Raw genomic sequence first — 139,449 nt, 5'->3', positions numbered from 1 at the left:
AGTCGGAGGGTGCTGGAGCAAGGGGCCAGTCCTAGAACCATCCAGGGAAGAGGATGACTCTACAGAGGTGCTGGGAAATGAGGCAAGCCCTGGTGAGAGACCCGCAGTGAGGACCCAGGCCTGGCGAGCCCCATCCACGGTGGAGAACTGTGTCCCTTATGGAGGGCAATGCCCGGCACGCCGTGGCCCCGACAGAGACAGAGGGCCTGACCACGGGACCCTGGTTCCCCGACTGCAGTGTCCCGAGAGGGCGGGGCTGGTGAGCGGATCCAGCCCCCTCACCCTCCACTGTCACTGGGCCCAGTCCCTCAGCTGCTCTTCGGCCGTCTGGGGGTCCCACAGACAGCGGAAGGAGGAGGCAACCTGCAGCTGGGGGGCAGAGTGGATCTGCTCGGGCTGTGGGCACAAGCTGAGGCTAGATGGCAGGTTCACTGCAGCCTCTCACCCCGGCCTGTCCTGGGGGAAAGCGTGGAAGCCCTGAGCATCCTAGCCCCGACCCTAAACCCAGCCCCACACCCTCCACCCCCTGTGCCCCTGGGGGAGGTGGGGCTCATCCCCTCACAGAGCTCCTTCTGCTGACCTTGTAGGAAAGCAACAAAACTCCCTTAGAACCGCATCCTGAGGGCCTGCCTTGAATGCCCCTCAAACAGGGAACGCAAAGCCCTTTTCCCTTCCCCTTGAAAGGAGAATCAAAAGCCGCACTGAAGCATTTTTTAATACATTTCACAAGTGTTATAAAACCTAAATGCAGATCATTTTATCCACCTGGTTTCTGTATTTCCTAAATAAAACTCCACAAAGACCAAAAATTTCTTCCCATTCCAAAGTGTGCTCAAGAGCACATTTACAAGGGCGGATGAGTCAAACCCTGCCAGAGGGGAAGGGAGGAAGGGGGAGGGGGAAAGAAGGGGGGAGGGACAGGGAGCCGGAACGAGAGTCAGAACAGCCCACACTCACTCTGATTTCATCAGAGCTTCCCTGCCCCAGACTCCTGGCTCCGGGGACCGGCAGAGTCTTGCCAGGACCGGGGCACTTCGTGTCTTCAGGCCCAGGCCCGAGGAGTCCGCGGGGCCAGCCCTGCCCACCTCCCGGGCTCCCCACAGGCCGAGTCCCTCCCGTGGAGGAGAAGTGGTGGCATCCAGGCCACAGCTCCCGGCAGCCTTGTTGCTGGCCTGTCCTGGGGTTGAGACGGAGCACTGGTGGGATGCAGGGAAGGGCGTCCCTGTGCGGGCCTGCCCCACGCCCTCCTTCGGGGCTCTGATCCCGCAGCCTGGATCCTAGCTCCCCTCCGCCCCAGGGCTGAGGCTGCCCACCAGGGCCCGAGGCCACGAAGCTCGGTCCCCAGAGACAGCACCGTGGGGCTCCGGACGGGCCGAAGCAGCGGCCCCAGCTCTCCCCACCCCCCAGTCTGAAGCTTCACTAGCACCCGCTCCACACACAGGGAACCCGAGGCTCAGGCAGTGAGAAAGCCACTTGTTTGGAGGCCACGCAGCTGAGATGTGGCCAAGCTGGCAGCCAGAGCCCCAGACCTCATCTACACCCACCTCACCACCACCGGCAGCTCTCGGGAGCACCTTGCTCCTCACACAGGTGGGCGAGCCGAGGCCCGGAGCAGAAGCAACTAGCTAGTGGGTCCCGAGTGTGTCCCCAGTCTGTGCTGAGGAAGCTCTAGGAGTCTAAGGGTTTCCGTAGACATCCACGCCGAATGTGTGGGCTCTTGAAGGGCAGCTGACCGTGGCTACATCCCCAAAGCCAGGCTCCCAGCAAATCCGCACACACGCCGGGGCAGGTGCAGTCAGGGTGCAGCTTGGGGGGGTGGGGAGAGGGGACAATGAGGGCTCCCAGCTCAGCCCCAGCCCATGGAGTGGGGGGGCACTGGGGAACAGCTCCCTGGCCAGGGGCCGCCTCCCCTCCCACAGGCCCAGCCTCCCCGGGAAGAGGCCCAGAAAAGGAGGAGGAAAAAATTCATTTCCTGAACATGCACGGAGACAGGGAGGACAACAGGCAGTGTCCACGTGGCAGCCCCCAGGCACCCGTGTCGCCAGCAGCCGCGCCCCCAGCAGGCACACGGTGGGGGCAGGGGGGTTCCTGCTGGGATCGGCAACACCCCTCCTCAAAGCTGGGCCCTCTGCTCCTTCCCTTCATGCCCTTCACGAACTCTGCACCCCTTTGCCCCGCGGGACCCATGCCTGCTTCTCCTTGCTCCCAGGACAACGGGAAAGGGTCCCAGGGGGCCGGTCATGGGGGACGCGAGGGTCTCTCCCACCAGCAGGAGCGGGCCACCCCCTGCTCCCCCAGGCCCAGGCCAGGCTTTTTCTCAGGGCCAAATCCATGCCTCTGTGTGCTAGGCCTACCCCAGCACCAGGGACACAGCTGGGAACAAAACATACCTCTCTGCTTTGGGGCCAGTGAGGACAGAAGGAAGTACATACCAGATGCCTTCCAGCCTGAGGAAGGAAGACACAGGGAGGAAACCTGAGAGCAGGGGAGGGTGGGGGCATCCTGCACATTCCCTCAGAGAAGGCCCTGCCTGGAAGTGGACACCAGAGCGGAGCATGATGGGGAGATGCCAGAGGACCAGGGAGGTGCAAAGGTCCTGAGGCAGGAGTGTGCTCTCTGACTGCAGCAGCGGGGCTCCCAGGTGCATGTGCCATCCTCTCTCTAAATGCACACTGAGCTCCAGCTGTGTACCTGGTTCTGCAGGGGTGGGGCTCTTCCTCAGCTGCTCAGGCTCTCAGTGGAGGACAGATGCACCAGCCAACGGCCACTCTGGGGGACGTCACAGCAGGGTGAGGGACAGTGGGTCACCAAGCTCAGGCCTCACATCTGTGAAGTGGCTCAGAGGCTGACCTTGGGTGCTCTCTCCAGGGCAGTATAAATCCTCCCCCTGGAGTTCTGCTGTGAGGACCTAGGAGGATGTCCACTGTCTCCGTGACGTCAGTGAAGGCATCTGAGCTGACCCTGTGCCACCCGGCACCCAGTTTTGGCCTCCCTGGCTCCCGAGGAGTCTGCGAATGCCCCGTGCCAGGGCAGCTGTGGAGAGGGTTTGGTGGGAGAGAGTGGGAGTTCTGGGGGTGGGAGTCAAGAGGGCCCAGCCTCCTCCCTAGAGCAGGGGGCACACACTGATGGGGTGCTCGGGGCCACTCTCCCCAGGAAGAAACCAGGTCCTTAGTGGGCCCTACTGCTCCCTCCTCCCCTCTCCCTCCCCGCCAACTGGGTGCCAGCCACCTGGCCTCCTCGGAAGCTCCCGGAAGATGCAAAAGTCCTAGCTCGGCCCCCAAGCACGAGAGAGAGCGGGGGGTAGCTGCGGTCGCCCAGTTCCCAGAGGCTCCGTCCGGGCTCAGCCTGGGTCAGTCTCCACATGGAGCCAGTGGAGTGGACACTCGCAATGGGGTGTGAGGGCTTCCAGGAGCAGGTGTCCCAGCTGGGCTGGGAGAAGAGGACATGCCAGGGGAGGGAAAGGGGGGTGGCCTCCCTCACTCCCACCGGGGTGCCCAGCTCTCCTCTGAGACACTCATGCTTCCCACCTGGCCCAGCTGCGGGGGATGCGACCAGCAGCAGGGACGACCTAGGGCCGGTCCAGGTGAGGGAGCCCAGAGCCCATGCTGGACGCCCTTTCCCAGTCCAGGGCCCTCAGGGGGTCCAGGCTGGGCCAGCGTGAAGCTGGGCATTCCAGAAGAGGGTGGATTCTCAAGGCTCTGATTCTCGCTGGGAACCCTGGGGAGCCTAAAGACCCCCCAGGCCAGAGAGCAGGATGGACCCCGGGGTCCGGAAAGGGCCCCACGTCCCTCGGCTGAGCAGATATGACAGCCCAGACACGCTGTTGGAGGGGGGCCCTTGTCCCCAGGGGGGAGGACAGGGGAGGACGAAGCCGGGCACATGGTAGGTGGGAATGAAGGGTAGGTTCGGCCACGTGTTCCCAGAAATGCCCAGTGTGGGGGACCGTGCAGTGGGCGCCGGGACTCCCCCTCTACCAGCTGGGAACCAGGGGGACCAGGTCCTGCCCAGGCCAGGCCTGGACGCTCCATCTTCAAGACCATCCTAGGGAAGGAGCTCCCTAAGGAAGGAGCCCCCCCATCCCAGTGCAGGACCCCCCACCCAGCCCCCTCGGCTGCCCACGGCTGGGCCCCTGCTGGTGTGGCCTGCTCTGCCTCGAGTGTCCGAAAGTCCAGGGCCATGGGGAGCTGCCCCCCACCCACCCACGGGGGTCAGCCTGGCAGAAGGAGGCCCCAGATTCTGCGAGAGCTCTGTGACCAGGGTCCGGGGCCAGTCACCCCACAGCCCCACGCTCACACAGCTGGCCATGCCGAGTGGTCTGAGCAACCATGTGAGGACGGAGGAAAGGCGAGACCCCACAGGCCCGTGCTCAGGAGACCTGTGCTCAGGAGGCCCGTGCTTGGGTTCGTACTCTGCAGTTGCCCTCTTGAAATTCTTACTAATTTTTGAATGAGGAGCCCTAAGGCCCCCCTAATTCTGCAGCTGGTGCAGCTCCCGGCTTTCATGCTGAGTGCGTCAGAATCAGCCAGGCCCCAACCCTGAGCCTTGATGGCTCTGTGAAATGGGTTTCTGTCCAGTCCCCAGCGTGGCCTGGGGTGGTGAAGGGAACAGACGAAGCTCCGGGGCCAGGGGTGGATGGCGAGGCGTCCCGGAGAGACAGAGGAGGGGAGGTGCGGGGGGAGGCAAAACTCTCTCTTTTCCACGTGGTGTCCCCCCTTCCTTCCCTCCGCGCCCAGTCCCGCCTCACCCAAGATGCTGGGAGGTTCGGGTATGAGTCCTGTGGAAAAGAAGAGGCTGCGCATTTTCCGAGATGTTTTAAACGTTGTTTTGGCAACGCCGCCTCCCCCACGGCCGAGTCACCCTGACATAAAACAAGCCTGACCTGCATCCCGGCCCCAGGCTCCGGCTCCCTGCGCTCCCGCCAGCCCGGGGCAGGAGAGGCCAGTCTGCCCTCTCCAAATGGCCTCTTTTTGGGGCCAAAGGACACGTCTCGGTGCGCTGGGCTCTGCATGGCTAAGTGGCAAAGCCGAGTCAGTGTGGGTGGCCCCAAACCCCGTGTGGACATCCCAGACTGGGAAGGGGCTCAGCCGACTGGTGTGACTGGGCCAGAGGCCTTCACGCTGCAGGAGGAGAGACTGAGGCCCAGAGAGGCAGAGGAGGTCGCCCGGACCTCAGAGCAAACTGCTGAGCTAGAGCGGGTCCCAGGGATTGTCCCTAACAGGTGAGTTGTGGGTCATCGAAGGGCTCAGGCCTGGGGAGTGTGGCGCGGGCATCAGCTGGGGGTTCTCTGAGCCTCGCCTCTCCACCTGCCAGAGAGAATATGGGATGCTTCTAAACATGAAGGACCTCAGTGTACCCAAACTACCTGGCCCAGGGCCTGACTCGCACAGGGCAATAGAAGCTGGTAGCTCATCCGGGAAAGGGGGTCGTGCCCGTGAAGGGCTTGGACGGGCTGACAGGTGGGATTCAGAGACCCAGGCCACCAGTCGGCAGCAGAAGGGGGGCCAGCAGATCCCGCCCTGGGCAAGAGCAGGCCCGCCTCCCCTCCCTTCATCCTGGCTCCTCTCAACATGTGGGGGGCTCCAGGGACATCTTCAGTGGGGGAGGTAAAATTTTCCCGTACCTTCTTAGGTTCAGAATTGGAGGGCTGCAAATTAAACGAACAAAAGTCAGATGTGTGAGAGAAAAGACAGATTTTTATCCACGTACGTACATACTTGGGAGTTCACAGAAAAATATGATTCAAGGGGGCAGTTCAAATTTGGGGCTTATGTACCACCTTAGGGGGCTCTCAGAGGAGAAGAGGAGGGGAGAGGGGTGCCTACAGGAAATCAAGTGACTTTTGGGAAAGATAAATGGGCCTTAGGAGAATCATCGGGAGCTATGACAGCATTGTGGTGTCAGTCGGGTGCGGGGTGGGGCCTTCCCAACCTCTTGGTTAAGAGTCCGTCTTCCCTGGTTGCTCCGAGGAGGGGATTTCTGACCAAGCTTCGGGCTTGCTCGGGTCACATGCCTGCTAACGGCCACACTTGGCAGCACTTGTCTGCAGGTGGGGGTGGGCCCCGCGAGGATGGACAAGGCCTTGGTGCTGAGACCGCAGGGCCGCCGGGGGTGGGTCCTCCGGGAGGGCGGAGCCGTCGTGCGGGGGAGGGGGGGACCCAGTCCGCTGCCCTACAGGAATGACAGACGACTGAGCTCCTGGAGTGCGTGAGTGCCTGGTCACCACAGGGCAACCCCAGGCTGCTGGCACCAACCAGGGTTCTGGCACTTTCCTCGCGGGTCGCCTCTGGGCTCTGGGTCATGTCCCTGCACGCAGGTGGGGCGGCAGAGTCCAGACCGTCCTTTGGGGCTGGGGAGAGTGGAAAGTCAAGGGCTGCAGGCGACCCCCAGGGCTGGACTCCACTCCTGCCCCGGCCCCGGCTCAGCCCCTGCAGGGGGAGGCCTTGGGGTGGCCGGCGTCAGGTGACCCCTCCTGCCCACTCCAGACCTGGAGTGAACACGTGAGCCAAGGCCAGCAGGCCCGTCAGGACCAAAACCAGGGACACAGTCCGGAGGTGAGCGGGGAGCCCGGTGGTCCCAGCCCGGGCACGAGGGAGGCCAGCCGAGTGAACGAAGCAGAGCAGAGTGGCAGGGAGATGCAGCCGTGGCCCAGGGGCTCCCCCTCCCAGAGGCCCGGGGGACTCTCTTCCTGCCCAGGAAGCTCGAGGATGGCCCGTCCGAGCCCCAGACGCTGTGTGCCTTCCACACAGGCACGAGCACGAGACAGAGCTGGGCCCCCCAGGATGCCTCGGGCCCCGCCGGCCCACCAGCTGTGGTGTCCTCCCGCCTCCTCCCGAGGGGCACAGAGGGGCATAGAGGGTCACCAGCTAGCCTCAGCTTCACCCCGTGTCCCCCCCCCTCCCCCGGAGGACGCAAACTTCCAACTCAGGTTGGGCGCTCTGCCGACAGGGGACTCTCCAGGGGCTGAGGCCGCCAGCCCGGAGCTCACGGGCCACCTAGGCCCCACGTGGGCCAGGCCAAGACCACGGGGAGAGGCCATCCGCTCATCAGCATAGACTCTGGGTGGGCCTGGATCGCGGAAGTCAGCCCCGACTTATGTCCCCTCGCACGTCTGAGCTGAGGGACCCGCAAAACCCACCTGAGCTACGGACACGGCCAGGGCTCAGACAACCCATGCACACCTACACTGGTCAAGCCTGGGGACCAAGGCTAGAAGTGGACATTGTCATGGTGGCTCTGAGGGGGGGCAGGGCATTGGGGGTGCAAAGGGGGGTGTGGAGGCTCAGGGCACCTGCCCCTTCCAAAGTGGAAGTCAGGTGACAAACAGGCTTTGAGCACAAACCTTCTGCTCTCCTTTTGAAACTTCTTTTACTATTTTGTCATGAACAGAGGCTTCGAGTAACCAGGAGTGAAAGTTATAACTATGGAAATGTTTGGGAGAGACTCTCACCAGGGACCTGCACAAATATGGAACCTTCTGGAGCGCGGGGTGGGGCTGGGGCCCCACGCCCCCGGACGGCCGCCAGACGGCCCAGGACAGGACCAGCGAGGCCACCCTGTCTCACCCGCCAGCATCCCCCTTCATTTCAGCGACTCCACAAACCTGCCACCAGGCTGGGTGTTCTGCTGGCGGGGACTTTTATCATTGAGTTATTTTAAAGGTTTATTTTTTTTCCCTTGCTGCACAAAATTGATGCCCTCGCTCAGCAGACTGCCGTCTGTCTTCAGGCAGAAGAATGCAACAGGGGAGCCCTAGGGCTGTCTGGTTTGTCTCGGGGAGGGGGGAGCGCCAGCCCGGCTGCCATAAAGAGGCAGAAAATGCACCCGCCGTGAGCTCCGTGTGCTCGCAGACCGTCCGCCCCCGGAGTGCGGAGCTGGCCCGGGTTCCAGGCGTGGCTGATGCCCCGGCCCTGCCCGATTGCAGAGGTGCCAGCCTCGCTGTCTCCCTCCCCCCTCGCTGGGCGCCGACCTGCCTTCAGCCCAGCAGCTGGTGCCACCCTAACACCCCTGCAATGGGCCTGTGTCCCGACTTTCCCCGGCCACGGCCACTGACTGGGGCTGGGAAGTGAGCGCCCCTTCTCTGCCTCCGTCCTCCTGCCGGGCTCCCTCCAGGTCGTGCTGCTGCTGCGAGGCCCCGCGCAGCCCCCCCGGCCCCTGGCTGGGGGCAAGCTGCAGGTGTAGCAGTGCCCATGTGGGGGCTCCAGGCCAGGGGCTGCGCCGGGCCTCTGCATGCCTTCTCACTGGCCGGAGGAGGGGGTTCCATTAGGATCCCCATTTTACAGACGAAGCAACCGAGGCCCAGGGGAGCCTAGTCACGTGCCTGAAACCACACGGCCAAGGTCGGAAAGCATGTCCCTCTTGATGGACACATCACATTGCAACTCCCGTCCCGAGCCCAAAGATGGCCCCCCAGGCCCTCCAGGATCCAGCTAGCCCTGACACTGACCGAACCCACCCCGCCTGTCGGGATCCGGCGTCCCGTGGCGGAGAGGAGCCGGGCGTGTGAGAAAACAGGCCACAGGAAGGTGCCACGAGAGCCCTCAGGAGAATGGCCACAGCCTGCGCCTGGCTGAGCCGCAACGGGCCAGCGCAGCACCACAGATCGTGTGCAGGTCGCAGTGTGCGGGGTGACTCACGGGGCACCGCCGCTCCGCCCCGGCCGGCCGCGGAGGGGGAGGCCACCGAGCAGCCGGGGGGCCCGCGTGGAGGGAGCCAGCAGGGGGCTGGAAGCGGCTCTCCCTGCCCCGGTGTGATGCTCCGACCACACAGTGACATGGACTGAGGCCTCGTGAGAACCAAGTCCTGGCCCATGGGGGCTGTGACAGCCGACCGCTGGTCACGTCGCCTCCGGCCACCAGGTTGCGGGTGGGTCCTTAGGCAGGCCCCTCTTTCCTCCCTAGAGAAAGAAGGTGGAAGGTCCTCCCCCGGGGCCCCACCCCTCGGCGAGCTGCAAGGCACCTGCCACGAGGCTTTTCCTCCCATTCGGCCCCCAGTGGGCACCCGGCGGGTCCCCGCCCTCCCTGAGTGGGGTCAGGGAGGCAACGGGCACCTCCTCTGGCAGAGCATGATGAGGACCCGTGGAGAAGGGGGGCTGGCTCCCTGGAGGAGGCCACACCCGCGCGGGTCGTGCTCCCACCTGACTCGGGGGAAGGGCTCATTTCTTTAGGCCACGGGTTCTTAACAGGGGGCGACTCTGTCCCCCAGGGGACACTTGGCAACAGCTGGAGACGACTGTGGTTGTCGCTACCAGGGTGGGGAATGCCTGCTGGCGTCTGGCGGTAGAGGCCAGATGCTCGGGGTGTCCCCTGGCGCGCCGGACGGCGAGGGGCGAGGGTACCTCCCAGGCCAGCAAGACACTGCCCGCACGTGAGGAAGTGGCCGGGGGCCCCGGGCAGCCCGAAGGCAGATGTTTGTTTAGGGGAGGCGGTCGCCCTGACTCCTGGAGCCCAGTGCTGGGGTTCTCTAGCGCAGGCGACCGGGGCCTGCCACCCACGCAGAGGGGCTTCTCACTTTGGACTCAGGAAGCCAAGGCTGGGGGCCACAGCTAACTCCGGCACTACCTGAATCTCGTGAAGTAAGTCCTCAAAAATGGAATGTTTGTTTTTGGAAGTCCTGCCTTTGGTGACCTGAGTGTCTCCTCTGGACCCACTGTGTGCGTCCTGCACCCTGCTTTGTGCCCCCGGGGCCCGGCTGCCCTCCCGCATCCATCTGGCGCGGGGTCACCCAGTCCTTCCATGCCCCCTGCCAGGCCCCACCCCGCCCTTGGCTCCGGCTGGTGACAGCGCCCCACTGCTCCTGGCCCGGGCCTGCACTAGCCCTTGAGACGCCCCTACACCAACACGGTGACCTCATTAAACTTGCTTCCAATCACCCCAGCGTCGTGGAGGGTCCCTTTCCTGCAGGGACTCTATCATCTCCAGGTCCCCAAGGCCCCTACTCAGAAGGTGACAAGCCAGCCACCGTGAGGAGGATGGATTCGCCTGCTGCAGCTTCTGCAGGCCTCGGTTTCCCCAGGCTGCAGAGTGAGAGCTTATTCTGGGGGATTCTTGTTTGTTTGTTTTTAAAGATTTTATTTATTTATTTGAGAGAGAGCGAGTACACAAGCAGGGGGAGCAGCAGAGGGAGAGGGAGAAGCAGACTCCCCGCTGAGCAGGGAGCCCGACGCGGGGCTCGATCCCACGACCCCAGGATCATGATCTGAGCCGAAGGCAGACACTTAACAACTGAGCCACCCAGGCGCCCCTATTCGGGGGGATCCTGAAGGACTCTCCGTGCAAGCCCTCGTGGCCTTGGGGAAAGAGTAAAAGGGAGGTGGCCACAGCCAGAAGTCCTCACAGCCCAGAGAAGCAGGGCAGGTGGACGGGCAAGAGCACCCCGGCTGCCGCCGGCCGCCCCTTCCTGGGCATCTCATGGCCTGGCCCTGAGCTCGTTCACAGGCAGCAGGACTCCTCACCAGAACCCTCTGAGGTGGGCGCTGGCCCCATGGCACAGACGGGAAAACCGAGGCTCAGGAGGGTCTGTCATTGCCCAAGGTCAGAGAGCTGAGGATGGCACGGCTGGGTTCTTCCGGTCCAGGCCCAGAACCCTTGTCCGCCTGTCCTGCTGCCTTGTGACAAACAGGGCCACTGCCCCTGGGAGCTGCCCAGGAACTCTGCAGGGGGACAAAACAGACCCAGCCCGAAGCCCACCGTTAGCTATCGATGTGCTCAGTGACCACTGTGTGCGGGAGCCCCCTGGATGCTCACATTCACGGGCAAAAGCTCAAGAACAAACAGGATATTCGCGTTCCCAGGACACGGGTGAGGGCTGAGGGCTGCGTGGTGACGGAGGGCCTTCTGGGGGAAGCTGGGGCCTGGACAGTCTGCGGGGCCAGGAGATCCGTCCCCGTTAAGTCCTTCCAGTAACCCAGTGAGGCCAGTGCTGCTATGATCCCATCTCACAGAAGGGGAAACTGAGGCTTGGAGCAACGGGCAACTTGCTGTGTGTGGCGTCTGCGTGCAGAGCCCAGCACCAGCTACAGGCCCACACGCCTGGCCCCGCTCGCCCCTTGGGCAGCACACCCGGGGCGCACGGGGAGCCCTGCAGGAGCCGAGATCTCCAGGGAGACAAGACTTCTGTTCACAAAAACCTAGAACACATGAAGGTCAGACCGGCAGACATGGTTCAGGAGGGCTTCCTGGAGGAAGGAGCAGGTCAGGGATCATCACAGAGCTTCCCCTAATGGAGCCCCAGGGCCACGTTGCCAAGACCCCTTGGGATAACCCACTTCGGGTCTTCCTGAGGCTGCATCCACGTCCAGCCAGGAGGCCCCCCGCCCCCCCTAAGCTGGAGACCTGCAGCCTGTCCCCCTGCCCTCCCGCCCGTGCTACGGAGAAGACGGAGAAGGTGAGGCTCCCAAGCTCAGCCACAAACCACTGCTCTTAGGTGACACCGAGCCACGGATCATCACTGCTGACCCACTGCCCCCTAGCTTGAGCCCCTCCGGCACGGAAAGTTCTGGGGCTCCTGGGGATGCCTGCATTTCCCGTGGCAGGAGGAGGCCCTCAAGGGGCTTGAGGAGGGATTTCTGACTCACAGGTTTATGGCCAAGGCCCCCAGTGGAGAAGTGGCCGGGGGCATCACACAAAGCAGGTAGGTGTCTCTCCACCAGGGCCACAGCGGGCAGGTTTCGGGGTGGCTGCTCTTAAATTCAGCCACTGTCTTCATGCCCCCAACCCTCCGTCTTGGGACAGTCCACCTCCTGCCGCTCCCTGCCCCAACCTGTCGCCCCTTGAAGCGCCAACCAAAGAGTCAGGTCTGTCACCTCCCAGCCAGACCCTTGATATTCATTGACCCACCTCGCCCCAAAGCGAGATGCAAACAGAAAGCAAACCAAAGGCTCAGAGGGCAGGCGCCAGCTGGGGGCTGACCCAGGTCCAGAACCTGCCCGTCTGACCCCTGCCTGGCGCTCCCACCCCACCCCGGGCCCGTGGAAAGTCCGACAAAGAGAATCAGTGCGAGGACAGCCATAGCCCATGGCCAAGGCTCCCACAGGCGGGGGGAGGGGGACCGAGAGCTCCCTGCTTAGCAGAGAGCCAGCGGCTACTTTCCATGGAAAAAATGTCTTCAGGCCCCCCCAGAGGCCAGGAGGCCCCAGCCCATGACTCAAGACTCTGCTGCAAGCACCGCTGAATCGTGACCCAGACAGACGGCGCCCCCTGCGCCCCACGCCCCGTGTCCCAAGCCAGGCTCTGCCCCCCGCCCGGCCGGGCCCCCTCCAGGCCGAGCCCCATAGCCCCACGCGGGCCCGGAGCCCTCTGCCCGCACCCCACCAGCAACCCTCTGCCGCGCACCCCGTGTCCTCCGAGGCCTCGGCCTCCCACCTGTCGAGTGGAAGGAGAGGTGGGGGCAGTTTCCAGTTGGGCCTGAAGCGGGGCTTGGCTCAGGGGGCGCCCTGCTGGGTGGGCTCCCAGGGCAGGGCCTTGCTTCCAGGTCTGACGAGGGTCAGCTGGTCCCCTTGAACCTGAGTCGCTTCAGGCAGACACCCGCCTGTCCTTGCTACGTCACCGGGGTTTTACTTCAAGAAACATTCCTGATGAGACATGGAGACGGCACTAAGCTGGCCTCCCACCCCCCGGGTGTGAGGTCCTCAGGGATCACAGGCCTGTCTGGGAGGGGTCCGCAGGTGGAGCTGTGGTCACCTTGGTCGGAGGCCTGGGCCTCCATCGGGGGGGCTGGGCGGAGGCATCTACAGAGAAGCCCTAAAATCTCGAAGATGGGCAGCTGGCACCCTCTCCGTGCAGCTCCCGTCATGTTCCCGGACCCCTGGCTCTGGGCCCTGGCCCTCCCGAGACCCGTCGAGCGGTGCTGGGACAGGCACGTCCCGACCCCGGGGCTAGAACTGCCCCAGGGCAGGAGGTAGAGGTTGGCTGCCACCCTGCCCCCAGCTCCAAGGCAGAGGTGCCAGGACCCGGGCACCGCGTGAGGGTCAGCGACCCTCGGCCCCCACCCTAGGACATGCTCGGAAAGCACCGGAGCAGGGGGTGCACTGAACCGGGGAGCCCTGAGCCCCGCAGTCCCAGGGCACCCTGCCGGGCCCGGGAGCCTCGACACCAAAGGCGTGGCGGGGAGAGCAGAGCCGGCTCAGCCACGCTGGGTTCTGGGGCCGGGGACTCGCGGTGGGCCTGATGGAAACTGAACTTCGGCGGGGAGCCCGGTGGAGTGCTCCTCCTCTGTCCTCCCTCCCGCAGAGGGGCAGCCCAGCCCAGCAGGGCCCGGCCGCGAGTTTGAGACCAGACACCCCCATAAGCCCAGGGCGAGGGCCCCTGTTCTGCTTCTCTCACTTCTGGAAAAGACCCCGCGTTTCATCAACTGTCCTGATTCGAAAGCCAGGAGCCGGCCTGGGACCCATTCTGTGTGGTGTGTGTCACAAAAGCATCTCGAGCTTCATAGTTTCCCCCTGACGTCAGCGGCATGGTTTGAATCCGAGGTGGCTGTGAGGCCCTCCGAGCATAATTGCAGTTGTCTTTGCAAAGTGAAATCAGATGGTTTTTCCAAACCTCCCCCAACCCCTGCCTCCTCCGCTCTCTCTCTCTTTTTTTCATTATGTTCCTTGGACCATGTCCAGATGTTTCCTGCAACAACAACCCTCCAAAAATTCACAAAAAGAGAGCAAGAGCGCGCGGCTTCCTGCCGGCCGGGTGGAAGTGCGGACGTGGCGGGGCGGGGGCGGCCGGCCACGTCTGCAGGCCAGGGAGGCGGCGGGCCCCGGTCCGGTCCGAGTCCTCCGCTGCCTCCACGCCCCGGGGCTGGACCCTGGGAGGACACGGGCCTGGGGCCACGGGGCCTTAAGGACGGCCCCTCTCCCCGGATGCCAGGGTCCTGGCCACACGGCGGGGGGGGGGTGCCAGGGGAGGCCGTGGCCCGGGAAAGAGCAGGGCAGAGCTTCAGGACCAGGCTTGGGGCTCAGACTGGCCTGCTGGGACTCCCAGCCCCACGGCTGAGGCGTGCAGCCACAGGAAGCCACGTCTCCACGCAGAGCCTCATTAAAGGCGGCCTCTGTCCCGTGCTGGCACCAGGGAGCACCTCATCGAGACCGACTCACCTGGACGCAGGTGTGGAGCTGAACAGGGAGGGCAGGTTCCAGAGGGCTCAGGGGAAAAGGGGCATCTGTGCCCCGGAGGGAGCCCAGGTTTTCCCCAGGCAGAGATGGGGGAGAGTGGTCAAGGCAGGGGAACCACTTTGAGCAACGGCCCGAAGGCCAGACAGACCCACTGTTGGGGCCTGAGACCCCTCTGGGAGGGCCGGCACAGGAGGGCCTCCGGGGGCGCTGCACGACGGGGCCGGGCCATCCCAGCTCTGCTGGCACACCCAAAGCCTCAGCGAGGCCAACATGGAAGCCTCACCGGAGCCTGAGGAGAAAGATCCAGATGCCGCCTTCGGAAGCCCCCACCAGCCCCCAGCATCCCAGCTTCTGAGAAGACACAAGTCTTCGTGTGCGAAGTTCTGCCACGCAGTGTCCCCTCCACCCTGTCTGCTTCCTCGTGGCCAGGAGGGCAGATCTGGGACGGGGCAGGAGGGCGAGCACAGGCCTCCCCAGCCCACGGAGGCTCCCCACACCTGGAGCCCTGTGGTTCTTCCCGGGGACTCGGGGATCCGGGGCAGGGTTCTGCGGGACCAGAGCTGGGAATGCGGGCAGCTGGAGAGAGGTGTCAAAGGCCCGGGGAAGCCTCAGCAAAATGTGCAGGGATCTGTACTTGGGGGGTCCTGGGACAGGACTGCTCTCTGTGGCCTGTGATAGAAATGGGCCGGCACCTTCCCCACTCAGCTGCCTACAGGGCCCACCAGCAGAGATGCAGTTCCAGGGCCCCCCAGACCAACCTTGGGTTCAGGGACTCACCAGGACTCCCAGAGCTCAGCCAAGCAGCAGCACGGTGGCCTCCTGCGTGTGGACGGTGGTCAGCTGTCCCGAAACCCTGTGTGACAACACGCGGGCCCAACCAGGGAAGCCATCTGAGTTCGCTGGGTGCCGGTCACACACACGCAGCCGACCTGAGTCTTCTGTCCCTCCAGAGGTCGAGCTGATACCGTGCGACCCAAGGGCCCCCATAGATGCCATCATCAGCAGAGACTCTCTGGTGTGGGCCAAGGCCCCAGGGAAACCAAGGCAGGACGTCCGAAGGGCTCAGAGGTTGCCTCCCAGGAGCTGGGCCCGGGCCAGACCTTTCTTTGGAAAATGTGGGCTATGGGCACATGGGGTCTGCCGAGTTAACCCTTTCCTGCACAGTGATGCACTCACCATGTGCCAGGGGGGGCGGGGGGGCACCAGTCCGAAGGAGCCCAGGCGCGGGAGAGTGGGCAAGAGAAGCGTCTGACAGATGTCCAGCCCGCCCGACACAGGGCCAACCCACGGGGGCCAGGACACCTGCCGCCACCTCCACCCTACAGGTGATGCGTGGAGGCCAGACGGGGTCACGGAGCCCGAATGCACGCCCAACCTCACACCGCACACCCACTTGGCCTCCCGAGGGAGGTGGGCCCTCACTGCGAGCAGCTCTGAAACCCTGCGGGGCGGGGCTGTGTGGATGCGGCCTCCCCCAGTCACCACCGGGCTACTTCCCTCGGCTCCACGTGGAGTTTGGACTTGACAGGAGCGCCCTTCACGGTGGCCGCACTGCTCGGCCCCGCTCCAACCCGCCCAGGCCCCCCGAGAAGAGCGCGCGGGACCCCTTCCACTGTGGAAGGTGCAGCAAGTGTCTGCAGGGGCCGGGGGGCACTTCATCCCCTGGATGAAGCCCCAGTGTGCACACAGCAGAGGAGGGAGGTTTGGGGGAGGGAGAGGCCGCTTGCCACCCACCCTGCCACCCGGAACCACAAACCTCAATTCCAGAACAATCCCCTCCCCTTACAGCAGGGAATGTGGACCCCTCCAGAGAGCGGAAGGGACGTGCCTCTGGTCACAAAGAGCTGTCGCAGCCCTCAGCCTCCCCCACACTGGTCACCTATCCAGAGATGTCCCCGATGCGGGCTGAATCTTTTGATTCTTCGTAAAACATTTGGAAGATCCATATCTGAGGGTTGTAGATAGGCGGGCCGAATCTGAGCAACCCGGCCAAGCAGTCCGGCAGGGGCCCCAGCAGCAGCAGGAGAGATTGCAGTCAGGCCTCAGGAAGACTAAACAGGCAGTGACTAGAGAATCCTGCCTGGTTACGGACGAGCTTCGGGACTCCCCACCTGTAACACATAAACAGAGGTTCCGGAAGGTTCTCAAGCACAGGCACAATGGCCTTGTAAACAGCAATGGGACCAGGCCATACTGTCCAGTGGGCTGGCCAATAGAGCTCGAGATTTATGGGCCACCTGCCAGTAGCTGAGCTCCTGGACCGCGGTGTTTGTGACCGGAAGATGGGAAAACATCAACACTGGTTCAGGGGCAGAAATCAGAGGATTCAAACCCAGGGTTCCTCCAGGAGCACCTGGTGGGGAGGTCATCGGAGGTCCTTGATTTCTTCACACTCTCCTCGATCTTCATGAGCCCTACCCGGGGTACCAGGGATGAAACTGGAAGATTTTGTGCCCAAAGAACTCTTATTTATCCTTCAGTGCCCACTCAGAGGGGAAGCCTTCCAGCCCCTCCAACGGTTGCTCTCTCCTCTGTGTTCCCACAGCACTCTGAACATGCCCTCCTCCCGACACAGATCGGCCCACACGTGCTGTCTGCATGCAGCCCCATGAGAATGTTCTGGACTTTCACTGTCTGATAGGCCAGCTACTCGCCACATGCGATTTCGGAGAGCTGGGAACGTGGCTCGCACAAACGGAGATGTGCTGCAAGTGTGAAGAGATACCAAATCTCAAGGACTCTGTGCCAAAAACCAAATGAAAAATAGCTCATTAGTAACCTTTATATTGCTTGCATATTGAAGTCATAATAATTCACCATACTGGGTTAAATAAAATATATATTATTCAAATTCACGTGGCTCTTGATGTGACTACTAGAACGTTTTTAATCCCATATGTGGCCCACATTGTGTTTCTGCCAGAGAGACTCTGCCAACTGCTGAGCCAGCTCAGGTTTCTAGGCAGTGTTTGCTGAATGAATGAATGAATGAATGGGCGAATGAACGAATGAGTGTGTGGGTGCTCAGGCCGAGCGCCCCGGAGTCTGACTCACCCAGTACGATGGCCCTGTCGTCATGCAGACGACCTGTACCGTCACCGAAGCACAGCCCCCTCCTCTGGGGTCTACAGCCCACCCGCACATCATGCACTCAGCCCCACGGGGCGCTGGGCCCTGTGCTGGGGTCTCAGGGCACCCCGAAGAGGCGCCGGGGGGCTGCAACGAGGGAGGAGCCTCACAGGCTGCTTAGCATGCCCCTGACCAAGCCTAGGGGCTCCGAGCGGGCAGAAGCAGGGGGGCATGGGGGGGCCCAGTGCCGGCCTTTTCCCCGGAGCCTGCGAGGCCGAGGAGAAGGGAAGCGGGAGGGGAGACAGGTGGCAGCGGCAGGGACAGAGTGGGCCGAGCCTCCAGGGCAGGGGGGTCATGGAAGGCTGGTAAGCGGCAGAGTTGTTTGGAAGGGGACTGAGAGGAGGCCAGTGGGACTGTGAGCCCAGCCCCGTACCTGACCTGCCCCGGGACCCCACGCATCGGCTGCTCCTCTCCCCGGCTCTCACCTCTGAGCTGCTCTTGAATGCCCAGCCCCCTACTGCCTCTGAGCCCTCACGCCTGCTGTTCCCCTGCTGGGATGTCTTCCCCTGGATCTCCGCGGGGTTGGCTCCTCAGGAGGCCTGCACCATGGACAGTCTTCCCACCTGCCGCACACCTTGACTCCTCAGAGTGCTTGGCTGGGACGCATGGCCCGGCCCCCAGTGCGGCCTCAAGATGCCCAGTGCAGGCTCCCGGCATGCCCCACCTCTCCTGGAAAGGTGCACTCCTGGGGGCTTTCTGCAGGCTCTGGGGACAGGCTGGGGTGTCCCATTGGGGTCCAAGGTGGTCAAAATTCATAGTCACTTCACACCTGCCGAGGCCTGGCCACGGAGGCGGCTCCCACTGGACCTCCCCTAGGGCTGGCCCAGGCCCCAGAGCCCCTGCGACCTGCATCCCTCCCCCCAGCAGCAGGTGCACCCGCCCCACCCACTCCCCACCCTCCAGCTGTGAGAAGACCAGCTGGGAGGGGCACGCAGGGGCTCTGCGGGGACGAGGCAGGTCCCAGCGTTTCCTCCGCCTTCCTGCCCGGCTCTGAAAGCTCCCTCCCTATTTTCCGCCCTGTGCTTTCAGGGTAGGACGTGGGAAGGACACGCATTTGAGGAAAGGAGGACCCCTCAGACGAGATGGAACCGGAGATGCTGGTATGGGGCCCCTCGACGCTTCCACGCGTGGGGACACGGTGCGGACCTCCTGCGGGCCCGTCCGGCTGGCAGCGCGGGGAGAGGGCGGGCCGGAGACGGTTGCCAAGGAGACGGCGGGCTCAGCCAATGAGCAGGGGCCCCCGCTGGGCGACGGGGAGCGCTCAGCGGGGCGACGCTGCCCTCTGGTGGCGGCGGCAGGTGCTGACAGCCTGGGCTGTCGCGTCCCCAGCCGGGCGGGGACACCTGGGGAGGTCCGCCCTCGTTCCGCGTGCACCACACCTGTCCGGGCGGGCAGGGGCTTCTCCAGTTGTGGCGAGTTTCCCCACCACCCTGTACTCCAGGGACGTTAATTTTGCCGGAGTCGGCCTCACCTGCCGCCCCACACGGCAAGGAAAGCGGTTTGCAGGGAATAAAAAGAGCTCAAGAAACGTCTCTTTCCTTGACTCTGCCTCAGTCCGTGTTGTAATCCGCAGAGCTCCGTCTGCAGTGACAGGCTTTATTGAACTCGCTCGCTCCTGAGCCTATTTTGGTTTTATAAACCCTAAAGTTGCAAAATTGAGGGACTCTCAGCTTGGAAGCATTAGATAGCGCCACCCACTGTCCACCCGGAGACTCGCAACCCAGCTTTACAAGCGGCTGCAACTCTTCCCGCTCGGGAGCCTCCACCGGGGGGTAGGGCAGGGCGGCCAGGGCCCCGGGGGATTTCCAGAGCCCTAGGAGGAGCTGATCACAGTCACGGGGGTGACAGCTCCAGGCCTCTAAGCAGGCGGCCCACTCACGCCCTCACCCCCCGCCAGCCCCCGGGAGCGCAGGGCTGCGGCAGCTCTGTCCCGCTGTCCAGCGCACCGGCCCCCGACTCCCGAAGCCCCCCAGACCCAGCCAAGCTGGCCTCTGTCTCCTGCACCGGACGAGACCTCAGAACCCTTCTCAACGCAGTGCCCCAGGCAGCCCCGCTGTCCGGTGGGACGGCGAGAGGCGGGCCCCTCCTCCACCCACATTGCATTTCCCCTAGCTCATTCTTTTTTTTTGGAAGTTGCTTTTTTTCCTAAGTAAAGTTATCACTTGTCACATCCAACATTCATTGACTCCAACCTGTCCCCGCCACGGCCCTCTGAGACCCCATGGCCCTCCCGCAACCCCGTTGTCCTGGTCCTCGGCGCCCTGGGCAGTCTCCGCTTTGCCCGCCCGGGGACCCTGCGGCCCAGGTGAGCCCCGCTTCCACTCCCGCGTCGGGCGGGGACACTGCCCCGCCGCCGGGAAAGCCCGGACACGGGCGCGCATCACAGCACGGCGGTTCTAGACGGACACACGCGTCGAGGATTCCCGGACGCGCCCCTGTCCTTGGTCAAGCACCGCTGCCCTCGCCATCCGCTCCTTTGGAGCCGGACGGAGCTCACGCCTGCGAGCACCGAGCTCAGCCTGGCTCAGCACCATGAGGAGGTGCAAGGACTGGCCCATTGCACGGATGCAGAAACTAAGGCTCGCCTGGAGAGCTGAGTGGGGGAGTTGACCTGTGCGACTCCGGACCCCTGGGGCAGCGGGAGAGGCCCTGGGCCTCCCAGTCCCCCAGCCACTACTTGAGGCCCAGCCACGAAGCTCTGCAGAGCCCACGTCTTCTGCTCCATGCGGATGCCCTGCTCTCCCCTCCCACACCCACAGCCGCCAACCCCGGACAAAGGAGAAACCTCGCCTCTCTAGTGGGATGCTCCCTTCGGACCCCTGGCTCTGGGGCCTCTCCCCCCAGGTCTGGTGTTTTATGGGAGAGCTAGAGTCTGAGGCATAGAGGGGTGGCATGCGGTGTGGCCCGGACACCAAGCCAGGGTCCCTGCCCCCTGAGGTCCCTGGTGTGTCCACGAGCCTGGGCCTGGGAGCCAGGCCACGGCCGCCAGGTGGGCCCCGAGTGAGAGGGCAGCTTCCCCCTGCAGCCCGGCCAGCGGTCCCCAAAGCACCCAGGCTGCCCCTGGGCTGGCTGACCTCGGGGCTTTTCTGACCGCAGCGTCAGAGCTGCTCGGGGTGGTTGTGCTGTGATTAGGCTCGTACCTGTTCCCGCAGAGGTTCGCTCCTGGGGAAACTGGGGCTCGGGCCCAAGCTGTGATGTCACTGTAGTGACCTAGTTAGTGACCCTAACCTTAAGGGGTAGGAGGGAGCGAAAGAGGGCAGAGGGAGAGAGGAAGAGCCTATCAGCCTGGCAGCTGACTTCACACCCTTCCATCACCAGCCCCCCATGTCCCCCCACCTCCCTTCCTCCCTCCTGCTACCACTCTTCCCTCCCCTGCCTCTCCCCCTCCCTCCCCTTTCTCCCCTCCCCCACCTCTGTCCCTCCCTCCCTCCCTCCCTCCTTCCTCTTACCCTTCTCCTCTCCCCTGCCTCTCTCCCCCTTTCTCCCCTCCCCCACCTCCATCCCTCCCTCCCTCCCTCCCTGCTCTCCTCCCTCCCTCCCTGCTCTCCTCCCTCCCTCCCTCCCTCCCTCCTTTCTCTCCTCCCTCCCTCCTGCTTCTCTCCCTCCACCTCTCCCTCTCCCTCCCCCCTCTCTCCCCCCACCTTCCTCTCTCTTTCTTCTCTAAATATGAGATATTATTAATAAAGGCTTGATGTGGAATCTTTTCGGAAAAGCCAAGTCCTTATTTACAACAGCTGAAGTATCTCACAAGTGAACATGTGGGTTTCCATGAGTAAGTACTCAGGTAACAGTTTGTGACGTTTTGTATGTATACATGCTGCTTTAATTTCTAAATAAACTTTTTTATTTTAGAAAGGCATCACACTTACCGAAGGGCACAGAGGTGGCCCCGCGCTCCCGCGCCCACACCCAGCATTCCCGCGCCAGCCTCTGGTGCCCGCGGGCACGTCTGTCCTGGCGAAGGAGCCGAACCGGGGTGTCATGCCCACGCTTCACGTGGGCTTTGTGTCTTTGTTGTCCCCCTAATGCCCCTTCCCTGGCCCAGGGGCCCATCCAAGACCCCACAGGACCTTGAGCCACCACATCTCCTTGGGCCCCTCTGGACGGATTTCCCTTCTGATGACCCTGACGGTTTCGAGGGGGACTGGCTTCCGGGGAATGTCCCTCAGCGGGCATCTGCCTGTGCGCCCGGTGCTTGGGCGGGTGGTGGGGCTGGGAGGGAGACCACAAGGTGGGGGGGCCGTCCTCATCACGTGGCTGTCACCCGCCGTGGTGGCCCTGGTCACTGGCCGAGGTCGTGCTGCCAGGGTCCTCCACTGCGGACTCACTCTTGTTCTCCCCTTCGACACTGTCCCCTTGATCAGGATGTCCCCCTGCACGGCCCTCACTCCAGAGTGGGCTCAGCCACCACCTCTCGGGGGTGTGGCGTCTACGCGAATATCGGGTGCCTGGACCGACTCCGCATCACTTGCTCGCGTGCGTATCCGCGTCAGGCGGGCAGCGGTCCTCCAGCGCGACCTCATCCTGGCCAGCCTGGGCCCCGGGGAGCTGTCCTGTGTCCTGGCGTGCCCCAGGCCTGCGCTCTCACCACTCTCGCTGACTCGCTCCCTTTCCCTCTCCGGCATCACCAGAAGCTCCGGCTCCTGGACTCGGCCGTGGGCCCCAGGAGCCTGGGTCAGAGACCGGGGTCTGGGCGCTCAGGGGGGCTTCTGGTCTCGCTCCGCTGGCAGAGCAGGCCGGCTCCGTGGGCGCGCTCCCCCGTGCCATGTGCGCAGGTCCCTCGCGTGGCCACACGTGGCCACCTGTAGGAAGCGGGGGGGGGGGTGCGCACAGAGGTCTCTGGCTCTGCCCCCGCCAGCCCGACACCCCACTCCTCCGACAGGGCCAGGCCTGTGGCCCGGGGAGCAGCTTTGTGGGCCGGAGTACCGCCTCTCCCACGCACGCTCCCTTGGCCTTGGCGTCCACAAACCCCGCTCCTCTCCCTCCACCCCTTCAGGGTGGTCCAGCCGAGCTACACACTGGCGACTGGTGCCTCCCCGGGCATCCGCCCTGGGCTTCTCCAGACCCGCCCGGAGCTACTCAGTTTGCTCACAAGCAGGCTCCGTGTCGCCCCCGTCTAGGGCTCCCGTCACTCAGCGACACGCATTTATGACACGCCCGTGTCTCTCTGCCGCTCCACCGTTCACCCCCTTGCGCGGCTGAGCTCCAGGTCTGCTCACCCGTCACCTCCTGGGGGCCTCGCGGGGGCTCCGCCTTCAGGGGCGAGGAGCAAGCCTGCTACCCGTGCTCGTGCGCAGGTTTGGGGTGGACGTGCTGCCACGGCAGTCATGTGAACACCTAGCACAGTGACCGCTGGACGGCCTGTGCCCGTCAGAGCCGTGTGTCGTTCCCCCCCGCCCCCCCCCCCCGCAGAGATCTAGAGCCTTCGGCCGGGCTGGGCAGCAGATGGGCCGGGGAGGTGGGCAGGCGTCGGGCCCGCCCTTCTCCTGGGGGCTGCCTGCAGGCTGAGGCCCGGGTTCCACTGCGTCCTGACCCGGACCTGTCACCTGCCCTCCCGGCCTCAATTTCTGACCTGAGCAGTGGCGAGATGACTCTCTGAGCCTTCACAGGGCACGCTCTCGACCGTGTCCACTCGGCCCAGGAGACTGAGGCCCGGGAAGAAGTGTTGTGCCCAACAGATCCCCAGCTGGGGTGGGACCCAGGGCCTCATGTCTCCCCGGATGGCCCAGGCCAGGCCGGGCGGCTACTGGCACCAAACAGGAGGAAGTGGGCCCCGCTCCCGTGGCTGCCCCAGAGACCGGAGCAGACCTTTCCAAGCTGCACCCCAGCCCTGCTGCATCGGGACACCCTTGAGGGGCAGGGCGGCCAAGGAAGGCGCCGTCAGACTGTCCATTCCAACCCCCGCCCCACAGCCCTCTCTGGGCAGGGGCTGGACTGGCCCGGAAGCTCCCAACCGACTTCTGCCCATATAAACACTGGAGCCAACCCCGTCTGTCCATCCGCCCGTCCGTCCGTGGACGCAGGCTTTCCCAGCCCCAGTGTGTGCAGAGCGCCAGCTTCACGGGCTCTGGTCATAGATTGCACAGCCCTGCCAGGTCAGGATAGGGCCTGAGGTTCAGGGTCAGGGACAGCCGTGCCCAGGCCACCCTGCGGAGGCCGGGGCTGTGGGGTGCTATCCCGTGATGAATGAATGAAGTCCCCACCCTCCAGACTTCCCCCAGGCAGCTCCAACCTGCCCTTGGGTTTGCACCTTCAAGGGCACAATGATGCCCCACCTTCTGGGCCCACAGCCCTGGCCTCCTCGGGAAGGGGACCCCCCCGGCTGGCCTCTAAGGGCTCCAGTCCCCACCCCTGTCCGGGTTCTCGCCCTGTGTTAGAGCTTCTTCGGAGCAAAATAAAACAGGAAGTGGTGACTTGGGAGCAGTTTTCTGGATCCAGACCCAGGCGGCGCACGCAGGGGCTTTGCCGCCCCCCCCCCAGGTACCTCCACAAGACGGGCAGATGCCAGCCCCACCCCAGACCTCCTAAGCTAATGGGCTGGGGGATGGCTCCCGGCTCCCGGTGACTCTAACGCACAGAGAACTAGGACAGGGAGGGACCGAGGGAGCAGGGTGGGCTGTGCCCCCGCGCCTCCAGCAGAGGGCAGCGCTGCTCCACGCCTCGGCCGCCCCGGCGCTCGGGGACCCTCCACACGGGGGAGCCGGGCTGAGCTGGTCCCCACTGAGGACTCCCCAGGGGCTCTGCGTGCGGCGGGGAGGCTGACCTGGGCCCTCTGGGTTCTGCGGCTGGAAACGCTCGCTGGAATGACCGATAATCTGACACTCGGAGAACACAAGGTCACCAGCAGCCCCCGAGTTTAGGGGCTGATGGGACCCTTGGGGCACTAGGGGCTGGGGACTGAGCTCTTTACATGGCCCCCCTTCCCTGACACCCCCCAGCTCCAGCCCTTCTGCCTGCGGTCCCCACGACTTCCCCGACCCCCTCCATGGGTTCCTGTCACTCGGGGTGTTGCTGCCCTCAAGCCCAGCGGTGGCACCAGCTCTCCTGTCCTGTGTGTCCGAGGCAGGGCGCCAGGGCCTCTCCCCAGTAGCCCCCCACCCCCGTCTCCCGAGCATGCCCATGCTCCAGCACACTGCCCGCTTGCTTGCTGATGGCGGGACCTCCCTGTCGCTGGGCTCCCAGCAGCCAGGACAGGACCTGCTACGTAGTTGGTGCTCAGCACGGTCCCGTCCCAATCCCCCTGCTCCCACCCTCGCCTCTTGGGTTACAAACCCCAGCCCTGCTGGGCGGGCCTGTCACCACCTGATCCTGCTGGTGACAAAGCTCTCTGAGCCCAGCATCTCTGGTCCAGGGGCACCACCCTGGGCAGGGGTCGCCATAGCAACTGGAGGCAGCAGGGAGGCCCAAGGCCAGATTACCATGCAGTGTTGTGTGCGCCCATGTGTCACCTGGGTCCCATTCCTGGGGGGTCACCAGGGGCTCCACTCACGGCAGCAAGTTGGGGTTGGAGTCCCGCCCAGCTGGACGCCCTTGCCTCTTGCACACGGGCCCCTCTGCCCCCCCTCGCCGAGGTTAGCACACCGCCCCAGCTGTGCTCCCTGGGGCCTGCATCCTGGAGCACATTTGGAGGACCCTGGGTTTGGGCAGGCGTGGCCCCCATGGAGGTCATCTCAGTCACTGGCTTGTTCCAGTCAGGGCCGCCCCTGACTGACTGAGACCGACAGACCGGGTCAAGAGGCTCAGCACCGCCCAGGGCCCCCCACATGGCTCGTTAGGAAAACGGGGATCAGCCCTCCCAGCCCCAAAGGCAGGGCCACATCCTGAAAACCTGTGAGGAACACTCCTTTCCTGGTCTCCCCGCAGGATCCGAGCAGCCCCTCCTGGCTTGGCAGCTGTCCGAGCCTGCTCTCTGAAGGGGACGCGGACACCTTGCGCCCTCCCAGCCCCCCCGGGACCGCCTGGCACGTCCTGAAGGCCCCGCCCAGAGCTGGGGCTGATGCCTGTGCAGGGAACTGGCGGCCCCACACAGCGCGCTCAGCGGTGGCTTTGGTCATGTGGAAGGCAGGACAAGGAGCCCCTCCACAGGGAGGCCACCCTCCCAATTCCCCAGGCCCCCCACGCCTGATCCTCTTTGCAGACCTGGGAAGGAGCCCCCGCGGCTGGTAGTGCGTGCTTCCGACCGGGAAGCAGAGCAGGCCAGTCCCAGCCAGGCCCAGAGGCGGGTGGGGGGCTTGCTGGGGGGAGAGGTGGGGCTCCCCGTGCCCACCCCCTTCCAGGGAGTCCAGGCTGAGTTCCCACGGGCAAGGACAAGGCCTTGACCCGGGGGGGGGGGGCGCACAGCCCACAAGCACAAGCAGCAGCAGGCTGGTCCAGCCACGGCTGGGGCCCCCGGAGCCACGCGAGGCCTCAGGCCCGCCAAGGGGGAGCCCGTGGGGGGCGCCGACTCCCCCGGGGGAGGCCGCCTCTGTCCTGCCTCTCACTTCCCGAGGCCTCAGGAGGTCCTTGCGCGCCGGTGTGCAGAGTGGGACCTGTGCACGTGCTGTGTGCAGTGTGAACACGGTGCGAGGACCGTGTGTGCACGCGTGTTGCGTGGACGTGGACGTTGTGGGCAAGTGTCACCTGTGAGCAGGCCTGTCGTGTGCTGTGCACAAGTGCTGTGTGCGTGTGGCCTGTGCGTGCACATGCGTGGACACGTGTCGTGGGAGCACATTCTGGGGAGGAGAGCACGAGGGGCCCTACGACCTACGACCGTGGGGTTCAGCCACTCTGCTGGGAGTGGCCCTGGAGCCACAGGGCAGGACCCCAGCGCCTCCCTGGGAAGGTGCCCGCCGGACCGAGAGCACGAGAGGATCCGACACCATCGCCCAACTGCGGCCGCGCCCGGCCCAGCCCCCGGAGGGTGTGGCGACGAAGAGCGCCCATCACACGGGACGGAGCAGATGCGGTGTCATTATCTCGTTAGGAACGGGGCAGCCGATGACATCCTTCACTCTGTGGCCCGGTGTGTGAGCCGCTCGCCCACTCGGGCTCGGGCAGCCTGGGGCAGGGCGGGTGGCTGGTGCCCTAGGACGCGGAGGGGCCCGCACGGGCAAGGAGCACGGCGGCGCGGGGGGCGGGGGGCGATGACCCGAGTCTGGGGCCTCACTGCCCTGGACCAGCCCCCGCCGCAGGTCGGGCAGCAGCCCGGACGCCCGCCAGCCCCAGACAGGAAAGCCCCCGGCAGAACAAACGAGAACAGCATGGTGATCTATTTTTAAACGCTCATATTTTGTTTCTCCTCTCACGTTTTTCTGTGTTTTCCTTTCCACGTTCTAACACCGCTGTTGGTCCGTGGCCGGCACCCGTGGCGGTGTTCAGAGAACACGCAGGGAAGTGAGTTCACAGTCAAACAGAGTCTCGGGAAGGCCGGCTGGCAATGGGGGCAGGACAGAGCGAGGCTTCAAGAATCACTCAGAAGGGGAAGAAAACCCCTGACCGTCTGGGCCCCACCCCTGCCCGAGGGGAAACGTCCACGCAGCGGTTCGTACAAAGCCCGTGCGCTGCGTCCGCGTCCGAACGCTCCACTGAGAAAGCTCTCCTCCATCTCTAGAAGCAGAAACAAAACAAGTCCCACCCCCCATCATCCAAGTATACATGAGGGATAAAATTACATTTGTACAAAAATAGATTTTTTTTTTACCTTTCCCGATGCTTTAGACATTTTCTCTCTACTCTCTGTATGTACTTGTCACCCTCTGAAGTGTCCGCGGCGCGTCCCGGCTAAGGCATTGCTGAGGACGGGGCCCGATAAGGCTGCTTGCTCCAAAGCATCTTAAAATAGATGCGCTCCTTGCCTTGGGATATTCACTCGAACCCGGATTTCACCAAAGGAGGGGTCCTTATGTACTTGCTTACATGAAGCAAATTTATAGGAAAACGGGGGGAAAGTCTTGATTAAAAATAAAGACAGAACGTTGGTAACTGCCCCGCGGCTGCTGTCGGCGGCCTCGGCCCCCGCGGTCTCTGTACATCACAGACGTGTCACACGGCACACCTGCGTGGACGGGGAGCGGGCCACGCGCCCCAATTCCGTGATGGGGACAACATCAGCTGATTACCCACTGGCCGTGCGTCCGGCCGGGCCCTGCTGGCGGCCCCCGCAGGTGAGGGGCCTCCGGCGTGGTGTCCGCGCTTGTCACCGGCCCGAGTCCTCTAGAAGCCGGGGGCGCGGGGCCGTCTCTGCCCGGAGACCGCGTGCTTCCAGGTGCCAAGCGCAGGCCGGCTTCCAAGGAGAGGCCCCCTGCAGACGCGGGCGTGGTCATCTTCGCTCCCCTGCGGCGGGAGCCCCGTCCCCGGTGTCCCCGCGGGGAAGTGAGTCCACGGAGCCGGCGCCGGAGGCACCCCGGGCCGGGCCGAGGCGGGGATGGGCAGAGGTGGCTAATGAGCTGATGTTAGTGCTATCTTTAGAAAATTAAAGATTGTCCCACCAAAATAATAATAATAATAAAAATAATTACAAAAATCACCGTAATTGAACCAGATTGATAACACTACTAACGGTCTGGTTAAATAAAACTCCTACCTCTCTACTGAGCCATGTGCATCTCCCCACTTAACCCCCTCCTCCAACAGCACTGAACGCATGACAAGGACAGCAGATGGATAAAGAGAGGACGGCCCCGCGTGCCCTCGGTGCTGGGGCTGCGGGCTGGAGGGGCTGGGGGCTTCTGGCTTTCTATGCTGTAGCCTAGGGGCCTCGGCTTTCCGGCAAGCAGCCGGGGCGGGGGGGGGGACGTTCTTAGGAAGAAGCTGACGCTCCAACAGACGCAGTCCAGGGCTTTCTCCACTCGAGGCCCCCACATTCCCAAGGACCCCCAGGGAAGTGGGAGAGGGCAGGGCGTGGATGACGGGGTGCGTCTGGCTGCAGAAGGCACCGGGGTGTTGGATGTGGGGCAGTCTACCGTTCCCACAGCTGGGGGACCCCGAGAGGGAGTCCCCAAGGGTGGACATCACTGCCACAACTGAGCCTCCAAAGGCTGCCGAGTCTGGGAGCTGGGCGGGCCCTGCACGCCCCGCCCCTACCGCCCACGTGGCAGGGGACACCTCCCCGCGTTACAAGCGGGCGGGCGGCACAGGAAGGAGGCTTTTCTGTGGTCTTTTGGAGCCTCTGCCTGGTGCCTCACCTTCAGCTTGGCTGGGGACCCTGGAAGGCAAAGCAGGGACACCTCCTTCCCCACGGGGCCTGGAGACCCCCCCCCCCGCCTTGCCCCAGCTGGGGAACCAGACTCTGGGGAAGGCGTCCCCCCCGCCCCGGGCTGCTCGAGGGGGCCGCAGGAGGGAAGCCAGGCTACCGAGCAACCCCTCAGGAGCTGCCTGCGTCACCCCCACCAGCAACGAACGCTGGGTTCACGGAGTAGGAGGCGTAAGACTGGAAAGTACTCAGACCAAAGGGAGGGCATTACAGTGCAAAAGAAGCGGGTTCAACCTGAGAGAGCCCCTGCATGCCCAGAGCCCAGAGCGCCCCAGCCCAGGAGGCTGCGCCCCTGCCCAGCTCGGTGGCAACGCTACAGAAGCGGGCACGGCCTGGCCTGGGGAGCCGTCAGCCAGGGCACGTGTTTGAAGGGGCCCCACATCCGGCTGTCCCCGAGGGGCAACCAGCTGCAGGCCCAAGGACGCTGGCCCGCCACAGTCCCCGATTCCAAGAGGCTCCCACACAGGACAGGCCGCCAGCACAGAGGGCCGCTCTGCCAATAGCTCTAGGAAGCAACACCGCCTGCCCCTTCCCGCCGGGCTTACGTGCCCCCAAGTCCCTCCCCTCTGCACACCCCCCGCGGGTCCCCGGCTCCCCCCAAGTGTGCACAGCTGCTGAACACTCCCTGGGGAACGCACCCTCCTTCCTCCCACCCTGTGGGCCTCCCAGGCCCAACCTCCGCCCGTGCCAGATCAGCACGGCCCAGGACTTCAGGGAAGGCCAGGAAGCGGGCTAGCCCTGCAGAGACCGGGGGCGGGGGGCTGCCCCCCCGCACAGATAGCGGACAGAACCGAGGGCGGGCCGTACACGGGGTCTGCCTACCCCGGCTTGTGTGAGGCTGTGCGGGGGGAGAAGCGGAAGCCAGGGTGACGCGAAGAGAAAAGCAAGGTGGGGAGGTGGGTGACCCCAGTCCCTGTAGCCTTGAGGGGGGCCCGGAACCCTGCACGGAGGTCGGCTCCTGTCCTGCTTGGCTCGGGGGCGACACTGCAAGTCATCTTTGGAAAAGGGGCTTCTCGCCCTTCACTGTGAGGGAAGGGAAGCCTGCTCGCCCCAGAGCCCCCCTCGTCCTCCCGGGGGGCGGGGCGGGTCTTCTGCGCTCTGCTCCTGAGCCTGGGTAGGGCGCCTGACAAGAGGCGACGGGGGTCACTCCAAACACAGGAGGGGAGCACGGGATGTTCCCAACACCAGCGCGGCTCGGGGGCGGGGCCTGCAACCCGGAGAGCCGCCCCCACTGCCCAGGGGAGCGTGCGGGCCTGGCCGGGCTCACAGCAGTTCCGGCCCCAGGAAAGCCACGGCCCGGCTTTGCGGGCGAGGAGCACTGAAAACAGCGAGGTGGCCACGCTCGGAGGCTTAGCAGGCTGGGCCCCCACGTCCGCAGAGGCCAGGCAGAGAAGGGGCGGGGACGGGGCTCAGCTGAGAAGAGCGGCCAGGCGGGGCGGCCGGGCTGGCGGGTCTAAGTCATTTGGTGGGGGGCTTCTAGCATCTCCATGAGGAAGGTGTCGATGGGCGTGTCCCCGATGAGCTTGAAGAAGAAGAGATGTTCCAGGCACTTGAGGCCTATGGAGCGCAGAGCCGGCAGGCGGAGCAGCAGCTTGGCGAACCTGTGGGAGGGCCGGGTGAGGGCGAGCCGGGCCGTCCTCCCACCCTCCACCCAGCGCCTGGCGACCTCCTGGGGACAGAGCTGGTCCCAAAGCCGCAGCAGCAGGGCCCGGCCTGCGCGGAGCCTGAGCGGGGGGCCAGCCCCTCAGGCAGCACAGAGAGCAGGCCAGGGCCTGGGAGCAGGAGTGTGCTGGGTGGACACGAAGACCCCGAAGAAGGCCTATGGAGTAGAGACCTGGGGTGAAGGACCAGAGGCCAGACGGTGGCTGAGCTGGTGCAGGCTCAGTAGGGCTTCATGGGAAAGTTAAAATACGTGGGTCTTATCCACGGCCAACAGGGAGCCACGGCAGGATTTTAAGCAGGGGAGAGAGCTACAAAAACAGATCTGAGTATCAGCAATGCCTCTGGCTGCAGTGGGGAGACCAAGATGGAGCAGCTCCTGGGCCAGGGGAACAGGTTTGTGCTCAAGCAAGCCTCCGCTCATAAAGCATCGGCATCCCGTGTGCCCCAGGCCAGCACCCACCCCTTCCCCAGAAATGGCTCTGCTGGAGCTGAGCCAGAAGCCCGATCCCCAGGCCCTGCCCGGCCCGGTCGGGGGGTGGGGAGAGACCGAATTGGGGAGGGCAGCGGGAGGTACTGGGGCTCTGGGAGGAGGGACGCCAGGCTCAGCTTCTCGGCCGCCAAGGACAGTGCCCTGTCCCCTCCGGGGATGTCCACAACCGTCCCCCACAACGGCATGGACCCTCATTAATTATTCACAACGTCTGTATTTCAGGGGAGAAAGCCCTGTGGTTGGCGGCTATACAACCCACGTTTTTAAAGCAAAAACGCAGCGTAGAGGCTGGACCGGGGCCAGGGAAAGCTCTTTTCTGCTGAGCTGGCGAGATGGGCTGTGGCGGGGAGCCAGGAAAAACAAGCAGGCCGGCCCTCCGTCCTCCCCGGCAAGTCTCACTTTAAACCAAACCAGATGAGGGCTGCGAGGGGCCGGGCACAGTCACCCGTGCGTGCGGCTGAGTGTGCGCCAGGCTGGGGGGGGCGCAGGGGCGGGGCAGAGGGAGGCCTGGCGCCCAGGGGTGGGGGGCACGCGCCCTCCGAGAGAAGCCTTATTGGAGGGAGGGGCACGAATCAGGACAAGACTTGCGAGAGCACCAAGCCATAAACAGTTCCCCGTCCCCGCAACCGTGCGCCCGGAACTGTGGACCCGGGGATGAGACCCCAGCCCTTTGGGCGCCCACACAGCCCTGCACACGTGCACAAAGCACCCACTATGCGCCAGCGTCCATCCCTGCTGGGGGTAAGCGCGCCAAGGCCCTGCCTCTAGGGATTCCCTTGAGGGGCAGAAGTGCCCCAGCTTCAACCTCGTGCTCTGCAAGGACAGGCCCTCGCTGCACGCGGACCGGTGCTCTGGGTGGGCGGCAGGAGCACGAGAGCACGCACTCGCTCGGGGGCGCGGGGGCGCGGGGGCACAGGCTCCCTCCACGGAGGAGGGCGCCGCCTTCTAATTCACACAAGGTGCCAGAAGGGCTGGGGGCCATCTTGCTGGGGCAGGGGCTCATGAGACCCTGAGGCCCCCCGAAAGCAGGGGCCGGGCGGGGGGCTCACCTTCCCGGCTGCTCGGGGTACTTGTGTTTGCAGTAGGCCTCCAGGGACGCGTAGACCTTCTCCCGCAGCGCCTCCACCTCCGCTGGGTTTGAGAGCCCCTTGGAGTCTGCAGGGGGAGGGGCCGCAGGTCAGAGGCCTCGGCCCAGAAAGCTGCGCGGGGCACTGGGGCACTCAGGCCTCACGTCCCCACTCGGCTGGGGCCAGCAGCGGCGGGGCAGGCTCTGCCCCTGAGGAGGGCGCCCCGGGCTTGAGTCCCGGCTTGCCACTCACTGGCCACATGCGGCCCATCCCTGGACTTCCCTGCACTCAGCTTGCCCATCGGGGGTCAAGTGCAACCAGCTGCCTTCACCCTCTCCTGGTTACCACGGCAACCAGGCTGAAGCCGGACCCTGGCTGCCTTCAGGACTCAGTTCCTTTGAGAGGGAGGAAAGCTCAGAACTGTCACCCCCAACAGCCAGCCCCACACAGGGCAGTGGGGGGAGAGGCCGACAGCCAGCCTGAGCCCTGAGACCCTGGGGGCGGGAGCCCAGTCTGGAAGGCGCTCTGCCAGGGGGTGCCTGGATGGCTCAGTTGGAAGGCGCTCTGCCTGTGGACAGAGATGCCTGGGACCTCAGCCACCAAAGCCTCCAGGGCCCAGGGGTGGGATCTAAGGAGGACGGGACAGACGTTCCAGGGCTTAAGCAGGTGAGCCGTCACGGGCCTTCCTGACCCAGTCAGAGCCCACCCGTGCCAGGCACTCCTCTCAGCTTCCCTGTCTCCTGGGGTTTCCCACGACCCGACAAGCCAACAGAGATGAACCCCTCTCTCCATAGTGGCCACCACGTGGTGTCATGCTAGGGCTCACAGGTCCTGGGTCTGGCCCCAGTCAAGTGTGGCCCATCCTGATGGCAGAGGGGACAGAGGCTGGAGGCCACAACTGCCCGCCTGGAGCCATCTGAAGCCGCTGGCCCCAAGTGGCTCCGCGGTGGGACAGACCTGCTGTCAGGGCGCCTCTGAGCCACAGACTGGGGGGCTCATGCCAGCACGGCCCCTGGCAGCCTGACACCCCAGCAGGCGCACCGGGGTCCAGCGTGAAAGCCGCAGGTAGTCTGGGGCCCTGGGCACCTTGGGAACGTGCCAGGCTTCTCCGTAGCTCAGCACCCCAAGGCCCTGGGGGGGCCCTCAGCGCCAGCCATGTCCTTCCAACAGCCTTACACCCTGGGGGACAGGGAACCCGTGCCAGCAGCCAAGCCGCGCACAAGGGGCTGGAACGGGGACCCCACCCAGCAGGGCTAAGGTGCGCAGCCCCGCCTCCCACGCTGGCAGGAGCACAGGCTCGGGGCACAAACCCGGGGACAAAATTCCCCCGGAGATGGGCTCTCCCCACAAGAAGACACTCCTCTCCCACAGCCACACCCTCCGCGCTAGAGCTGATGGAAGGCAGGAGGTCAGGGCCCACCAACCTGGCGCCATCCCGGCTTCCCCGCCGGCTGGCCAGCGCCCCCAGCTCTCCCCAGAAGCCCGCAGCGGCCCCAAGGGACGCCGCCCCTCCACGCCCCCACCCACCGTCCAGGCTCCCGGACTTGGCCACGAGAAGTTCATGAAGAGGCTGCCTCTTCTGGAGCCCAGGATTCCGGGCAAAGTGGGGCCACACTTCGGATGCAGCGCCCAAACCACGGAGGGTGAGCACAGCTCCCCGAGCCGCGCCGCGTGGAGCGTTCACAGGAGCCACGAGAGGGTGGCACGGCCAGCCCACCCTCGCGAGGAGACGGGCGACTGGCCCCACAGCACAGCACCAGCGAGCGCTCGGGGCCCGAGGCCGGACAGCAGGCCGCGCGCCAGGGAGGCCGTACCGGGGTTGAAGAGGACAATGGCGCGCAGGCAGCCCAGCTCCGTCTTGTCCATCTGCATGTCCCGCATCTTGGACACGAGCTCCGTCAACACCCTGCAGAGGAAGCAGGCCAACACCGCCGCCCGGTCAGACTGTGCCCCCGCCTGGACCACCCCTCCCCCGAGAAAGACCCCACGGACTGGCTCGGGATGTGGGCGTGGCCCTGGAGAGCCCATGGAAGGGCGAGGCCACACGGGGACGCTGCCCGCTCCCACGCCCGGCCTGTGCCCTCCCACCCGGAGAGGCGCTGCTTTCCTGCCCTCAGGATGGTCTGCATGTGGGATCTACCAGGAAGGGGCCCCGCGACCACTGCACGGAGGGGAGCCAAGGACCCAGACACGTAGGGCTAGTCCACTGCCGTGGCTCCCCACAGCCTGAGGCCGCTCCCTGGGGTCCACGGGAAAGCTGTTCTCCCCAGGATGTGGCCCTCCTTTATCCTCCCTAGCTGCCGGTGGGGGTTCTGCTTCTTGTCACCAGGCATTCATGGCCAAAGCAAGGCAGAGGGCAGAACTCTGAGCCACCCTCGGCTGGCCCAGCCCCTAACAAGGCAGTGGTGTCCTGCCTCCGTGGCCTGAGCTCCCCGACCTCCTCCACCTACTCACTGGCCCCCAAAACTCAATGGCCGTGCCCAGGGAGTGCTAAGTGCTCAGTGAGGCTGGACCACAGGGGAACAAAGGACAATGGCCTGGGGAGGGCCTGGACAGTCACCCCGAGGAGCCGGGGAGTCCCCGAGGGTCTGCAGGCTGCAGAGGAACAGATCCCCGGGAGCCTGGAGGACAGACTGGGAGGGGACGGGTGCTCCAGAGGGTGCCCCGAGGCCGGGGTCCCCCGCTCCATTCACTCGGAGGGCAAAGGGGAGCTGGTTCTCTCTGATGTTGTTCGCTGGGGTCTAACCCCGCACCTCCGTCACCATCACCTCTCTAGCAGCTGGACGCAGAACTGGCAGCTCGGAGTGTGGCGGGGCTGCATTTCTAAACCAAAGCAGACCCCAGGAGGCTGTACTCTCTAAAATGGCTTCTGTGGACAATAAAACGCTGCACTCCCTAACCGCCTTTGGTGGTACCCCATACGTTAGCTTGTTCAAGGCCCTGAAAAGTCCTGCAGCGAAGACACATCTATCCACTGTTCAGACCAGCACTTGCCAGGAGACGTGGCCACAACCCCCATCTGCGCTCGGCACGTCCCAGGAAGCTCACGGGCCTACTTCTCGGTTCTACCAACGGCCCTGCGGGGCAGCACACTTCCTGAGTTTACGTTCCCGGGGTGACGGCTGGGGGCTCTGCTCGCCTCTGACTGCGGAGCTCCCCCACTCAGGGGCTCCCTGGGAGCTGGCCACCACCTCCCCTCCCCTTGGCTGAGGCAGACGCCACCCAGGGCCCCGGAGCTGGAGCAAGGCAGATGCGTGTCTGGAGAGCGACCAGAATGGAGAGGCGGGGCTGCTGCCCAGCCCAGCGCTGTCCCTCCACGGGGGTGCCAGGGAGCGCAGGGGTGCGGGGAGGCGCAGGTGCGGTAGCACACACAGAGCTGGGGGCTCGCGGGCTCCCATGCTGCGGTCACGGCTCGGACGACACGGCGGCCGCTGCGTGACGGTAACTACGCTGGAATCCCCTCCTGTCGGAAGGTGTAGTTTCCTTCCCGTACAGGATGTCAAAGAAAAGAGCCCGAGAAACCAATCCGCACGTTCCGCTGTGCGGGTCGAGTGCCCCCAGCACATGGGCTTGCAGAGACGCGAACCTCCACCCTCGCACTCCTACTTCCACATGGAACAGAACGCGTGCGGAGCGGGCCGCAGACCCCACCTGTCGAAGATGGCGCCCACCCCTGCGCTGTGGGCGCTGTTCCGGTGGACGTGCAGCCCGGTGGCCAGGAGGATCCCGTCCTTCACGGCGATGGACCGGTGGGAGAAGGAGGCGATGAGCAGCTCATTCCAGCCTGAGGGGAGGAGGGTGCACGGTCACACGGCTCTGTCCCCTCCCCGATGGGGCTGCTGCTGAGCCCCACAGGCCGCGGGCTGTCGCACAACATCCCACAGCAGACTCTGTGGGCCCCACCCCCATGAGTGTGCCACAGAAACAAGGGTCCCGAGCACCGATGTTCGGGCAATGCCGCTTTCTTCCATGGTGCAAGCTCGGGCAATAAAGGTCCTGAGAAGTCCCGCGCAGAGCATCTTCTTGGGCTCTGTGTCACCCAGCTGCTCCCAAACCCATGTGCCCAGGGAGGTCTCTTCCCACAAAAGCAGGATGCTCGTGCCACGGAGGATGTGGGGGATTCTCTCTGGGACGGCCAGAGAGCAGCTGCCCACCCGGTCCCAAGCAGCAAACTCTCCAGTTACCACGTGCTGCACGGGGCACCAGGAGACAGTAAATCCTTCCACTGAAATAAGGCCTGTCAGAGCCTCAGGCAAACGACACTCTCTCTACGTAAGCTCCCAGCTCAGACAAACCGGTGTAGGTGTCTAGGGTTAAGAAAAAGCGCGGAAGCAAAACTTGAGATAGAAACGATTTCTGCGCCGGGTTCTCAATGACTCCTGTGGACGGAAGCCCCAAGCCAATTCCACAGAGACTGCCCTGTCCACAGCCTCGCTGCCCACGCCCAGAAAGCTCTGGGCTCCGTGGCACACAACGTCACACGGGCTAGCCCACTTCGCACTGACTACAATCCTACAGAACAAGGGACAGCCCCGTCTTCCAGAAGGGGAAACTGAAGCCCGGGGCAGGGAAGGGCTTACCCCATCACACAGTGAGTCCGGCCCCCCGGCCCCCGTCGCCTTCCCCTGGTGGCTCTGGGTGTTGGGTGTTATGCCCCAGCTGGAGTGAAAGCTCTTCCAGAAGGTGCTCCCGGCCCCCTCCCAGGCCCACAACGCCAGGGACGAGAGTTCTGCTGGGGGCAGAGCCGGCCCCAAGTGCATCTGTTCCCCCCATGGTCCCCCCCAGGGCAGGATCACTCTGCAGTCACGCTGCCTCTCTCTGTCATCACCCCCCACCCTGCGGCCTGCCCAGCCTCCCCCTACCTCCGGGCTGGCTGCCACCTCTCCCGCTGCCCCAAGCGCACCCAGGGCCTGGCAGGCACAGGGCCAGGCTGCCCTCTGATGTTCCCGCAGCGCCCAGCACGTGCAGATGGCCCGGCAGGACAGGGGGTACTCCCTACCGGCCCCCCAAAAGGCCCAGCGCCAGCACAGCTGGTGCACCCGTCCCTCCGGCAGGAACCTGCACCAAAGACCCTAGTCTCCGCGGAAACTCGGTCTCCACTTGGCATGCCGGGCACACGTCGGACACCGGGCCTGACCCGAACCCCGAAGCCTGTGCTCCCACCCCACTTGCCAGCACTGCAACCCCACGCAGAGGAGAAGCGGAGGCCTCAGTGCGGCGAGAGGGCAGAGCCCAAACCCTCCAGGGCAGCCCGTATTGGGCACACCGCCCCCGCCCTCTCCAGAGGTCCCCAGACAGCCCTCGACCCCTCCGAAGGCCACTTAGAGACCCGAAACCAATGACCTCCTTATGGGTAGGGGCAGCAAGGCCAGAGGGGGGCAGTGCCCAGGTGGGAGCCCCACACCGCAGAAGAAAGGGGTGTCCCAGGGTCCCACCCACCCATGGGTCCCCGGGGACCCGGCCCTCTCCCTCCCATTATCTTCCCCAGCCCGGGCCAGCCAAGCCACTTACCTGCTCTCAGCAGGATGACCTGGTCGTCCAGGGGTAGCTCAGAGAAGTGCGGGATCCGCTTGGCCCACTCGACCAGCGTGAAGAGCTGTTTGTCTGCTGCCTGGCAGATGTTGGTGACGGGGTCGTTGGGCTGGGCAGGGGGAGAGGCACGCAGTGAGCACCCGGCTGGGAACATGGCCCAGACCGGACCCCCCGCCCTGCGTGCTGCACCTGCCCTGGGCTGAAGAAGGGCCCCAGGGACCGTGTCCTAATCCCCTGAGCCTGCGGGTGGTGAGCCTGTGGCTGGTGCCGCTTTATGCTTCCCTTTGCGGGCATGATCGAGGGAGGGGTTTTGAGGTGGGAGGGCCTCCGGATGACGGGTGGGCCCAGTGTCAGCACAGGGTCCCCGCGGAGGGAGGCAGGGGTCAGAGACGGGACCCCGTGAGCAGGAGAGAAGCCGCTGGCTCGATGCTGGAGGAGGGCCTGGGCCGAGGACGCGGCGCCTCCAGCCCCGGGAAGGGCAAGGGGACGTCCTCCCCAGAAGGAACCAGCCCTGGGGACACTGCGACTCTCGTCCTGTGCCGCTGACCGTGGGCTTCGGACCTCCAGGACCGTAAGAGACTAAAACTGGTGCTGTTGGAAGCCCTCAGCGTGGGGGCCGAGTGACCCCAGGGCACAGTCGGGGAAACCTAGGTGCAGGCGTGAGTGCCGAGCTGGGGTGGGACCCTGAGGGGAGGAGACGGTGCCGGCCCCTCCGGGCCACTTCTTCCTACTGGGTGTGGAGACTGCACACAGATGGGGGCATCAGAGGCCTTCCCAGAAAGTTCTGGCCAGAAGGGGACTCTCCCCTCATTGTCACAGATGAGGAAACCAGGCAGGCCTCAGTGGAGCCCCTCCCCGGCTCCCTCTGGGCCCTGAGCGAGGGGGAGGACAACAACCACACACGACGGCCGGGGGCTCCTCTGAAGAGCTCCCGCCAACAGAAACCATCTGCCCTCAAGAGAGGTGCGGTCTGAACTCCCGGGGCCCGCGGGAAGGGCCCGCCGAGGGCGCGTGTGGGACGCCCAGTGACAAACTGGCACAGAGGCCACCGGGTCAGAAGGGGCTGGCGTGTGCCGATGGGGACATGGAGCTGCAGGGACAGGCATCAGCCACGGCTTCTGGGGCACACGGGATCCCCAGCCCAGGGTGCCAGCACCCAGAACCCCCCACACTGGCCCTCACCCCAAGTCCCTCCTCTGTCCCCTCAGCAGATTCCGTGCAATGGGGCCACGTGCCCCAGCCCAGCACCCCCAGGGGCACTCCCCCTCACCCTGTGATTCACGCGGGCACAGAGGCTGGCCTGCGCGGGGTCCCCAGCTCACGCGGCGACATGCCCAGCAGCTAGCACACCAGAGGCCAGGGCCGGGTTCCAGCAGGCGCCACCCTGGCCAGGCTCTGCTCTTCAGAGGCTCGGGGCAGCCCCGTCAGGGGAGAGCCCAGGCCCAGACAGGTGGAGAGGGGCCCAGGGAAGCCACGCAGGGGGGAGGCGGGGGGATGCGGGGGACACCTGGGAGGAGCCTCAGAGCTCTGCCACAGGCTGAATGAAGCCCAGGGAACCAGCCTCCCTGGCCACTGGCTGTTGGCCCCCAGGAGCCCACGAGGGGCCCAGAGCTGTCCCCAAGCCACTCCCGGGCAGGCTAGTGCCCTGACAGACGATGGCGGGACCCCCCAGCAGAGGCCCGAGGCTCCCCCAGGGCTCGAGAGGTGGCAGGTACCCTCCTGATGCTGAGTGCGCTGCACTGCTAACAAGCTGTCCCCGAAGGGGGACCCAGGCCAACCTAGAGGAAGCCGCAGCAAGGTCAGACGCAGGAAGGCAGGCACGTGCTGCCCCCGAGATGACAGGTACTCCCGCTCAGCCAGCCCCTCTGTGCGGCCAAACCAGGGGGCACCACGGCTTTTCCTAATGACGTCCTTACGTGACAAAACAGAAAGCTGACAGCCCTTTGTCCCTCACCCAATGTTTTCTGGAGTTTCTGTTCAGTCGTGCAAGCCTCGGAGCTGGCCGCCCCTCCCCTCCCTGGGACGCGGAGGGGTCGAGCCCCGTGTGCACCTTCTCCCTGACGGGGCCCAGAGCAGAGGGCTGAGCGGGGCCCTGGTGTGCAGGAAGTGCAGGGAAGCAGGGACGGCCCACCACCCGGCCACAGCGGCCTCTCGGAGCACATGGACCCTCCCGGCCTGGGATGAGGGTTGCATGGGAGCGCCCACGGGACGAGCGGGCAGGGCACCGGCTGGAGCTGGGCCATGAACAGCCGCTCACACGCCACCCCCAGCCACATGGCGGGGAGGGACAGTTACCACACCACACACCCCACTACTCACTGCCGTGCGCTAGGGGACAGGAAGGAACCTCTGTGCCATGTCGCAGGGCCATGAAGGCAGGCCAGGGGGAAAGGGGTCCCCGGGAAAAGTGACACCTCAGGCCAGACAAAGCCTGAGGAGGAATCAGAGGGAGCCACACGTGCAAAGGCCCTGGAGTTGCAGGAGCATAAGCGGGGTGTGTCCAGCATGGCAGGGGCCACTCTGGGCCAGGCGGAGGACAGAGGAAGAGAGGCCGGTGTGACCTCAGGGCCGGCCACAGGGCTCTGATCCCAGCCCCGACCCCACATGAAGGCACAGTGAAACCTCCCCACGACCTGCACACCTGGGGCAGGCGCAGGACGCCCAAAACCCAGCTGAGCAGTGGCCCCAGGCCACACGGAGCAGGAGAGCAGGTGCTGGCCCTCAGCATGGCCCATGACAGCTGGAGCTCCCATCCAGCAACACCCCCCAGGGGCCAACAGTCCCCAAGCAGTGCTGGCCCTTGCCGCCCCGGGGGAGGCCGTATGCGCAGGGCTGGCGCTCACCGAGTTGGGGTTCAGCCCCATGTTCGCGTCCACGTATGTCTCGGTCTTGGGCTCGACAGCCAGCTCCGCCTCCAGGATCTTCTCCACTGGCATGTCCTCGTTGGCGCTGCTGGTGGACTCCACCTCGTTCTCATTCCTGTCCTTGCCCCGCTGCCGTTCCTCCTGCACGGCTGTGCGGGAAGGGGGCAGTCAGCTTGCAGCTCCCTCGGCAGCCCCCTGCCCTCAGGGCCCAGCAGCCCAGCCCCGCCGAGCCAGGGTGCCCGCCAGGGCCACAGAGCTGGCCGAGCCCCGCCCCGTCTCTGCCCCAGGTCTGGCCTCCTGCAGCCACGCACGCCCAGAACACAGAGCACAGCCGCCCCTCGTTAACTCACACCCAACCGATGCCCCCACCGGCACCCGCCCGGGGCCCGGTGTACATCGGCCGGAGCACACAGGCCCAGTTCTCATGCAGCTGACCGACAGCCCGGCAGAGGTCCCGAGGTGCAGTAAGGGCTTCAGTGGACTACGGAGTCAAACAAAGCCAGGAAGGCTTCCCAGAAGCGGCACGGAAGACAAGGGGGATAGCTCAGGCAGAGAAGGCAGCGTACGCAGAGCCAGAGCAGAGCCGCTCCTGCCGGCTGGAGAGCCACTGCAAAGGGCGCCAGCGGGGCGAGGGCCGAGTTCCCGGACAGGGTCTGGCGTGCCACAGCAGAGAGACAGGATGGCACACACGTCTCCCGCCGCGGAAAGACGAGGGGGGCCCGGGGAGACCAGAAGCTGGAGCCAATCCCGAGCGTGATCCGGATGGCCTGGGCTGGCCCAGTGGGGGTGGGGGCAGCCCTGGGGCTAGAGGGCTGAGCACGGGGGTGGTCAGAAGCCGATGGAAGGAGGCAGAGGGAGGCATTCACTGCCGCACGGAGACCCACGTGGACAGAAGGGAGGAGGCCAGGGCAGCCCTGCGGCTGCTCTGCAAGGCAGCTCCCTCGGCAGCCCCCCTGCCATCAGGGGCCGAGCAGCGTGTTTGCAGAGCTCAGACTGCAGAGCCCGTGCAGCTCAAGCTGCCTCTCCCAAGAGGGGCCAGGCTGTGCACCCCACCCAGAGCCCCACGAGCACCTGACGTGGCTCCTGAGGCTGCTGCAGCCTCCCAGGCTGACCCCCACCTCCAGCCCCTCTGCTCTGCTAGGAGCACCGAGGGCCCTGGGCCGGGGAAAATGAGTCAGCAGCGGGGAGAAGTCACAGCCTGCGGCAGGCTGAGGGGCCGGGAAGGGCTGTCTACGCGTGAGCCTGAGCCCAGTAGGTATGCCGGGGGCACCTAGATGCCATCACAGCAGCACCAGGTGGGCCTCCGCCGAGCCCACCCAAGCCCACCTTCTGTGGTCCTGCCCTCCCGAGCCAGACACGTTCAGACATCCCCCTCCACCAGAGGCCTGGGGTGGCCATGGCCTCCGCAAGGCCGGCTCCTCGGCCCCTACCCCAGTCAAGGCCCTCGGCTTCTTGGGGCCCCTGGAGATCCGACCACGGAGTGGGAGCTTGGTGAGGTGACTTCAGAGTGTAGCCTTGAGACCTCTGTCCACATGGCCATCCAAACCGAGAGGAAGGGCCTAGAAATGGCCCTGCGCTGCAGAGCCCAGGGGCCGTAGACCCCTGGGGAGTACCCGGGCACTGACGGGGCTGGGCCCACACCGGGTCCAGAAGGCTCCTCGTAAGAGGTGGAAGATTATCCGCATGGCAGGCCTGGGTCCCTCATAACATGCCGAGTGGCACAGGCCGCTCACTCCCTTACCAGAAACCCCAGGGCTTTGAGAGCTGGGCAGGTTCTGGCAGCAGCTGGTCCTCAGGAGACAGCCCCAGGCAGCCCCCTACCCCAAAAACCCAGCAGGCCATTCTGCTGAGCCAAGCACCCCACAGACCTCATGGGCCCCGCAGAACCTTCACCTGGACAGACGCCCAGACCACCCGGACCCTCGCCACCCCACTCCCTGGCTGCACCCTAAGCTGCGCCTTGGAGAGGGCCTGGAACACAGCCCGCTGCTGGGGGACCCGAGAGCAGAGCATGAAGATCACATACAGTGACGTCTGTGGGAAGCAGAACCTGCCCAGGGCACGCTCCCGCACAGGAGCCAGTCAGGTGAGCTGACCCCGACAGCTGCACGGCCTCTGGCCCACGGCCCAGCTTCCGGCCGGCCTGGAGGTGCGGGCTCAGCCCAGGGGCCTGGAGGCCCTCCCCAGGCTGCCGGCCAGACGCTGGTACCGCTCTCCCTCCACCAGGCCTTCCTTAAGCGATCTCCCACTCCTTGCTTCTGACCCATCCCAGACGGACATCCCCAAAGTCAGATCGGAGCCCCAGTCCCTCCAGAGCCTCAGCCTGGCACCCTACTCTCACCCCCTCACACTTCCCTGGGACTCCGCGCTCAGCACCCTCTTTCCTGGTCCAACGTCTCGGGGCGGTGCCTTCTGGAGTGTGGATGGTGTGGCCCCTCCCGGGGCTTCCTGAGCACTGTGGCCCCTGGGCCTCAGATGGGGCTCAGCCTCCTCTCTAGGCAGTCACACACAGGTCCCGGTTCTCGCAGATGCCCACTGTCACGGGACCCCGCCTTGAACCCCCAGGCCCACCCCCCTGCTCTGGCTTGGAGGGCCCGAACTCAGGCTGCCTGACCAGTCCCTCTCCCTTGTGGCTCCCTGCTGGGTTTGCCAAACGCTGAGGGACCGGCAGGAGGGAGGAGGGCGGGACGATCTCAGCTGCCACCTCCACCTAAGCCCACAGCTCCTGAGGAGCAGCCCTCTCCCGGGGTCCACAAGCCCTCACTCCCCTCACTCCTCCAGCCCAGGGCTGGGAGGGCTCCCCGATGGTGCTGGCCCCAGGGGTCCCCCAGGCCTGCCTGGTTCCCACAACACGGCCCACGGCTCCCTCACAGTTCACAGGAACACCTCTCGACCACCCGGGGGGCCCCGAGGGCAGGCCCCAGTCCCCCGTGCACTGACGAGTGGCCGTTTAGAGACAACCCCGTACCACAGGCTACACTCTCCGAGACCCAGAGCACTGACTCAAGCGGGGGACCTGCCGTCCACGTAGCAAGTCTCAAGGACGGGCCAGCTAACACCTTCCCACCACACCGGCTGGGCCAAGGAGCCCGGCAGGAGGCCCTCAGAGTACTTGCAAGCCTGGCTCTTCCAGAAACTCTGACAGCAGGGGGGGTCTGCAGAGGGCACTCGACCTGGCAGGCAGGTGGCAGGGCTGCGGCCGGCACGCTGATCTCCGGCCCCTCTCTAGCCAGGCTTCCAGACCCCAACATGGGCGGGGCCCGGGCGGGGGCGGGGCACCTCCTCTGTCACCCCCAAGGCCACAGTGCATGGGATGACAGGCCAGGAGAGCCACCCCAGCAATGTGGCCAGCAGCCAGGCGACGGACCCTGCATCCAGGCAGGCCCATGTCCCTGAGACCCTGAGGATGGGGCGGTCCCCAAGGTCTGTGCTCTGGGCAGAATACTAAGCTGTCAGAGCCAGGACATGGCTGAGAGGCGCCTCGCCTTACCAGCTGGGGAAATGGGCCCAGAGCAGCAGAGGGGCACGGCTGAGCTCACAGGACAGTGGGCGGATCAGACAACCGTGTGGCCCCGCTTCCTCAGGCCTGGAGGGGGGAACCACAGCGCTGGCCCCGGGCCGGACCCGCGACGCACTCACGCCTCTATGCCTCTCGCCCCCACACTCTTCACGCGGAGCCAGGGGGATCTGCTCCCACGGCACAGACGGGACTGACCGGGTGGCCCCGAGTGTGGGGGCAGCGCCCAGAGCAGCGGTGGGTGGGGGTCCCCAGCACCTGCCTCCTCCGTGGGGGCGGCGCGAATTAATTAGCCAATGCTCCGTGAAGCACTTTGAAGCCGTGGAGGGCCGGCAGCTCTGAGCGGCATCATTATAAATATTATGGTTTTATTTATAGACGGCGGAGTTGGCAGGAGGGAGCCCGGGGATTTATGTTTTGCCAGCTCAATCACCTTTTAGATGTAGTCATGTTTGACTTACGTTCTGCTGGCGCCGGGAAGCCTCAGGCAAGAGGCGTCTGCGAACACAGGGCCTCATTATCCCCCCAGGCCTGAGCACTGTGGGACCCCGGGAAGACTGGAGAGGCACAGGCTGGGGGGGGGGGTCTACACCCAACGAGACCAGGGTCCCTGGCATCAGGGGAGATGCTGCTCCCCTCGGCCAGAGCAGGCCACCCCCGACCTGCTGCCGTGCCCGCTGCCACCCCTCCAGGCTGCTGGGCAGGCAGGAAGCCAGGAGGTGGGAAGGGGGCGTCTCCGGGAGGCAGCGCCCCAGCCTGCTGCTTCCTCTGCTTTGGGCACTGCCAGCCGGCTGGGCCCTTCCTCTGTCCCTCGTGCAGCTCCCGGGGAAGGCAGGGCTGACGGTCACCAAAAGACCCTGGCCCAGCTCCCCTTCTTCAGACCCAGAGAAGGGATGCCCTGCAGACTGTGCTCTCTAGCTCAGAGGACAGATCCCTCCTGCCCTCAGGGCACTCAATCCAGGACAAGGAGTCGGTACGCGAGAGTGACCACACACCCACTCACACACACACGCTCTCCACTCTCCCACCCCACACCACCAGGCACAGGGCGGCCACTGCCCCGTTCGTCCCAACGAGCCCGCGGGGAGCCGGCTGCCACCCCCACTGTCACATGCGGAAGCAGAGGCTCGGAGAGGCAGTCACTTGCTCGATGTTGACAGGCCAGCGCCGGAACCCAGCTGGGCTCTTTCTCCACAGTAGGAATGTGTGGGGTGATCGTGCACGCACACGCACACACACACGCAGTCAGGCGACGGAGCTCAGAGAGCAAAGCCAGGCAGGAAGGAAGCAGGGAGAGGCCTTCCTGGAGGAGAAAGAAGGAAACAGAGAGGCGGGCAGCCGGGCGACCCTCAGCCTGGGTCAGCGTCACCCCACGTTGAGGGTCAGGTCCCCCCATCAGACAGGAGCACCAGCAGCCTCCCCCCAAGCCCTGCCACCCTGCGCTGCACCAGACAGGCCTGGGCTCAGCCTGGCAGACGACTGGCATTTCCCACATGGGCCTCGGCCCCCACCTCCCCGGGGAATGCTGCAGAGCGAGTCCCAGGTGGTGCTTGTGTGCACAGGCCCCTGCATTGCCCAACAGAGATGCTATCTGCCCACAGCATCCCTCATTAGCCGGCACCGAGGAGGGGTCCCCATCAGCTCTGAGCCAGAGCGAGCCCCGCCCCCGAGCTCTCCCTGCGGTCACCCGGTCCAGGTGCCAACCCCGAGCTGCTCCCTCCCGCACTGCACCGGCTGACGCCGTCTGGGTGCGAGCCTGCTTCCTCGCGTGGACCAGGGGCGTGACCACAAGCCTCCCTGAGGGGCCGTGCAGCCCAGGCCAGCCCGCGGAAGCCAACACCTCACATCCTACGTGCTCCAGGCCAAGACCGCTGGGCACGCCCAGCCCCCAGCCCCCGAGCTGCCACGCTGTCCTGTTGCTGCCAGGGGCCCCACCTCGGCTCCAAGACAACAGACAGGAAAGGAGCGGTTTCAGGACCGGTTCCGGGGGCCACGGGGGCCAGTTCCCAGCACCCTGCCACAGGCCTCCAGGCCTGGGAGACCATGGAGCTCCCTGCGGGGCTGGCACCAAAGTCCCACCGGGGCCACTGGTCGCTCCGGCCAAGACTGAGGCTGTGCGCTGGGCCCCGCGCACCAGGAAACACGCCGCAGAGCCGCACGCCGGGCAAGCACGGGTAAGAGGCCCGGCTTTATGCTGTTGTGTTTGAGGCACGAGAGAGCTGCACGTTCGTGACTTATAAATCCCGGACGAGGCAAAGGGGGGGGGTGGGTCCTGACAGGATCAGGTATTTATCTAACGGCCCATAAATCAGGTCTCGAGGGCTGTGTGCTGCCTCGGGAATGCGCCCAAAGCACCAGAGTTATCCATCTGACAAGAGAGCAAGGCCAGAGAAATACACAGGCTGGCGTGATTCTGGACCAAGCTGACGAGGGCAGCCCGGGCCTCCAGCCCCCAAGTGCCCACCTCTGCAGCCCATCTGTCTGTCTGGGAATGTAGGGCAGCAATCCCACAGCACGGGCGAGGGAACCAGAGGGAGTGTGGCAATGGGGCGGGGTGCCCAGTGAGGCCCCACACACAGCAGGTGCTTCTAACAGCCACTCCCGACAAGACCCTGTCACTGTGGGCATCGGGGCAGGGGCCGGACCAGGCCTCCCAGCCCTGGGCCTCTGTGGCTCCACTGGGACAGGACAGGACCATCACCCACTCTCTCCCAGGCCTGGCAGGGGAGGGGGTCAGGCAGCTAGAGTCTGATGATGCCTAAGCTCCAAGCGGCCAGGCCGAGGGGGCCTGAGGAAGAGATCAGCATTCACTGGACCGTCCAGGGACCCACGGGGGGGTCACTGTCTGAGGCTGGGAACAGCACCCAGGCCTCGCAGTGTGCCGTATCTGCTGATGTTCTCGGGCTTTGCGCACACCGTGCCTTCCGGCTGGGCTCATACTCTCCCTGACATCCTTCCATTCTTAAGGCATCAGGCTGGACATCTCCCCGCAGCTGGGTTCCCCAATCGACACCGACTGCACCTGGGGGCCTTGCCTGGTAACATGACAATCACTTTCAGTGGACGCATGCCCACAGCTCACTGCCGCATGCCCAACACCCAGCATGGCGCCTGGCACCAGGAGCACTGAGCTTGGCAAGCGAGTGGTCTCAGGCACTAACCCAAGCTCACTCTGTGCTAGGGTGTCCTCGAGGGAGCCTGAGCCTCCCCCAGCACGCTGGCGCCCGGCCTTCTGCCCAGGCCCCACGCCTGGGCACACAGCCTGGGCACACACCAGTCCGCTGCCCACCACGCGCTCACCCTGCCTGAGTTCCCATCCCAGCAACAACACTGCACAGACCACCCTCAGCAAGCCCTCCCTGATTATGGGGGCATCCAGAGGAACCAGGACCAGGTGCACCCCTCCTCTGGCTGGGCACGTGCTTACTCTGCCCCGTGATGGCCTAAAGGAATGAGAACAGACACCAGGAGCCAGAGGCCTAAGTCCCACCTGGCACGTGATCTCAGACAAGCCCTGGACGCTCTGGGCTTCAGTTTCTCGGCCTGTACAAGGACAAGTGGGTGGACCAAGCGCTACAGGAAACAGGCCCCCGATCAGGAAGGCCTGGGGGCTCACACTCCGCATAGCCCGGGCCAGCCCCTGCAGCTCAGCGCCGGAGCCCCTGAGGCTCCCCTTGCCAGGAGTGGTGCCAACTGCAGGACGTCCCATGTCCTGCTTGCCCTTGTAGCCTCGAGCAAGAAATCCTGCAGGACTGTGTGGCCCAGCTGGGGTCTCAGTTTCTCCACAAGAATAACCGGGGCGAAAACAGGAAATGCGCTGAGAACTGCAGCACCGCAGGTGAGAGTCCTTGGCGGACTGGAGGCACCAGCCCGGGGACCCCGTCAGGAGCAGTGCTGGACAGACGGGGACAGACACACAGCCCCTGATCCCAGACAGCACCTCCCCAGCCCCACGGGGCCCCAGGCACGAAACCCAGTGAGATGAACCCCCCACCGCCCCGCTGCATTCAAGCACAGGGGCAGACTGTAACCCAGCGAATCCACCCACGATGCAGGCGTCACCAAGCCTACAGATGGGGAAACTGAGGCCCACAGACGGCGAGGGGCTGGGCGGAGATCACACTGCAAAGCTGGGGCCAAGGGCTCAGACCCAGGTCTGGCTGAATCACTTGACAAGTTCAATGACCTCAGGGGAGTGTCCCTCCACGGTGTCCCTAACAAATGCTGTCGATAAAACGGGCACCCAATCTAAGCCCAAGAGTCCGGCTACTCTGAGGACCTGGGTGCTGCTAGGCACCTCCTCCAGGTGGGCAGGAGGAGGCAAGGCTCAGGGTGACCCCGGGGTCACCCGCATGGCCTTGGGAGCTCCCTGCTCCACTCCGCGCCCTCTCCAGCGCTGTCCTGCCCTGGCCTCCTCGACCAGCCCCTCTCCAGGCAGCCGGAACACGGCCCCTGGGCACCTCCTGCCCCGTCCCTCACCTCCAGCCCCTGCCCTCACTGTGCTTCCGCCCTCACCCGGGGCCCCGGGGGCCAGGCTCTGGGCCGCCACGACCTTGAGGAGGGGGCTGTGAGCAACGCGGGTCCGCCACAGGGCTGGGAGGACGCTCGCAGGCCCCTCTGTGATCCCGGTGCCTGGCAGCAGCGGGCTCTGCAGGGAGCGGGCGCCGGGGCAGGCGGGACATGGGGGGCCGGCCCCCCCGGACCCCTGACCCCCACCCCCCCAGCACCCCCGCTCCCCCGCACCCCCCCGCGGGCACCCACCTTCCCGCTTCATGCCCATGGCCAGGCACTTCTGGTAGCGGCAGTACTGGCAGCGATTGCGCTGGCGCTTGTCGATCAGGCAGTCCTTGTTGTCCCGGCAGGTGTAGGTCAGGTCCTTGCGCACCGTGCGCTTGAAGAAGCCCTTGCAGCCCTCGCAGCTGTACACCCCATAGTGCTTGCCTGCGGGGGGGGGCCCGTGAGCGCGCCGCCCCGCCCCTCCCGGGGGCCCGCCCGGCCAGCCCTGCACCCCGCCTGCGGGGCCCCGCGCCCCCCGGCGGCCTACCTGAGGAGCGGTCCCCGCAGATGGCACAGATGTGCTTGGTGAACGACGCCATGTTCCCTGAGGGGTGGGCCGGGACTTTGAGGACACCATTGAGGCCCAGCGGGGGCTTGATGTCCTCGCTGCTGCTGACGGGGTTCATGGGTGAGCTGAGCTGAGGAGGGAACATCGGGGGTGTCCAGGGGGCACGTGCCAGCGTCCCCCCCGCACCGGCCCCATGGTAAGGACGATGCCGACGTACCCCCACTGCACAGAGCGGGAAACCGAGGCCCACAGAGGGGCCCTGCCCGCCACAGGCCACACAGCGCAGGAGGGGCAGGGCCCAGCTGCTGGAGGCTGCTCTGCCTCCCATGGCCGACCCCAGGCCTCAGGGCAGTCAGGGGAGGACCCCCGAGGCCCTGCTCACACGCCCTGCCCCTCGCCGGGCTAAGTAAGAGCGGCCGCCCATTACTGAGCATGCCCGGACAGGACCGCGTGAACTGGCGACCGTCCCCGTGAGGCAGGCACTCTGGGGATCCCCAACCCACACACGGGCACTGAGGCCTGGTCACAGCAAGGAAAGAGCGGGGTCCACACCGCAGCCCGCCCCCCCCGCCGGGGCCTCAGGGGGCGGGGCGGGGTCCTCCGGTCACGTGGGCCCGGGCGCAGGGCGGAGCCAGCAGCCCCCCGCCCCGCCCCGGCCGCAGCCCGCGAGGAAGCGTGGGAAACTCACCAGTCACCCTGGCAACAGCTGCGCGCCGCGGTGACACAGCAGTTTTGGTTCTGCTGCGTCCAGCCCCGCGCTCCTGCCAGCGCCAGGGCCCAGAGGTGCTTCCCGCGGCAACCCGCAGGCTGGCCTGTCTGCACGGGCGCCGGGACCCCGGCCGCGCGGCCCCCCGCACCCCCACTTCTGCAAACCCCTGAGAGAGGCGGAAACCGGGTGGTGCGGACGTCCCCGGGGAAGGCCGGCAGGCGCCACGCTGCCCCCTGGTAGCCCCGGGCCCCTCCTGCCGGCGGGAACCTCGCCTCCTTCCTTCCCCCCCCCCCCCCCCCCGCCGGTTTTCTCACGGGGCAGGAAGAACTCGGTGCTCAAAGCACACGAAGCAGAAACCACCCAAAGCCTCCTTCCACGCTGGCCTCTGTGCGGCCCGGCCCGTCCTCGGTCCCTCCTCCACCCAGGTGGGCCGTGTGGCTGTGAGGACACTTAACCCCCGTGAGACTCGGGTGGGGTGCGGCCGCTGCACTCCGTCCCCGAGGCACCAGGAGCACCCCCGGGGGAGCACAGGGAACGGAGAAGGGGCACGGTGGGCTAAGTGCTCCGGCGCCCGGGCTTGGCTCCGTGTGCGCGCCCCTCGGAGCGCAGGAAAGCCCCTCCCCGTTTCCCAGGTACAGATGTGGAGGCTCAGGAGGGTCAGGGGACTGGCGGAGCAGCATGTTAAGCTCGGGGCTCTGAGTAGCAGGCGGTGAGCTCCGGGGGGCTCCATGCATGCTGCAGAAGGGGAAATCGAGGCCCCAAGAGGCCGGCTTGCCCAGAGCCACTCGGTGACCCCATCCATCAGACACGGTTCACTGGGTGCCCAGCCAGGTGCTCAGAGACACAGTGCTGCAGAGCTTGTGGGCCGGGTGGGGATGGGGGAGGGGGGTGGGGGGGACAGCAGGGCAGTGGCAGGGCCTCCGGATCACACCTCGTCCATTCACTGTGTGACTTTGGGGAAATTACTCAGTCACTCTGCGCTGGAGGTCCCCGGGGCCGTGTGCAGGACCGAGGGCTGCCGTCAGGACAATGGGGCGGACGCGCTGCGCCAGGGCTAGGCCTCCAGGAGGAGGCGCCCCCAGTTGGTCCCAGGCAGAGGGGCCACCGAGCCGCCCTGTGCAGGTGGGGAAGCCGAAGGACTGTTGGAAAAGGGCACCAGAGGGGTGTAGCTGGGGGCGGGGGCGGGTCCCCACAGGCTCAACTGCGGGGAGCCACCCAAGACACGGGAGCAGGAGGCCTGTCCCCATACTGTGGGAGTCTGGCCACAACTCCACGTGGCTGGATCCACTTGGAAGCACCAGGGAGAGGAACCTGGGTATTTCCTCTTTCATGCTTGACCACATCATGCTGGGCAGCTAGCGGGCCACCTGCCCTCCCGCCTCCCATATGTGTGCAGGCCCTTGGGACTGCTGCCTGCTCTAGGTAAACTGAGGCAGGGCCACAGCAGTGAGGAGGGCTGGCCGGGGCCCCACAGGGGAAGGAGCCACAGGCAGGATGGACGGTCAGTGCTGCTCTCCCGGGCCCAGGCTTCCCATGAGCAGAGTAGTCACGCTGGGGAGCCCTAGGACACCCTGCACGTGCGGGGAGACGAAGGCTGGGCTGGGAACGCCACTCACTGCAGGCCTGGGGCCACCCACCAGGGCAAGGCTGCTAGGGTCAGGGGTCGCTCTTCCCCCTCCCCAGTTCTGAGCTGATGGGCCTTGGGCTGGGTCCACAGCTCCCAGAACAGAGCATGGAGCGACTCCTGGGGCCTCGTTCTGCCTTGCACATACCCCTCCCCAGCGGGCTCTGCAGCCCCCCACCTGTGGGGGACTGCTCTCCTCCTGTACCCCACCCCACTTCACTCTGGGGAGACCCCCAGCACCAGCAGCCCCTCGCTGGAGCCTGACAGCCACGCGGTGGGGCCAGGGTGGGGGCCTGGTCCCGTTTCCCCTTTCATATCCTTGACATTCATCTCAGTTCCCGCTGGAGCCTACAGCACTTACTAAAATAGCCACCTGCCTCTTCGATGCCCTGCCAGGGCCTCCTGCCGCCTCACGAGGCTCCTCTCTTCCGCACCCACCACGCCCTTCCTCCTGAGCCCACAGCAGGCCCCCTCCATCACCCACGGCCAGAACTGGGGTTGAAGACTCAGGCTGGCCACACGCAAGAGCAGGTCCTCAGCCTCGCCAGCCTCACACTGCCATCGAGGCAGGGGCAAACCCTATGACGTGCACTCGCTTCACCTGGATGCCCTGTCCCCGAGGCCTCACAGCCACAGGACCCCCGACCAAGAGTAGGCAGCGCCGGCCACCCCACTGGCCTGAGCGCATCCCGTGCCAGGGAAGCTTTGCTGGGCTGGGGAGGCCTGGATGCTGTGCTGCCCACGGCCGGCCAGGTGTGGCGAGCAGGCTCTGGGACGAGCTGGGGACGCCCCTGGGCCCAGTGCAGACGGAGCCCCCAGACCAGGAAAGGACATGGGGCCGTTTGCGCACTTGGCCCAGCCCAGACCCCCAGGCAACCACTTCTGGGCAGGGTCAAGTGGGGTGGACTCAGGTGTTGACGGCGCTCCCCGGCTGTGTGGGGGGTTCGAGCAGGCAGCGCTCGGCAGAGCACCAGGCCTTCCCCAACAACAGCAGAAGTCGGAGAACCTTGCTTGTTCCGGCAACCATGACTTCGCGGTTGTGGTTTTGGGGCAGGGGGTGGGGCATGCCCCCCTTTGAACTCCACCCACACTCCCGTGAATATGGGGAACCCCAGGTTTCCAAGACAAGCTGCTGAAGCCCAGAAGCTGCACTCACTCCAGGAAGGAGCTATGGGGGCGCAGCATTCAGGGGAGACTGAGGCCTACCCGGGAAGGGCAGCCAGAGGAGAGGCTGAGCACGGGGCAGGGGGGCGGAAGGGGGTGGGCTCAAACTGTGGCAAAACTCACTGTGGCCCAACTGACTGATGGACACATAGACGGGCGGCCGGCCACAGGACAGTAATGACCATCTGGGACACACCGGGTTTGCTCCCCCCCAGGCCCAACTTTTGCCCTGACCTCCTCACCAGCTTCAAGGGGCCTGGAGCCCCTTTTCACACACAACCTGGGTTCAACCAGCACCCACTAAGTGCCAGGAACCAGGCTGTGTGCAGAAAATGACAGAAAACAGGACAGACGTGGTCCCGAAAACCCCTCACTCCCCAGTACCGCCCCGCCCCTGCCCCCAGATGGGTGACTGGTACCAAGTGGCAGGCGCCCCCGAGGTTTAAGGAGTGTCACTGCCACGCCCAGGCTCCTGCTATGCACGAGCCCTCAGGGTGTCAGGGACAGGTGGCAGGCCCAAGACCAGCAGGGAGCCTAGTGGGCCTGAGGGTCGGCAGGTGCCTGCCTCTGTCACGGTCCCCAGGAGGCAGGTGCGGGCTCAGTCTTCAGGTGCCCTCTCGCGCCCTGCATGGCACTGTGCTGCCAGCAAGAATGGGGGTGGGGTGGCTATGCTAAAAATAACCTGGCCAGGCCCAGGAAGGCAGCCGAGTCTACCCCATGCCAGCACCTCAGGCCCCCTGCCTCCTCTGGGGCCCAGATGACATGACAGGGGCACGGGAGCTCTGCACTGATGCCCGAGGCCCCAGCCACCAAAGGCTGACAAGGTCACTCTGGAAAAGCCAGCAAGATCCTCCACCAAGGCCAGCTCTAGGGGCCCAGCCAGACGGGCAGCGGGCTGGCTCCAGCTCAGTGGTACCCCAGTCCTCCTGCGCCAGGAACAAGGGGGGCTGCCCCGCAGGTGGCGTGGCAGCAGGGGGCTTGGGAGCCCATGGGACGTGGCTGACACAATTAGATGTGTGGCTCTGGGCAGGGACTCCTTCACTTCAAGTCTCTCCCCAGCAGGCTATCCTGAGGCTCCGCGGAGATGGTGCCCCAAAGGTCTCCATCCGGGGGGCCTCATCCACCGGGGAAAGAATGGCTGAACCCAGACTTGGACTCGGACCAGTAACGGAGCCCTGCCAATTTCAGGAAGGACAACCCCAGAGAGAGGAAAGGCCTGCTAGGATTCAGGCAGGTCTCCTGGCCACCCAGCAAGAAATCCACCGGGAACCACACGGAGCTGGGAGAGGGGAGACCCAGCTGGGCCCTGGGGCTCCTTCACAACGTAGGGATCTCTGGAAGAGCTCAGGACAACTCTGCAGGGGTGTGGACAAGAGGCGCCCAGGAGAAGGTGGACTGGGCCTCCAGGATCCCCACCACAAGAATTGGACCAAGCCAGGCCCTGCCAGGCACCAGTTGCTTCCCGATTCAGAGACAACCCCGAAAGCCAGACTCTTCCAAACACAGGACTGTGGAAGAGACCACCCAGCCTGAGGAGGATGCATCTGCACAGAGCCTGGACACATTCCCCCTGGGATCTGAAACCACCTGGCATGGGCTGAGCAGAGGCCAGGAGGGAAGGGCCAAGAAGGGGCAGGGGCTCCAGGGAGGTGGGTTTAAACCTGAGAAACACAGAGCCCCCCCCTTACACAGCCAGGCCACAGGAACAGAGAGCCCCCAAGACAGGAGGGGCCCCAATGGCGTAGATGACCAGCTGCAGGGAACTTGGCTGATAACCTCTGAGAGTCAAGGGCTGGGGAGTCAACCAGAGTTGGGCTCAAACTCAGGCTTAAGCCGCCTCTCTGAGGCTCTGGTTCCCAGAGATAAAGGTTGGAAATGACGGCACCTGCCCCCCAGGGTCCACAGGAGGGGCCCCGCCTCTGCACTTACCTGGGGGCTGCTGGTGCCAAAGCCCAGGGTCGGCGTGGTGGGCACTGACATGGAGTGGGGGCCCATGGGGGAGCTGATGACCGAGAAGGGTGGGCCCATGCCATTGATGGGGGAGCTCAGGGTGCTGATGGGCGAGTGCAGCTGTCCAGGGGAGCCGAGCGAGGAGCCGATGCCAGGCCCCAGAGAGGGGTGCAGTGAGGGGGCGGCCATGGAGCCACGCCCCGTGGGGGAGTTGAGGGACGAGGAGTTCACCTGGGTGGAGAAGTCTGCAAGACAAGAACCCAGAGGATGGCAGTCAGGAACCCACACTGCCCGGCCTGCTCCCCCAGGGCACGGAGACCACAGCGAGGCCAGGCCCCGGCGCCCCCACGGTGATCCTAACGGCTCATGCCACAGAGTCCCACCAACGTGAGGCCAGAGCACAGGGAGCCCCCCCTCCCAGACGGCACCCCCGACACCCACTGGTCCAGCAGTGGGGCTCAGGCTGGGCCGGAGGAGGCAGATGCAGGACCAGCAGGCTGAGAGCAGGCTCTCCGATGCCCATCCAGGCAGGGAGGCCAGACAGCCGCCTGCTCACCACGAGTGCCAATCCCTCTGCCCGTGTGCTCAAGGGGCGGGGGTAAAGGTGTGGGAGTAACAGTAAAAACCACGCGGTTGATGTTTTCCGAGTGCCCACCATGTCCTCGGGGTAGACTCGGGCACGGAGCGGAGAGCTACGTGGCCAGTACTCTTATTGCCCCGTTGTACAGACAGGGAACCGAGGCCCTGTGTGCCTACAGCTGCCCGGGGCACAGCACGTCTGCCACCAGGAGGCTGACCCTCTCTCTGAGTTCTGTGGCCTCAACCCAACAGACCACCCAGCCCAAGACTGCTCAGACGCGCCGGGGGCCACGGCCCTCCAACCCGCGAGACCCCCGAGAGATGCCCGCTTCCGAGTGGGCCTCGTGGACAGGGCCGGGGGGCGTGCCAGCCCACAGAGGCTGGGGGGAGAGGCCGGGACCTCCCACACACAGGCTTTCATCTCAGGGATTTCAAAGCCCCAACAAGAGCTAATGAGGCCTCCCCACCCCACCTTGAGGGCTCAGCAGGAAGAAGCCTCCCGAGGAGGAAGGCTCTCAGGTGGTGAATCCGCTGCCCACGGCGGGTGGAACACACCAGCGAGAACTAGAGGGGCCCAGAGGCCGCAGAGCGCCACCCCCACTGGGCGGAATGCCCTGGGCAAGCCCGGGCCCCTCCTTGGGCCTCAGCCTTCCCATCTGCAAACTGCTCTCTCCCACAGGGGACTGGCCTCCGACCGCAGACACCCCAGATCAGGGGGCCCACCCCGGCTGCACCCCTCGAGGCCCCGGGGACCACTTGCCTCCCTGAACCTTGGAACGGCTGTGTTCAGAAGGCCCCCGTGAGTCTCGGGGAACAGACACCATCACGCGGGGGACACCACTCAAGCGGCCCAGTCAGGACTCAGCACACGTGACTCTGGCGAAAACCCTGATCCAGGGATTTAGGAACATGTCCCTGGAGATGCTGGGGTGGCCAGCCCGGAGGGTGGGGTGGTCCTGGCGAGAACACAGGAAGCTCTGCCACCCCGCCAGATGCCCTCCCCTGGGAGCTTCCACCCGCTTCACTCTCGCAGCCCCCGGCCCGCTGGGCACTTCCTCCTTCTCCCCGCTCTGTGGGACCAGGGGCCCAGGAAGCCAGCCCAGAAGCCCACAGTCCAGCCAGGGGTGGCTGAGCCTGCCTGCACCCTAACTCCACCGGCAAGCAGCCTCATCCGATTCATCTGAAACTAGCCGTTCACAAAATTGGGGATCAACCATTTCACTGAACTTGGAAATGAACCCTAGAGGAATTCCAGCCACACTGGAGGGTAGCAGCGCCTGTCGGCAAGGGTAGGTGCTGCAGATCCACCCCGTTAGTCCTGAAGTGCCCTGAACACCGTGTGCCCAGAGGTCCGAGCCCCTTAACTGCCCCAGGAAGCCTGGGGGGAGCAGCAGGGCTGACAAGAGAGGACAGGCAGGGAGAGGTGTCCGAGCACAGCAGACCCAGGCCCGGCTGCAGGTCCTTGGTCCACGGAGTTCCTATGGACCTGTCCACTCATCGGAGACAGACAGGGAGACTGAGGCACAGAGCGCCGGTGTGAGACTCGCCCAAAGGCATGAACGCAGAAATCCGCAGCTGCCCTGCATCAGGCTAGCAGGGACCCATCGTGGCCTGACTCTCCGGCCCACAGCCAGCCCTGGACGAGGGCCTGGCGCCGGCTTCACCCCTGCCCAAGCCTGGGCTTTCAGATCTGCAGGAGCCAGCCACAGCCTGGACCAGGGCTGCCCCCTCCACGCGGTCAGAGAAGCGCCTCTCCGACTTCGGGCTGGAAGCGAAGGGGCAGCAAGATGGACTGTGCGAGAAAGCTTCAGCGGACCCTCTGCAGGAGAGCACAGAGATGGCGGGGGGGGGGGGGGGGGGGGGCTGGCGACAGTCAGGGGCATCCGGGGCTCCCAGGCTCGGGAGGGTGTCCCTGCACCCCCACGCACCTTTCTTCCCAGAAATGGGAAGGAGACCAGGAAGCCAGGGCCAAGCCAAGAAGGCGCTCCTAGACTCCAGCCCTGCCCGGGTAGTCCTGGGGGCCCAGGGGGCCCTGAATCAGAGCAGGGCACTGCAGGCTTCTCAGGGGCTGCTCGCCTCAAGGGGCAGGTGCAGTCGGCAGCCACGGCTGTGGGAGGGGCCCCGGCTGCCGCCACGGCTCCCATCTGCAGGGGCCGGTGCCCACTCCGCTCCACTCCACTCCACTCCGCGGGGGCCCTGGGCCGCCGCTTGTTTGTGTGTTTGCTGCTCCCCCCAGGAAGGGGAGGGAGAGGCAGGAGAAAGCTTGGCCGGAAGGAAGGAAGGAGGGAGGGAGGGAGGGAGGGAGGGAGGGAGGAGGTCTGTTTGACTGCCAGCTGCCAGGCTGCACCCCAAAGCTCCCAGCCCCCCAGGGCACTGCCTGCACCCGGCCCAGGGGTGAGAACCAGCAGGAGGGGGTGACAACAGGGAAGGAGCACCCACCCCCAGCCTCTGCAGCGGCCCCACCCCAACCTGGCCGAGGGGCGCATGTTCAAGTGTCCAGCGACTGCTCCAAACTGGTGTGAGCCCCCTGGGGCTGCTGAGTCTGGAGGGGGTGGCCACACATCCCCCCCCAGTGCGTGCCTCCTTGGGACCCCTGCTGTCCCCAGGCCCCCGCTCTGGGTGCTTCCTGTTTACACAGAACATCTACAGCAGACACTTTCCCGGAGCCTGGGTGACAATGGGCTGGGTGTGTTTTCTGGAGTCTTCTGGAGAGAGACACTCTGGCCAGGAAGGGAACATTAGAAAGAAAAGGCAAAAAAAATGCCCAAACATCCTCCGCCTGCAGAGGCCCTGCCCCCCCCACCACGTGCATGCTTGCTGTTGCCAAGCCATTTATCTGCCCCCACCCACTGATAAGCAGAGGCAGTTATCAGGCCTTATTCTTTTTAAAGTCATACTTTGGACTTGCTGGGGCCTTGTCACGGGCTGGTCACCACACACTTATCTGATCCTTGCTTGGGGGGGGGGGCTGGCCGGGCGGGGCTGCAGGATGGCAGGACGGCAGGCTCCTTGCCCAAGGGGTGCAGAGCCCGAACGGGGAACCTCACACCCTCAGCACTCCAGCACCCCACGTCCCTTACGCAGCGCATGCACACATGAACGCGCACACGCATGCACATGCATGCAAACACACGCACACACAGACATGCGCGCGCACACATGCATGAACACGTACACGGACGCACACTCACACACCCCTTTGGGACTACGAGCCATCAATGAGACCTGGGAAGGAGGCCGTGGCCCGGGAGCTCACAGGGACCTCGAAGAAGAGACAGGCCCCTGTCCAGAGGGGAGGCCCAGCAGCCCCAGCACGGGCAAAGAGACCTGGAAGAACTGCCAGATTCAGTCCGGGAAGACTACATGGAAGAAGTGGTGGACAGATCTCTCTTTTGGCACAAAAAGCACTTCAGGCCACAAAACTGCCTCTAAAATGCCAATACCTGGAGGCCAGCATCAGCCACGGAGCAGAGATGGGATGCCCTGGGATCTCAACCCAGCACCTCCCTGAGCCCCAGAGCCTGAGGGTGAAGAGCTACATTTGGTGAAGTTTAAAGTAAAGAACGCACTCCTAATGCAGGGGCTGCTTCTTGGGGTGGTAAGCTCCCTGTCACCACTGCATACAAGCAGAAACTACATCCACCACTCAGGAATGGCTGAGCAGGTGGCCCCTGAGGTCCCTTTGAGAGAGGGACTCTCTCCACCGCTCTCCAAAATTCCTGACCTACATGGGCTCCCTCTGGAATGGGGTTTTGGAGGGACCCCATAGCAGGAAGCTGGGAAACCCCCACCAACTCCTTTCCGGTCCCCACATGGCAGACAGGGGCAGGTGGCAGGAAATGCCAGCCCAACTGCGGTGGGGTGGGGGTGCACCCCCAGACTCCGCCCCCTCCTGGGCAGCTCAAGGCTCCTCCAAGGCCCTACTTTGCAGGACCAACTGGGGCAGGGTCCAAGCAGGCCACAGGCTGGGGCCACACGTCCAGTGGGAAAGAAGAGGACACTGGGCCAGCCAAGCAGGAAGCTCAGAGGTGGGGAGGGAAGGGAGGTCCAACTGAAGGAGCGTGGGGAGGGGTCCCATGGGCTGGCGTAGGCTAGAAGCTTCAAGGGGGGGCCGGAAGGACTGCACAGGGGTAGGAGAGGAGGTGCCCAGGAGGAAGAGGGGCACGAAGGGTAAGGAAGAACCCCACAAGAACAAGACTAGGTTCTGAGCACAAGCTCCCCCCACCCCTGCAATTCTGTGCCCCTGCCTGGGGACCCCCCCCGGAACCGAAACCCCATGTCAAGGAGCTGGCAGGCCTCAGGAGCTTCCTGGGACACCCACTTTCAGCCCCCACCTTCCGGAAGGACTGCTTCCCCTGCCGCCGCCGCTGGGGGAGAAGTGGCCGCCTGGCAGGGACTGTGGTGGGGACCATGGCGCGTCTGGGTCTGGGGGAAGCTGAGGGTGGCTGGAACAGAAGGAGGGGGAGACAGGAAGCTTCCACTGGCCCCACAGGGTGAGAGGCCTGCAGGAGCTGGGGCTGGGCAGGCACAGGGGGAGATGCCAGCCCTGTAAGAGCAGACTCCTGCCTGCCCCCGGGGCCAGTGGTCCCAGAACCGCCTGGCCTGTCTCCCCTTCTGTAAACTGAATGCACCCAAGGCAAGAGGCTACCGTGGTGGCCCCTGGGCCCTGTACCTGCTCTCCACCCTGCAAAGGGTGGGCTGAGACCCAGGGGCCTGCCACCTCCAACCCCAGGGAGCACAGCCCCCCATGGCCGCCCTGCCCAGTGTCAGCTGATGGCTCAGGTGACTGGGGCTGAAATTTCAGCTCCTCTGGGGTCACCCTGCCCTCTCCCAAACCAATGGTCCCAGCCCCAAATCTCAGGCCCGGCTGAGGAGGACACAGGTCAGCTGGGCCTTCCCAGGGCGTCAAGAGAAGCCCTGGCCTGTTCCTGCCCTGCCCCAAGCACCGGGGGCCTTGAAGCAGGGTGCGTGGGGAGCGCACCAGGCAGGCAGCCTTAGGAACCCACGTCTGCCAGGCTCAACAAGCCCACGGGCCCCCAGGGGCCAGAACTCGGGACCTGCACAGCTCTACACGGAGCCCACGGTGGCCCAGATCCATCCAGACCCCAGAGGAGAGGGAGAGAGAAGGGGCCCAGGGAGCCAAGACATGCATTCCTCCACCTGCCCCCACCTGTGCACAGGAAGCGGCTCCAGGGGCTTTTGGCCCTGGGCACCCAACAGGGACTTCACCCCCCACAGGTCCCATGGAGACCACCAGCTAGCCTCCCCAAAGTACTGATTCCTGGCACTGCCCCACCTGGCCCTCTGCAACAGACAGGGATACCCAGGGGCCCGGGAGCAAAGGGGTGAGGAGGGGGCAGGCAGGGTGGGCACTAAAGGCCAAGGGACAGGCAGGACACTCTGCTAGGCAAGGGACAGACACCAAGACCCTCCCCCAAGGCCCTGTGGGGGCCCTGAATGACCAGAGACTGTGGATCCAGCAGGCAGGGGCTCCACCCAGAACTCAGGAAGGGTCTGGGGCTTCCCTGGGAGCCCCAGGCGTCCATGCCTTGGAGTGACCCCAGGTGGGCTGGGCCAGCTCAGGCCCCTGGACTCTGGTCTGTCCACTGCCTCTGTGAGCTCAGGGCCCTTGGGAACCAGCTGCGCAGGAGACGTCAAGGACTTGGAAATGCCAAACCCACCTCTGTGGTCACTAACCCCCAACCCAGATCAGGGAAACCAGGGGCTCGGCTCCTGTTCCCCACCCCAGAAGCAGCCATGCAGCCGGGCTCTTGCTCCTGGAACTCATGGCTCAGCCCTCTGCCTGACCTTGTCCTGCTCCCCCTGGAGCCACCCTGGCCCCCCAATACGTGATCAGGGGCTGGCTCAGAGTGGAGCATGGGAAACAAGGGGAAGTGAGGAGCTACAGGTTGAAGGCAAGGGGGCCTGGGCCCTGACACAGGAGGGTACACAGCATGAAGCACAACTGGTCAGGCGCCTACCCCCCCCCCCCCGGGGAAACGGATATAAAGGCAGGGACAGGATTGGCAACCCAGATCTATAGGGCCCCAGTCAGGCCCCTCCCCTAGAGTCCCCCATGGCCTCCCAGGGTGTGAGGACAGGAACAGTAACACAAGTAACCTCTGGGTCCCAGCCAAGATACAGCAACCTAAAGCTCTCAGTCCTGACCAACTTCAAACTCCCCAGGGCAGAGGAAACACCCCTTGCAATGCCCCTCATGGACACAGGCCCCATCAAGGTCCAAAGGATCTAATAGGGGAAACCACTCTCCATAATAATAGGGGAAACCATTCCCCATAATAAAGCTCAGGGTAGGACATTTGTGCTGTTATCCAGCAAGCACTCGATGACAAATATATCTACACCATCAGTAGCACCATCATCACCACCACCATCATCATCACCACCATCACCATCATCACCAACATCATCATCATCATCACCACCACCATCATCACCAACATCATCATCATCATCACCACCACCATCATCACCAACATCATCATCACCAACATCACCATCACCATCGCCACCATCACCATCGTCATCATCACATCATCATCATCACCAACATCATCATCATCATCATCATCATCACCATCATCATCATCACCATCACCATCATCGCCATCACCATCATCACCACCACCATCGCCACCATCATCATCGCCAACATCATCACCAACATCATCACCAACATCATCACCATCACCACCATCACCATCATCACCGTCATGATCACCACCATCATCACCATGATCACCATCATCACCACCATCATCACCATCATCATCACCACCATCACCATCATCACCAACATCATCATCACCAACATCACCATCACCACCACCACCATCACCATCGCCACCATCACCATCGCCACCATCACCATCATCACATCATCATCACCAACATCATCATCAACATCATCATCACCATCATCATCGCCATCACCATCATCGCCATCACCATCACCACCACCATCGCCACCATCATCATCGCCAACATCATCACCAACATCATCACCATCACCACCGTCATGATCACCACCATCATCACCATGATCACCATCATCATCACCACCATCATCACCACCATCATCACCATCATCATCACCACCACCACCTTCATCATCATCATCATCACCACCACCACCATCAACATCACCACCACCATCACTGTAATCATTACCATCACTATCAACATCACCACCACCACCACCATCATCATCACCACTGTCATGATCACTACCACCATCATCACCATCATCACCACCACCACCATCATCATCACCACTGTCGTGATCACTACCACCATCATCACCATCATCACCATCATCACCATCATCATCACCATCATCATCATCATCATCATCACCATCATCACCATCATCATCATCATCACCACCATCATCACCACCATCACTGTAATCATTACCATCACTATCAACATCACCACCACCACCATCATCATCATCACCAGCACCATCACCATCATCACCACCACCACCATCATCACCCTCACTACCTGAGCAAACCCCTGCCCTGCCCCACTGCACACATGAAAGTCTAAAGCCCAGAGAGACTGATGCTAAATGGGTTTTGCCACAAGTAGTGAAAGGCACCGTGTTTCGGGGTGCTGCTGGTCATACTCAGCAGGGTGGGGCTGGTGAGGTGCCGGGGAAGAACCGCGGGGGTGCAGCCACCCTCACCCAGCCAGCTCGTGCAGGAGGGGTACTGCAGTTAGGCCCGGTGGGAGCAGGTATAGCTGGAGTCCAGCCACTGTGGGGGAAATGGGGAGCACAGACAGGAGAAGGGGGCAGCCAGGACAGGGTCCCTATGAGCAGGCCTGGAAGGTGCTCAAAAAAGATCTGGGGAGTGAGAGCACTGATGCCCGGGGGCATGAGGGCCAGGGTCTTTGCTGGAGGCTGCCCTCTGTGCCCCTGGTCCCCGTGGCCACAGCGCCCACACCAGGCCCAGCTACAGCGTCAACCAAATGCATCTGCACCCTTCCCCTCAACTCCTGTGGCAGGCGCTCTCATCACGCACCAGGCTGGCAGCACTCTGATGGAGGCCTGTGGCGGGCACTCTCTGGGGTACCTGGGGGCTGAGCTGCGTGCTCAACCTGGGAGCACTATTCAAACCATCACAGCGCGGAGGAGGAATGCGAGTTGCAGGGCAGCACGTGCCCCCTAAGTCTTCACAGCTCAGAGACACACAAGGAGAGGGGCACAGTGGGGGCACACGGCACACCTTGGCTTGGCACCCGGGTGGTGGGGCCGGACTCCCCCCAGAGCCCTGCATCTCTGGCCTACCCCATCCTCACCAGGCCACCCTAGGCACCTGGGTCTGCGGAGAGAAGATCCCAGAGGCTGCTCACGGCTTCGGGGTAATGGGTAACATGGCCTCTCGCACAGACACCTCCCTCCTGGCTCCAGCCTGCACACCACACGGACTGCCCCCAAACACTGGCTCAGGAAATGCCAACTCCCCACCTTCCCTTCCCTTCCCTCTTCCCTGTGACTGCAGGGTCTTCCCAGAGCTCTGGGCAGGGCCAGTTTTTCTAGAAGTTACGTGACCACAGGCAGGGTGGGCACCCAGTGAGAACCAGCAGGCAGGCCTGGCCCCAGAGGCCTAGGGCTGTGGAGAGGCAGCGGTCAGGACTGGTGGTGTTGGGTCAGCGGCTGTAGGATAGGAGTCCCATCCCGAGGGCTCCGTTAGGTTCCTGTTCTGGGTGCTATTTCTCCATCCACCCAACAGGCAGAAACCTCAAAGGATGCCAGCCCCAGAGTGCAAGCCACACAGCAGCCCCTAGGGCCCCCACATCTTGAGACCAGTCCTTTTAGGAGAGCTCCAGGGCATCTGATTTTACCAAGAGGTACGCACATCCTTCATCCTTCTACCCCAGAGATGGTTTGTGGGGGTGGGGGGGAGGGTAACAAGGCTTCAGGTGGCCTCACTGATGGGGCTCGCCACCCATCCCAGGGACCCCGAGGAGGGAGTCAGGACAGCACAGTGACTGGCAGTACCCGGCTTGGGCCCCAACCAACAACACTGTGTTCCCTGCCCGGAAAGATGCCAAGGGGTCCCGGAGAGTCCCCAGAGCTGGTTTCCAGCCCTGTGGCCGGCGAGCCCTCAGCAGGCTGGCTGGGGTACCCCTGTGTCCCTGGGCACAGCAGGCAGACCGCCCCATGCTGCTGCCCGACAGCTGGGCCACACCTCCTGCTCGGGGGCCGAACGTGGGCTGACCACCAGAGAGGCCAAGAAATCCCCAGACCTGCTGGGGGCCCGGGGGAGGGGGGAGTCACCGGCACAGAAAGGGGGTGACAAAAGGAACACAGAGGAGCTGGCAGCCAGCCGTGACTGACCTGCAGGAATACTGTCACCACCCAGGCCACTGCAAAATGGAGCTCCCCGCACTCTCGAGCCTGCCACACACACCGCGGGGGCTCTGAAGCCTCCCTGAAGACAGACGCCCCATATCGCACACACGGAACCTAGGCAGGGCCTGCAGAGCACACCCACCCCACGCAAGCGGCACCCCAGGAGCTCTCGGGGCACCCCTCTGCCCATCCTGCGGGCAGGGAGAGGGCTTGGGGGGCGAGGGTCTTCCCAAGCCTGAGCGAGAGCCGGCCAGGACCCTCCACCCTCACGAAGACCCCCTGTGGCCAGTGGCGTGGCCGGGCACCAAGCTGCAGGTGCCACAGGACCGGTGGCCAGCAGCGATGCCCACCGTGGGGACAGAGCGCCGGGAGCAGGAAGCGCGCTCACCTCTCCAAGGCCAGGCAGGGACTCCTGCGTGCCGTGGCCTCCCCTCCAGGCTGTCCCCTCAACTGTCCCCAACCCCTGCGGGGAGTGGCCCAAACGGCGGAGGAAGGTGGGTGGGAAGGGGGAATTCCTGATGAGAGCCCGCCTGCAGCATGGCATCTCGAGGCAGGGGGGCCCTCGAGCCCACTGGCTGCCGGAGCCAGTTTCTCTTCAACAGGAAAAGAGACGATCCTTGTTTCATTTTGATCTGTCTGCCCCAGCTGGCTCGGAGGCCCTGCTCTGTCGTGGATCGCCTGTGCTCTCTACCCACTCCAGCTGTTTTCTAATTTTCATTTGCATCCCCACTGGCTTCTGAGACACACTTGCCCAGATGCCCAGGGCCCAGCCTGCCCACACCCCTCTCAGCTGCGGTGGAGGGTAGGGGCCTCCAGGCAGGTGGCCAGCAAGTCAGAGCTTTCTGGGATGGTTCGGGATTGGGAATGCTCCAGGTGAAACTCCTCCGGGCCCAGGGTGCACGGGTCTCACCTGAGGGCGACCCCCAAGGACCTCTCTGCTGACGGAGCACCCCCCTCTTCTGGACAGGGGCATGAATGCTCAAAACCCCCAGGACATGGCTGCCCGGGGTCACACGGCAGGCAGGGCCGGGCCAAGCCAGGAGTCCCTGGAGAACAGGGCGTCTGCTCAGTTCCTGAAGGGTTCGTGGAGGGCTTCCCAAGACCCCCACCGCCACGTGCCGTGAGCCCTGGCCACACAGCATCCTCCCCTTGGCAGAGGCTCACCCACGCCACACTGACTCAGCCGGCGGCCCCAGGCTGGTGCCCGTCATGTGCGGGGGCCCAGCTGGCTGAGTGGTGCAGCCCGGAGACGGGGCCTCACCCGTGAGACAGACCGAGAACAGGGCGTCTGCCCGCCGGAGCGGGGCTTCCCCGAGTCAGCTGCCGCAGGGGCGCCTCCCCTCCACGGGGGTGGGGGCCTCCACGGCACTCACCTGGACGGCACAGCCTCCTAGCCCCACCCCCCACCGGGCCCCACCAAACCCAGAGCAGCCTCTACACAGTTCAGCCTCGGCTCGGCACCCCCGCCCCACCCCAGCCAAAACCCCGCCAGCTCCTCACGGCTCTGGGCAAGAAACCGCCCTGCAGGGCCCCCTCCGGGCCTGCACGGGCTGACACGTGAACCCCTCACTGCCGCGTCCCCGGCTGCACGGGCTCGGTCTGTGATGCCGATGGGCTGGGCTGGATCCCAAGCTGAGATCCAACTGCCCACCCAGCCACCCACCGGGGACCTGCCGCGTGCCAGGCTCTACCCTCGACTTCCTCCCTGGGCCGCCAGCCAGCGGGGGCCGTGCAAGCACGGGGCCAGGCCCAGAGGGGGCCGTGCAAGCACGGGGCCAGGCCCAGCTGAGCCTAGAACTTCTGCCCTGTCCTCACAAACATCAAACCATGTTGCCAGGATGCCGACTGCGGACATCCTGGGGGGTAGGGGTGTGGCCACGGAGGGAGACAGGTGGCCTCCATCCCCTGCAGCCCCCTGCCCCAAGAACCCAGGACAGGACTGCAGGGAGCACCCTCGCTTGCACCCAGCCCCCAGGGTCTCCAGGCAGAACGGGGGATGGATGGATGGACGGACAGACAGCCCAAGAGAGCCTCTCTCTGGGCTCTGGATGATCACGGCCTCCATCCGCACCACACTGCCCCCCCGCGAATGCCCGAGCAGCCCCCTTGGTACAGAGGAGAGCTGCAAGTAGCCACGCTCCGATCTGGGTGCCTCCGCGTGCCCTGACTGCGGCCATCCCTGCTGCTGATCACTCGGCAGGACTGGCCATGGTCCACGGTCACTGCCAGCCAGCCCCTGCCATGGCTCCCCATTATACACCCCCCAAACTCCAAAGCCCCTGGCCCATTGTGGAGGCCCGAGCGAGGCTCCCTGGCGCCCCAGCACTCCTGCCTCCTCCACGCTGGCCGAGTGGGGCCGGGGCCTCTGCCCTTGCCGTCCCTGCCCCCAGGCCCCTTCCTGGCCCTCTCTAGCTCACTAAAGTCCACCTCTCTGAGTCTCACGAGCAACCCCCAGAGTCAATGTGGGGGAGGGGATCTGGGGAAAGTATGTTTCCACTGTTCGGTACTGTCCTTGTCCTAGCTTCCGTGAACTACAAATAACATGCAGTTTTGAATGCCCGGGGTGGGGGGGGTAGGGGTGGAGGGCAACAGGTCTGAGGGCCAGCCACCACAGGACCAGTCAGGTGAACAACGTGTGTGCCCAGTGGCAGGGCCATGCTGAGAGGCCCAGGCGACCGGACCCCTGCTCTAAGGAGCTGGAGCTCAGTGAGGCCCAGCCTCGGGGGTGGGGACAGCCAGCAGGTAAGGCCGTGTGCAGAGGCCTGGGGGAGGCCAGCCCAACAGACAGCAGCGTCCAGCTCTCACTCCATCCAGAGAGTGGAGACAGCCCCTCAACATCTGAAAGAGAAAAGCAGGGGCCCAGAAACGTGCCTTCTGAGACTTCAGACCCACCCCAAGTCCCAAAACCCACACACTGTCCACGGCGCTGTAGCCCCTGCCAGGTGGGAAAAAAGGGCCTGGATCCCCCCATCAAAAACACACAGCTTGCCGGATGCCTGGGGAGCCCTCACCACCTGGCCCCAAGGCCACCCAGCTGTGTCACCCGGAACTACCTCCCTCCATCGGAGGCCTCCAGCACAACACCCTCTCCTACCCAGATGCCAGAAGACCACAGGTCCGGGTGCAGAAAGACCCCAGAAGCAAGTACAAAAGCCTGCTTTGCTCCCACCGGAGGCCGCAGACTCCAGAGGCTACGAGCTTCATGCATCTGACTCACAGAAGCCAGCCCTGCTCAGAGCCCACTGACTCAACATCACACACAACGCTAGCATGCCACCTGGGATGACTTCCCAGGGAACGAAGAATCAGAAAGAGCTAAACGTGGTAGCGAGGGATGACAAGTAGGGGACGGTGGGAGAAGTCTAAAAATCAGACAAAACGCCCAGCGGCCAGGTCCACGTTCCAGGCAGCCCCGCACTCATCTGCAAGTGGCCAGAGCAACGTGCCCATGCCATCCATAGGGAAGACAGTCAGCATACCCTACGGGACACTCAGAAAGCCTGGCCCAGTCACCAAATGCCCAAGATGACCGCCTGCCACACACAACCACACTACTCCGCTCACACATCTCACACACCCCCACCACTTCCAGCGGAGAGCCGCCCAGCAAGATGGAACGGGTTCCCCATCCTCGGTTCAGGAGCCCAGAAAGGGGCCTCATAGCTCCGGACATTTTCTGTATAAAAGTCATCTTATATGATTTTACACATCTGTCACAACAAGAAATAACCTGACCTAGGAAATTCTCTATCTGCGTCCATTTTACAGATAAGAAACCACAGCCAAGAACTGAAGGGGTTTGGCCGGGGTCAAGCCTGGAGACAGACAAGAGACGCAGACGCAGTTCTTACCCTCAAGGAACAGCCGCCAGAGGGACGTGAACCCCAACCCCCACTGACACCTCAAAGCGGGAAAGACCGAGCCCCTGGTTCCAAGACACATGCCAGAAGGTTCCTTGCCATAGGAGGGCAGGGCCTACCTCGAGAGGGTCTTCACAGTCACTCGGCCAGGACGGCCCAGCACAGAGGGCAAAGCGGGGCACAGAGATGCCCAGAGTGGGCTCTGGGTCACCAGCATGCCAGGGCCGGCCCCAGGACGAGGGTGCAGGGCGAGCGCGCGCCAGGCCCGTCCCTCAGTTCCTGACACCACAGAGCACAGGAGAGGCTTGCCAAGGGAATGTTAGGGGCAAGCGGCCCCCAGTCAGGATAGCGAGGTGCCCAGCTGCGCATTCCAGGACCAGAACCCCATGGTTCCCTGCACTGTCCACACAGTACGCAACAGGCCAGGCGACGGCTCCCGACACCGAGACGCAAGCAGGAGCCTGAGACATTAAGGGTCACACATCCACCAATTGCCAGAGGACTTTAAAAGGCCCGCGGGAGCGAGGTGGTCCGAGCTCCACCCCAGCTGGCCAGGTCTGTTTGAGTCCCTCCCCTGAGCGTCTGTGGCCCTGGGGAAGCCCCTGCACACCTGGGCCTCAGTTTCCCCTGAACCTGGGCACAGAAGACCGTGTGCCCCCAGGGACGTCTATGAAGGCAAGTCAGCCGCCTACACGGGCCCTGGCACGGGCAGGCGTGGACCACACGGGCAGCCTTGCTCCAAGATGAAAGTGCCAAGGGCCGGCGCAGGCGGGAGCGCACCCCCCCATCAGCACGAGGGGTTACTCCAGCCTCTCTCCGTTCAGCAGAGCAGGCACCAGCCGCCCCCCACCCCCTGCCAGCCTCCTCCCTGTCCACGGCCCCCCTCCAGTTAGACTAGTCCCATGGTCCCCACCTCAGGTTTGCCCGTGTGAAAGGGGAGTGAGCCAGACGCCGAGAGGCCCTCCCCAGAGCTGGCCGCCCTCCCCACCCCACCCCAGAATCCGGTGCCCACACACCCAGGCCGGGCTGCCCCCAGACCCGCAATCCCAGCCCTCACCTGCCAGCCACCTGTGGTCCCCTGCCTGCCAGGCCAGGCCCCCTCCCGAAAGAGAGGCCAGGAGGTGCAGCCTCATGGCCAGCGTGGGTGACAGGTCCCACCATGGGGGCGGCCCCATCAGCCCTCGGCCCGCCGGCTTGGGGTCCCACAGCCTCCGGCGACGCAGCGTGGCGGGACACGAGCAGCCAGGGACCGGGAGGGGAAGGAGGCGCAGGAGGACCGGTGTCTCGGTGGGGCAGCTGCCAGCGTCGGGAGCAAGTGGTGCTCACGCTGGCCCAGCAGGCGAGTTCCCCTTTCCCAGGGCCCGCCCAGCCCACCACCCTCACCCAGACACCTGTGACCACAGGCAGCTCCCATTGGCTGAAACCAGCACTTCTTGGAAGAGGACAGGGACCCTGGCCTTGTTTCCTCAATCTGAGACACAACGGTCCAGGCCTGCAGCTGGGGCAGCAGATGGGCACACTGCCCAGCCAGGGCCCGGGACAGAGGAACAGGGCAAGCAGACCTGAGTCCAAGCCGCGCCCCTGCCAGCCAGCTGCCGGGCTGCAGGCGGCTCAGGGGACCCGGCCAGCCCCTTTCCCCAGCTGCACGCTGCTGTGCAGACGGAGCACGCCCCCCACACGCTGCCAGCCAGCATGCCCTCCAGCGAGGGCGCCTTCGTCCAGACACGCGGCGCTTGTCCTGGCCCGGCCTGCGATGCTGTGTCCTCTCTCGTCCCTAGCAGCAGGCACAGCACGGAGCTCTGGAAGGCAAGGGTCCCTCAGGAGGAGGGGGCAGAAAGGTGCAGGCTCAGAGGCCGAGAGCCCCAGAGAGGACAGACAGAGGGAGGCTGGGGTGAAGCCTGACTGCGAGAGGAGCCCCACAGCCAGGGAAGCAGGGACTCAGACTCTCAGGGGAGAGGGTCTTCAGGAAGCAGGAGGGAAGGAAGATTCACGGCCCCAGCCGCTCTTCAGCCACACAACGGGTCATTCTTCTAGGGCACAGAATGCCTTTTGTGGCCCATCAGCCAACGGCTCCGGGCGGGCAGTGGGCATGGGGGCACGGGGACCACAGCACGAGCGCTCCGCCCCACCAGTCCCTGCAGGACAAGGAGCCCGAGGCCCGACTGGGTCTCTCCACGCTGGGCTGCGCTGCCCAGGACGCCGGGGCCGAGGCTACACGGGCGGCTCTGAGCAGCACACACCCCTCTATCACGGGCGCGGGGGACGGGCCGCCAAGACGTGGCCGGGGCTGGAGGGCCACGAGGAGTCTCCTGTGGCCGCCCCACACACAGGCCCACACCATCTGGAAGCCCTCCGCAGGTCGTACTTGGGGGCACCGTCAGTCATCCTAGAGACAGGACAGGTGGGCAGCCTCACTTGAGCACGTGGAAACCCCGGGCACCCGCCGTTCCTCCCTCAGGACTCTTACAGATGGGCCAAAGTCCTCCAGCCCAGGCCCAGCCGGCCCCCTGCCCCCAGGCCACTCCAGCGCACCACACACCTGCCCACCCAACCGCTCATGCCGCCCTCCACCTGAACCCCAGCCAGCTGCGGGACTGCGGCAGTCCCTTTCCTCTGCCACGGAGGTCCACGCTCACGGGGAGCCCACTGAATTCCTGATTCCTGGCCTCCCCCCACAACAGGCTCTCTTGGTGCTCATGTCCCCATAGCCTGTCACATCCCCCAACTCAATCCTGTCATCAGGGACCCATGTCACATCTCAGCCCCCTCTGCACCCCAGCCAGAAGGGGCAGGCACCCCACGAACATCTGCCCAATCTGGGGTTCCAGGATCATGAGGGAAGGCCCAGGAGTCATACTGCGGGGTGGAGGGGCCAGGGACTCCCAGGTCTGGGGTGAGAGACGGCACTTCCTGCATCTTTATTTGGTTTGGGTTTTATGCCGTATGCACACGTTGTTTTCATAATAATGACACAGACCACCTCTGACAACCTGATTTTAGCAAATCCTCTCATCCTCCGTGTGGGCCGCAATCCCTCATTCACTCCTCTTCACGCCTCCCAGCGCCTGCCCATCTGGTTCGGGGCCGGGACCAGACCCAGATAAGCTCACCTGATGGACACGTGGGGCGAGGTCCTGCCTGCAATGGGCACCGCAGCCCAGCCCCTGCGAGGCTTTCCGCCCAAGAGGCAACACGCCAGCTCAGCTGTGGCTTGTGGTCAACAGTGCCCCCCAGCTCCCCCTCAGCTGCCTCCCAGGGCAGGGCAGGGAGGTGTGGTCCCTGTGAGACCCCTGGCCCCCATCCCACTGGGCCAGTTCACTTTTGCACAGTGTCTCCTCACCAGAAAGCCGGGGAGGAAAAGGTGCTCGGTGCCACCCCCAGGTCACCCTCAGCGCCACAGGTGACAAGTGGGGTCTAGGACTGCAGGGCCACCCCCCAGAGCCAACACAGATTTATTCCTGCCTCTGCCTCTGCAGGACAAGGAGCAAGCCCAGCCGACCAGGCACCGGGCCCGTCCCGCCGACTGGTGGCCTCGGGTGGTGCAGCCTGGGCACCAGTCCCCACCACAGCCCACCTGTGTGCTGACCTCCCCCCACCCCGTCACACATGCACACGAGCCACATGCATGTCGGTCACAGGGTCTGCGAGTCCTACCAGCACAGGGCTGGCCCTGGGCACGGGGGTCTCACCAACAGGCCCTGCCCTGAGCGGGCCCAACCAAAGAATCTCAAACACTTAGCAAGTGCCAAGAATGTGCCAGGCGCGAAGCAGAACGGGGAGCAGCAGTGTGTGTACCACCTCTGGGTGGGCAGAAACGCGGCAGGGGCGGGGGGCATCACCCAGGGGGTGCTGCACCTGCTCGGCGGGCTGGCTCACACGAATCCCTTTGCAATCGGCCCTGAACGACATTGGCGGTAGCCGGAGGTTGGCTGTGGCCAGAGCGTTCATAGCACGGAAACCGGGAACCCCCACCACTCGGAGCTCCCCCGCCACACCCACCCGGAGCCGCGGGGATGCCCCCTCCTGGCCTCAGCTTCCCCGTCTATAACCGAAGGGGGCTGGCGGGACCGGAAAGGCCCCTCCCCTCCCCGCCGACACCCCCGAATCCCACAGACCTACTGCTCCTTCCAACTCAGTCCCCTGCCTCTGGTCCGCCCAGCCGGTCAGCCACGTCCAAGGGCGGCCCGGAGGCCTGGGGGGCGCGGGAGGCCTTCCGCCCCCTCAGCCCACCGCCGCTGGCCTCCCTCTCCCACCCGCGGCCGACCCGCCCCGGCACCCAGCTCCGGGCCCCTGCGGCCCCACCCACCGCACCCCGGCCTCCCCTCCCAGCCGAGGCGCCGGAGCCCGGCCCTGGCCAGCGCGCCCGGAGCCCCGTGAGGAGCAAACACACACACCACCCAGACCTCAGCTTCCTTCCTCCCCGCACGCGGCGGCAGCCAGGGGGCGGCGAATGGGGCCAGGAGTGGGCAGGAGGCGCCGGCGTGGAAGCCAGCCGGCCTCTGCCACCCTCCCGGGTCCGGGGTCGGCCCCCCAACAGCCTCACCTGAGCAGCCCCCGCTGAGGACCCCCGTGAGCCCGGGGACTAATGGGGGGGCAGGGAGGCTGTCCTCCGAGCCCTGACCAAGGCCGTTGAAGACCGATAACCATGAGCTTGGGAAACCTCAAATTTACCCAGGGGTCTCCATCCACACTCCCACCAAGGCCAGCCCACCTCCCTCTCTCAGAGGGGCCCTGTGGCCACAGGGCGCTCACCTGCCCCCACACCAGCCTCAGCGTCCAGCCTGCCCAGCCCCCCAGCCCCCTCCAGTCGGTATCCCCATCCTCCCTTCTTAGCCCCAGCCCCGGCCCTCAGAGCAGGCAGTCATTCACTCTAGGTCTTCCTGCCAGGAATTCCTCCTCCAGGAAGAACCCCCTGCCCCTGCCAGACAGAACCCCAGCCCCAAAAGCCCCTCTCGGAGCACTCAACCCCAGCCCTGTAGTTGCTGGTCTGAGCCCACCAGCCCAGACTACAGGCTCAATGGCCAACAGGGTCATCCCTGGACCCCAGCCCCCAGCCCAAGCTAGGCCCTCTGGTCACCGCTCCCAGCCACGTGACCTCGTCAAAGCCTCTGGGCCTCAGACCTGCTCCAGCTGCCCCCGTCTCCCCCAGGCTCCACAGCCCCGCTCCTGGGTGTCCTTTTTCATAGTGGTACCCAGACGGCCCCCCGAAGGTCTGGGGCTTTGCCCTGGAAAGCTGTGCTCAGGTCACAGCTGGCAAGAGGCTCTGCCGGGCTCACACCCTGGCTCTGCGCCTGCCCGCACCAGCCGTACCAGTCCCCACAGCGGGGAGCGCCAGCCCCCTACACCCGCTCCTGGGGCTCTGCTGTCTCTGCAGCCAGGCAGGCCTTCAGGAGGAAGTGTGGCTACTGTCCACCTCAGGACACCTGCAGCTCTAAGCCCCCTGATCCCGAGACTGGTGGCCCCCGAGCCCTGCGGAGCCCTTGCTCTGGCCTCTGGTGAGGCTCGGCGGCCAGGTCTATGCCCGCCAGGCACAGGGACGGGGTGGGCCAGCGCCGGGCTGGCGGCTGTGGGGGCAGGAGCATAGGAGGCTGCATCTTCAGGCCCACCACACTGCCAGACCTGCCCCCTGGCCATGCAGGGGCCGGACTCCGTGTCCACCTGCCTTCCTGCCTTGCCTCCTCCCTTCCCCATGGGTTTGCTATCCACTTGTAAGGTGGGCACTGAGGCAGCATCTGCTCCTTGGGGAGCACTGACCTGGGGAGGCACCAGGTTCTCACAGCCACCCAGCCTCCCCAGCCTGCTCCACAGGGCTGGGCCCCAACAAGAGAGCCCCCCAGCCCAGGCTGGTAGGAGGCTGGGCCTCTGAGATCCGGCCCATGTCCCAGCTTCTCCAGGAGGCCACGAGCAGGCCCCCGCCCACCCCACTCCCCCTACTCCCCGCTACCAGGCCAGTGGCATGTCCGGGCACGCCACCCCACAGCCAGGCCCCTGCCACCCCCACTCCTAGGATCAGCGTGACTCACGGGGCTGGAATGCTGCTGGGCCCCCACCGCAGGCGGCCGCCCTGAGCACATACACCTGTCCAGACTCGATGCTGGCGATCGTCAGGAGGGCCTGGGAACTGAGTGTCCCCAAGACTGTGGGGCCAGCCAAGCACCGTGCCACGGAGGGGCTCCCAGGAGGGATCCAGGAAGGTCATGCTCAGGCAGATGGCTCAGGAAATGCAACCCCTACAGGGCTGGAGCCCCGATCCCAAAGGCCCCAAGGGCCCAGAGGAGCACCTCAGTGAAAGGGCCCCAGAACTCGGATGGGGCCACTGCTTCCTTGACTCAACACGCCCCAGAGGCCAGCATGCTGACCGCCCAGGGAGGGTCCTGGATCCACCAAATCCAGGTGCAGGGGCCGCTGCCTCTCCCCATGAGGCAGAGCTTCACCCTGGGGCTGGGCAGGTCAACAGGCCCCAGTCCCTGCACGGGCCTTCTGCTCGGGCCAGGCCAAGGTCTCAGCTGTCCACCAGGAGTGTCTTGTCACCTCCCGGGAACAAGGGGTGATAAAAGGGGGAAAGAGACAAGAGAGTAAGGCCCTGCCAGCCGTCAGGGGAGCGTGGGAAACGCCTCCAAGGCGGCAGCCCCATCTTGGCTCAAAGGGCCAGAGCTGGCCTCTAACACAGAACAGCCTCTGGCAGTGACGTCCACTGTCCCAACTCACCACCCCAAGGGCGGGGGCCTCCTCAGACATCTCCACTAGGGCCCCTCCTGACCACAGTTCCCAGAGGCCATCCCCACAGATGGCCAGAGACCAAGGGAGTCCCCGTCCCAGGATGCCTCTGGGAGCACAGAGTGCTGGGCACCCACGTCTCCCATGCATGGGTCATGAAGGTGCCCCGAGATGGCCAGGGCTTCGCCCTCGGGGAGCCCACAGGAAGTGGGCAGAGATGTTGAAGGAAAGGGGCCTCCCTTAGTGCAAGTGAACAGGGGCAGAGCCTGAAGGAGAAATAAAGGAAAAGGTCTGGGAAAGAGTACAGCAAGGACAAGCAGGTAGGACAGGGAACAGCATGACGTCCAGTTCCGCTGCACAGAGGTGTGCAGGGTAGGGCCAATGAAGTAGGAGGGGCCCAGGAGTCTGGCCCCAGGTCCCAGGAGCTGTGTCAGCAGGAGAGCTAGGAGGTAGGAGACGGCAGCACAGCCCCCCCCCACCCCCAGGGAGGGAAGGCGAGGGGCTCGCGGCCCCGCCCAAAGACAGAAGCAGGCCTCTCTTCCGGGCACGGGATGGAGTAGGACAATCTGACCCGAGGAAACAAAACAAAGTCACAGCCAAGGGCAACCTGGCTCCCACCCTGAGCTCCACTTGAGGGGCTCACACGGACTGCATTGGCCGGGGGCCAGGAGGGCCGCCTGTGTGCAGGACCTCCAGCAACTCCAGACGGACACACGATCAGGCTGGGGCACCTCTGGGATCCAGAGCCCTCCGTGTACAGAGAACCGACCTCCCTCAGCAAACCCCAACTCTGCGCGGAGCAGCTGGGCAGGGCAAGCACCTGGGGCTCAGAGGCCCCCGCTCCCTGGCTGTGACGGAGCTGTCCGCCGAACTTGGTGAACCACAGCCCGGAGCTGGAGGGGCGGCGGACAGAGCATCTACCGCGCTCCCAGAAGACGGCTCCATGGGGATAGGGAAGGCGCCCTGAGCCTGGCTCCAAGCAAACAAACCAGCAAGGATCCTCATTTCCCTCGGGGCCACAGAGCCCCCGAGGGCAGGCTCCCCCTTCCTTCTCTACCTTGAGGAAATAGGACAGTGCCACCCGCCTGGGGGGGCTCTCCCCCTGCCCCCTGCCCGGCCCTGCCCGCTTCCAGCTGAGTGTGCCCCTGATGCCCAAAGGCAGTAGCACAACACACCAGCCCGGCCACCCTGGCACCGCCCCAGCCCCCGGGGGCCATGCTCAGCGCCCTGTCGCCTCCGCAGACGTGAGGCTGTGACCGACACAACACACCATACGGGAGCAGAAAGGAGAAAGCTGAGCCCCAAGCAGAAACTCTGAATCCTCAGAACAGGGCACTGCCTGCTCCCCCAAATCCAACAGAGGGGGAGACCGGGCCATGCGAGCCCCTGCTTCATCTCGTGGTGATGACCTTGGGGGCAGGCTCCCCACCACCCCATGCCCCCGCGGACACCCGTGCTGGAGAAGGTGGCACCTGGACCCCGGGCGACCAGGCCAGCGCCCCGTGGGCCTCACCAGGCACAGGCCTGCTTCATCACCAAAACACGCACGCACTACACAGGCAAGGCTTCGAGAAGGACAGGCCACTCGAGTGACCCTTGACATGAGGCCCAAGAAGAGCCAGAGAGACAGAGTGACAGCCGTCAAGACAGAGGTGATGGGGTTGATGGAGCCACGTGGGGTCCCGGAACCAAGGTCCACAGAGCTGCACACGAGCAGAAGACACCGTTTATGGCCAGCACATTCTGCCTCGAAGCATGGGGCAGTTCCACGTAGGGGCCTCCCTCCAAGGGGGCTGCAGAGTAGGGACCCTGCTCAGCTGGCCCCGCCCCCCGGATGGACAGCCCTGGAGTGAGCGGGCTCCTTGGTCAGGTGGTCAGGAACTTGGGCCACCACCCCTGCACTAGGAGATGGCACAAGGTGACTGGGGGGTACCCAGCCCAGCCCATGGTACTGGCCGAGAGCAGTGACCACCAACACCGCCTAGGGGCCCCGGGAACAGAGGGAAGGCTCCCCCGGCCCCACAGCTCGGAAGCAACAAGCCTGGAGTTCTGTCTCCCACGAGGTCCCAGATGCTAAGCAAGCCTGGCCAGGCTCCCTGCTCCCGGTGCCGGCCCCTCACTAGGCTCACCCCCCAGCCAGGGGTCTCAGGGCTTCCAGGGGGTGCTGCTGGCCCGTCAGGAACGGCAGCAGAGTGTGACTGGGGGAAGGGAGGGTGTGGGGCCAGGACACACAGACCAGGCGCGGCCTGGAGGTGAGCTCAGCCCAGCCCACAAGCCCGGCCAGCCACGGGGAAGTGCGTGCATCCTGCACCCACCCACTGCAGCCTTCCGCGGGCTCCCAAAATCCAGTGCCCTTGGCCCTCACTGTGGCTTCCTGCCTCCTCAAACCCCGGTCTCCGGTGCAGGAAGCTGGGCAGGCCCCTCCCCAAAGCCTCTGCATCTACAGATGGCAGAAGGCCCCCGCCAGGTGCCCCAACGGCCACTGTAAATGCCGGCCGGGGAGGGGCACTGCCAGTGTCCACGGACAGCCCCGACGTGTGGGACCCAGCACAGGGCATGCAGAACACGCATCTCGTTAAGGCCTTTCAAAAAAACTACAAGCATCACCGTCTTTTTACAGACAGGGAAAGTGAGGCTCCGTCACACACCGTTCAACCTGCCCAAGGCCACACAGCTGGTCAGCGACAGGCCAGTTGGCGAGACCAAGGCTGCCTGGGCACAAGGTGCAGGGGGGAGTGGGGAGGAGGCAGCCGCAGAAGGAGAGGCAGCAGAGCGGGGCCGCAGGGGCACTGACGTCAGGGGCCCTGGCGGGAACCTGCGCCCCACAGGGGGTGGAGACCCCTCAGGCCGGGGAGTGCAGCCGGAGGGACACCAGCATGCACGCACGCCCTGCGGGGGCCCAGCAGCCGCTACCACCCCCCCCCGGCCCCGGGCAATGTCCTCAGGGTAGCAGGAGGGCACTGACCAGCACAGGACCCCTGGGGTCCGGGGTCCTCTCCCAGAGGGCTCTGGTCCCGTCCTCCGCTGGCCATGAGAAGCCCTGGCCAGTCCCAAAGGCCAAGCCTCCTCCTTCCTCCCCAAGAGGGCAGGTCCCTTCCTGCAGGAGATCCCGATTTTGACAGAAACCAAAAATCTGTATTCCATTTTTGATTAAAATGTAAACAGCGAGATACCTACCCGCACTCGAGAAAAAGGCCGCCCCAGAGCAAGATGACAGGAGGACCAGCCTGCGCTGGGTGGGACATGGTGGCTGGCTTTCACTTCCTTTGGCTTTGATGACAGAGCTACAGGGTGGTTGGTTTGGGGTGGGTTTTTTTGGGGGGGGTTACAGAATCTCAGCATCTGCCTGTCAGCCCCTTGTAAAAACTCCCCCACCTAAAAAGCCCCCTCCACACCAATGCAGATTTGATTTTCTCCAAAACTCCGCCCACCCCCAGAGCCCCTCCAACCTTGCCCCCAGGTAAGCTGGAAGGAGCCCGGGGGGGGCGGGCAGGAGCTCCCTGCCCAGTACCCCCACCCACCCACCCATCTGCTTGGCTATAAGTTGAGAGGCCTGACCTCGACGAGAGGCCACTTGGCGAACTGGAACGTCGGCCCACCCGAATGGTCCCTGGGCTGACCCGGACATGAACCAGGGTTTACTCCAGGCCGGGGCCTGTGGGAGCCTCCACCAGCTGCCCAGAACCAACATCCCCACACGCCCCAGAGCTGCAGAAAGGGCCAAGGCCCCCAGGGGACCCCCTCCCAGTCTCCCTCCAAGAAGCTCCCCCATCTCCCAGACCCGGACTACGCCAGCCGAGTGAGCACCCAGGGGCCACTGCGATTCTGGAGGCAGGAAGGTTTCCTGCAGTGCCCGGGGCCAAACACATCCACAGCGGCCACCTCCCACCCTCCTCTTGCCCATGTTCTCTGGGCTGGCCCACTCTCCACCCTCAGCCTTGGGAACCAGGTCATTTCCAGGAACACACCAGCTCTCAGACCTCTAGGCTTGGACAGGCTGTTCCCTGGGCCGAAACTTCCCCTACGTGTCTCCTGGCTCACTACAACCCAATTTAAACAACACCTCCTCCAGGATGCCCTCCTGATCCTCCCAGCCAAAGGAGGGTCCTCTTCTACCACATACCCCCGAGAGGGCCCCAAGCCAGCTTCTCTGAGGCTGCTAAAGTCTGGGGGCTCCTGAAGGTAGGAGCCCCAACTGGTTCATCAGGCATCCCTGGAGCCTGGCCTGGAGCCTAGCCTAGGCCTTGGCATACAGAGGTCCCACGTAAAGACTTACTAAATACACGGATAGGGTGCAGGTGGGAAAGGCAGGAATGAGCCGTGGTCCTTAAGAACCAACCAAGCGAGCACCCAGTTTTAAAGAGATCCCAAGGCACCAACGAGCTGTGCAAGCCCAGCAGTTAAACCACCTCTCTGAGCAAAGAGATGTCATCACATATGAAGAAAGTGGCCAGGAGGAGGCAGGGGAAGTGGACGAGGGACGATGACGCTGGCCTTCCCTCCTCTGTCCCCACAGGTGGTGAGTAGCAGGTGGCCCACGGCCAGCAGGCGCGGGCTGCATGCCTGGCCGTAGGACCCCAGCTCCGACTCCAGGCCGGGCAGGGCCGCAGGCACCTGACTCAGCCCTGCTGGGCCTGAGCGCCCCTGTCCTCAGAACGGCTTCAGCTCCCTTCATGCGTCAGCGCTCACCAAGAGGACACTGCCCCTCCACAGCCCCCGTGCTAGGAACAGGCAGATCAACAGGGCTGGGCCCTGCCCAGGGACGTGCGGTCCAGAGTCAGACAGACTTTTCCAGGAGCCCACGGAGCTGTCAGTCACTGATGCAGAGCAGGAGGAAAGGCAGGCTGTCTGGGAGCAGACATCAGGGAGGGCTTCCTGTAAGAGGCACCACTCACCTTCCTCCAGCTACAACACAGTAGCTTCCTGCTGCATCCCCCCTCCCCCCCAAAACGATCCCCGCACTCTGTGAGGACGGGACCAACACCCCCGCCACCGCCACAGGGAGGGCGGCAGACAGATGCGGGGGACCCCTGGCAGCAGGAGGCGTGGAGACCAGGGACAAGTCCAGCCCCGCCCCCTCGTGGCCCAAGGCCACAGGAGACGGCATCACCTCCCCGGGCTCCGATGTTCTCATCTGGAAGATGGGCTGATGAAGCCTCCAGACGCAGCTGCGTGAGGACGCACGTGGGGCGGGCTGAGCACGGTGCCGGGCCCTGCGGCAGCTGGGGCACCCGGGCACACAGCAGGTCCTCGATAACCAAGAGCCCCCGGGGGGCCTTCCGGCTATGTCACGCCCAGCCCGGGTGTAACCCACAGCACCCTCCCCACCCCGACCACAGACACTCCCACCTCACCAGAGCGCGGGTCTCCCGATGCCCCCTTCTCCACGGCCCTGGCTTGGCGGCTGCCTCGCTGTGTGGCCCAGGCCAGGCCCCTCATCCTCTCTGGGTACCTGCTTCCTCCTCCGTAAGACAGTCTCCAGCGCCCCTCCCCTGCTGACGAGCGACAGGCAGACGCCACAGCCAGGGCGAGGCCTGACCACAGGTTCCTAGAAGCCCAGCCACCGCCCCCCCGCCCCCCGCAGCAGGGGGCCTCGCTGTCCTGTGGGCCCCCCTCCTGCTCCCCTTCACCCACAGAACCAGGTACCAGAAGCGTTCTCAACCAGCTCCAGGCCCAGGCTGGCAGAGTTCCCTTGGGGATCCTGGGCCGCTTGTCCAAGGTGGCCCCGTTCAGAACAGCAGAGCTGGGATGCGCCCCCAAGAGTGCACTCTCCTGCCGTACCGTGTCCCCCCCCAGTCTGACCCGGAAGAATCCCAGGGACAGCGGCCTTCACCGTCCAGCCACCCACTGGCTATGTGACCCCAGCAGGTCAGTCGGCTCTCTGACCTGTTTCCCCCTCTGACGCGAACCCGAGGAGTTACAGGAAGACTCCTCACGCCCCCCGAGGTCGGGTGCCTGGAGCACAGTGGAAGATGGGTGGCTGCAGCCTTGGTGGCCGTCTGTCCTCTTGCAGGGCGGTCCAGGCACCAGGCCCTGCTCCAGGCAAAGGGAGAGGAACGCCCCCCGGTGCTGCCTCAGGTTCCCCACTTCCCACGGTCTCCTCGCCAGGGGTCAGCCCAGAAAGGGGCCCACGCCCGGCCAGGGCATCCGTCAGAGGGCGCACCATCTGCCACCAGACTGATACACGCTCACAGCGCCGTGTCCCTGGCCTGCCTGTGCTCCTCCTTTCCCCTCCCTGCTCCTTCCTGCCCTGAGGGCAGCGACGGCACAGACTCCAAGCCCTGGGTTCGAATCCTGCCCCCCACACGCCACAGCCCAGTGATCTACATAAGATGGGCAGGTCACGAGGACTACGTGGGCCCAGGGTCATGTCACCCTGTCCTAATGCCACGACCACCGCCATCAGCCTGGACAGCAGTCGGGGGAGAGTGGCCTCTCCTCATCTCCCCAGGGAGGAAGCGGGGAGCCGGGCACCCGGACAGGGAGGCCTAGGCTGGGCCTGGCACCCCGGCTCCTAACACTGGGTCCTATGACGGGCTGGCAGGATGTTGGGAAACCCATGAGCACTTGGATTTCAACACCACTGGCCGCGTCAGCGACTGGTTTCGACACGCTGCAGCACCCGGGAAAGGGCCACGGCCCTCCCGTCGGCCTGCCCGCCCGCCACGCCATGCCACGCCATGCCACGCAGCGGGGGAACGCTGGCCTCGGGCACAGCGCTCTCAGCTCCCCTTGCCGTCCCCCAATTTGGGTGACGTCCCCTGTTCTCAGGGACACGCAGAGACAGGGGTCGGATCATTCCAAAGGTGCAAAGGCCACCCGCAAAGCCTGTGACCCACAGCCCTGGGCTGGCTGCAGGCCCAGTGAGCCAGGGGGTACCGGGCCTAAAATCAGCCACGCAGCTCTGCTCCAGGCCTGCGCGCCACGGCCATGAATCGGGGACAAGATTCTCTGGGGACCTCGCCCGCGGCCTGGCGGCCTGGGGCACCCTGGAGGCGTGTGCACCCCACCGTTTACACGGCGGCCGCTCAAACTGAGTGCCCGCGCGCCCGACCGCACCGCCCGGAGAGCCCGGAGCCAGGCTGAGGCCAACATGCCTTTGTTCAGCTTGAAGCAAAAACAAGAGCGGGGCCGAGGGCAGCTCGAGGGGACCCCATGCTCCGGGAACAGGGTCCCACTGTGCTCTCAGGGCAGTCCCACCCCACAGAAGGGGAAACGGAGGCCTCATGAGGACAAGGGATTCAGCCAAGGCCTCACCTGAAGGAGCAGGGCAGCCGGGACCCCACTTGGACCCTACGCCCCACTGCCTCCACGGGGCCAGCAGTGGGGAAGAGTTCCAGCTGGGGTGGGGGTCTGGTCGGGTGGCAGGTCAACGTTAGAGGCAAATCCTTGGGAATAGGGACTGTCTGCCTACTCGTCCAGGGCCCTACCACGTGCCGACCCCAGAGCCCGCCCGGCAGCCCCAGCGCTAACCACCCCCCACCCAGCTCCTGGGGCCAAGGTTCCTGGCATGGGCACCCCCCAGTCCACGTGACGCAGCCTCACCCCAAGCCCTTGGGAGTCACCCCAAATGAGCTAGCAGAAGGGACACTGCCCCGGCCACTGCCTCCCTCCGTGACTACGGCACCCCCTCGGCCAGCCACCCAGCCTCCACCTCCCCTAGCACGTGTGGCCCAGGGGCATCAGGGCCCCTCCGGGCCCACCCCTCCATGGTCCGAGCTCCATTGCTGCGCTCAAGGCCCCCAGGCCCCAGCCACCCCGCAGCCTCACCTGGGGCTCTACCACACCGCGGGCTCTCAGGGGCCACACTCCTGTCCAGGCACCCCCCCACAGGAGTCCAGCACAACGCCCAGCTGACTGCTGGGGACAGCTTGGGGTGACGGAGGAGGAGGACTCGGCCATCACACTGCAACTGGTGCTCTGAAATCCCAAAAGGCTCCACATAGCCAGGCCGCACCAACAGACACTAAATTTCAAAGGAGGGGTGACCACGTGCCCTTCATCAGACACAGGCTGGCCTGCCTTCTCACACCAGATGTGGGGACACGGCAGAGAGCCCACTGGGGGAGACAGAGGGTGAACCCGTATGCAAACAAGGAAGGGAATGAGGAGGGGTGGAGAGGCAGGGAGGCCCAGGGTGGTTCTGGGGGCCCAGAGAGGCCTCATGGAGAACCGGGCGCAAGAGGAGCCGGCCAGGGCGCAGGGGGCCCAGTGCTCCAGGCAGTGGGAGCAGCCGGCCACAGGGGAGCCTGCAGGGGACAGAGCGGGCTCCATCAGGCGGCAGTGAAGCCAGGGTTCAAGCTCAGGTGTGAGGACATCCAAACCCGTCACCCCACATGGCCCTCTGAGGCTCCTGAAGACATCCCCTGCTGAGGACAGGTGGTCCTCCTTCCTGTCCCCTCGTCAGGAGACCAAGGGCCGGACCCAGGCTGTCGCAGGGAGTCCAGCCACGAGGTGCCCCCCACCACGTGCCCAGCACCCCACCACATCTTCAGCCCAGGGAGGCTCCAACACTTGAGAGGGAAAAGGACCCTGCCCGGCACATGGGGCACAGCTGACTCCCAGCTTATCCACCTGTCAGGGGTCTGGCACGATTTACATGCACACGTGTGTGCATGCATGCGTGCACACCCACGTGTATGTGTGTGGCTGAGTGCAGGTGACGTAGGCAAGGCTTCAGGTGCTGGGAGGAGGGACCTCCTGACTCAGCCTCCCCCCTGGCCCCCTCCTGCCTCTGAACCATGAGGCTGCAGGAGACAGTGGGGCAGCTGGGGGTCAGATGCCCACCTGGCCCACGAGGGGAAGGGACTTTCCTGAGGTCACCCAGCCACCCCAGGTGGAACCCTGAACCAGGCCCAGGACTCCCAAACCCGGGCAGCACCTGGGGGGCAAGGAGGCCTGGGACAGGGCTGGGGTTGTGGGGAGCTCTCAGGGACGATGGGGCCCAGAAGGCCCTCACACTCACACACACACGTGTGCACCACCCACAGACGGCACACCTGATCTCTCACTCAGAGCAGGACAGCCAGCTCTTCAGAAACGTCCGCTGCCCAGGCCTTTTCACTCCATAGGGAGCATCTCTCCCACATGGCCGGGGCTGTCTGGCCCTGGGAGGGAAACCCCAGGCCCTCAGGGGCGTCCTCACCGGAGCCCGGGGACAGCCAGAGCGAGGGTAGCTGCTATCCCTTCTGGAAGGGGCCTCAGCTGCTCGTGGAGGCCCGGTCATACCCCGTCAAGCCCTGACCAGCCGCCTGCTGATCCTGTGGGGACACCGGGCACTGAGGGAGCCCAAGCTGGGGGCAGGCAGGGCCCCATACCTTCGCTGGGAGGAGGCCCATCCAGGGACCCGGGCTAGCTCAGACAGGGCCCCGGGAGACATGGAGCTTTAATGTAACCGCCCCCGTGCCGATTATCTTCTGCAGGCTGTTATTCCCCAGGATGAGGGCCTGGTGCTCCCTCAAGCCCAGGACCCCCAGGCTCAGGCTGGGGAAGCCCCCGGCTGCAGCCCTCAGACAGTGGGAGGGACCCCCAGGCCCAGGAAGGCCCCAGATCCATACTGCAGCAGCCAGGCTTCCGGGGTCCGGCGGGGCAGCCCAGGCCTGGGGCAAAGGGCGGCCCCTCCAGGAGGGCAGAGCTGGCTGCATAATGAACGGAGCAGTGCTTGTCTAGTAACAATTACACCAAGCAGGCAGAGCGTCTTATCACTGAGTCTCTCCAGCAAGGCTGATCCCCTCAACCCATGTCGGGGAGCTCTGGGAACTTTTAGCTTAATTAGCAGCTCCTGCAGGGTCAGCAAAAATGGCCGGCTGGGCCAGGGCCCCGGAACCAGCGTGGCTGCCAGGGACAGGCGGGGCGGGGCCCCTGGCGCACCTGGTGAGGGAGAGGGCAGCACGGCCGGCCCCTCGCCGCTCTCCACCCGCGCGGGTGCCAAGGACGACTCTGTGCCCCTCGGCGGGTGCATCTGCCCCACACACTCGTTGCACTGCTGGGCAAGTGAAGGCCTGAAGGCGGCATTCAGGGCAAACTCAATGCCCAGGACACCCCGCAAACGCCCCAGGGAGAGAAGCCCACCACACGCTCCCCGCGTGACCTAACAGCTTGGCCAAGGGAGGAGAGCCTGCCTGGGTTCACGTCCCGTCTCCAGGGAGCTGGTTCCTGGACCACTCTGTGCCACCTGCCCACCGAGGCCCAAGACCACTGCCCTGGCCACCCCTCTGAGGGGCACAGTCCCCTCGGCCCTGCAGGAGCCGGCATCTAGGAGGCGGGGGTCAGTCCTCGGTCCCAGGGCACTGCACGGCCTCGGGCAAGGGACGCACCTCTCTGGCCCTCAGGTCCCCACACGCTGGGGACAGTCCCTCCGGGCCCTTCAGACCCTGACACTGAATTTCCAGGTGCTGCTTCTGGACGCTGGAAGACGAGGCCAGAGACATTCTCCAGCCCCACCCGGCTCCTCACGGGGAGGCCCACGCCCACTGGGGGGACACTTCTCCCCGCCCTCCCACCGCCACGCTGGCCCCAGGCCGGCCTCTCCTGGCCTCTCCTGTCCGAGGGGGCCGGGACGGGGGGCAGCTGCGGCTGGGGCCGGGGAGAGTGCGGCTTCCACGGCCCCGGGAGCCCGCCGCAGCCGGCTATCCTGCCGCCGACACCCCGAGGTAATGGGTTCCAGATGTGGCCGGTGCGGGAGGGGGGCAGCCCCGCGCCCTGCTGAGGAAGCTGGAAGCAGCCTGAGATAATGTGGGATTCCTGAGCCTGTGCCAAGGCTCGTGGCCCCGGGAGGGGCGGCGAGCCGAGCAGTGGGAGAGGAGAGGCCGCTCCCCTCCCCACATGTCGGAGACCACCCAGGCAGCACCAATGCAGGAGACACCCCCCACCCCAGGACCACGGCCCCTCCACTGGGGGGGCTCCAGCATCTCCGAGCCTCAATCTCCCCTCCGGGACTAGCAAGACACCTCTCCCGAGGCTGCTGCTGAAGCTCTCGGGGGCTGGCCTGAGATGCTGAAGAGGCGTCAAGCCCGACCCCTCCAGAAAGGAAGGGGTGCAAGCAGGCTCCAGACAAAAACCCTTAAGGCTCCAGCCAAGGCAGACAATGCTCCCAGAAATCACTCGCCTGACCCCTGACCCCGACCCTCCAACTCACAGAGGGCCCAGCTTCATTGCTGGGCATCCGTATGCACCACCACTGCTGGCCAAGTCCCCCACCCCACGTGGGACCCTTCTCCCAAATCGGGCCTGAGCTGGGCAGGACGATGGGGGTGGGGGGGGGATGCTTTCTGCCTGACACATCTTCCCTTCCTTCTATGGAGCATGCCAAGTGCCCCTCCTTGAGTCTGCCTGGCCTCTCGGGGCCACCCCTGGCCAGGGTTTGCAGCCACCAAGGACAGACATAAAACTGGTCCAACTGTCCCACTGAGGGACAGGGAGGGCCCGGTCCACGCACAGCACAAGCCACTGGGCCTGGCACCCCGCCTCGGCCAGCTAGCAATGGCTAAGGCTGGGGGCCTGGCCGCACACTGCACCAGAACCCACTGTCCACACTGAGGCCCACACACGCAAGGCCACGGATAAGCCAAGAACACTTAGGTCTCACGCGGGAACACATGGGGCAGCTGCTTTTTTTAGGAGCAGGCGTACCTGCCCAATTCTGTCCACACGGGCAGGGTTGGGCCACACTCCGGGTGCACCCAGGGCCCAGATGCCTCCTTGGCTCACCCACCTGTGCCAACGCCCCCCAAAGGAAACAGAAGACAGGCAGAGGGGCTTTGCCAGGGGCTGGCGGGCTGGGGTGTGGCCCCGAGTCTCCATCTCTTCATCTTTAAAGGCGGCTCGAGAGGACCCCGCGAGCCAGCACACATGGATGCTTCCCCGAGGCCTGGTGCGCAACCAGCACCCTGACCCCGGCTACATTCCCCACCCAAACCTGCACAGCCTTCACCGTAGGAAATGTCCCCAGACACTGCAGGACTGGCCCCCTCACACACAGGGTGACAGGGACAGGGCACAGCCCTCTCCAGCCTGTCTCCTCCTCTGTAAGACGCAGGGTACGCAGAGGGGAAGGGATGGACATCCGCATCTATAATGTTCAAAAGGCCAGGACCACCAGCCAGGGCCAAGAGGCCAGCCCCGCCTTGGGCACTCGGAGCCCACACGCCCAGCTCCTCTCCCCTGACCGGCCAATACCAGGGGCCCAGCTGGGTCCCAGACAGCTCCAAGGTCACCACAGGCAGAACTGGGCAAAGCACGGTCCCAGAGATGGTCTTCCCCAAACTCCCAGAGCACCCTACGGCCACCACGTCCCTGCCCCTGCCCGGCAGACCCCAGCTCAGGTCACCTCTAGCAAGAAGCTATCCAGAGGGTCCGGAAGAGGCCAAGGCCAGGCGGGGCTCAGCTTCTAAGCTGTAAACTGCCCCATTAGGCTGTTGGGACCCATGACATAGGGACCCAAAAGGCGCTGCCGTCATTACTGTCAACAAAGACACCAACCCCAAGCCTTTCCTGGAGCCTCTTAGCAGATCAGCTGGGGCTCCCGGTGCCCACACGTCGGATGCTCACCCTACCTTCTGCCCTGCCCACTCCAGGGCTTCTGCACCCTGTCCTCGAACACCTGGACTTCACCAACAAGACGCTGTGGACCTCGGAAGCTCAGCCCAATGAGATGTCTTAATTCAGCTTGAGATTTAGAAGGAAAACAAGATCAGTCCCGTCACCACCGTGGAGAGTCTAGAGGAGCAGGCGGGAGGAGGAGCATGGGAAGAGGAGAAAACCACCGTCTCTCAGGATGAGTTGGGGCTTTTCTAGCTGGAAAGTTAAGGAAGGCTTTTCCCCACGCTGCTAGAACAAGTGCAGATGACAAAGTAGAGGACTCAAGGTCCACTCACAAGTCACAGGGCCGCACCTGCCCGAAAGCCGCCCCCTGCCCCCAGCCATTGGCACCAGAGAGGGGCGCTGCCCTGGACGTGGGGGTGCTCTGGGCGTCAGAAAGGGGCAGCGCCGACCGTGCTGGGACCGCACTACTCTACCGGCCGAGCGCAGACGTGCACGGAGTACCTGGCACGGCCCGGACGCAGCGCTCCCAGTGGCGTCCTCACCACCACGTCCCCTCTGGCCATGTGCACCACCGGGGGCCCTCCCAGAAGTGCTGCCGGCAAGTCCTAGAAGCCAGACAGCAGCAAAGAGCCACAGAGACACGGGAGCCCCTGCAGGGGTGAGGGGCGAGAAGCAGGCCCACCAGGGATGGACGCTCAGATGGGAAACCAGTGGGGTGTGAAATTAGTTGATCCTCTAAATGGATGCCTTCCTCCCGTTCCCTCCTGGCAGGGAAGGGGTGGGTGCACAGCCCATGGGCTCTGCAAGGGAGGGGCCTCCAAAGCAGCCCTGCCCTGGCTGGATGTGTGGAGACAGAGAGCGATGAGGTCCCGCTGCCCACAGGCCCGTAGCCATCGCTTGGGGTCCATCCATCAGCAGACACGGTGACCCCCAGGAGGGTCTGTGTCCCCGGGCAGAGCACTGCAGAAATGAGCACCCAGCACCCCCAGGAGGGGAAGGGGTGGGAGGGAGGGGCGCCAGCTTCACCAGCAGAGCTCCAGCAGGAAAAGAGTGGGCTGGGAGGGAGGCGGGGCGGGGGGCTCAGGCGTGCAGTGAGGTGAGGCGAGCCCCGCCAGCCTGGCTCGGCCACAGCCGACAAGGGACACACGGAAAGCGGTGGTGGGCGCGGCTCCAGTGCAGACCCTGAGTCTCACTCCGGCGGGGCCCCCGGTCTCTCCTGCTCGGAAGAACTGGCTGCAGGTGCGTCCGTGCCCAGCCCAGCACCTGGCTCAGGGTAGACACTCAGGAAGCTCCGGAGGCAGCTCTGCCACCTCAGAATACGCCCTCGGAATACGTCATGCATTCACTCGGCGTGCCCCGTGGAGGCTGCTGGGTACACGGTGGCTGCAAGGCCAGCTCCGCTCCTACCCTCTCCAGGCTCACAGTCAGGCGGGGACAAGCCACCCAAGTCATGGAGCTTGGGGCACAAGGGAGAAACACTGGGGCTGCAGGAGCATCCAGTGGGGACCCCAACTTGGGCAAGGGGTCCAGGAGAGGTCCCCATCCCAGGCAGAGACCTCTGCCCGAGACATGTGGGAGGAGCAAGAGACCCTGTGGGGCGGTCCGGGCTGGGGGACGCCTGCACCTGTGCTGAGGCCCCAGGCTGGGCAGGGGCTGAGGGACGCAGGGCTAGCCCAGGAGTGATGGGGACCCACTGAAGGCATGGGGGGGCAGTGCCACCACAGCACGGACAAGCACAGCTCACCCTTCGGAGCCGTGTCCCCTCCCAACCCAACTGACAGGGGAAGTGGGACGAAGACCAGGAGAGGCGGTGCAAGCCAGGGGGCGAGCCCAGGGCTGGGAGGGGGCCACAGCTGGCGCTCCTCCCACCAGCGGGGGGCCGGGCCAAGTTCAATGGCCACACCGTGGGGGCTGTCCCCACAGGAGCTGAGCCGCCAGCCCAGCAAGGCAGGGGGAACATCCCGGCTCCCAAGGGCGCTCACTGCAGGGGACAGACACTGTTGTCCCCAGTCTGCAGACTGACAGGGGAATCTCTGACCCAGGTCAGACCCGGAGGACACCCAAGGCACTCAAGCTCTGAGCTCTTGTTCTGGAACCTTCCACCACCACCTGGTCACTCAGGCAGATGGAGGGCAGTCCTGAGAGCCACAAGCCTGTCCCTAAACAAGGAACCTCCAGAGTCCCTCTGAGTTTAATCAGAACCATTAGGCGCTTGCCTGGCAGTCAGGAAACACACATTATAGTTCGACAAAGCTTGTTACCAACAACTGACGGCACCACCAGGAGGACGCGGAGTCCCGGAGGAAGCCTTTAGTCCCCAGGAGCCCCAATACCTCCGTGTCCTCAGCCCTAGCTGTCACCTGCACCCACCCGCCCCCCATCGGACGGACTGGGGCTGGACGGGGCAGGGAGAGGAGGACAGGGTGGGACACACAGGACAGTGGGGCAGGGCCTCAAACGGGCCTCTGCACACCGCAGGCCCTCAGCTCGAGCTGGTCATGGGACCCAGGGCAGTGTCCAGAGGAGGGGATGGGAACAGCACAGAACTAGTCACCTGCCTGGAGGGAGGCCTCAGTTTCCCCATCTGTGAAATGAGAACATTCAATAGGATCTCCAAGTTCCCCTCTAGCACTGGCACCAGGTGCCTGACCCAGAGAAAGTTCCAGAATCATTAGCTGATAAATCAGCAAAATGGTCACTACATAAATTTGATGAGTCAGATGGCAGAGCACGTGGGAAAGTCAAGTCTGACACCAAAAGGCCCACTCTATGCCATCAGATAAGATCCAAGCAGAGCCGGGGAGAGGAGGTGCTTACCAAAGGGAGCTGTGGGCCCAAGCCCGGCACAGTGGGGGCTCCTCTGGCAGGAGGCACCCCAGAAATCTTGCCAGGCTTCCTGGATTCCAAGACCACCCAGAGGGGGCTCCTGGACCCCAGACCAGGAAGACAGGGCTCAGCTGGGGCTCTGACAGCCACCGGGGAAGGAACCCCCTCCCCACAGCCTTCCCTGCCACAGAGAGCAGTCTGGGGGGGGGGCCTGCCTTCCTGAGAGCCCAGCGCCCCTGATGTGTGCCCTACTTCAGCCCCGTGGCTACCCTCTGGCGCAGGCAGAGGCCCTAGGCCACCTGCTGGGGGCAGCCCCCACTCACAAGGCCCCAGGGCCTGGATGGGGCCATCCCCCCAGGAGATTCGGGCGAGCACTCCTCCCTCAGCGGCCCCAGATCCCAGGCCTGGCCCCACACTAGGCAGGCCCAGGGGCTGAAGCACCTCCTTCCCTGCCTAAGACCTGTGGCTAGAGAACCTCCGGCAGCCCTGGGCACCGCCATGAGCCATAGTGGCAGCAGCATCCAGAGAGGCACCCAGGAGTCCTTCGGAAAAGGAGGCGGGCTCGGAGGGGCCACTCTGGCACCCGGGGCTGGTGCAGGGCCATGGGGCACGATCCCGTGATCAGCAGGGGCGGGAGCAGGGACGGCACAGCTGCTTCCTGCCGGCTCAGCCCCCAGCCCTGGAGACCAGCGAATGCGCAGCATGTCACAGCTCAGGTGGCAGCCAGGTGCCGTCCCAGGACCCCGCAGCCCGGCTGGGGCGGACTGCAGCTCCCCGCAGTGACCAGCAGCTCTCCACAGTGACCAGCAGCTCCCCGCAGTGACCAGCAGCTCCCCACAGTGACCAGCAGCTCCCCGCAGTTCCCAGCAGCTCTCCACAGTGACCAGCAGCTCCCCGCAGTGACCAGCAGCTCCCCACAGTGACCAGCAGCTCCCCGCAGTTCCCAGCAGTGACCAGCAGCTCCCCGCAGTGACCAGCAGCTCCCCACAGTGACCAGCAGCTCTCCACAGTGACCAGCAGCTCCCCGCAATGACCAGCAGCTCCCCACAGTGACCAGCAGCTCCCCGCAGTGACCAGCAGCTCCCCACAGTGACCAGCAGCTCCCCGCAGTGACCAGCAGCTCCCCACAGTGACCAGCAGCTCCCCGCAGTTCCCAGCAGTGACCAGCAGCTCCCCGCAGTGACCAGCAGCTCCCCACAGTGACCAGCAGCTCTCCACAGTGACCAGCAGCTCCCCGCAATGACCAGCAGCTCCCCACAGTGACCAGCAGCTCCCCGCAGTGACCAGCAGCTCCCCACAGTGACCAGCAGCTCCCCGCAGTGACCAGCAGCTCCCCACAGTGACCAGCAGCTCCCCGCAGTTCCCAGCAGTGACCAGCAGCTCCCCACAGTGACCAGCAGCTCTCCACAGTGACCAGCAGCTCCCCGCAATGACCAGCAGCTCCCCACAGTGACCAGCAGCTCCCCGCAGTGACCAGCAGCTCCCCACAGTGACCAGCAGCTCCCCGCAGTGACCAGCAGCTCCCCTCAGTGACCAGCAGCTCCCCACAGTGACCAGCAGCTCCCCGCAGTTCCCAGCAGTGACCAACAGCTCCCTGCAGCTCCCCGCAGTGACCAGCAGCTCCCCGCAGCTCCCCTCAGTAACCAGCAGCTCCCCGCAGTGACCAGCAGCTCCCCGCAGCTCCCCTCAGTAACCAGCAGCTCCCCACAGTGACCAGCAGCTCCCCGCAACTCCCCGCAGCTCCCCGCAGTGACCAGCAGCTCCCCACAGTGACCAGCAGCTCCTAGCCCAGCCCAAGGACCCTGGGACAAGACACAGAGAAAGCAGGGCCTTAGGGAAAGGCCTCCTCGGAGAGGGGCCGAGAGGAAACCAGCCCCAGGGAGGACATCACTGCTCCACTGTCCTGCCTGGCTCCCGGTCCCCTTGCCGGCCCTGGGACCCCGGCGGCTCCAGAACCTTCCCCTGCCCTTCGGTGGGGTGATGAGGAGCCTCAGCTGCCCTGCCCAAGAGGGAAACAGACAGGGGGCAGCCTGGGGCTGGGGCCAGGGCACGAAGGCTGTCACGGGACCTTCAGCCCCAGTGGGAGTGGGGGTACAGCCTAGGCTCAACCCTAGCTTGTTCTGGACCCCAGGGCCACCGAGACCCTGCCCTCTCCTGGGACTCGGGCCACAAATGACTCCTAGGCTTTTGACTGTGTTATTAGCAGAGCGAGTGAGGGGTCTTTGTCAATCTTCAGGAAAAACCAATCCAGGCCCGCTGATGGGGAAAGGGGCGTTAGCCACCTCCCGGGGTCCCACCCTCCGCAGCCCAGCACCTCCGGCAGACAAAGCCACGCTCAGTGTCCCCGAGAGGGGGATGAGGGACTGGGGGGCTGGGAGGAGGGCGGGCGCCCGGGCAGGAGCACTGGAGAGAGGGCAGAGGCAGGAGGAAGGAGACGTGAAGGCAGGAGAAGAAAGTGTCCGGTGGGGGGACGGGGGAGGGGGACAACCACAGCGACTAATTAACTCATTACTGCTGGATAATTATGTCAGGGCATGCTCCAAAACATAAGAGGCCCCGGGGCCGCCCTGTTAAAGCCCTCACCAGGCTCTGCACGCCCTTGGGTGTCCACTGCTGGGCCTCAGTCTCCCCCAGGGGCAGAGTGAGATCAGTGGGCTTTCAAATCTGGCCCTAAGGCACCCTCAGATGGAGCAGGGACCCCCAGAGCCCAACCCAAAAGGCACACTCACCCCCTCGCTCTCACCCCGGACGGCCAAGGACAGCTCTCCAAGGCCCATTTCTGTACCCCAGTCCTCGCCCGGCCTCCGCCCAACCCCCAGTCGCTGGCTACAGACCCGGTCTCCTCCTGGGCCTCACCCCAAGCTTCTCCTGTACCCAGGAGTGCTCAATAAATGCTCCCTGAACTGAAGGGGCCCCTGTCCCGTGGCAGGGGCGAGAGGGAGGCTAGGCCCCCGAGGGCACCACCCGCACCCCTTCCTTCCTTCCGTCCTGGGACCCCCACCCCTTCCCTGAGCTCACCATGGCCAATCACAGGGCTCCTGGCCCTCCACCCGCCTGCACAGCATGCTTTCACACACAGGCCACACTCAGACCTGCCAACACTCCCAAGGCGGCCGTTGCCATCTCCCGGAGACCCCAGCCCCGGCCCAGGCCCGCCCCAGGAATGGCCTGTCTCTGGCAGGGCTCAGCGCCCTGCCTGGTCCTGCTCACAACCTGGGCCAGGAGGGAGGCGGGGGACAGCCTGCCTGACTGCTCTGCTGGAACCACACCCAAACAGAAGCCTGGAAAGGAGGATTCCTGGATTCCTGGAGAATTCTCTGGAACTGGACCTTTTGGTTCCCGCACACAACACTCCCACGATTCTCCAGACCTCGGACAGGGCCTCTGAGACCTGCCTGGCCCCAGCTCTTGAGCTCCCCACACAAACCCAGAATTCCTCTCTCACCTTTGGGCCTTTGTATATGATGTTCCCTTGTCTGAACCTGCAGACTGTTGCTTCTTCCAGGAAGCCTTCCCAAAAGCTCCACCCCAGCCCAGGTTAATGAGGGCCTTTTCCCAGGACTACTACTGCCCATGTCCTGCCCCTCGCCCCAACTCTACCCTGCACCCTCACCTACCTCCTGCCCAAATGCGGCCACTGACAGTCTGACTGGCCTCCTGCCCAGCTCATGGCTCATCAGGGCAGGAGCCTCATGAGGCAGGGACACCCAGGCTGGGCTGGGCAAGGCCTGCTGTTTCAGCTCTGACCAGGGAAAGAGCTCACACCTGGCCGGGGGCTGGGGGCCGGGGGCCAGTGCACTGGGACGGCCCTCACAGCAGTGACGTGGGGCCTCCCATGGGGACCACTGTGAAGGAGATGACAACCAGGGTCTGTCCATGAAAACACAAGGGAGCATCACACCTCATTCCAACCATGCCCCAGAGTGTCAAAAAGATCCCGGGGCCACCCACAATCGGTTTCCCCGCCACTTCCCCGTGTTCCCTGGGGCACCGTGGACAGTTGAGGCATCCCCAGCTTTCCACTGGGTGGCCCAGGTCACAGCTGATATTTTCTGCCTCCTCCTTGGCTGACACTTGTCCCTGCTGATCTCGGGTTTGCTACAAACCGTCTCCAAGGTCTTGTCCTATGATAAGATAAGTCAAAGATCACCAGGGCAAAACTGATAACCTTATGAAGAAACCATGATTTACATACAAGTTTCTAAGAACATAGGCTCTGAGCTGATGGAAGCCCTTTCTGCCTCCTTCTGGCCCGTGTCTGTGTTCCAGAAGGTTCTGGCTCACAGAAATCTGACTTCTGGTGAGGTAGGGCATTTTCTACCTAAAATCTGCTCTTGATGATGTCCACCACAACCAGTCCCCTGGACACCAGGGCCAGCTTGGAGGGGGGGGACGGTCACTGGGGCCTCAGAAGCTGCCACCCTGCCCGCGGACACAGCCGTCCCCAGGCTTGCGCTCACTGCGAACGATCTTAGCAGACGGGCAGAGCTCTTCCACCCTCCACCCCCACCCCTCTGGGGAAGCACCTGACATCACAGCTACGGGAGCGGGGCCAAGGCGGAACCCAGCCCCGTGCAAAGCCCCCTTTCCCGGGACCCTCCGGAGCCCCGCTGAGCAGGCAGGAGGCGGCTGCCCGCGCCTAGGCAGTGACCTCCGGCCAGGTTCTCCCCTCCACCCGGGGCAGGAACCAAACCCGTCCAACTGGCCCAGACACTCCGCGCCTGGCGACTATCTGTTCCATCGCATTTCTCCACAGCACCAAGCAAGCGACTGCAACGGGCTGTGGGACAGATAAGGAGATGCAGGGCGTGGGCTGGGGGCTGGGGGTGGATTCTTGCTTTGTTTTGTTTTGTTTCTGTGTGCTCCTTGTGCCTCCACGGCTCCCCAACCCGGTGCAGGGCCCGAGGCTTCCCGGGGGCACCCAGGGGCCTGGGCGCTGGCGCTCAGGGTCGTCTGCCTGCTGGGTGCTGGGCTGGGAGGAGGCAGGCCAGTGGGGCCCGAGGGAGACGGCCTCTGTCACAGGGTGGGGGCTGGGCCGTCCCTGGGGCAGGGTGAGGCTGGGGCGGGGTAGCCAGTACTCCCCGACAAAGCCACTCTTTCCCAACTGCCCGACAAACCTGCTACCAGCCAGGCTGTGACCTTCCCTTCCAGCAGGGCCGTGATGAGAGAGTCCACCCTTCCAAGTCCTCGGCTCAAGGGTGTCCCAGTCCGAGAGCCACTAACCAGGACTGTCACCAGCACGTGCCTGGCACCCAGGGCTCTCAGGCCCTTCACTGGGGGAGAGGGACAACGCCCTGGGGTGAGGCACTAACTGTCCCCCAGCCTTCCCTGGGTAGAGGGTGGTCTGGCCCAGCCGCCCCCACGTGCGGGGCTCTGTGGCAGGTACACGGTCGGAGCACACAGTGGGGTCCCTCAGCCCCCACAGGCCTGGCCATCCATCAGGAATCTTTCTCATGAGCCCGGCCTGACTGCCACATCCTACGTGCGTTCCAGGTGTGAGCCAGACAATTCTTTTCCACATCACAAAAACCCAAGGTAGGACTTTTTCTCCCCATTTCACTATGGAAGAAAGCCAGGCTCAGAGGGGCTGAGTAACTTGCCCGGGGTCCCCTGCTCCCCGGTGGGGGTCACCCACAACAGCCTGACACACAGTCCATAGGGCTGGGGGCCGGGAAGTCGGGTGGGGGCGCGGCCACTTCCCAAGAAGGCCCCCATCTGCCCCAGCCCCCCAGGGTGGGAGGGAAGAAAAACCAAGCCCAGCAGGGTTCATGCTCTCCCAGCCAGCTCCCCGCGGGCGGCACAGCCCTGCCACTCTGGGGGGGACATTGAGGCCCAGCAGCCATCCCAGAGGGCAGGTGGTTGCCCCCAAACCCAGCCATGGTCAAGCCTCCCCGACCCAGGGCTTGTCTGACACCAGCGAGCAGGCCAACCTCAAAACCTCCACTCCCCTGGGACCTGGGTGCCACAGGCCTTTCCAGAACATGTGGACTCCAGGGCAGGCAGAGCCCAGGGCCCTGGGAGAAAATCCCCAGCAGCACTGTAGGCTGTGTGATGGATGGGTCCCCACCTGCCTCTGCGGTATTGCCAGGACCCGGCGGCCTTCCAGGCTGCAGAGCACAGAGGGCAGAAGCTGGGTACCTCCCCCACCCTCAGCAGCCCTCACTGGGCCCTGGCCACAGACACGTGCTGTCTTCTCTCTCCTTTTGGGCTCCACCGCCCCCCTCGATCTCGGCCTGTGCTTCTCCCTCCCCACCCCACCTGAGACGTGAAGCCCCAGTGAGAACCTGACAAGCAGGCCTGGCTGAGCCCCGAGCGCCGCTCACCAGTCCAGCCCTCCTGGGGGCAAACCAGGAGGCTGCGGCCAGGAGGGGGTGGGGACAGGAGTGTTGCCGGACACCTCCAGGACCCACACTGAGGGCTGGGCTGGGTCGGCTAATAGTGCTGGCCGGCCAGGACCCGCTGGCCAAGGGCTCCCGCCCCCTCCAAGGTGGACTAGGAGCTCAGACCACCCGGCCCACCCAGCACGGCTCACACCGACCCGGGAAGCCCACAGATCCCGGGGCCTGGGCCCGCACCTCTCCCAGGTAAGGATGGACCCCAGGGGAGAAAAGAGTCAGACGCAAGCAGCCGAGGACCTGCTCCCCTTGCCCTGGGGTGGTGGCCAAGCACTGTGCAGACAAAGGGGAGCCAGACACAGAGAAGGGCTCACAGATGCCCAGCCACAGCCCCATCTGGACCCCAAAGGCCAACTTGGGCAGATGAGAGAGGAATGCACATTCTTCCTGGAATTATATGTCCTGGGCCTTTCTACAATGGAGACCCCACTCATGCAGCCTCCTGCGAGCAGAGGAGCCAGTCTGGGGGGGTCCCTCTGGTCCAAACACCCCAGAACTCTGGGGCAGGCTCCCAAACTCCCCAGTGAGACTCCCTGTGGCCCCTGAGGCTGTCCAAGGCCTGGAAGGCCCGTGGGAGCCAGCAGGGAAAGTCAGAGTGCACAGGTCTACCGAGGGAAGCCACTGCTGGAGAACTCAGATGATCGTCGCCTGAGGCATACGAAGGGCCTGGGGCACAGGAGGGAGGTCTGACCCAGATCGGAGACTTAGAGCGACAACAGAGCTCCTGAAGATTTAAACCTCACGCGATGCCCAACCACATGTGCACGTGCATGGAGCCGTGGGGAGGGCCCCCACGGATGCGGCCCCCATGCGCTGAGCCCGTGGGCCTCCACCTGATCACACATGAGGATCACCAGGGAGCCAAGAAAAGGCCCCAGCACCCAGGCACTGCCCTCAGGGCTGCTGATCTAGTTGGTCTAGGGTGTAGCCCAGGGGCCAGGAGCTTCACAAACTCCTGTGTTGGCCCTAACGGGCAGCTGGGTCAGTGCAAGGCTACAGTTAATGGGGTCGATGCATTCACCCCAGCGCTCCGCAGACCCCACGGGCCTTCTGCACCAGGCTGCTCCCGGAGAGAGGATGCAGAGTAACCCTGGCAGCACGCGGTGCAAAATTCTGCACAAGTTTCGACACAAACAGACACAGCGCCATTATTTAGCTCTCGCTGGAGAAACCCAAGTGCAGGAGCGGTGGGAGGAGGCAGACCCAGGCCAGCCCCGCACAGCACGTGCGTCTTCCGGTCCCGTCCTCCCTGGCTGACGTCCCCCACGCACATAGCACACCACGCTCAGGGCGCAGACTCCTCGCCGCTGAGCCCCGTTCAGTGCACCAGTCGGAGCAGGAATGCCGGCTGCACGCGCCTCTGCCTTCCCCGGCAGGGGTGGGGGGAGGTCTTTACGGAGACGAGGGCGGTCCCCCTTTCTCCGGGGCCTGGCGAGCGCTGTTCTCAGAGGCAGCACCTCTCATTCACCCTGTCTCCATCTGAACCAGGACCTCCGGCACTTTCCCCCAACTGCAGACAAAGCTTCTTCACTCACCCTCAGCACGGCTTGCAGGTATGTTTGGAGCTGTCCCGGGGTCTTGCCAATATCACCCTGACCAACAGAGATCAGGAATCACAGATCACAGGTGGCTTGACTTCCCAAAAAGGTACACCCAGCCCTGTAAATGAATCACGCTCCAAAGGCACCTCCTTCCCTTCCCAAGGCCTGGCATCACCACACAGAGGACACCTCAAGCCTCCTGCCCAGAGATGGACAAGGAGGGGGCAGACTACCTGCTGACTCGGGGGAGGGGTATGCCCAGGCACCACCTTCAGGAGGACAGGAAGGCTCGGTGCGCAGTGGGGACACAAAGACTCCAAGAAGCTGACAGTGAATCACGGGGCAAAGTCAGGACTCTTGAAAGCCAGTGAAGTCTGCCTGAAGCCAGGAATGCCTGTGGCTAGGCCTCGAGGAGGGAGACCAGCCCAACGTGCACAGGTGTGAGCACATCTGCATGCCGACAGATGCACGCACACACGGGCGCACGTGCAAGGACACGGCCCGGGCCACCAGGGCCCCAGGGCCCCCACAGCCAAGGGCCACCAGAAACTCCACCTTCGGGGGATATGTGAGAAAACGCCTCCGGAAGCCCTCTACTCCTTTAAGAAAACGAGCTCGCCTCCTCCCCAGCTGAGCCAGTTCAGTGGGTCCCTGGCCCCCAGCTATGGGCCTGCCCCTCCCAGCCCGCACAACACGGCCAGAAGCACTGTACTTGGCAACCCATACGGCAGGACCAAGGCAGGAGTGCACTGCCCAGCGATGCCCACCACAGGGAGCGCGGGGAGCCCTGGGGGAGACAAAAAGGCGGGGCAAAGACGGACTGCAGACTCATGGGAAGATGGGGAGAAAGAACAAATGGGCCCCCAACACTTCGGGTGCCTCAGCTCCCACCTCCCCCACCCCAGAGAGGCCTCACCTGAGCGTCCCCAAAGGGAGTGGGGCACCCCTGCCCTGGCAGCTGACTGTGCCCGACAGCGAGCGGGACCCTCTCTGCACCCCTGCAGGACAGGCTTGGGACAGTAAGAGCTGAGCGTGGAGCCGCCCCCACCCCGCGCTGGTGCTGCACGCTGGCCCCTCAGCCAACCCTGCGGCCCCCGCACCTGGGCGAAGGGACGCCCCGAGTCCAGCCAGCCTGCCGAGGAGCTGCTGCGGCACCTGTCAGCGGCTGGGATCAGCTCCGATCCGCCGAAGGAAAACAAGAGAGGCCCAGCAGGAGAGTGGCTGGAGGCTGGGTGGTCCAGACACTCAGCCTTGGGCAGTCTGCTGCCTGGCGAGTGGCCACTTCTGCCCGCTGCCGGGCAGGAGCGAGGAGGGGAGGGGCAGGGCAGCAGTGCCAAGCCCTGCGCTGCGTGCCTGGGGGCCTGGAGCGGGACCCCTGCACCCTCCCCCTGGTGGCTGAGATGCACCCAGGGGCCCTGATGCAGCCTCCCGGACCCCGGAGGGCCCTGGCAAGCAGCCACCAGGCCTGGCTGGATGAGCCAGTGCACCCGCCAGGGATTCCAACACGCCCACCTGGAGTGGTACTGTCCGTCCGAGCCCAGGCTCCCGCCCGTCTTGTCTTGCCAGCCACCCACCCAGCCATCCACCTGGGCAGCCCTGGGAAAGGGCCCTCTCTTCCTCAGCCCCAGGGCCCAGAACGCTGTCCCCTGCTGCACCCAAGGCCTGCCTACCCTTCACACACCACTCCTGGGACCCTCGCTAGCCCCAAGCTGCCTGTGTGACCTCAGGGCTCCAGCTGTCCAGCCACCAGGCAGTGCAAGGACGGCAGGTCTCCTGGTGAGCGGAGAGCCAGACCTCAGCCACCCCGGCCCTGCCCAGCCCCGCACGTGCACACACGCACACGTGCACACGCGCACGGAGACCAGACTCCTCCCCACAACCCTACACATACGCACAGACCAGAATGCCCACTGCACCCCCAGGCGCAGCCACAGCCTCTGCGTGGCCCCCGCCAAGGTCTCCAAGGCCCCCTGCACACGGCTCTGACAAGCCCTGCTGTGCCCCGATCGCCTCTCATTCTGATGGTCAAAGTTCATTCACGGCACCAATGGGTAATTACGTCTCGGCCTCAATTAAAGAAGGCCACAGATCGGCATTTTAAACCACAGTGCCATTTCTAATTGACATGGCTCCGTCATCAAGAAAAATACTCAAAACAGCGCCCCTCCTCCACCCTCCCTGAGCAGCGGACGGTTCAGCTTCAATTTTTAATCCGTTGATGAAATATTCACAGGCCGGGGAGGGGATCACGTTTCCCGAGGTGTAGGATCCCCGCCCTCTCCAGGGGCTCCCCAAGCCAGGAGGACACCGAGTTTGGGGTGACAAAGTCAGGGCAGGCTGGAGGAGCAGAGCCCACGGGGCGGGGGCCAGACACCTGCCTGCCCCACGGCCAGCATCCTGCGTGTCCTGGGGGCCACGGGCTCCTCCCTTCCCTGTGTCCTCGCCCTGGGTGCATCGCAAACCCTGCTGCTAGTCGGGGGCCTCCGGTGGGTGAGTCCCGGCAGAAGGACGCTGTGGCCCAAGGTCACTAGCCACGACCCCCTGGTCCAACACAGGTCCAACCCTCCAGAAGGACCAGCCCTGTCCCCAGCACTCCGTTTCCTAAGCACAATGTCCGGGCGCCCGGCCCCTAATGCCAGGACCGCCTCACGGAGGCAGGGACACCTCAAGGCTACAAAGTCTTCTCTCGAAGGCTGAGTGGGCTGCCCCTGTGTCCCAGGAGGGGACACTGAGGCAGGAGAGGAGAAGCTCTGCCCTCCCTCGCCGAGGAGCAGGAGCATGGCCAGGTAAGAAGGCGTGTGACACCTGGCCTCTGACGAGGGCTCCCTCGTCCTGTCACGGAGCCCCCGTGCACGGCCATCAGTGCTGACACCAGCGGAGGTCCAGACGAGGACGCAGAGCCGGCGAGGGGAGGTGCTGCAACTTCCAGCGGGGGCCCAGGCCCCCCAGCTCCCTGGGAAGTGGCCCCACGTGCAGCAGGGTGAGGACACCTGGCCCACCTCCCTCCCACCTCCGCCTCTCAACAGACAAGAAAACCATCCTGAAGGAGCAGCCGCCGAGGGTGGCCAGGAGACCCCCGCCCCGAGGAGGAGGAGGGAAGGACAGGTGGAGCAAGGCCCCGGCCTCGGCCCCGGTCGGGCGCCAAGAGCAGGGCTCCGCACCGGCAAGTGCCTTCCATTTCCCGAGCGGGTCCGCAGCGAGCCGGGGCCAGAGGCCACGGTCCTTCCGGTGCCATCGCCAGTGCCCACTGCAGGGCAGCAACCACAGGCCTCTAAGAGGGAGCACCAGCCCCTCTGCAGGCAGCCCCCAGGGGGTCCCCAGCCACCCACGCGCTGTCCGCACGCTTCTGCACCCTTCTTTACACACGAGGGAACTGAGGGGCAGAGGGCCGCCCGGAGCCCCAGCTGGTAAGTGGGGGCCAGGGCGTGGGCCCGGGGGCCCTGAGGCCGAGGCTGGGCTCAGTGCTCTGCCCCGCAGCGCCGTCCCCAGGGACTCCCCGAGGCCCGTCCCCTCCCTCACCAGCCTCGCTCCCTCCCCACGGAGCGCTGGGCGGCTTCCATGCATCCTGCTGTGAGCCTGACACTGACCAGCTGCCCAGTCACCCGGGACAGGTTGTTCAATCAAAGCACGTGGTGGGCAGGACGCCTCCGGTATCTTTGAGCCGAGAAGCCCGCCCTGCCATCTGCTGGGCCTGCTCTTCCTGACCCCGGGCCTGCACCTACTCCAGACAGAGGGCTGAGTTAGGGTCCAGGGCATGGCGAAGGGGGCGCAGCAGGGCCAGGGACCTCCAGGCAGGCCCGGCCAGGAGGAGAGGGAAGCGCTGAAGGCAGAACGTGATGGCGTGTGCTGTCCATGCAGCTCCATCCCGGGCAGCCTGCCCGCCTGCATGCCCCCCTGCACAGCCCCCCTTGGAGCAGTCTTCCCCAGTGGGCAATACCCACAGGCTCGGTCCCGGGGATTCGTGGGCATGCAGCTATAACTCCCAGCCCAATCCCTCTGGTCACCACCGCCAGGGGCAGGGACTGTGCCCCCAGGGGCACAGCTCACTCAGTCCCACAGAACCTTAGAGACATCAAACCTCACCAGAACACTGGCACCCCCTTGGCCCCAGGGGCAGGTCCCAGCCCACCAGCTGAGGTCCACCCACACACAGCCCGCCCAAGCAGCCTGCTTTCCTTCACTCACGCCCAGAGCCCCCCAGAGGCCCTGTCCACACCCTACTGCTCCATCTAGGGATGCCCTCCCTCCCCACGCACCAAACCTGGCCACGCCCTGCACCCTGGCCAAGGTGCCCCCGCCCAGTGCTGGCCTAAGCAGGACCACCGACGTGCACAGGTGACCAAGCACAAAGCCCAGGGCAGCTGGGGGAGAAAGGCTCCCACGTCACCAGCATAGGGGATGGTGGCTCCAGGCCCAGCTAGGGCAGGGAACTGGGGTCTGCAAGTCTGGCCAGACGCCCCCCCCGGAAAAGTCTCCACAAGGGCACTCGTGAGGCAGGGGCAGTGCTCAGGGACACCCCACCCCACCCCCGCCGCCCACCGTGAGCCCAGAGGCAGTGCAGGTCCCTGCCGGGGCGGCGGAGCCGGGCTAGGCGCCACCCACCCTCCACGTACGGGCCCCCCTTCACTGGGTGACGAGCCTGCCCCGACCCCGGAGCCTCTCAGTGGTGAGACACCAGCACTCACGCTCAGCAAAGCTGGTGTCAGGGGAGAGTTCCACTCTCACTGGGGACCGTGAACCCCCCAGGGCGCGGCTGCCCCCCTCCGTGTCCAGGACCCAGGAGGTGTCCTAGTGAGCTTCCACTGCCTGACAGCGGAGGGACGGGCACGACCGAGCCCCAGGACCCCGGGACCGGGTGCGGGTCTCACACAGGGGAGTGCGCTGTCTCAGGAAGGGAGGTGACCATCTGAGGAAGAGTCCCCACGGCCTCTGAACTCTGCTGAGCCCGGATCCACAATGTGCGGGTCCCAGGGCCGTGACCCACAGCAACCTGCAGCAGGATGTCCCTCCGACTGTCCTGAGCTCCGAGAGCAGCCCTGCCACCCTCACCCTCCCTGAGCTACGGCCGCATCCCCATCCCCCAACGGCCACTGTGCTCACCACACAAGTAAAAGCCACTGTGACCCCCGCCGCCACCTGTCCTCACCCTCGAGCCCCAGTCAGCTGACAAAATGCTGCCCCGGGTCAGGGCCTTTGCACACGCCACCCCTCAGCCCGGAACGCTCTTCCTCCACGGCTCTGCCTGCTACCTCTTCCCATCCTGCAAGCTCACCTCAAACGTCACCCCCACACACCCAGGACTTGACCATGGTCACCACAGGCCCCAGGCCATCCTAGCCTAGCCCTTGAGCTCCTCTGGAGACGGGAGTGCAGGAGTCAGAGGGGAGCCTCCTCTGGGCCCTCCTCCTCAGCAGATGCCCCGACACTCCCGCGGCGCAGCCCCCGGCATTCCGGCTCCCCGTCCATCCACGCAGAGGGCGCGGTGTCTGCCCCGGGCTCTCTGGCCTCCTGGGCCAACAGGGGCACAGGCTTAGGGCCGTGGAGACAAAAGCAGGCTGACCACCAGGAGCCCGCAATTACTCTAGGTCAACACCATGGTGAGGTGGGTCGTCCTCCACCCCAAGATCTACATTTTTATTAAATCACAATGGAAAATTAGAAACATTATTACTTCCCTCAATCTGTAACCCTTTATCTGCCAGGCTCCGCACTCAGCTGCCTGTGCCATCGGTCCCAGGGTGATTTCTAGGCTCCCACCTCACCCCTGCCTATCCCCTCCACAGTGACCACCCAGGGCCCTCCCCCACGGCCCGGGGTCCGCCCCCACAGCCCAGGGCCCTCCCCCGCAAGGCCTAGGGTCCTCCCCCAAGGACCCAGTACCCTCCCCCAAGGCCCGGGGTCCTCCCCCAAGGCCCAGGTCTAGCCTAATACCTCTCAAACCTTCCCTAGTGGCCTCGAGTCAGACAGAACACCTGCCCTCAGACCTCAGTTTTCCCCTCTGTAAGATGAGAAGAGTCAGGAGATGGCAGAGTCTTGGCCAGGCCCCCCACTGTCGCCCCTCTACCCAGACACTGCCCCAAGCACCTGGGCCCCCCCCCCCCCCGAGAGCTCTCACTATGCAGAGCCCAGCAATGCTGCAAGGACCGTCCCCCAGGGGCAGCGCCTTCCCTTCACCCCTCCCTAAGAGTACCCTACTGTTTCAGCAAGGTTATCAATGGGAGGAGGCAGAGGACAGGCAGCTGCAGACCCCAGAAATAGGGGCTCGGCCACGTTCTTCCTGCACCCACTGTACTGAAAACGTGGGGATGCCAGCCGTCCCTGGGACCCCCACAGTCCCAGAGCTCACCCCCCCCCAGTCAGGGGAACAGACGGGAGCCCCATCAGCAAACCCTCAGAGGGAAACAAGCAGGCTGAGGTGGCTGAGGGTGACCGTGGGCGAGAGGCCACAGCAGTTATGGGGACACCCAAGTGAGATCAGAAGGAAGAAAACGGTGGCCACGGGGTGACATGAGGAAGGGCATTCAGGAGGCACAGCACGTGCAAAGGCTGTGAGCAGAGAGAGGGCTGGGAACATTCTAGCAACAGGAAGCAGATCGGCACAGCTGGTCTGCCTCCCCAGCAGGGACCAGTGCCAGGACCAGAGTTGGGACTTCACCCCAAGGACCATGCCAGCGTGGGAGAGATCTAAAAAGGACGGCACGATCGGGGTCAAGCGTTTCGGAACAAGTGAGCACTTCGAGCAGGCCCTGTGTGGTCCCTGACAGCAGATCACGCTGGGCTGTCGCCCACGCCCCCACGTGCCCCACCCCAAAAGCTGCTGCCAGCCCCCAACACGGTCCCTACAGGGAAGGTGAGGAAAAGACACCATCAGACGCAGAAGATACTGGGCCTCAGGCGTGGGAAAGAACCTCCAAGGGGGGAGGGCATCTAGGAGGGCTTCCTGTAGGAGGGGGCATCTGGGCACGACATGCAAAGCAGGTGCAGTAGCACTGGCACTGTCCCGCCGCGCGGCGCCCACTCGCACTCATCTGTGCCAGGCGCTGACCCAGATTTAGTCATGAATGAAGCGGGTGAGTCGAGACTCTAATTACTTTTCACTTTCCCTGGTCATGCATTATGCATTGACGGTGAGTGGGGGGCAAGAGGAAAACCGAGCAGCACAATTAATTTCAGTTTCAATTGTTCTCTCCCTCCTTGCGCTCCCCCCCCACCCCCTGGGGAAGAACCTTTTTTAGCTCGTGTTTCACAAATACCTTTAAGGATCAAGGAGGTAGCGGGCACCGCAGGAGTGGGGGGCACCCAGGCTGCCATCAGACGCTGAACTAAGACCCAGGAGGAGGAGCCGGGCCAGGAACGCGAGGTCCGAGTGACAACAACATGTACCCCACAGTGGTGGGGGGTGCGGGATGGCGGTCCCTGCTGGCCCGAGGCCACCCGGACCCCGACGGAAGCTTCTCAACCCCAGGCTCCTCACCGCAGCCCGGCTGCCTGCACGCTGGCCCTGGGGCGGCCACGGAGGGCCACACGCCCACCACATGTGCCCACCGCTGGCGGCCGAGGGGACGCGAAACCCCACCTCTGCGTTCGGCCCAAACTTTCATCCTCCTCCCCAGCACCTCCACCCCCAGGAGCAGGGGCAGCCTCAGGCAGTGCAGACATCTCCCCGAGACACCCTGGTGGGGGCCGGTCTCGCCACCTGACCGTGCGGAAACCGAGGCCCTTGCCCCAAACCGCCCCCTACCAGGTGCTCGCTGCGGCCTCTGGGGCGCAGCCCCTTCCATCTCCTCCACAGACACTGCACTGGGGCAGCCAGAGCTTTGGGGGGCTGGGGGCGCCTTGCCCAAGGAGCAGAGGCCCTATGAGTGCCAGCCCCAGCTCCCCGCCAGGCAGCCCCCCACCCCAGAGGAGGGCTTCAGTGCTCCCTTCCAGGACCACGCCCACCTGTCGGGCCCGCAGTGACACCAAGGGGGGCCCCCGAGCCCCATCCTGCTGCCGCCAGGGTGCTGGGACACCGGGCACTGCCGCCTAGGGGTGGGGGGCCCCGAGCCAGGAGAGCCCTGGAGGAGGCTGCATGCATGGAGAGTGGCCAGAGCAGCAAGCTGGCGGGCAAAGAGGCAGTGCGGGTGGGAACCAGAGGCAGAAGCCACCCTGGCTCCTGAGGACCGAGGGGTGTCCCGTGTGGTGGCAGGAGGGGCAGGGCGGGCAGAAGGAAAGCCAAGCCAGGAGGCAGTGAGGACTTCATCCTGCAGCACTGGGGAACCACAGAAGGTGGTGCACTGGGGGAGTGCAGACTGGGGTAGGGCGTGGGGAGACACCCCCAGGCTGAGCCCAGAGCCCCGGGTCCAGCCCCACCCCCAATGTCCTACTGGGAACCCAGAGGCAGGAAGCCAAGGGCTCTACTTCCCACCTTGGAGAGAAATCTGGGCCCTGTGGCGGATGCCCAGGGTTGGGGTTTTTGTGGAGAAACCTCCGGTTTCCCCCACCCTGCGGCTGCTGAGTCAGGAGCACAGGGGTGGGACCCGAATCACAGACCCTTCCAGCAGCATGGGCAGGGAGCCAAGTCCGCTGGCCCCAAGCCCTGCCAAGCGCCTACTGCACACCAGCCGGATCCCAGCTGAGTGAACCAGCTCCTGGCCCCCTGCCACAGCAGCAGCCCCTCCCAGGACCGTAAGCCACACCATCCTCACTCCTCAGCGCTGGGAGGGACCCACTTGGAGCTGGGGAAACTAGGGCCCAGGGCACGCGAAGGTGGACTTGTCCCCGTTTGGCCCAATCCCTGCCTGGGGTATGGAGCAGATGGGGGGGTGTCAGGGACCCTCTGAGGACAGGGACACCCAGCTCAGGCCTGGGGACCAGCTTCAAGGGGACGGAGTCCCCGTGGAATCAGACTACAGGGACAAGAGGGCAGAGGCCAGGTGGGCACACCAGGCAGAGGGCACCTACACAAAGGCTCAGAGGTGGGAACGCACAGGGCACGGCCCCGCCGGGAACCCCTGGAGGCTCCGCTCTGCCTGCGGGGACCCCCACAGGAGACTGGTAGGCCTGGGGTGAGAGCTGCTTGGGCATGCCCAGCCCACCCCACCCTGGTGGGGCCAAGAGGCCCGGCAAAGGGCCGGAGGGCACTGCAGGCAGGAGGGCAGAGGGCAAGAGGGCGGGGGGACGTCACATCTGCTGACCAAGCCCCCGCCCCCACTGCCTTCGGGGAGAAATGCTCTTTCCCACAGTTACGAAAGATCCTCTTTGCTTGAAGAAGAAGGGGAACCCAGAATCGTTCTAGTCCAGGGCTCAGTGTTCACTCACTTAAGTGGGGGGCTGGTCCCCTGAGAGCCAGGGGTCCCTCCCTGACAGAGCCCACCCACCTGGACACCCATCCCTACCCAGGACCCAGGGAGAGGCCCGTGGGGACTGGACAGGAAAACGTAACCCCCCAGTCCATGCCAAGGCCACACCTGGCAACAGGTCTCAGTTCCTGACCCTGGAGATTCCTGGTTCCCAGGACGGTTCTGGAGCCAGCTGCCCCGAAACCACCCCTCCCAGGGGAGCAGAACTTTCACATCCTCCCCACACCGCCCAGCCCAACACTGAGTGCTCCCCACCTCCAGGCGCCTCTGGGCGCTGATGGGCAATCCCTCCCATGTCCCAGCACCAGAGCAAGAAACCGGGCAGATGAGGACACTGAGGTTCAGAGGGGCCCCCAGCCACCACTCCTCCCTGCTCCCAGGCAAGAACTGAAGGTCTGGCTCTACTTAGGTTCACCTCCACGCCCACCCCCAAGCAAGTGTCACCACCCCACTTCCCAGACAACAAAGTCCAGGCTCCAAGAGGGAGGTTGGCCCAGGCCACACAGCTGTGAAGGCCTGAGTACGAGCCCAGCCGCCCCAGCACCCCGAGCCCCCCAGCCCACACGGCTTCCTAGGCTACGAAGAGGAGCCCCTCCGCCCTGTGATAACAAGCAGCCCCACCGGCCAGATGCCCCCCCCCCCATACGCCACCTCCCAAGGGCGGGGTGGGGAGAAATCCCGTAAGCCCTGGGCCTCTCCAGGGAGGAGGTGGCCCCCCACCCACCTCAGCTGCGGGATTCGGTTTCCTGGCCTGTAATCAAGGGGTTACCCACAGTCCCGGGGCCCACACGTGCACTCACGCACCACCCACAGCACTCACACTGCGGGATTTGGGCAGGACTACGGTGGCCTGCTGTGCTCCCTGAGCCAGCCAGGGCAGGAAGGGCCAGGAGGGAGGCCGGGCGGGTTCGTCCCCCAGTGCTGTCCACTACCTCCTAGGGCCTGAAGCCCCATTCTCCCCAGGCAGGCCTGAGCGCGCCTGGGGCTGCCCGTGTCAGCCCGGGAGACCACACCCGGTGTCCTGCAGGAAACGGGGGCCCGCAGCCTGTACCTGGAGCCCACCCAGCACCTCCAGGATGGCAGAGGGTCCCAGGTACCAGTGGGGCTCGGCAGGATGGGTTCAGGATCAATGGGTGCTTGGCCTCTGCCATTACCACCAATGACGGACAAACGGACACAAAGCGGGCCCCGCCAGTGCAGAGGGGGGCGGGCCAGGCCCAGACGCCCTCACCAAGTCTGCGTCCTTCCTCGGTCCTTGGGAGCCCTCCTGACCCGCTGAGCCCGGAGCCGCCATCCAGACCCACCTGTCCACGCTCCAGCCGTCGGCCGTCCAGCACGCAGCAGGCGCTGTAGGTCCTGGCAGGGTGGGCCTGTCCGTATCCCACGTCCCCACCCAGGTAAGCAGCCCCCCGATATCCAAGCCGCCCGGGCCTTCCATCCTGACCCTGTGCACGGCCCACAGCGGGTCCTGGATAAACCCTGCCCCCACCCCATTCTGCCCAGCCCCTCCCCACTGAAGGCCTGGAACGGGCAGCACAGGGCAAAGTCCCATGCTGCCACCTGTGGGAACTTGGCAGCAGCATTCTGGCTTTCTGTGCCTCAGTTTCCTCGTCTATGAAAGACAGGGAGAGGGCGTGGCATTGGCCACCGCACACCCCAAGCTGTGTGACCTTGAAGACCTGCCTGCCTCCCTGAGCCCAAGCCTCGTCTGTACGCGGAGCGCCGTGGTTTGGGCACAGGCCGCAGCGGGCACCCGGGGGACTGCAGCCAGCTCGTCCCGCACCCACCACCACCCGAGCCTGGGAGCACCGGGGGTCTGCTGCTTTCTCCAGCCTGCTCTCACAGTTCGGGACCCCAATCCACCACATGCTGGCATGCTGCCCAGCTCTGCTCACACAGGCAAAGTCCCCAAGACCCCTCACCCTGGGCTGGGCCATGAGCCCTCAGGGAGTCGTCCCCTAACCTGGGGTCTCCACGTGCCCCACAGCCAGCAGCACCCATCACGGGAAGACCCCAGCTGGCCAGCCGCTCCAACGACCCCCGCCCTGGTGGTGGGCTTTGCTGACCCCACAGCACGGCCCGTCTCTCAGGGGGTTGGCCCAGGGCCCTTGGTGCACGTGGTCTGAACAAGACCAAGTCCAGCCCTGCTCTCGACACACCCTGTCCAGCAGGTCCAAGGCAGGAACACTGCACATTTATCTACCCACATGGCCACAGCCCACCCCATCTGGCACATACACCTATACCAGTCACCCTTTCTTCTCTGTCATGCCACCCCAAGCCTCAGCCTCCAGCTGAGAACCAGGGAGGGGTGTGAGGAAACTGAGTCATGCACCAAGACGCACCCACTACCAACACCCCTCCCCCACCGTGGCTGGTCCCAGAGGATGAAAAGGGGCCACTGCAGAACTATATGGTGAGGGAGTGAGTTCCCTGTGACCAAGTGAGTGCAAGCCAAGCTGCCGAATCCCCCCTAGAATCACATATACTCATCTTCTCTGAGGCCCCAGGCCTGGTCCAGGAAGCTGGGTGGAGACTGGAGGGCGGGGGCCTATCTGACCCAGAGTTACTAAAAAGAGCCAACAGGGAAGTAAAAATAGGAAATAAAAATAAAATTGCTCCAGCCAGCCCTGGTTGTTTGTGTAGGAAACAAGGCATCTACCGCCCCACAAGGCAGGCTCAGCCCCGGGCCCCTCCCAGATGAGGAATGTCTCCCCCAGCCTCCAGCTGCCAAGACCTCAACTACACACCCAAGCCTCAAAGAGGAATCCTGAGGATCTGGTTCAAATCCGAGCTCTGCCACCAACCAGCCAGGTGACCCTGGGCAAGGAGCTGAGCCCCCCCTCCTCATCAATGGGGTACAAACCCAGCCCCTGGGTACAGAGGGAGGGAGGGAGGGGTGCCACACCACAGTCCACACAAGGCTCCTGGTACCCCCACATGCCTCTCTGCCAGGTTCCCCCAGACATGTTCCCCTCTGCCAGTGCCCCATCCGCACGCTCGCTCTGCCACCCAAGGTGGGCAATCAGAAAATAAAAGCACCAGACTAGAGTGAGAGACAGGATCTGGCTCCTGGCTTGCCCCAGCTCACCGTGCGGCAATCAGACCTGAACTTCCTCATGGAACAATCAGAGGAAGCCTTCCTTCCTATCCTTTCCTGTTGGGCCTGTCCAGGATTGGCACTAGGCTCATTCATACTAAAGTGTGCATGACTGACCCTGGCTTCAGGTCTGGCTCGTTCTCCAGGGTGTAGAACTACGCAGAAGAGAGTGAGCTGATCCTGGAGCTGAGACACCCAGCCAGAGAGCAAGGAAGGCCCACGTGGGCCCAAGCATCTGTGCCATCCCCTCCGACCCTCTGCAGCATGAGGACCCTCCACTGCTGGCCCCGTTCAGTAAGGCACCTGCTGGGTCAGCATTCAACCTGGGCCTGGAGCAGTGGGCGTGTCGTGGGCAGGCCCCAGCAGCCCCCTGTGCTAGTTCAGAGTGCCCCTGTCACCCCAGGAGCCCTCACAGGCCACCCCTCGATCTGACACTCACAGCCCCCTCCCGGGGGAACTCAAGTGGGCTAGGGGGTTGGCCAGGGAAGTCTGGGGGTGACATAACCAGTCTGACCCAGCACCAGTTGGCCCCAAACCACCCTCCCCATAACAGCCCACTGTCTCCCTAGAACACACATCGGCTCCCAGCCCTCTCCATCCTCTGGCCCTCACGAGAAAACCCCAGTTCCTCATGTGCCTCACCTACCCACTAGCCCCTGCTGCTTTCTTGGCACTGCCTGGTTCAGACTCGCCCAGGCCCCCCGCGCACACCCGTCTGCATGCCCCCCCGCACGCACACCCGTCTGCACGGCCCCCCCGGCGCACACCCGTCTGCACGCCCCCCCGGCGCACACCCGTCTGCACGCCCCCCCGCACGCACACCCATCTGCACGCCCCCCCCGGCGCACACCCATCTGCACGGCCCCCCCAGCGCACACCCGTCTGCACGGCCGCCCCCAGCGCACACCCGTCTGCACGCCCCCCCGCACGCACACCCGTCTGCACGGCCCCCCCAGCGCACACCCGTCTGCACGGCCCCCCCAGCGCACACCCGTCTGCACGGCCGCCCCGCACGCACACCCGTCTGCACGGCCCCCCGGCGCACACCCGTCTGCACGCCCCCCCCAGCACACACCCATCTGCACGCCCCCCCCGCACGCACACCCGTCTGCACGGCCCCCCCAGCGCACACCCGTCTGCACGGCCGCCCCCAGCGCACACCCGTCTGCACGCCCCCCCGCACGCACACCCGTCTGCACGGCCCCCCCAGCGCACACCTGTCTGCACGGCCCCCCCAGCGCACACCCGTCTGCACGGCCGCCCCGCACGCACACCCGTCTGCACGGCCCCCCCCCGCGCACACCCGTCTGCACGGCCCCCCCCCGCGGCACACCCGTCTGCACGGCCCCCCCCAGCGCACACCCGTCTGCACGGCCCCCCCAGCACGCACACCCGTCTGCACGCCCCCCCCAGCACGCACACCCGTCTGCACGCCCCCCCCGGCGCACACCCGTCTGCACGCCCCCCCCCGCACGCACACCCGTCTGCACGGCCCCCCCAGCGCACACCCGTCTGCACGCCCCCCCCCGCACGCACACCCGTCTGCACGGCCCCCCCAGCACACACACCCGTCTGCACGCCCCCCCCGCACGCACACCCGTCTGCACGCCCCCCCCAGCACGCACACCCGTCTGCACGGCCCCCCCGCACGCACACCCGTCTGCACGCCCCCCCCGGCGCACACCCGTCTGCACGGCCCCCCCGCACGCACACCCGTCTGCACGGCCCCCCCCGGCGCACACCCGTCTGCATGCCCCCCCCGCACGCACATCCGTCTGCACGGCCTCCCCCCCCCAGCACACCCGTCTGCACGCCCCCCCCCGGCGCACACCCGTCTGCACGGCCCCCCCGCACGCACATCCGTCTGCACGGCCTCCCCCCCAGCACACCCGTCTGCACGCCCCCCCCGGCGCACACCCGTCTGCACGGCCCCCCCGCACGCACACCCGTCTGCACAGTCCGCTCGGCCCTCACTGAGAAAGCCAGCCCATGAGGGGGCAGGACCATCTGCACCCTGGACATGACTATGCAGGGCAGCAAGAGTGGGGGACAGAGGACACACAGAACACACACTCGTGCACACACACACCCACTCACACATACAGTGCACCCTGGCCCCAGACAGGAGTGAGGCCGCCAGGTCCCTCTGCCCCGTGTGCATCTGGCTCTGAGTCCCCGAGGAGAGCCCGGGGAGGGCAGGAGTGGGGGAGAACACGGAGCAGTGGGCCACAGGCCCAGCACCCCCCAGCCGACAGACCCTCAGAGCCTGCCAGAAAGCATGAGGTGGGGGTCCCCGTGGCTGGGAGCCGAGGACAAGAGGTAGACCCTGGGCCCCTTGACCTCCAGGTCCTGGGGCCAAGCTTGACGTCAGAGACCCCAGCAGCCCACCTGCCACAGGCACAGAGGCCGCCGACCCGGATCACAGTGTGCAGTCCCGGGTTCCGGCCGGTGGGGGCCACCACGCACCAGGCAGCCAGGGGGATGACAGTGGTGACCACAGTCCCCTGGTTCTGTGAAACTGGGGGGCGGGAGAAGGGGACACCAAGAGGTGGAGAGTCAGCAGGGCAGGGAGGCCCAGGTCCAGGGCAGGCCATCTCCTCACTGGGGGTCCCTGAGACACCCCCACAAGGCCTGATCACTACCCCGAGGCCATGATCTGCCTGCCCCCCACATCTTCCCCCATCAGGCTGGACAGAGCACGGGGCCTGGCCTCGGGGCTGGACTGAAGTGGTGGCCGAGGGGGTGAGGGGCACTGGCTGCCCCTCTGATAACAAGCTCTGCAGCTTATCAGCCGCGTCCAGGCCCCTCCCCCCTCCCATCGCTGCCCAGTGCAGGAGACACAGTGCCCACAGGCAGATAAGGCTCAGGACTGGGCTGCAGGCCGGGAGGCTGGGCTCGCTGCTGCGGGCAGACGCACGCGGGGAGCACGCCTCTCCCAAGACCTGCAGCCAGCAAAGGCACCGGGAGACGTGACCTTGCCCAGTGACCCTGGGCCTGGCCAGAGGGACTAGGCATCCCTAGTCCCTGGGTGGGGGGGCCAGTCAACCTGGAAGCAGAGCTGCCCACGGGCCTGCGGCCGGGAGGACTCAGATCACGCCCTTACGCCAGGCGGCCCTCTGAATGCCGCGGCATGCTCTTTGTGAACTGCATCCCACCGCAGCTGGAAAGAAGTCGGCAGGAATCGAGTGCCTGGGGGGGGCGGGGGGGTTCCGGGCCGAGGGCCATGCCTGCACACTTGCTCGCCCTCCTAGGCCGAGGAGGGAGGCCCGGAGAGGCCCTACACATCCCAGGCCGCTCCCCATGTCCCGCAACCCGCAGGCACCCCAGAGCTACTATGAACCCTGTTTGCAGGTGTGGACACTGAGCTGGGACCCAGACCAGCCCGTTCGGCCAAGGCACGTGCTCGGCACCACCCGGCTGCCTGGGCACAGGTGGCAGGAGCCCAGCACAGGCCTCCCGTGTCTCAGGTGCCTGGGACCGGCCCTCCCAGCATGCACCAGACAGGTGCCCAGCGAGGAGCGTACCGGGCGCAGGGGGTGGGGGGAGCCGGTCTCCAGCCTGACGATCTAGGACAGGCCACACCCCGGCTGTGTCCCCAGCGCAGGGCCAGGGGTGGAAGGAACCTCTTCCAACGGCTGCCAAACACATCTTCCCACAGACCGTCCAAGAGCTGGGGGCAGAGGGCACAGGGGGAAGAAGCCACAGGAGCCCGGCCAGAGCCGAAGGACGTCCCGCACTCCCCCGCGCCCCACGCAGGGATGGGGTCCCCCTGCTCCTCAGGGTGCGGCGGGGCTGCCACCTGCCGCAGCCCTGCAGCCACAGCCGCATCAGGCCGACGGGCACCGCTCTCCCCCCAGGGAGCCCCCAGCCGGCAGTCCCCACCACAAAGAGCAGTGCCAAGAAATGAAGGGGGGGGTCCTGCCTCCAAAGTCCAGCTCCAACAACACCCCATCTACACAGCCTGGAAGGATCCCACTGACAGGGCGGGGCCTAGACTGCTTGCACCTCTGCTCTCCGTGGGGCCGGAGGGGTGACCTCCTCCCGCTGCCAGGCTTTCCTGCCTCCCCCGCCGCCCGGTGCCGCACATCCCAGCCCTGACCTCTCCCTGCGCTCCAGCCCCGCACAGCCGCCAGACCTCTCCCGGGGGGTGTCAGAACGCATCCCACACCAAAGTCCCGATCACCAGACCTGCCCCTCTACAGCGCTCTGCGTCGGGTAAAAGGCTCCTCATTCTTCCAGGCACTGAGGCCACAAGCCACGTCCACCTGGCTACCACCCCCCACCCTGCCCTCCGGCCCCGCTTCTGACACAGCAGCAATAACAGCTCCAAGCTCCTGGAGGCAGAAGACCCAGGGCCTCCTCCAGGCCCCCTGACTCCAGCTCTCCCCTCAGCGGCTCAGCTCTCCCACACAGGCAGATTCGAGGAGCTCTGCTCTGGGGTGGCCCCTGACAAAACAAAACTAACACACAGGTCTGAACGTACAGACACTGACTCCTCCCAGACAAACTCCTATGCATCCCTCAGGACCCAATTCAGAGAGCCCAACCCACCAAACACCAGGGCAAGCTGATAACACTCCTACGCCCTGCCTGCCTTCAGTACGCCTTCCTACCACCACACTCACACCGTCTCCCCCCCTCCGGAGTGAGAGCAGGGATGACATCAGACCAGCCAACCTCAGCTCCACACTCACTACGTGTGACCTGCCCCGAAATGCCATCAGCGCCACTTTGCACATAAGAAACCCGAAGCCCAGAAAGGTTTTAAAGATCTGGCCCAAGGTGACCCACTCAATTGGCAGCACTGAGTCCATCTCTGTTCTCTGACCCCAAACCCCTCTCACCCCCTTGGGGGGTGGGCCTCACTCAACTCTGCCACCCCAGCAGAGCCAGATGCCAGTCAGACAGACGGATGGATGAACAACAAACAGGCAGGCGAGATGTTTGCTCTGGACCTCTTGGCCAGGCCTTGATCCCCGCCACCCCCTACCGACCCAGTTTCAACAAGATGTGCTTAGCGGCAGAAGAAGGAACCAGGCCCTGACACGGGTGGTCCTTTGGGGCTGAGCGTCCTTCCCCATATGCATCTGGGCGTCTGGGCGTCCAAGGGCAAGCCAGGATCTCTCCAGCACCAGGGGGCAGCTGCAGCTAAGGTAAGCAGAGCGGGGGTGGGCAGGGGGCTCGCCCCAGGGGCAGGAATGCATGGCGCTGCAGGCTCCCTCGAGGGCACCGGGGGACCTTCCAGGTCAAGATCCTGGCCCATCGTCCCAGACTCTCCCTGCTCCACTTCCAGGAATCAGCACCAGGCTGCACACCACAAGACTCCCTTCCCTCGGAGGTCGGCAGACCCCCAGGAGGGTGATTCTGCACAGGGGTAATAATTTTAAAAGCCAACTTGGCGAGGGGTAGGCCCCCCCCCACGGCCCCTCTGAAGTGCAGAGAGCAGGGGAGGCATCTGCAGCATGCACTAATTCAATCAACAAACATTTCGCAAGGCCGGGGCAGCGCCTGGCACCGTGGCTTCAGCTGCAAACAAGACCTAGGAGCCACCCCACGGTGGAGGAGGGGTGGCCTGCAGCCTCAGGGACCCGAGGGGGACAGAGCCACGCCCTGGCAGCCATGCCTGCCAAGGGTCCTGGCTGGGAGCAGCCGCACGGCCGCACTTCCACCTCACCCCCCGGCTCCTCCAACCTCCTTCCTTCCACTTCACCAACGCGGAAACCGAGATAAAGAGGGAGGAAGTAACGTGCTCCCAAAGCGCAGAGTTCCCGTGGCAGAGCTGCAATGGGACAGTCAGGGGGCCCTAAGCGGGCCACCGCTCCCCCAGGCCCGTAGTCTGGAGGGGAAGGCTCCCTGGGGTCCCAGCCTTGGGGCCAGGCGGGCCCAGCCAGCCAGGAGGGCTGGAGCCCTGACCTTATGCCCCCGGAGACAGAAAAAGGAAGAGGGAGGCCCCAGCTGCCCTCCCCGCAGTCCCTGCCCCTCCATGTGGGCCCAGGAAGGCCAAAGCCGGCACTGCCCTGCCCCAGGGTCACGGCCTAGCACCCAATGCCTACGGTCCCCACCTCCCAGCCCTCCTCCTGACCTTGGTCCTGGGCAGAAAGTCCAGCAGCAGGGGTGGGGTGGGGATGGTTCCACCACCTCCCGTGGACTCTGGCCTCATCAGTTTTTTCCTCAGTGCAGGGAGGGGACAGCCCAGGGCTCACCCAGGAGGCCCCTGGGCAAATGACACCCAGCTGCCACCAAGAAAGGGGCAGGGGCCATAGCAGGGGGCACCACAGGGATGGATGGAGGATATGGGGACAGAGAGGCAGGGTGAAGAAAGGACCCCCCAGCTGCTCCACCCAGAAAGGGACCCAGCAATGGCCACTCACCCCAGGAACCCGAGTTCTAAGCGAGTCTAACAGGTGGTGGGCCAGTATGGGTCATACTCCAGACCAGCACGTGTCAGGGCCTAGGAAGTAGAAGGGACATCAGGCCAGCAGGCCACCAGCTCAGAGCAGCTGCCAACAGCCAGAATAGGGTCTGCCAGGTCAGAGCCAGGCCCACCGCTACCCTTAACCCCTCACAGGGTTAATCATTCCCAGACCAGCTGACTACACACATCACCACCACCACCACCCGCCAATGCTCACATGCTTCCTCACCAGCACAGACCTATTAACCGAGCCAGCAAGGGGCAAGCCATGGTAGCCTGGCCATGCAGTTAGACTCTTCTACAATCTCCAGGGAGGACCCCTACCAATTTCCACATGGGCATTCCCCTCCATATCCTTGGCTGGGGCCAGAAATCCCTGGGGAGGGTCCACCCATTCTCTCTACCTTGATTCCCTTTCCACAGCCCACCCAACAAACTCCTATTCATGCCTCAAAACCTAACTGCAACAACACCCCTCCTGTGAAGCCTCCCCAGGCAGTTTACAAGGGAAGAAACTGAAGGCCAGACAAGTGAGTCTGCCAACCCAGGGCCACACTGATTCCAACTCAGAGCCGGCCCTCACTCCTCACTCCGGGCAGCCGCTCAGCAACAAGCTGTGAACACTGGAAGGCAAGGAAGAACAACAAGTGGTGTTTGATGAAGCAGGAGAGGCTCCAGGGCCACGTGACACGGAGCAGAGGCCTGGCCTCCACACTAGGGGCAATGGAAAACCATGGAGAATTCCAGGCAGGGGAGGTCAGAGCCCAAGGAGAGAGGAAGCTGGCTTGACCTTGGGTGGTCAAGGCCCCCACTGCCGCCTACAATGCCCGGCCCCCATTCATAAGGTTCACGATTTCCCCATTACAAGCTACTTGCCCCGAAATGTTTTACCCTAACACTCCCAGTTCAGACCCAGAGCTAGGCCCAGCCAGAGTGACCCCATGCCCCAGCCCGGCCAGCTCAGAGCCCGGGGCTTCCTAGCACATAGGCACCTCACCCCCAGCCCAGGGCCTGTCTCCCTCAACCCAGAGAGGGCCCAGAGCCATTTCCTGAGAAGCTGGTCCCCAGCTGTGACACCCCAATCAGACAGCCACCAGCTTACGGGAACCAGGCCAAGGTACCAGGAGGGAAGGGCAGAGACCTCTGGCAGCCAGAGAACCTCAGGGAAACCGAGCCCAGGAAAGCAGGTGCCTGCCCAGGCACGCAGTGAGCTGGTCAGAGAGCACACCTGGGCCGCCCACCCCCCTGGGCTGCACGTCCACACGGAAGCGGCTCTTCTGCCCCGCACCCAAGCAGGGCAAGACAAGGGGGCCCCAGAGACGCCCCCCACCCAGAGCTCAACTGTCCAAGCCTCTCCCAAGAGCAGCAACAACAGTCTCTGCTGAGAGCACCCCAAAGCCGCTCCGCACAAAACCAAGCCCCAGGGGCGTGCACAGTACGCACCAACTGTCTCCAGGAAGGACCCCCGCCTCGGCTGGGACCCCAGAGCTCGCCTTCTGGGCCTTCACCAGTCAGAGCACCTTAGGCATGTCCTTCAACCTCCCTGAGCCTGAAGCCTTCATCCCAAAACTGTGGCCAAAACAGCCCCGCTCGTGGGCCTGTGCACATAGCGAGCTCAGCCTGGGGACAGCTCAGTACATGGCCACCGCTGTGGCCAACACAGTCACCGTGAGGTCACTGACCAGTGCCACCCAACGCCCGGCCCCGCCTCCGAGGGGCAAACAACGAGCCCAGTGGGTCCTCTGGACATAAGGCCTGGGTTCACTGCAGAGCGGGGACTGGGCCACCCCTCCAGCCCCTTGCCGGGGCACTGGGTGCATCCTCCACAGGGTGGGTATCCAGCTGCCACTGACAGCCAGTCGTGGGGTCTTCTCCGTCCCAGTCCTGGATCAGCCAAGCATGGCCTGGACCCCCGTGCTGGGCACTGCACGACTGCACACCCTTGAAATGCGCCCCACCCCCAGGAAACCCCGGAACCGAGGGAAGGCAGGTGGGCGGCCAGCACATGAGGAGCGCACACGGGCCGAGCACCTGCTCCACCAGGATGGCTCACAGCGCCCCCCCCACATGTGCCAAATCCGCACGGGTCCCCACAGGGCAGCCCAATTACCCCGTGGGAGGCACGAGGACACAGCAAGGCGAAGGGCTAGTGGATCTGGCAGCGCGGCTTCAGCCCCGGCAGCCTGGCACCGAGTCCAAGCTGCACCCACCGCCCCGAACCGCGCACTGGACACAAACCAGCTCTGGCTGGGGAAAACAAGCAGGCCCCCAGAAGGACACGGCTAAGGACACTGCTTTAGAGCCGATGCCACAGACAGTGGAGAGGGGAGAGAGGGGGTCGCAGGCCCCCCGGGCGCCTCCTCCAGAGAGCTCTGGACCAGGCGGTCGTCCATCGGGAGCCCGTGAGCGCGGCGACTCTGGCCACCTGGGCTGTCACTGCTGACCTCTGCCCGGGGCCGGTGGACACTTAAGCTAAATTGGTCAATTATGGGACACTTAGATCCCTCCCCGGGGCTTCCCAGCCTCCCTCGGTTCTGGGCCGCAGCACCAGGAAGCCTGTTGAATCAGTAACCTCATTACAGCAGGGAGGCCACACCCGGGGCCGGCTTTGAACTCCACAGGGTTTATCCACTGCGCCTGGCTCAGGCCCAACTCACACTCCCCTTCCCTCCCCTCCCCTCCACGCTGGAGGCTCCCTCTCCTGAGACCCATCACCACCGGCCCTGTGCCCCAAGCACAGCAGGGAAACTGAGACACAGAGGGAAACTGCTGCTCAGATGGGTCCACGGAGGTGCAGGGAGGCCAGGCTCTGGGTCACCCCAGAAGCAGGGTCTCAGACCAAGAGTTCCCCTTTTTGTCCCCAGCCCCAGCTAGCAGAGCTTGGAGTCACCTATCTCAGGAACTCGGAGCCTAGGGCCAATTGAGAACATCTCAGGGGGGAGGACCCTGAGTTAATGCTTCACACCGAAGCCCTGTGGTTCCAGCCCCAAGGCCAGTCCCAACATGGCCCTGGGGTCCCTGCCCCGACCCCAGGACGCCCAGCCTCCCTGCCCACCATGGACAGCCTGTCCCCCCCACTTGATCGGGTGCCCTGGGTCTAGGACTCATCTTCCTAGACCTGGGCTTGAGCCCCTTTGATACTGTTTTGTCATCTTTCCCAGAGCCCCGCTAGCACCCCAGGCCCTGGAATATCTCAGCTAACGAGGGGACAGGCGCACAGGCTGGACAGCATCTCCCCCCAAGGACAGGCCAAGGGCTCGAGGGCCAGGAAGGGAGAAGGGGACAGGAGAAGAGCCGGGGGTGCGGCAGGAAAGGACTCCTCTCCCAGCCCCATGATCAGGGGCGGTAGAGACCCGCGGTCTGGCCCCGGGGCCTGGCCTGACCACCCCCCCAACCCCACGGAGGCCGCTGCACTGAGTGGCCCAGCCAGGGCAAGGTCAGCAGCCCACACAGCAACACCTGCCAAGTCGGGTTCCAGGCCCACCTGGGACCCCTCCTCCCTCCAGCTCCTGCCTGCCTCCAGCCCACCCACTGCAAAGAGCTGGCGGCCTAATCCCCACTACGACGCCACCCCACCCACGGCCCCCCAGGGCCCCAGGCCCCCACACCCCTGACCTGCACCCCAGGCTCTCACCTGGACATACAGGACCCTGCCTCACATCCTGCCTCCTTTCACACGCACCACCTCTCCCAACTACAGCCACGCGGGCCTGGGGGCCGGGTCTCTGGGCCCCTGGGCCTCTGTCTCTGCGGTCCCTGCCCCCGGAGGACCCCTCCCCCCACCACCTGTGGCAACCCTACCTCTCCTTGAGAGCCTACGACAGAACCAGCTCCAGCTGGAAGGTTCGCCAGCCCTCCCCTCCTCAGACCCCCCTCCGCGGGGTGGCAGGACCAGGCCAGCCCTCCCCTCCTCAGACCCCCCTCCACGGGGTGGCAGGACAGGCCAGCACCCAGCAGCTATAGCACAGTCCAGCCAGCAGGCCTGGGTCCTCCTAAGGAAGAGCTCGTCAAGGCTGGGAAGGCCAGGCGTGTGCACCTGTGCCTACACTCGTGTGAGTGTGTGATGTGCACGTGTGTACACGTGGGTTTGTGCGTGTGAACGTGCGTGGACATGTGGGTTCGTGTGTGCACATGCGCACGTGTGTGTGTGTGTTGGGAACGATGATCACAGAGACAAGCCCCGCCCTGCCCTGGGGACCTGGTGTGGCCATTCTAGCCCAGCCACCTGCCCCCTAGTTTCCTCAGGAATTCGCTGCCAGACAGCTCAGTCCTGGTTGGGGGGAGGAGGTGCGCACCAGGCCACAGGGGTCCTCAGGCTGTGCCTCTGACTCCTGACCCAACCCACGGCTTTCCAGCCCATCAGCAGCCCCCCGCCCCCACCAAAGACAACCCTGGATGAGGATCAGGGGTCTCCACTCCCCAGAGGGCCTTCAGTGGGTAAAAGCGGACAGAAGGGACATAGTGAAGCTTCAACCCTCCACCGAGTCCTACAGAACAGAACACTCATTCACCCACGGGCCCAAGATCCATAACAGAGCTCCTAAGGAGCCAGGACAGGGCACAGATCCAGGCCCCGGGCGGCAAGTGGCTTCTGACAATGCTACCCGAGAGTCAAGAGGCCTGGGGGAAACAGCACTCCCATCCTGGGGGACAGTTCTGACCCACAGGCTCAGCAAAGGCCGTGACAGGCCTCACAGAAGGGCTCACTGAGCCTGCCTCCCTGAAGCCTCCATGAGGTCTTGAAAATCAAGTCCCAAGTCCACAGCAGGTGCCCAAAGACTGCAGCCATCAGCATCCTCCAAAGGGGCAGAGCAGAGCCCGGAACAAGTCGGGAGAGGCTTAGACAAACGGGGTGGGCCAGGGCCACAAGGGTCCGTCTGGATTCCGAAGACGAGGAAATCAGGCCCCAGGAGGCCACCTTGCTCACCCAGGGGCACAGAGACACGGAGACACAGGGACGCGGTCTCGGGGACAAGAGGACACACAGACACAGGGATGCGTAACCAGCACCTCCGGGTAGGGCACCAGGCAGGGCCCGACGGCAGGGGCCAGAGTTTGGTGTGGCCAGCGCTGTCTGAGAGGGAGAGAGTGAGCGGGCACGCACCCACCCTTCCCCTGCATCGGCCACGCCGATTTCATTTAGCAGCTTTCTGCCCCATTTCGCGCTCACTCAGCTGCCGAGCACCACAGCTGCTTTGTAAGTCCAGGGGGCAACGCCCCGTCTGTGAGGCGCGGGGGCACGACTGCGGAAGGGGGTGCAAGCGAGTCCCTTGCCCCACCCGCCTGCCCTGGGCCTCAAGGAGAGGCCTTGCAGTACGGGCTGGGCAGTGGTGAGGGCACCCAGCCGAGGGGCCACATCAGTGCTCGCTCAACTCACAGAGGCTGGGGGCGCCCTCCCTTCCACGTCTGCGGCTCGCACTTGAGATCCCAGGCCACCCTCTCCGCTTCGGGGTCCGGGGCGGTCCCGCACGTCAGACCTGGGCCGCGCCCTGACCCGGGCAGGAGGAACAGGGAGCCCTCGGCCACAGGCCTCACCTTCGAAGAGGGGCCATCAGAACAAACGGGCTGCCTTCCCCAGCACCCGGCAGGAGCCAACACCCGCGTCCATTCTATGAGACACGCAGGCAGGCCACGCACCCGGGCAGCAAGGAGAGAACTGGGCGCCCGGCGTGGGACCGCCAGCCCAGCAAGAGAACACAGCCCTCCACGCAGGTGCTGCTCCTCGTGCTCACCCCAGGGGTGGCTGGGTCGTTCGGGGCGGGGGGGGGGGGAGAGCAAGTGACAAAGGGGCGTGACTGGGAGGGGAGGGAGGGGAGGGAGGAGGCTGGAACGGAGTCTCCCAGAACATAAATGTTGCCGGCAGGGCAGTGCAGGGGAGGGGCTGGACGGGAGTGACTAGCCCTCTCCCCCACCCTTCCACAGCATCCCTCAAATCAATCCGCTCAATGAGCATGAGGACAAAGGTCTCGAAGGTGATTCCCCAAATGGGTACCAGCGGCACCAGCCACCCAGGCTCTGAGTCCATACACCCAGAGTCCCGAGGGCCTGGACCCCTGCCCCACCCCTAGAGCCACCAATGGCCAGTTCCCACGGGAATGGACACCCCAAAGCCCTGGCCACCAAGGCCCACTACAAAACACAAAAAAGCCAAACTTCGACAAACTTGAAGCCAGTGGAGAAGGGACGGAGGAGCAGGTCTTGGCTTACAAAGCCTCAGCCTGATGACAGGGCCCGGCCTGGGCCAGCTCTGCAGCCCCGGCTCCGTGTCCAGTGGAGAGCAGCTGAGCTGGCCCAGGAGCCTCTTCTCCCAGAGGATGGGCCTCACTCGCCACTCGAGCCCACAGCCCTGAAACACACCAATGGTGGAAAGAGCCCGCGCCACCCGAGGAAATGGAACGGTGCAGGTGGCTCCCGGGGGCACTGGGCATTTAAGGCTTTCGCCACGCCACCCTCTGTGAGCCAAAGTCTGTGCCACCTAGAATCACCTCGGAGCCACTCTCCTGATCCCAGGGCCCTGGGCACGCACACGCAGCCCCTCCCGGGCAGGGGACCCACCCCTGATCACCCATCCTGGGCCTGCACAATTCCACAGCCACCCCCTCCTCCTTTCCCAGGAGAGGACACAGAGGGGGTGAAGTGGAGGCCAGAGAAAGCAGGCAGAGGGCCTCCTGGAGGAGGCGCAGTTCCCGCAGGCCCTGAAGGACACACACAGCTGGAAGCACCCAGGGAACTCTCCAGCAGCCGCCCCTGGTGAGCAGGGCTGCCGGCTCAACTCTGCCTAACCCTAGCTCCCAGCCGCCGGCCCTCCCCACACGGCCCTTCCCGGGGCCAGCTCATTCCACCCACGTCCGGGCAGAGGGGTCCGTCCACACGGTGGGCCCAGGCAGGGCAGCTGGAACCAGGCAAGCCCACAGGCTGCAAGGCCTCGGCCACGGGCAGGCTGCAGTAAGGGCTGTTTTTCTCGCCCTGACACTTCTCCTGTCAACAAACAGAGCCCCCTCCGGAGTTTACCAAAACAAACGCCCCAACAGTCGGCAGTGCCCGGGCCTAGACAGAACTGCCTCAGCAGGCCGGACTCCAAGCCCAGACTCCAAGCCCGGCCTCCCCAGAGTCATGTGACCCTGTTATTTCGGGAGGCCCCGGAATGCGCTCTATTTTGGGTCCCTCGGGGCTCTGATGTTACCAGAAGCCCCTCACCAGGGATCCAAGCTCACTCAGGTCCCCGAGAGCCCCCCAGAGGATGGCCAGTGGGCCTATCACTCTGCTACTGGCCGCCCCTTCCCCCCAGGCCAGTGAGCGACTGCCAGCCCAGCGGGGTCTGGCCAGGCCTGAGACCTTTGGGCCTCCCTTGCAGGCCCGGCCTTCTAGCCCCACGACCCAGGTGGGTTCCAATGCAGGCCTCCCCCACGGCTGTGGAGGGCACTGGGGAGCAGGGGCAGGAAGCAGGGGCTGCCTCGGGCCACCTACTCAGCCCCCAGATTGATATCTTGGGCTCGTCCCTGCCCCTCACCAGGTAGTTCAGCGGGCAGCAGCCGGGAGACTCCCAGGTGGGTGAGGGCAAGTGCCCAGACCCACCAAGCCCTAAGGCAGTGGGTGCTGGGGGAGGAGGCCCTCTCTCTGCCCAAGGCCCCGCGAGTGCAAGAGGCGGGCGGTGCGGCCTTCCCAGCAGTGCCAGGGCTGGCCTGGGTTGCCAGCCGGGCCCTGGACAAGTGAGCGGGCCTTCCAACACTCACCCCCATGAGGGATTAGGCTGTGTTTACAAAAGAGCTTGGGCAAGTAGCTGCTTAATCGGACCTTCAACTCCACTGCACTTCAGAGCTCGTCACAAGCTCAGAAAAAAATAAAATGTCATCAGAGCCCAGGACTCTCCACTCAAGCCACCAGCCTGGGGGAGGAAAAGCCTCTGAGTCTCTGAGGGACCCATCCGGGATCCTGGGCCACTGGCTCAGAGGCAGGACCTCTCCTTTCCATGGGGCCTCCAGCACCGCCAACCTGCAGCCCAGGCCCTTCCTCTGCCAACTCCCAGGACCCTCCCAGGACCCTCCCAGGACCTCAGAGACAGAGACCTTTCCTGCCCCCAGTACCCAGCCAGGGCCCTGCCATGTCCGGGGTGGGGAGCAAAGACAGAGCGGAGCATTCTTGATCCAGAAGGCATCCTCTGGGAGAGCCTAGCTCTGTGTGCCTGTGTGCATATGAGTGTGCAAAGCCTCAGTGGGGGAAAAGGAGAAACAACTTAGCTTTCTTTTCTCTTGCACACACACTGGCACCCACGGACTGGGGGCTCAAATCCAAAATCTACCACTTTGCATCCTGTGGCCTCAGCTTCTCCTAGCCAGTTTTCTCATCTGCAAAATGGGCGTGAGTGCCCACCCGTGGAGGCTTTGGGGAGGACCAGACTCCTGCAAGGAGGGCACTCAGCTTGGCACCTTTGGAAGTCTTCATCTTACAAAATCAGAGAGGGGGTCTTCCTAGATCGCACAAACCTAAGAAACCTTGCTGTCAGTCTCCCTGCAGCACCCTGGTTTGTGAGTGGGCTGCCGGGTGTCTGGGGGTGCTCAGATCCTCACCCTGACCCCGGGGGGGTGGGGGGGTGGAAGGCAGCTCCACGCTGGCTCACCTCCACCTCCCAATCTCGGCAAACGTCCCTGCAGCTGTGCTGGGTTCTGGCCGCCAACCTGGCCGCCAAACTGAACCCCAGGCTGCAGGGGGGTGGGCAGGCAGGAGAGGAGACTGACCTAGGGGTTTCATTCATAATCAGCTGTTTTAATTTCCATTCAGCACAGATCCTTCACCCAGCCTGACAGCCTGGCTGCCGGCCCCACCACCAAATTAATATCCTTCCCGGCGCTCCTTCATAAAGTCTCCCCACCCCCGCCCCCCTCCCCTGCCTCTCACTGGCTCCCAAACCCTAGGGAGGGCAGCGGCTGGGGGCGCCTGGCCAAGCCCCTTCCTCCTCCTACGTGGGTCGGGGCCTGGAGTCGGGGGGCAGTCTGGGGCAGGGAAGCTCCTGGGCAGGATGGCACTAGGAGGACCGGAAAACTGAGCCTCCGCGCCTCTGGGGTGTCCTTCCCCCAAGTGCAGGGCCAGCCCCCCCCCCCCGAGAACGCCCCGCACAACACACGGGTGCGCCGGAGTGAGGGGCCCCGTTTCTGGGATGGGGCCTTCCTGGGTCTGATGTTCGCGGTGTTACGGCCCCTGGGTGACCCTAACCACCCGCGCCCGGGCTGCTCTGGGGGAGGAGGGGTCCCGCGCGTTCCAGGGCCGGCGGCCTGCTGGCCTCGGCAGCCCGGGCGGCGGCGCACAGGCCGTCTTGGTGCCAGGGCGGCCGCAGGCTGGGAGCGCACAAGTTGCTCCGCCCGCCCCGGCCCGGCCCCTGCGCAGCCCGGCGGGAGCTGCGCGCCCGGGGCCGCAGGCGGACCAGCGTAGCCGAGGAGGGGGTGGGGAGCCGGGGCGGGACCCCCGTCCGCAGCCGACCGCTGCCCCCACCCCCGCCCCGCCGCCTCCGCCGCCGGCCCGCCGACCGCTCCCGCCCCGCGACCGAGGGGCGGCCCGGCGCCCGCGCCCCCCGCCCCGGCCGGCCCGGGAAAAGTTGCCCGGCCGCCCGCCCCGGGCCGGCGCCCCAACTCGGCGAGGGCCGCGCGGGGGGCACGGGGCCGACCGAGCCGGGCCGGGCGCCCCGCGCGCCGGGAACGCGCCCCGCCGCCCCGCCGCCCCACCGGCCCGGCCCGCGAGCACTCACCGAGCGGCAGGAAATGTTTGGTGTCCATGTCGGCGGCGACCGCGGCCGGCGGCGGGACGGCGGGGCGAGCGCGGCGGCCCCCGGCGCGGCCGGCCGGGCCCGGGCGGCGGGAGCCGGCGGCGGCGGGGCGGCGGCGGCGCGCGGAGGCCGCGGCGCGGCGAGTTGTTGCAAAAGTCGCCCAACAATGTAAACTACTTGCGCTGCGCGCCGCCGCCGCGCGCCCGCGCCCGCGCCGCCGCCGCGCGCGCCCGCGCCCGCTCCGCTCCGACCGCGGCGGCGCCGGCGGGGGGGCGGCGGGGGGCCCGCGACGGGCGCGGACTCGGCGCAGCGCCGCCGCCGCCGCCCCGCTCGGCCCGGCCGCCCCGCCCGGCGCGCGCCCCCCCGCCCCCGCGAGAGAGCGCGCGCGCCGGACCGCGAGCGCGGAGCGGGCGCCGCGCAAACTTGCTAGTTGGCCTCGGCCGGGCTTCCCGGGAGCCGCGCGGGGGCGGCGGGGGAGGGGCGGGCGCGGGGTTCCCTCCCCGCTCTCCCCAGCCCTCCGCGCGGAGGGGGAGGCGGGCGGGCGGCGGAGTCCTGCGAGGCCGGGCCATTGTCTGAGCGGCCACACAAAGCGGCCGGCCGCGCTGCGCGCCGCCCCCGCCCGCCGCCACGTGGGGAAACTGAGGCCCGCGGTGGCCTGGGCTCGCGCGGGGGGCACGGGCTAGACCTCCGCCAGCGAGCCCTCTAGTTTCTGGACACGTCCCCCGGCCGCCCCCCACTTTCACGCCCAGGGGAAGCCGCTGTCCCCGGGCACCCTCTGCCCTGCCCCGCGGCCGGCCCCATCGGTCAGCCCAGAGGGGCGAGGTAGGGCGGGGGCGAGGGGGGTGTCTCGAGCTCCCAGCACGCTGGCCCCGACTCGGGGACCTCTCTTTAGCAGCATCGGGCTGGGGAGGAGCTGCCGTGAGTTGGGTGCTGACTTTGGGGGCCAGTGGCTACTTCTCTGCCCTGACTTTTAAATTCCTGATTTGTTTGTTTAAAAACAAAGGGAAGCAGCTGGCCCTGGGACCACTTGGCCGCAGGAGTTGGGGTTCATGAGTTACCTGCGTGGGGAGAGCCTCGCTCAGCAGATGTAGCCCAGGGGCGCCCCCTCCCCACCAGCCCCCATGAACCTGGTGCTCTGCTGCACCCATCTTTAGCACCGAGACCCAGGCTCCAGGTGGTGGAGGGGCTTAGCAAAGTCACACTGGCTGCACATGGTGGTCCTGGGGCAGGGGGGCGCTGATGTAGAGGGAGGTGAAGACTGAATGTGGATGGCCTTAATGCTCAGAGACCAAGGCCCTTGACAAGGAAGGGAGTCCTACTGCCTGGCTGCCACCTGTGTGACCCTGGGTAAGCCTTGCCCCCCATGTGGGCTTCACTTTCCCCTCTGAGAAATGGGGAGTAGCAGGACCCACCTCCCACTTGATAGCCAGGAGCTAGATCTCAGGAGGGCCACTGTGACCTGTCCTGGGGGATGCTGTCATTCCACTTGGGGCAGGACCATGGGGGTGCGGGGGGCGGCAGGAACAAGCCCTGGTTGGAGAGCTACCCTCATGCCACCCCCAGCCAGCACGACCACGGGCCATGGCCCCAGCTTGTACTGCCCCCCCCCGTCTTCTGCTTGATCCACCGTCCCCTCCCCTGCTGCAGACTGCCTCCCTTTTGCTGGCTCTTGGGCCCCCTGCTGTGTGTCCCCCCCACCCCATGCAGCTCCCCTCCTTCCCTCCAGCCCAGCCTGTTTAACTGCGGCCCTCATCCACTGTCATCACCCCTTTCCTCATCCCCCTGGGGCACAGCTTCGAAAACTGATTTCCGCCTGCCAGGGCTGGGGCAGGGAAGCACCCAGGGAAAGCTCTGAGAAGGAGCAGACACGGGCAGTGACATGTATGTATGGGGAGCGTGCCGAGTGCCAGCCCCAGCTCTCGGGCCTGCCTCCGTCACCCCTGGCGTGCCCGGGGCTGTGGTAGCCGTCAGTGCCCCTTCTGGACCCTGACCTACCGGCGGCATCATCAGGCCTTGCCCCTCCAGCTGCAGAGGAGGCCAGATGCCCTTTTCGTGCAAGAACCCAGTTGGGCACAACTGACCGGGAAGAGGAGCCCCCCCAGGGCCACAGTGCCCACTCCTTAGCTTGATAGAGTCACCCAACAACCCATGGGCCGTGGACTCTACAAGCCACCTGCCTGGGGAGGACACACAGGCTGAGAGGTGACATACAGGAACACATCACACAGCAGTGAGGGGGGAGCTAGGATTTGAACCCAGGGCCTGTCTTTGGATCGTCTTGGCCACCAAGGGTGCCAGAGCACAAGCCCGCACAGACCCCACGGGCCCCAGTGGCCATCGCTGAAGCTGCCTTCCTACCATGTCCTGTAAGGACAGCCTATCCACAATCCAAGGCCCTGGGTCTCAGGACAGAGAGGATGAGGGTGAGAGTGGGTGGGGAGCAGCAGGCGAGAGAGAGGTGAGTGATCTTTGTGGATCATTCAGTCACTCAACAAACATCTGTGGAGCCCTTACTCGGGGGGGAGGTGTGGTCCCAGGTGGACAGGCATGGGCCAGATCCCAGCTCTGCCCCTCCCCAGCCATGTAGCCAGGCCAGGTCGCTCTCCTCCCTCCGGGCCTCAGTTTCCTCATTTGCAAAGTGGGGATGACACGCCCTCCTCCCTGAGTCACTGTGCGTATGGAATGAGATAACACGAGGAAAGTCTGGCACCGAGTGGGAGGACCTCGGTGAGCCCAGCTACTACTTCTACCGCTGCGACTATTATTACGAGATGATGACTTAGGCCCTCCAGGAGCCCCCACCCCGACCAGAGACAGGACATGCCTACAGGGGCCTCTTGTGGGAGGCGCAGGGCCTTGGGCACACGGGAAATGGTGCGGACACCGGGCCACAGGCAGCCAGGGGCCCCAGGCACTTCCAGGTACCACTGGTCCTCCAGTTGGGTTTTGAAGGAGGGAGGTTCTCATTGGGTGGAGGCAGGGGTGAGGGGAGTGCAGGCAGCAGGACCGGTGTGAGAACCAGCTGGGAGGTGGGAGGTACTCAGCTCCTGGAAGGAACAACAGGCAGCCCTCTTGGAGGGCAGGTCGGAACTCGCTGGGCGCTTGTGGGAAAGCTGGTCCTGGAGGCCTGGAGGCCTGGAGGCCTGGAAGGCTGGGCTCACGCATCTGAAGTCACCTCTGACAGTGGGCAGCCTGGCACCGGGGGTGCCCAGCCCCTCCCCAGCCCCACCCCTGCCAAGGAAAACTCTGGAATCATCGGGGCCTGGAGACAGGGAGCCACACGCAGGCCAATTTCCACATGGGCTCCCCACCCCCAGGGAAGGCACAGAGGCAAGGAGGCGAGGGGGTGAAGGGCCCCGTGTTCCTAAGAGAGATCCAAGGAGGGGTCACCCAGCCCCCAACCTCTCTCCAGGGCTCCTGCCATCACGGGGACAGCAGAGCGAATGCAGGGTCCAAGACCACAGACCCGCTTAAAATCCAGCTCCAGGGCGCACAGATGCCGGACTGACCACAGGTGCCCACAGCCTTGCCTTCAGGCCAGGAGTGCGGGGCTCAGGGCGCCCCACAGCCAGTGCCTGTGGCCGGAGGGGGGGCCTCAGCAAACCCGGCTCCTTGATGGAAAATGCCCGTGCTACTTGTTATTTCTATTTTTCGCTCTCCCCTGAAGCCGGGGCTCTTTGTGGAAATGCTCCCACAAGACAGCGCCCGGGACGGTGGCTGCCCGTTTGGAGTGGCCAGGTCCCAGCTAACCATGGAAAAAACCGCCCCCAGCCTTCCTTCCATGTGCTTCTGCAGCCAAAAATGTTTTTATAGTAATATTCATCTATTTACAACCCGAGATCTAAGAGGGTTTTGTTTTTTGTTTGGGGCGCTTTTTTTTTCTTTTAAACCGTCCCTGAAGGATGCTTTTTTAGGTACTTTGGCCTATTTCATGTGCCTGTCTCGGCACAGTCTTGTAAACACTCTCTGGAATCACTCGGTGAATAATGTTTTTAAAGGCCCATGTCTGCCGGGCAGGGGCCCCTGAGGCTGGTGTCTGGGTGGACGGCTCCCAGCAGTTCCTGGGACACCAAGGGGCACCGCAGCTGCTTCTGGTTCCTTCCCCTAAAGAGGGTCCATGTGATCCTGAGTAGGTGACCCACAGGACCTCACAGGGGCTCAGTGGCCCTTGGCCCCCAGCAAGCGGAGCACGGGCTTGGGCACTCACGCCTATCCTCATGGGTGGGTGGCCTGCCTCTGTCCCCAAACACCCAGCCCAGAGGGCCCTCTCTCATTGACTCTATGGCTCCTCTGGAGGTGACACTTGCAGTCTGTGGTGACAGATGACCCAAGCTGGGAGGTGAGGATGAAGCCCAGAGAGGCGAGGTCTGGCCCCAAATCCCAGTGAGGCCTGATGGAGCTACCCCCTGTCACATTCTGTCTCTCCATCAGTCTGGAGAACACGGGAAAGCTGCTTGTCCACACCCGGCCTCCAGCGGGTTCTGCTTAGTGGAGGGAAGGAGCAAGGATGGAAGAAAAGGGGAGAGAGGAGGGGACAGCAGGGGAAAAGAGGGGAGGGGAGAGGAGGGGAGATGAAAGAAAGGGAAGGAAGGGGGTAGGAGGGAGGGGGACGGAGGGGAGGGGAGAGGAGGGGGCATGGCAGAGGAGAGGAGAGAGGGGAGGGAAAGGGAAGGGAGGGGAGGGAAGGGGGGAGTGCCTTCTGAGGCTGGCTCTGGCCCTCTGTGAAATGCCTGCAGCCCGCACCTGTCAGTAGCTCCTGGCCCCAAGGGTCAGCTGGCCCTGAGCACCCAGACGCGCAGGCAACAGAAAAGTCAGCTACTGCGTGAATCAGGTGCTCTGAAGGCGGCCACTTACTTCCATCATGGTGGGAGCCCAGTTCCAGACCTCCAGGAAGCTCAGGGCAGTTTGGGCAAAGCCATTCAAGTGAGCCTAAGACCTAAGGGGATAGGGGCCGACTGGTGGAGAAGGACCAGGATTTCAGAGAACAGGTGGGTCCCCTCTAGGGCCCTCCAAAGAGATGCTCCCGGAAGGAGTCCCAGCTGCCTGGGGGGGGGGGGGGGCAGCCAGGAGGCTGGAGAGGGCCTGTGCGTCCAAGAGTTCCTAGTCAGGAGAGGACACGGATGCTTCCTAGTTGCCTCTTGGGGCCAGGTCTGCACACATTGCCAGGCACTGTCCCCTCCAACCACCCGGCCCAGCAGACCAAGACTCCCATTTCCCCATTTCACAGATGGAGACACTGAGGCTGAGAGGAGCAGTGACTGGCTCTGGGGCCCCAGACTCACAGGGGAAGCCTCAGGACAGCCACCGGCCTTGGACCCCGCCTTGAGCAAACTCCTCCAGGGCCCTGCTCCTCACAGTGTGGGGGGTCCGCTGGGCAGGGGGAGGGCCAGGCAAGACCAGACTCCAGAGCAAAGGGCCAGGGCAGCAAAATGGGAGGACTGGCTGCTGGCGTGGGGACCGGGAGGGGAGGCCACCGCCTGGCTCTTGGCCACCAGCCCTCACGTGGCCCTCTCTGATCTGTGGTCTCCGATAAAGTGGAAGAGAAGAGCCACCAGCCACGGACCCTTCGTGGCACACGAGGAGAACCTGTGCACAGCGAAATCAATCATGGGAGCCACGGGAGTCCACCACAGAGCCGAGGAGGGGCCTGTGCCCAGAATCCCAGCCCAGCGTCAGCCCGGACCTCGCCGGCTCTGCCCCTCTGTGCCCTCTCCAGACGCCGCCCATCCAGCAAGAAGGCAGTGTGTTTTATCAGGGGTATTTATTATCAACAATTGCTCCATGAATCTCCCTCTATACACATACATATACATAAGAGGTGGATAAATATTCAGGGAAGAGCCACCGTGCCCAATCTCACTGATGGAGTCAACTTGCCCCCATAAAGATAACGGGAAATGATTCATAATATTTATTTGACAGACATGATATGAACCGTAATAGCCTGTTGGGATTAAAAATATCCGTACGTCTCTGTCATCCACCAATGTGGTTTAAATATTATATATGTGGCCGCTGCGGCAACAGGGAGCCGGAAGGCTTATTGATAGCGGCCATAAAAAGGAGTCATTTTGCACTGAAGAATGGGAAAAGTAACCAAGGAGTTTGCCCTAATGCTCCTGGGTGCTCACGTCGAAACCGCTGAGAGCCGAGGCTCCCCACCCGCAGGCTGCCAGCACGCGGAGGCAAAGACCGGCCCTCGGCTCGTGGAGTCCGTCTGGGGGGGGTGGGGGGCCGGCCTGGCTCCAGGCTGAGGCTCAGGGTCCCCACAGAGGAGGCTGCCCCAGGCCCAGGCCCCACCCTCTCTGGCTGGAGACCCCGACTGGTCAGCCTGTCCCCAGCCTCCACCCAGCAGAGAGCAGCACCCTCCGCCCGCCGCCCCCCAAGCTGGTCACTCCCTGCTTCAAAACTCTTTCTGTGCCGCTGCCAGAGGGATAAAGTCCAAACTCCTAAGAAAACCGGCCAGGCCCTCCCCTCCTCCCTGCGGCCGGCACCCAGCCCTTCCCACGAGCCACACCTCCCAGGCCAGCAGGGCAGGACTGCTCTTCTGGACCACGGCCCACAGCTGGCCGGCCCCTAGGACACTTGAAGGCCCAACTCCGAGGGGCCCCTCTGGGCAGTTTGCCGACCACCCTCCCCCAGCACGCCCCCCCAAGTCTGGCTGGGGCTTCTCTGTGCCCCACGGCAACCTGTACCCCGTGTGCCTCCGTGCGGTCTATTTCTTTGAAAGTCCCAAGGCCAGGGACCCAGAGTCACCCGCTGTCTATTCCCCCCATGGGAGCTGGAAATGGTCACGGAGGGAGGGAGGAAAGGAGGCCCCCCTCCAAACCTGGGGCTGGGCTCTCAGGATCCCCATCTCCGTCTCCAGGCTCGGTCCTTCTAGACTTAGAGAAGCATCCTTTCCTCCCTGGACCTCAGCTTATCTACCCCTGCGATGCGCCTTCAGCATGGCAGGGGGGCGGGGTGCCAAGGCCTCTTGAATACCCAGGGGCATTTACTCACAGGAAGCTTTTAAGGCTTTGCTTTGGGAAGTGCCCAAAACAGTTGGCACTGAGACAATCTCAGGGAGGGTTACCCCCCCACCGTCACCACCCTACCTCACCCCTCCCGACCTGGTCCCACCCACCAGCCCCCAGCCCCGTCAGGGAGCCCCGTCCCCGGGCCGATGAATTACCGGCTCATGGTGACAATTGGCCTTTGTCCCACTAATGAGGGTCCCAGGTCCCCAAAGGAGCAACTTCGGAGCTGAGACACTGGCGGGAGGGGCAGGGCTGTCCTGGAAATGAGGTCGCCCAGGAGGAGGGGCCCAGAACCAACTGCTTGCACGCAGTGCCTGGGGTCTGCGCCCTGACCTCAGCACTCCGCCACCCTGGGAGAGGAGGCTGGACTGAGGACGGGACAGTTGAGCACCAGGCCCGAGCATCACTGATGAGCCAAAGGACACATAGCACGTGTTTCCCCCGCTGCCGGCACAGACCCTTACTTTACCCCTTTCGGGGAGACCTGGCTCCTGCTAAGGCCCCCCTGCCCCTGATGTTCCCAGCCCCCTGCTTTGTAGGCGGTGCTGGTCACTTGTGGGGCTCCCACCTCCACCAGTAAGTACCGGGACTGGACAGGAGCTCCTGCTGTCCATGTGGTGAGTCCCCGGGACCTCTCTCAAGCTGCAGACCCCTGTACTTGGGGCTCCTTCCACTTCACCCACAGACCCTGCCGGAGCCCCGCACCCAGTGGCCACTCGTGGAATGGGCCGGCTGCCCTCCCTGGCGCCGCCCCGGCCCCCTTTCCTCACCCTCTTCCGCGGGATGTGAGCATCAGGGTCCCCACCTGCCATGGGGCAGTGGAACCTCAGAAGGGGGAAATGGAGACCCAGGGGGTCACTGGTCCCATGCACAGCCTGGACAGCTGCCTGGGACCAGTGGGCTTCAGATGCACTGAACGACATTTGACTATTTTTTTCCCTTAAAAAGATTTTCTTTACTGTCATAAAATATTTTCACGGAAAAGTGAGCTAGCAAACACACTTCGACGTGCCTCTGGACAAGACCGTCTCCTCGCCCTCACCCCCCACTCCCACTCGTGGAGACTGGAGAAATGAACACAGCAGCTAGAACAGAGGGAAACCCGCAGAAAGGATGGAGTCTAACATTTTGCTTGGTTACATTTCCTCAACCCACAGACCTTGGGGTGGGAGGGCAGGTGGAAATCAGGGGAGGGGCCACGCCCCCGGTGGGGCCAGCAGGGAGCCCCCGAGCCTGCCCACTAACCCCTACTGATGAGGGGCCGCCCAGTCACAGACACCCGAATCAGGAGGGAACCCCAACGGAGGGGGCTGATAGGACTGACCCTGTGGGGTTCAAGTGTGGATCAAAGGCGATAATGTCTGGAAAGCCGCCAGCCCAGGCCTGCCCTGAGCTAGCGCTGAATAAACGGCCCGGCTAATAGGATTATCGGGCCTGGCTGGGGTACAGCTCCCCACACACCTTCCGTCAGGGCACCTCTCAGCCGAGAGCCCAGCAGTTGCCTGGAAAGACAGCGTGCCCAAGGCCCGGCTCCAGCATTGTCAAGTGGAAGCCACGTAGCAGAAATTTCCAGATTGTGCCATTTATATGCTGGTCCCTGGTCTTCCAGGTTCATTCTAGTGGAGTCCGCCCATGCGTGGGGCTCGGGCCTATGGGAGCTGAGCTGGTTCAGGGCTTTTCCCCACCAGCTGTGCCTTGCTGGGCGGGCCCCTGGGTCTCAGCTCTAGAGAAGCCTGACTCCTGAGAAGGCAGGAGGGGATGGACAGACGGGCCTCCCCGCGGGCCCTTGGGGCCATTCCGAGCTGGCTGGAGGGCACACGGACAGCAGCGGAGAGGCGAGCTCTTGCCAACTGCACACCACATCACCCGTGGGCAGAGAGCGTGGCTGAAAGCTCCTGGGGGAGCCGGCTGTCCCTGCACAACATGGCCCACGCCCGGGGCCGCCGGTCCCAGGTTGCCGGCTGGGACGTCACAGCCCAGCTGCTGGTCCTCTCAGCTCACTGATCAGAGAAACATGAGCTGACGGGAAACTATCACCCTGATAGTCTGACTGGTGTCACTTCCTGGGGTTCGGACTCAGTGAGGTGTCCCATCGTTCCGCTCCCCCAACCTCACTGGTGTGGGGTTCCAGAACTCTCTCCTGGGGATGCCCCGGTCATCAGCACCTGGGCGGGACCTGGAGCAGAGCAGAAACCTCGCCCGAGTCTGAGCCCCGTGTCCCCCAGGCCATGCTGGGTCCTAAGGATGCAGTCCCAGAGGAAGGCCCGGGGGCCAAGGGGAGGTGGCCTACTGCCTCACAGCCTCGGGGTCGACCTGCTAATTACACACGTGTGCTAAAAGGAACGTATTGCCAAGTGAAAAAACAGCAGTTTAAAGTTACCTACGGACGGACTCCAGTTATAAACGTAAACACAGAAGTCTGGAAAGAACCCCCCACCCTACACCACTGCTTGCTCACAGTTCTGGGTTCTAGCAACGGAGCTAGGGAGCATTCAGACGCTCCTTTGTAATTTTCCCCGTTCTGCAATGAGCCTTTATTTCTCTACAATCAGAAAAAAGTAGGGTCAACAAAGGCCTGGCTGAAATGTGTCTGAAACCCCAGCGTGGGCCCTGTGTCCCCTCTCAGAGCCCCCAGCCCGCCCCCACGCCCGTGGCCCATGTGACAGCTCCACGGCCTCATCCATGTCGACTTTGTACAGATAAGAACGCGTTCACCCTCCCCTTGATTGGCTGCGAGGATATTTATCTGATCTGCCCACCTGTCACTGGGCCAGGCGGGATTAATAATACACTTAATTTCACAAGCACAGAAGGTTGTGTCTAAATGGCCCAAATAATTTGGACCACAGAACGACAAGTGAGAGCATCTCAGTGGTTTTCAAAGCTGACACAGAAGCCACTTGGCTTTTGTTCCCAGCTGTCTGTTGCCAGCACAGTGAATGGTGGGCTCGGCCAAAAGGTTCTGAGCTGCAGGACGGTGCCCTGGACCCCAGCACCCCGCAAATGCCACCCTCCCTCAGCAGGGCCTCCTGCGATGTGGGGGGGGGGGCAATGAGGAGGGAGAACACAGTCCAGGCCCCTCTCCCCTCCAGCTCCAGGTGACACACGGGTGTGACACACGTCCCATGGGCCAGATCCCACCGTGCCAGCCCATGGCCACCCACAGAGGGGGCAGGACACAAGACCAGGGAGAAAGAGATGAGGGTCAGAGACACCCAGGGGGCATTCTCCGGCTCTCTGGCCGGGTGTCCAGGCGCAGCGCTCCAAGGGCCTGGAGGTAGGCCAGGTCTGGCCAGGGGACATGGGAGGGCAAAGCCTCCGGGTGGGGAGGTCAGGCCGCCCTTGGGTGGGTGGGGTGGGGAAACTGCCAGGGGTGGTGGCACCAGGTGCTCCGTGGGGAGCAATGGGATGGCTCAGGTTTGGAAGGGCTTTGCACACCCAGGCAAAGTGCTGTGGAAAGGGCCCAGGGAGGCTGGTGAGTCTGAGCCCAGGGGGACCGGCCCTCAGCCCAGGGGGACCGGCCCTCAGGCTGCCGCCACTCTCGCAGAGATATACGCCACCGTTGGCCCCATTTTGCAAGGAGGAGCCAGGCTTCAAGACGCCAGGGGCCTTGCCTTACACCATAGTTCGGCTAGGGCACTGTCGGGAGCCTGGTGCCCAGAGGCAGAGCCGGGCTGAGTGGGCCGGTGCAGGAGGTTGGGGACTGCTGCACGCCCCCATCCCCAACTCCATGCCAGGGCCACTCAGGGGCTGGGCCCCCACCACCCGGAGCCCCAAGAAGAGCCTGTGGCCTCACCTTGCCCAGACCGCCTTCCAGAGAACTAGTGAGCAAGAGGCCCCCAGACCACTGAGAGTGGAACTTGAGGCCCAGAAGAAAGGAGGGGCTTGCCCAAGGCCAGAAGCTTCCAGCGGACGCCAGAGTTGAATGAGGCTGCACCCCCCCCCCCCCGGCCTTGGACTGCCCTTCCTGCACACTTGCAGAGGATTAGTGCCTCTTGGGGTCCAAGCCACCTGCCTTCCCTGAATGCCTGAGCTCTTCATCACACTGCTGCCCCAGGAGTGCCTTTGTCTGGGAGCCACTCCACACGAAGGAGCTAAGCAAAGGACTAACAGGATTTCTCGGCCGTGTCACTCCTGCCATTACCCTCCTTGGCCCCCTGAAGAGGAATTAGTGCTGGCTCTCCTCCCTCCGGCCAGACCACCAGCCCCGAGCGGCTCCCGGACATCAGCACTTACAGCCAAGCTCACAGTTAAGCCGGCTTTCAGGCCTCTCTGACCGGGGGGCAGGCAAAGGTGCCTGGACGGACCGAAGCTCTCCTGTGGGTCAGGCAGCCCTCCGTCCTGTTGTTGGGGGGCCCCCGGTGTGGGGCGCAGAGAAAGCTGGGCCTTCCAAGCAGCCCGTAGTTGAATCCTGTTCTGCCCAGCTCACAGGCCGCTGGGGCTCAGGTGAGCACCTTGGCCGCCCTGACCTTGTTTTGTTTCCTCCCCTTGAAACCTCTGGGAGGCAGCTGTAAGCTCAGAGCCGCAGAGCTTGGCATCAGGCGCACTGTAGGTGCACAAGGGTGCAAACTCTGAGCCTCATGTCTCGTTAAAGCGTCCCCTGCAATGGGCACTGGGTGTTCTGGGTCCCGTGATGAAAGGTGCCGGAAAGTACGGTAGCTGCCCCCCCAGGGGTGTTCTAGGGTCTTTGTCCGGGGCTGCCGAGAAGCCCTGGGCTGGCATCCATGTTGGTGTCACCACAAGGCTGCGGTCAGCCTCCACTGGCCCAGGACGACACCCTGCAGGTCCCTTTTGGCTTTTTCCCTCCAACATGGAACCCAAAGGGCAACACCTCTGTTGCCTTAGTTACTCACGTTCTCCGGGGCACTCCAGGGCAGGCTGGAGGGAGCTGTGGCTCAGCCTGAGGGGCCTGGCAGGCCTGGCTGTGCGTCCTGGCTCTGAGCCTCGGTCTCCTCGCCTGAGAAGGGGGGTAGCGGTACCCCTCCAGGGCAGTCGTCGCGCCAAAGATCATGACATGGTGCACATTCCGAACAAACACTTCATACATCTTGCTCTAAAAAAAATAAAACTTGATGTTGGAAGAGGACACGGGAACTCCCGGGGACCCCCCAAATCATCTGTGTGGGAGGCAGGAGGCTGGCTCTTCCCCTGTGAAGCGTGCGCCCACACTTCTCAGCCAGCTCAGCGGCTGGCTCGCAGCTTTGTTGGGGACTTTTCTGGAGGAGGCGTCCCCTCTGATGCAGAGGGCCCGTGCCTGCCCCCCACCAGCATCCCCAGCTGGAACGAGAGAACACGCACCATTTCTACGTCCTCCTCAAGCCGGCGGCGCGGATGGTCACCTGCTGTGGATGGTCACCTGCTGCCCCGTAGATGAGCCCTGTGCCTGGGAGCCTGGACGAGACCCCCGCACATCTGAGCCTCCACTCCTCATCTGCGAAATGGGGCAATAGGGCCTCTGCAAAGCTGGCTCTGAAGAGAAGATGAGAATATTTTCCTGATTATCAGGCTGCAGGAATGACCCACAGCCTAGGTGAGGAGGCAAGACAGACTTCTAAGGTCAAAGAAGGACAGACTGATGGCAACCGGGAAGGCCAAGACATTGTCTCGACCCACGAGGAGACAGGTCCAGAGAGAGGAACAGATTCAGGCACGAGGCGGTGTGACCAGTGGCCTGAAGCAATGACATGAACGGGGTCACACAGCCGGTGGTGACAGTGGCCACAGCAGAGGTGGCAGGACGGCTTCTGAGGAGGAGGGTGGCGAGGTCTGAGATGGGTGGGGTGGGTGGAGAAAGGCACACATGAGAGACACCTAGCAGGTGACCCCGTCCTCTCAATGGCGGCCCAAGGAACTCTCGGCATCACAGCCAACTT

General features: G+C 64.6%; 1 protein-coding gene across 6 annotated transcripts; it reads right to left on the bottom strand.

Moving 5' to 3' along the window:
- Nucleotides 1-26,475: 26,475 nt before the first annotated feature.
- Nucleotides 26,476-126,656, bottom strand: RXRA (retinoid X receptor alpha). Of its 6 annotated transcripts, none has more exons than XM_036108654.2 (10): nucleotides 126,540-126,656; nucleotides 54,081-54,346; nucleotides 48,634-48,784; nucleotides 48,351-48,530; nucleotides 40,052-40,221; nucleotides 37,188-37,317; nucleotides 35,328-35,460; nucleotides 33,491-33,582; nucleotides 31,659-31,764; nucleotides 26,476-30,058 (listed from the first exon to the last, which is right to left on the bottom strand). In XM_036108654.2, the coding sequence occupies exons 1-10, from the start codon at nucleotides 126,565-126,567 to the stop codon at nucleotides 29,911-29,913; spliced, it is 1,404 nt and encodes a 467-aa protein (XP_035964547.1). In that variant the 5' UTR covers nucleotides 126,568-126,656; the 3' UTR covers nucleotides 26,476-29,910. The 6 variants fall into 6 exon arrangements, with proteins under 6 accessions (XP_035964547.1, XP_035964542.2, XP_077918121.1 ...); XM_036108649.2 differs by lacking the exon at nucleotides 126,540-126,656 and adding an exon at nucleotides 79,994-80,093; XM_078061995.1 differs by lacking the exon at nucleotides 126,540-126,656 and adding an exon at nucleotides 79,989-80,007.
- Between the last annotated feature and the right edge of the window lie 12,793 nt (nucleotides 126,657-139,449).

Source organism: Halichoerus grypus, chromosome 14 (assembly GCF_964656455.1).
Source record: "Halichoerus grypus chromosome 14, mHalGry1.hap1.1, whole genome shotgun sequence".
In the NCBI taxonomy this organism is placed as follows: Eukaryota; Metazoa; Chordata; class Mammalia; order Carnivora; family Phocidae; genus Halichoerus; species Halichoerus grypus.
The sequence above is the reverse complement of the archived record's forward strand: the minus strand, read 5'-3'. Positions and strand labels throughout refer to the sequence as shown.

What these genes read in the sequence shown, in the direction of transcription:
- RXRA (XM_036108649.2), bottom strand. Translation starts at nt 80,078, where the DNA reads ATGAGGGGCCTGGCCTGGGCCACACAGCGAGGCAGCCGCCAAGCCAGG. An exon ending in CTGCGGGGACCGCTCCTCAG is followed by an intron (nt 48,531 to 48,633) that starts GTAGGCCGCCGG and finishes CCCCCCCCGCAG; the next exon opens with GCAAGCACTATGGGGTGTAC. An exon ending in GGTCATCCTGCTGAGAGCAG is followed by an intron (nt 35,461 to 37,187) that starts GTAAGTGGCTTG and finishes TCCTCCCCTCAG; the next exon opens with GCTGGAATGAGCTGCTCATC.